The sequence below is a fragment of the Vigna radiata genome, chromosome 5, assembly GCF_000741045.1.
Source record: "Vigna radiata var. radiata cultivar VC1973A chromosome 5, Vradiata_ver6, whole genome shotgun sequence".
Taxonomy (NCBI): Eukaryota; Viridiplantae; Streptophyta; class Magnoliopsida; order Fabales; family Fabaceae; genus Vigna; species Vigna radiata.
This window is the reverse complement of record NC_028355.1, coordinates 18,598,856-18,741,551: the sequence shown is the minus strand read 5'-3', so window position 1 is coordinate 18,741,551 and position 142,696 is coordinate 18,598,856. Positions and strand designations below refer to the sequence as shown.

Here is a 142,696-nt window from a genome sequence, read left to right as displayed (position 1 = left end):
CGGATGAGTCCTTCCTTATGCAAAATTCAAGTTTTAAAAGTCTACATAATTCACTGCTTTATTCGTTGAGCCTTTAAATAAGGCTTTAAAGATGTTGGCTCATTGGACAAATAAATTATTCCTTCAATAATGATTTTTTTTTTATAATATGCGATATAACTTTTATCGTTTATGTGCAATTAAATTAAATATAAACCCATCTAGTAAAATTAAATTTAATTTTAAAATAAAAAAATTAAATACTACAATCAATCTAATTTCTTCTTTGTATTATAAAGTTATGTTAATGAGATATAAGTAAGCATTTCTATTTTTGCTTATTAATGAAATTGGAGGTTGTAATTTTATAGTTTCATATTATATTCTCTGTGGAAAGCAATTATGAACACGGCTGAGTGGTATTTTCCTTGTAACATTTATCTCATATTAAATTTTTATTTTTACTTTTTTAAGTAACAGATATTTGTGAGTACGAATAATATAATATCCATATCCGATCAGTTTATAAACGGATATTAAAATATTTATTATTTATTGGTTTTAGATAGTAAATATTTATTAATATCAATTATTCGTCATAGATTTACGTGAGGATATTCGTGAGTGTGGATTTTTTTTTGCCATTCTTACGTGTAACTTGTTATTTATTTTAAAAAATTATATTGTTTATTTATAAGTTGGATATTTATTGCAGCATTAGAGACTTACAGTGACCTAGAAGGAAACATAAAAGGAATATGGTAGTGAAAGCATAAAGTAACATCATATTACATAGCATTGCGTATGGGATTTCAATTGGAAAACAAACAATTACAAGACTCCATTCCTTTATGCTTTACACTGTGGAAGAAAATAATAAACAATTCCAATCGCACACCATTTCTTTCAAACATTTTTCCACAGTTATATGAGGAAAATTAAAAAGAAAGTGTCAAATAAGGAAAAATAATAAAAAATGTTGCAAGAGAGACTATGCAAAATAGTGTGGCTAAAAAGAATAGATTTAAAAATCAGAAATTAATAAAAATAAATGTATGGCATATTGACCTTATCTATTCCCTGGCATTTGGAAAGAAACGTGGGTAGAATGGCTGAGGAGTTGGGTATTGTAGGTCCATATTTATAATTTATAGCTTTTCTTTGGTTACACTTTTCTTATATCTTCTATTCATTATCTTCTTTGTTTTATTACTATGTTTCGGCATCAAAATAAAAGCAAACATCTTATCAGTTATTAGAAGATCTTAGTTCGAGACTTCCAATCCTAAAGAAAAGCTGCATTGTGCTATTCATTTCATCATAAAGTGTCAAACCCTTGAAAACAACAGTGAAAAGTGTAAAACAAATGTGTAAAAAGTAAAACCAAGAGTTGACTCAAAATAGAAACCAATTGGTTAAATATATGTTTTATCCTTATATTTGTGTCCAATTCTTAATTTGGTCTTCATGTTTTTTTTTGTTCCAATTGAATCCAAATATTTGTTAATTTGAAGCAATCCAGTCTTCTCCGTTAATTTTCCATTAACTCCGTTTAACTGTGCTGAGCTGTTCAGGAGTTAATTGATCATTTTAAATGATTTCATTACTTGGAAAATTTGCACGTGCAAAACTAAATTCCTCCAAATTTGTTAGCCCTAAACCCTTATTTAAATTAAGATATTGTTTCCCATTCCACCGTTTCACTCAAAGCCACTTGAGACTCAAAGTCCTTCCTCTGAGCGAGAAACTCAGAGAGGAGTTTGCTTCCCCTGCACACTCGTGCCACCGCTCCCATCCGGCCAGCCACCGCACCACCACCCTCTACTCAGTCTACAGCGTCGCCGCCACCGTCGAGCCAGCCGCCAGGGTTTCTTTTCATGCTCATCTTCATGCGCGAGAGAACACTGTTCTCGCCTCTCCACCCCGCATTCTCGCTGCCGTGACGATCTTCGTGCTCGACCTGAGGTGCCGCCGGCGATACAAGTCGCCACCGCAGTCCTCGTCGGTCGCCGCGTCTGTGCCAACAACGTCAATTTCCTCCTATTCCTTCACCAGCGGCGAAACCCTCTCTTCCGATAAGTGAATCAGAAATGAAACCCAGTCCCCGACATTGCGTCATCCCCATTCGGCATCCACACTCGCCGCCGACAACTATCTTCTTTTCTCAACATTTGTACTATGATGGGTTTGGCTCTTGGGGTTTTTGGTGGTTGATAAGTGAAGTCGAACATGATGTTGAACTGAGTTGTGTTGGCGGCTAGGTTTGGGTTGTTAGGATGGATTGGTGTGTGATGATGGGAAGCGTGATGGAGGTTATGAAGTTGATTTGGTCTTCTTTGTTTTAGTTTGAATGCAGGGGAAATAGTTGAGAAGTATGAGAAGGAGGACGGGAATGAAGATTTGGTGGAGATGAAGATGGTGGAATGGTATTGGTAGAAGCTGTGAGTGGCAAGATGGCTAAGACTTGAATATGATTTGTTATATTCTCTGTTTTTCAATTACTAAACAGTATGGAGGGGAGAAGATTATCCTTTTTAGGGGTTTCATCGTTGGAAGAAGATGAAGGAAAAAAAATGAAAATAACTGATGATCATGAAGGCCTTTTTGTGCGAGAAGTTGAATTTGGGTGGGAGAATGGGATCCTGTTGTGTGTGATATGTGTGGGTTTTTCGCTGTTAGAAACGAAAGATGAGGAAGAAGCATGTGGTTATATGTGATGGTTGCAAGGATGAACTCGGCTAGAGGGTCTGTACGTGAGGGAGGATGGTGATGGTGATGCTGGGTAAGGGTGGAGATCATTAATAAAAGGCAAAGACGCAAACAGAGGATGATGACGAAGAAAGGGGAATACTCCGGCGACCTCCTCCCTTCTTTTTCCCTTCTTTTTGCTGGCTTTGTTTTGCTCTGTAGGTGAAATGGGAAACAATGTCTTGATTTAAATAAGGGCTTAGGGCTAACAAATTTGGAGGAATTTAGTTTTGCACGTGCAAATTTTCCACGTAAGGAAATAATTTAAAATGACTAATTAACCCCTGAACAGCTCAGCACAGTTAGACGGAGTTAGTGGAAAGTTAACGGAGAGGACTTGATTGCCTCAAATTAACAAATATTTGGATTCAATTGGGACAAAAAAAAAACATGAGGACCCAATTGAGAATTGGGCACAAATATAAGGACCAAAACATATATTTAACCAAACCAATTTACATTAAAGAAATATTGCAATTAATAGTTTAATACGAGGATTGAAAATCTTATATCGACTAAAAATAAAATTAATTTATAGTATATAAATAAAATATAAATTTTATTTTAAAATTTAATTTTTAATGTTGAATTAAATTTAAAATGTACTTTTTAATACAAAATTCAATAAAGATAAAAAATGCATAAACCAGGATCATATTCATAAAATATAGTAAGAGGAAAAACCTTAGAGAAATTTAAGATATACGATATGCAATTTAATATAGATATAGAATAGTAAATACAGTGACCCAACAATAGCTTTGGTTTTTTGATGGATCTGACCAATAGAAAAACGTAGGACAAAGGTAAAGGTTGGATAATGCAATAATAGAGACAACTATTTGGAACAAGTGGATTGGATAAAATAGTGGTGGACCTCCCCATTGTTGTAATTTTACTATGAAATGGAAAAAAAAAATACTACATTATATATATTTGTTTGTTTTGGTGAAAGATTTAATCGATTCAGAAAAATAAAAATAAAAAAGAGGGAAAAAAGAAAAAAAAAAGTGTAGCTTCCATTCATATAAAGTTATTTATTTTTTCTGTCGATTCGTATGAATTTTCTTTTTTTTCTTGTATAATTTCCTTATGTCTAATGCATCATATTTAAATGGTTTGCACTCAGTTTTCATTTTTCAAATAATTATGGATAAAATATATAACTATTACTGTATAAGGAAGTGGATGAGATATGAGAAAAGCAGTCTTGAGTATGAAATCAATTGAATTCCTAAAATTGAAAACAATTGGATAACTCCCTTTGTGTAAATTTTAATAAAAATATTATAATATTTTTAATTAATGAAACCAATTATAAGAAAATTCAATGCGTATGAATTACAAACATGATGATAATTGATTTTAGTATTTACACTTCGACGTAGGGTTGCTTGCAATTTGAGGGAGCATGTCGTCTTATAATTTTTTTTTTTTTTTATTTTTCATCATCACTTTATAAATAATTTTCTTTTAAGTCTCAAATGTTTAATTGGAACTCTACTCACTTTCTCAATTTTTTTCGTTCATTAAAAAATTTATTTTTTTAAAGAATTTTATATTTTATATTTTACCCTATACTTTACTTGAAAATCATATAAAAAACAGTCGAGTAAGGATCTGATTTTAATATCTTATTGCAGTAAAAATACAGTAATACCTAAAAAATATATAGTGTACTAGTAAATTTAATTAAAGAGGAATGCTTTTACACATGTAATACCTAAAACATGTAATACCTAAAATCATATTCCATATTTTTAATGATTGTTTTAATCTCTATCAAGAACAAGAAAAGATGGTTAATAAAACAAAAATACCATACTATATCAAAATTTGAAAGTATAAACATATAAATTTACAAGTGCAAAAGCATTTCTCTTTAATTACTATCGTTAAATAGATTTTTAAATAAACTGTATATTATTTTTAAAATTTTTATTCATAAAAGTGCTTCAAATAAAAATCTTAAATGTTCATTAATATGCTTTTGTTTTTTTTTTGTTTTTATTATGATATAGTTTAATCTTAATATCTTTTGTTCTTTTCCGTCTTTTTTGCTCTTAAATATGAACTTTGGTTGTTGGTTAAAATCATATATAAGTTTTGTTATCATCTTTTATTGTTTTCGTCGTAAAATGTCACTATGTCGTTGCTTTGCCATTGTTACCATTTCTCCACTTTTCTCTCTTCCTTTCTATATCCTCTCCATAATTTCCACTTTGCTTTTATTTCGAAATCGTGAGAGAGGTTTGTGTAAGTTTTTATTTATTTATTTATTTGAAAGGCTAATGCAACTACATTCTTTATCTTAAACAGAATTTGTCACGTCATACTTTGAAGATTTTTATGTTCATAGGTTCATGAAAAATACTACTTAATGTGACAAAATGTATTAAAAGGACTTGAAGAGGTAAAACTATCTTGACTTAATCAGTGTCTCACTCATGTAGAATAAAACATCAAAATAGTGTGAATCAGATAAAATTTCATGTAACATATGGTATGAAAAAATATCATACTTAGAGATTTAGTAGACTTAACCTTGTCATGGTTTGATTAGAAGACATTAGTTTTGGGTGATGGAACATCAAATGAAAGATTTTGTCACAATTAAGTATAAAGTTTTATATATCTAATACATCATTTTTTCATAATCAAAGTTTTCATGTCATGAACTAGTCTTATTTTTTTAAACTTTTTAAATCTTTATGGCTATGGTTTTTAATTATATAACAGATTGGATTATATATTTATATGAATGAGACTTATAACACATTTATTATATATTCGTATAGACAATGAAATTTTAAGCAAATCCAAGTGGCGTTTGAGAGGGAATTGAAAAGTTTATAAGTTTGGAAAAAGTCATCGAGATAGTCAAAGGTGAGAAGCGCAGGTTTCTTAGATAGAGGAGGAACGTGATTAGACATTTATCAAGTAAAAAAATAGAAAGAAAAGCCAAAGGAGTAACGTGATGAATAAGGTATTCTGCTATTATTAGATTCTTTTTCTTATATTTATTTTTAATTTGCACAGATAACACCTAGCTAATATTTACATAAATAGCACGGTTTTATAAAAGTTTCAAATTTCAATAAAAAGTTTCACAAAAAAGTATGTTAGAATTGGATTGTTCGAAAATCGAATTCTGATTTTTAAGGCTTTAACAGTTTTCAAAAACTCTTGAAAGGTTAAAACGTTTTCTTCAAGGCTTAAACGGTTTTTGAAAACCGTTAAATATATTAACTTTTAAAATCATTTAATAATATTATTATTATTAAATTAATAATAAAAATAATAAAACTAAAAGTAATAATAATAATAAAATAATAATAATAATAATATAAGATGTTATTTAATATGTTATAAAATATTAAAATATATTAAAATAAATTAGTTATTTATCAATTTTAATTTAAAAACAAAATTTAAAAAAATGTTAAACGGTTTTTGAAGTTTAACATATTTTTTTGAATTTTTTTTTATTTAAATTTTAATTAATAATTAACTTGGTTTAATATTTTAATGTAGTATTTTTGAATTTAACAAATTTCTTAAATTAAATTTATTACAAAATTTAGGAAATTTTTAATTTCTTTTCATATAATTTAATATATGTTATTATTTTAATAGTTATTAAGAAAATTTTAATAATAATAATAAAACTAAAATTAAAAATAAATATAATAATATTAATAATAATAATGCAAAATTTTATTTAATATAGTATAACATTTTAGATAATATTAAAATAAATTAATTATTTGTTAATTTTAAATTAAAAGCAAAATTTTAAAAATATGTTAAGAGTTAATATATTCAGTTTTCGAAAACTGTTTAAGCTTTCAATGAAATTGTTTTAAGATTTAAGCAGTTTTTTAAAACTGTTAAAGCCTTAAATAGTTTTCATAGACCTTTGAAGATTTTGATTATATATTTTTGAAAAAGCAAAATCAGAAGGACGATAACGAGATCTTGACGATCTAGGCGAGACGATCAAGGTGATGGCAATTGTCCGAGTTAACTAACTCGCGAGACAATTTTTATTTATTATTATTATTGTGCTTCTTTCAATTTAATATGTTGCTACATTGTTATCACTCCAACTTTTATGTTGTACTGTCGTCTTTCTCTCACTTCCTTCCAATTCAAATCACTTCATTCCATCAGTCATACATTTTAATGAAAATTAGATTGCACATTGCACTCTGATATCACTTTCCTCATTTTACATTATGTCTTTCCTTTCCTTCACATTACACCTTTCCTTTACTTGTGTTTAACCATTTTAACATTTTTACATTTTGCTTTGTTTTACACAGTTTGTTTAATAATGTAAGCATGGCTAAAACAATAGTCTAAATGGATTTTGAGTTATTGTTACCTTTCTATTTAACACTGTAGGCTTTTTTAATAAAAGATTTTGTTTGGCCCTATGGGCCTTTTTGGCCCCAACCGAGGGCCAAATCCTTTCAAGAAATGTTGGCCAAGGTGGACAAATATGGTTAAGTATTTTTCTAGACAAACCGGTTACAGTAAGACCTACTAAAACACGTATGGGTTTAGGAAAAGGATTTCCCACCTAAATTTGTTTATTTTTTATTTATGCGTTTCTGTTTTATTATTTTTTTTGCATCAACTTTTGTTGGGCTGGATTGCGAGGCCCATGAGCCAACGAGAGGTAGGAGAATTAAAAAAAAAATTGGGAAGGCTCATTTCTCCTCTTCTCTTCTTTTCCCGTCACTTATTCTCTCTTATCTTTCTTTTACTTTCCTTTTTTTCATTGTCGTTCCTTCTTTTTCCTTTTTTTTTTGCAAATTTGAAACCACGAGGATTCAGGGAGAAGAGCGGGGCGTGTGAGAGAGCACTAATACTCCAAAGAAACAGATTTAGGAATTTTGAAACTAGGGTTCATGATAAGGGACAGAAGATGGGGTGCAGTAGAAGAAGGTGTACCAGAAAGGGCAATGACAGAAAGGTCTGTTTGTTCTCTAACATTTGGTCACGATGAATTGAAAAGAAATGTCAGAAGAACGCCGAAGTGAGAGAGGACGACAGAATAACAAATGGAGTGATAGCTGTTTTAGACTACAAAGTACAAAATATAGAGTGAGAGACTGAGAGAGGACGATAAAATAACAAATGAGGTGACAGTTGTTTCAGACTACAAAGTACAAAATATAGAGTGAGTGAGAGAGTGAGAATTTAAAACCAGCCTTCATTCTGATGTTGCATTCTTCTAAAGTTGTGGACAAGAGTCCACAAACATACCTACTAAAGAAAGGAACCTCGTTTGACCTTCCAAATCAAGTAAATTTTATATCACCTACTAAAATGGTTATTAGTTTCTGATTACGTTCCAAACGGAGATTTAAACCCATGAGTCTGTTCATCGTGACCAAATGTTAGAGAACAAACAGGCCTTTCTGCTACGGTCCTTTTTATTACACCTCCTTCCCTTTCTACTACACCTTCTTCTGCTATACCCCATCTTCTGTCCCTCATAATGAACCTTAGTGTCAAAATTCCTAAATCTGTTTCTGTGGAGTATTAGTGCTCTCTCACATGTCGCTCTTCTTCTTGAACCCTTATGGTTTCAAATTTGCGAAAAAAAAGGAAAAAGAAGGAACAACAATGAAAAAAAGGAAAGTAAAAGAAAAAAAAGAGAGGATAAGTGACGAGAGAAGAAGAGAAGAGGAAAAATGAGCCTTCCCAGTTTTTTTTTAATTCCCCTACCTCTCGTCGGCTTATGGGCATCGCAATCCAGCCCAACAAAAGTTGATGCAAAAAAAAATAATAAAACAGAAACGCAGAAAAAAAAAAGTTAAACAAATTTAGGTGAGAAATCCTTTTCCTAAACCCATATGTGTTTCACTAGGTCTTATTGTAATTGGTTTGTCTGGAAAAATACTTACCCATATTTGTCCACCTTGGCTAACATTTGTTGAAAGAATTTGGCCTTCGGTTGGGGCCAAAAAGACCCACAAGACCAAACAAAATCTTTTATTAAAAAAGCCCACAAGGTTAAATACCCCAAAAATGGTTAAACACAAGTAAAGGGAAGGCGTAATGTGAAGGAAATGGAAGGCATAATGTAAAATGAAAGGAAAGTGATATTAGATTGCAACGTGCCATCTAATTTCCATTAAAAAGTGTGACAGATAAAGTGAAGTGATTTGAATTGAAAGGAAGTGAGAGAAGGACGACGGTACAATTTGAGTGATAGTAGTGTAGCAGCATATTAAATTGAAAAAAGCACAATAATAATAATAATAATAATAATAATAATAATAATAATAATAATAATAATAATAATAATTATCAAACTCGCAAGTTAATTAACTCGGATGATTACCATCGCCTAGGTCGTCTCGCCTGAATCGTCGAGATGTCATTGTCGTCCTTCTTATCTTATTCTCTCGAAAATATATAATGAAAATTTTTAACGGTTTGTGAAAACTATTTTATTCTTGAAGGCTTAAAGGATTTTCAAAAACAGTTGAATATATCAACTTTTAACATATTTTTTAAATTTTGCTTTTAATTTAAAATTTACAAATAATTAATTTATTTTAGTATTATCTAATATGTTATACTTTATTAAATAAAATTTTACATTATTATTATTAATATTATTATATTTATTTTTATTTGTAGAGTTATTATTATTATTATTATAATTTTCATAATAATTATTAAAATAATAACATATATTAAATTATATTTAAGGAAATTTGTAATAAAATTAATTTTAGAAATTTGTTAAATTAAAAAATATTACATTAAAATATTAAACCAAGTTAATTATTAATTAAAACTTAAATCAAAAAACAAAATTTAAAAAAAATATCTTAAACTTCAAAAACCGTTAAACATTTTTTTGTTTAACTTTGTTTTTAAATTAAAATTGATAAATAACTAATTTATTTTAATATTTTTAAATATTTTATAACATATTAAATAACATCTTATATTATTATTACTTTTAGTTTTATTATTTTTATTACTAATTTAATAATAATAATAATAATAATAATAATAATATTAATTTAAAATTGATAATATTATTTTTAATTTATAATAATAATGTTAAAAGTTAATATATTTAACACTTTTCGAGAACCGTTTAAGCCTTCAAGAAAAAGTTGACATATTATTATTATAAAAGTTAATTTATAATAATAACTACAATGAAAAAAAAAAAAACTATTTTATGATGATTTAGTATGACGGATAAAAAATATCCATCATAATATGTTGACCGGTGGTAGAACATTAATAAATATAAGATATAATATGATGGAGTTTTTGCAAATCGGTCATAATACGCAATGTGATGGCAAATTTGTAAACAATTTCAATATTATGACTGATAAGTGAAAATATGTCATAATACACTGAACCTATTAGGTAATAGAAAGTCAGTGATAATATATTGGACTTATTACGGGGAACTCTTATGTCCGTCGTAAAATGTGTAGACTTATTATGATGTCCAAAATTATAATGTTAGGTTATCCATCATAATATGTCATTTTTACCCGTCATAAAAAATGATTTTTCCGCTAGTGTAATGTTAAAAGTTAATATATTTTAATTTTTTATTTAATTTAAACTATCTTTAATTACATATTAATCTTATTTATTTTATTTTATTAAAATTAATCTTACTTATACATTGATTTTATTTATTCATTTAATTTAATTTATCTTTAGTATTGTTTTTTATTTTATTTAATTTTATCTCCAATTACACTTTGGCTCTATTTAATTTACTTTTATTTATTAAAGTTATGGTTCATTTTTTTTTTCAGAAATGATTCTTTTTATTTATTCCTTTCGTTTATTTATTTTTAGTTATGCACTGATTATTTATATTAATCTATATTAGTTTATTATATTAGTTTATAACACTGTCTTATCATTGTTTGATAATTTGTAAATTGTATAAAAAAACAAAAATAAAATAAAAATATGTATTTATGAGGATATTTTATTGATAAAGAAAAATGACATATATTTATAGTGATCAGATTTTATAATCTTTTAAAATGTTCAAAAGTATTTCAATAAAGAAAGAGTTTTTAGGTTTTATTTAAGTGCGTTAAGATCAAACTAGTATAAAAGTTTTTGTAATTAGGAACAGGATGAAGGGTAGAAATGGTAATGGGGCTAAGAAAGCTTTTACAAAGTAGATGATTATTTTATTACTTCAATATAAGGCCTAAATTACAATATTCATAAATCAAACTTGGAATTATTTTGATAACGGTAATAATGATTATAATAATTTCTTTGCCAATAAATAATCAATATTTTAAAATAAATAATAATTATGATTATATCCATATATTTTATGATAAATACTCAAATGCATAATTAATGTTACTTTTAATGTTTGTGATGAATTATCAGAAATAATGAAATTTAATTTTAACTCAATTTTACAAAATTTATGTAATACAACAAAATTTATTTTATTTAAATATTATAAATTAATCTTATTTTTTACTTATATAAAATCACCAACTATTAGCAAAATAGTTTTCAGTCAATAGTAACAAAAATGACCATTGACTCAACCCCTCTGTTGGTGTTCTCTTTTCCTTCTTTGATTATCTTATTTGATATTAGAGGACTAACCAATCATCACTACGTTAACAAATACATCAAAATACAAATTGTAAGTCAAGAAATGATAATTATAATATAACCACATAAAATATTAATATGTAAATAAAAATATTATTTATAATTATATGTATATTCTGACACTTTCAAAATATTTGTTTTTAAGATCCATAATAGAAAACAAATACAAGAGAGGTTATAATGAGAAATGAAGAATGAGGATAATTAGTATGCCATAATTAAAAAAAAAAATCATTTAACCAAATTAAAAATGAATTCAAATTCAATGTTTGAAAAATGAATTTCCTATTAGGTCCTTAGTTACATGAAACCACTTATTATGTCAAATTAAAGATAATGTGGAAATGGTCTACTATGAAATTAAGAAGGTAAATCTTAATTTAGGATACTAATCCTTAATTCGTGTATATAGTTTTAAGAACTCCTCCATAGTATTCAGTTATCACACTAAATGAAAGTGATATGGTAGAAATTATGTATAAAATTAATTTAAACTAAAACTTTTATTCACTAAATAGAAAATGAAAAGTATTTTTATTTAATTTAAAAATACTCTCAAAAACTTAATTTTTTATACGTTATGATAGTGTTATGTTATTTATTTGGTTGAATATGAGTGTTCTTTAGTAATTATCACAAGAGTTTAATGTTGAATTTTTATTGGGTGTAAAAGTTGAGTTAGATAGTGCAAATGGTTGCAGAATTTTGAACTATGTGGTGTTTAGTGAGGTAAACTAGGAGGACTAAACCATAACAAGACAACAAATTAAATGATACTTGAGAGGAAACAATTAGATTAGTTTATTTTATTTTAAAATGTTATGAATAAATATATAAATAAAGAATATATTTAAAAAAAAATAGTGGGGACCATTGTGCATGCCAATATAAAAGGGTAAAAAGAATGAATTGTAGGAGGGTTGAAGGGCCAGGGTGAAAATAAAAAGAAAAAGAAAATAGTGGGGGTGACGGAAAAAAAAGCAATTTCCGGAATTAGTAAGTAATGACCGGAAAACCAGAGTGAGAAATACAGAAAACCGCCTTATGTGAATGTATTGAGTTGTGTGTTTCTCCAAAACCATTAATACAACGTTGTTTGTAACTCAGAACACCTTATGTTCCCTCCATTTTCCATTTTTCTCTCTAGTTTCTTCACTTAGCCATGAACCAATAGCTGCTACCTTTCGCACACAGAGTAGGAAAGAGTTTCATTTCTATCATATATGGCTTACCACAACCCTCAAGACCTTCCACTCCACCATTTCACTGACCAACAACAACACCATAACCAAACTCTCACTGACGCATCTCTCCTCTCCGACCCTACCTCCAAACCTCCCTCTGATCCTCACCAACCAGCGCCAAATTGGCTCAATAACGCCCTTCTCCGCACGCACTACACCAACAGCACCACCACAAACAACAATAATGACAACAGCAACTCCGACACCAACGTTAACGCTGCCAACAACAGCGGCACCAACTTCCTCAACCTCCACACTGCGGCTACTGACTCTGGCCAATGGCTGGCGCGTCCGATCCTCCACCGCAACCAGAGCGAGATCATCGACGATGTCACGGCAGCAGGCGACTCTGCCATGACCGGCGCCGGATCCGGCGATTTGAAGAGCGAGGCGGCAGCAGTGGAGGGCGGTGGAGACGGCCTGATGAACTGGCAGAATGCGAGGTTTAAGGCGGAGATTCTATCGCATCCTCTGTATGAACAGCTTCTGTCGGCACACGTGGCATGCCTTCGGATCGCCACACCGGTGGACCAGTTGCCCAGGATAGACGCTCAGCTCGCACAGTCCCAGAATGTGCTCGCCAAGTACTCTGCTTTCGGACAAGCCATTGGGGATGACAAGGAACTCGATCAGTTCTTGGTATTTTCTTACTTTCTTCCCCAATTTCACCCTTCTTTTTTTCCCTTTTTCGGATTAATTATTCATTATTAATTTATTATTTTTTATTATTCTTCTCGTTATTATCCCCTCCCGTCTCTCTCTGGTTGTTGTAATTGAGGACTTTCGCTTTTTCCGCAGCAAATCTAATTTTAAATTAGCTATTTGAATTGTTGTTGAAGACATGAAAAAGGTTTCTTGGCCAAGTATGTGTTGTTCCTGGACAGGAAGTGAAACGGATGTAGTTCCTTCTTTATTAGAGAATGAAATTATTTAAGTTATGTCAGATGTAGAATGATTGTTATTAATTAAAAATAAATAGTTTGGAAACGTTCTTCTAATGTTAGTTCTTGAGCTATCTTCATGCCAAATTTCACATTCGGAATATAACCCTGAATTCAGATGATTTTGCAGCCGAGCCTTCTTATTCCATATGCTTATCATGGATCTTAAAAATATACAGTGTTATGTTCTTTATTTTGTCATGGTCTGTGATTATTTCCAGCTTTATTTACTATGGAAGATTTACAATTAACGATTTTTATATATTTTTTAAATTCCTGCTGCAGTCCTCCTATGTTCTGTTGCTCTGTTCTTTCAAAGAACAGCTCCAACAACATGTCAGGGTCCATGCAATGGAAGCAGTAATGGCTTGTTGGGAGATTGAGCAATCCTTACAAAGTTTAACAGGTACTACTATACTCTTTTTAGTGATTGTTACATCTCAACATCAAAATAAGGATTGGTTGCATGACAAGTTGGAATAACTTCATTCTAGTACCCTCAACTATGTTCAGGCTATCAATGAACCAACCTGTAATTTACTCACCTAATAAACACAATATTCTACCAATTTACCTCAGTTTTCTTTAAAGCTGTAGATATTTTTTTTTAGCACAAAAACCCGGGTCTAAAATTTTTAATCACAATTTTAACGGGAAGAAATCTCGAATATTATTTTATACAAAAATAAGAGTATCATGTGCTAGCTGCTGCAGTGCGTGATTATCTATTCGGTCCCGTGTCTGGAACTTGGGACTAGAGTCGTTTCTGCCAATTAATTCAGGCTCGGGCAATTGATATTAATTCAGATTCAGGGTACTTAAATTCTCGAAATCAGTGATCAGTAATTTTACTGGCGGTGGGTTGTAACCTCATTTTTTAAATTTTCATAGAAGGTCAAAGTATCAGTCAATATTTCAGTAATAAATGATATGTAAGTCCGTAATGGTTGTTGGACCGAGAGGAACATGGCTACAAGGATTAAAATTTCCTTATGTTTTCACATACAATGTCTCTGGGTTGGAAAACTTAAAATCTTTGCTTAACTTTATTAAAATTGAAACATATATAGCCAAATAGAGAAGAATATACCAAATCCCTACCCTTTGTCTCAGATAGAATGATGACAATTTCTGAATTTGAAGAAAGCATTGAAGGCTTTAAAGTGCATAGCCCGTTGTCTGATATTTTTGGCACCTTATGCCGAACCATAGTGTGCTTTGAATATTACATGGTGATGAGGCTTTTGGTTAGATTAGCTAACTTTTTGTGCAGAAATAAACAGCAAAAGCACACGACTCTTATAAAGTGATGATTTTTTTTCACATGGTAAATGATTGAACAGGAGTTTCACCCGGGGAAGGTACGGGAGCAACAATGTCTGATGACGAAGATGAGCAAGTAGACAGTGATGCCAATCTGTTTGATGGTGGTTTGGATGGTCCCGATAGCATGGGATTCGGTCCTCTTATTCCCACAGAGAACGAGAGGTCCCTCATGGAACGTGTAAGACATGAATTGAAGCACGAATTGAAACAGGTAAAGGATTAAATGCAAATAGCTTTTAAAAGTCTGCCTAAGAGTCCCATCGTTTTGAATCTCCTTCCACGTTTTTGACATCAATTATTTTTTTTTGTTTTTCTTTTTAATTATTATGTAGGGTTATAAAGAGAAAATTGTGGACATAAGAGAGGAAATTTTACGCAAGAGACGAGCTGGGAAACTTCCTGGTGACACCACCTCTGTCCTTAAAGCTTGGTGGCAATCACATTCCAAGTGGCCTTACCCTACAGTAAGAACTCCATATTTTGACTCAACTGATATTTTATTTTTTAAAGAAACCCCATCAAATAAATATGCACGAATCTGAGAATAGGAACAAAGATAGATGTCCCTGTACACATTTATTATTAAATTCAAAGCAAAGGAATGAAAATTTCAAACATTTATCTTAGTGGAATTGACCGTTGACCAAATGACCTTGCTTAGTAAACTTAGTATATGCTGTTTAGATGTTCCTATTCAAGCTACTGCAGGAGATGTTTACAAGTGACCCTTTTAAAATTAATAAACATTGTTTCATGTTGTTACTCATGTTTGATTGTGACATGTTTTTTTTTTTTTCTCAGGAGGAGGATAAGGCTAGGTTGGTGCAGGAAACGGGGTTGCAGCTAAAGCAGATCAATAATTGGTTTATCAATCAAAGGAAGAGGAACTGGCACAGCAATCCCTCAACTTCCACAGTGTTGAAGAGCAAGCGCAAAAGGTATTCATGTTAAAAGTTGTCATTTCATTAATTCAGAATCTGCAGGAGCTTTGTTTGAAAACCAATCTTAATTTTAAAGAAGCAATGCAGGTGATAATAGTACTGATCATCACATGTAAATGCAAGAAAACTCACTCTACTCTGTTCGTTCGTCTCTGCCGTCAATCATGGTGCGTGACAAGGAATTTAAGTGAAGTCAAAACGATTAAAAGTTCACATTTTGCTCTGCTCAAGGAACAGGTCAACACAGAAGAGGAGTATTAAAGTCTGCAGTGTACGGTGATGCATCGAATTTAGGAAGTTCAATTAGGAATTATATACCGATATCAAAATGGATAACTCCATGGAGCATGATTTTTAGTCTCATTGTTAATGTTTGTGAAATATATAATAGTGAGGGGTTGTGGGTGTATAGTAATAATCTGAGCATTTTTTTTTCTTCAATCAAGCTAGTTTTGTTGTTGTTATTCTTAAAATGAGTATTTTACATGGAGCTTGGATTTTTTTTGTTCTTAAAATATTGTTCCAGTGGTTAGTAAAGAAAGAATATTGAAAGAAGAAAAGAAAAGATATGAATGTATTTGAAGCAAAAATTATTACAGGAATTATTATTAGGAGGAATATGGAGTTTTCAATCTGTGAGTTGGCATTGTATTGTATCGTATTGGGTTGTCGCTCCATGATCAAGTGACTGTAAAGTCATAATCATGAGATGGAATAACTTGGTGAAATTTGAAGGGTGAAAAACAGAGTTCATAAATTCTTAAGAATGTCTGGTTGGAGGGTAAATGTTAGTGTGGCTGTTTATGACTGTCTGTAGATGTATTTATAGTTAGGAAAAGTTCAGGTGGAGCAGACAGACTAACAGAGAAAACGGATATAAATCTTTTGTTTTTATTTTCTTTAGATATAAATGGCTCACACCTGCAATTTTTAAGTGGTCCCTTTGGTGATATTTTCTTTGTGGTCTGTATTTCCAGAGTTTTGGCAAATATCACAGCAACTGAGTGCTTCTGAAACTTTCTTCATTTCTCATGATCATTTTTGTACACAAAAACTATAGATTTTTAAATTAATATTGTAAAAATAAGTTAGAGTGTAGTTGATTGCAAATAATACTTTATAGCATAGTTTTACTTCCCAATTTATTTTAATATAAAATGTGATTGAAAAAAAATATTTTGACAAATATTAATTAAAACTTTCAATATTACTTTATTGAATAATTCTTTTAAAAAGGAGTTTAATGATACTGTTATGTTCACTGTTGTGCTCACACAATCTCAAAAATCTCTGTCGTCCATTTATTTTGTATTTTCCCATTTTATTTTATTTTCTTGAGTCCAAGTATTAATTAAAAGGTTTAATACCTATTTTGGTCTCTTTTTTGGGAGGGTTTGTTCAAAGTGGTCTCTCCTTTTTTCAAAAGTTCACTTAAGTCCTACCTTTTGCAAAAACTGTTCAAAGTTATCCTTTTCGCTGACGGCGTTAAGTTCATTAACGGCAGACGTGCCAAGTGTTTAACATCTGCTAATTTGGCATTGTTAATTGTTTTTTAAAAAATATATAATGATGACGTGGAAATGTATATAATTAGAGTTGGGAATTAATTCTGACTATCCCTAATTACTCTCAAATTGGGAATTTCCATTCTCAAAAATCAAATGCAGGAACCTTTCTTCTTCCTTGTGCCGCTACCCTCATGGCCACTACCGTCAGCCGCCATAGAAAAATGAAAAATCTCAACCCCTCCAATCGCAACACCAGAAAAATCAAGAATAAAAATCCCAAAAGAAAAATTTACAATTTCAAAAACCCTAAAATCAAACCCCTAAGTTCCCAATTTGTGACCCAAATTTACGATTTCAATTGGGATTTGAAATCTTCCCTAGGCGCTGCTCGCAGATTGGAGAATGTCGCGTTTAGGGTTTCGCTCTCACAATGAGGATGCGAGGAAGGAGATGGTTTCACGTTTCTGGGTTTTGTTTGGTTTCTGATTTTCTGTGTTTCAGGTTGAGACGCAAGGAGTTTCGCGTGATGAAGATGGTAATTCTACAGATGCCATGGAGGAGGTTTTGTTGTGTTCGGTGGCTTGAACAAGCAAAAGCAATGGCGACACGGTGATGATAAGATGGAGGCCGAGAATCTGGAACTGAAGCAACATTTAAATCAAGGCCTCTAGAAACTGAGGGCAACTGTGCCTCTGGAATTCTTGGTTTATCTAACCGTTCACTCTGACCACAACAATTTTTCGTATTGGCACAACAAAACTCTTCCAAGTAACCTTGTTCTTGAGCCCAAGCAAGACGCAAAATTTTCCCAAGGTCTCGAACCTTGAATCCATGGTTTCCCATTGCGTCATTCGGCACCATCTTGGATCCCGAAGAATTGCCCCTAGATAGAAGGTTCTCTTTTTCATGATTCATAGCGACAGACGGAGAGGGATTGTTTTTAATTACCTCGATGCTCTTGGTAAAACACTTAGCCTCAGAATGACCCAGGTCACATGAGGGTAGCGGCACAAGGAAGAAGAAAGGTTTCTGCATTTGATTTTTGAGAATGGAAATTCCCAATTTGAGAGTAATTAGGGATAATCATAATTAATTACCCCAAATGTGTGTTGAGAGAGTAATTAGGCATAGTCAGAATTAATTCCCAACCCTAATTATATACATTTCCACATCATCATTATATATTTTTTTAAAAACAATTAACAATGCCAAATCAGTAGATGTTAGACACCTGGCACGTCTGCCGTTAATGAACTTAACGCCGTTAGCGAAAAGGACCACTGTGAACAGTTTTTGCAAAAGGTAGGACTTAAGTGAACTTTTGAAAAAAGGAGGGACCACTTTGAACAATTTTTGCAAAAGGTAAGACTTAAGTGAACTTTTGAAAAAAGGAGGGACCACTTTGAACAAACCCTCCCAAAGGAGGGACCAAAATAGGTATTAAACCTAATTAAAATTATCAAACTCTAATCCAAAATTTTAAAATACTCCGACTCTTAGGATAGAAAAATAAATCATGAATGAATAAATTTCAATTTGCTAAGCTTCTATAAGCATGAATCATGGAATCATGATAAAACACTCTGGTTGATTGATGTTATTAAATGAATACTATTTTTTAATATAATTTTAGTATTGATTTGTGATCGGCTAAGAATACTAGTTAAAATAAAATTAATTTAAGTTGTCTCTTAAAAAAATATAAAATTTATTTAAATTAAAAGAATTTCTTATAAAAGTCTACAATTAAGAATTATGAGTATAAAATAAATATAAGATATGAAAAAAATTAATTGGTGCAAACAAGAATAAAAAAAAAAATATGATAAACAACCTAAAGTGTTAAAATGCTGTGAACAAATTAAATAAAAATAAATACATAAATAAAACCAAATTTTAAACTACCTAATGTCTAGAATGATAATACTAATAAAGGAGTAAGTTTTATAAGTATTCCTATCCTTGAAAGAAAAAAAAAAAGATTGTTGTGCAATTAAATTAAATAAGAACAATTAAATAAACAAATGCAACATGGATTAAGAGATTTAATTTAATGATATGAAATTAGATTGATTTTTTTGTCTTTTCAACTTAGGATTCTTTATTATTTTTCAAAAGATTGTTATTCAACTTAATCTAAAAATTAGAGAACTTAAATTAATTAAAATGACCACTTAATTAAAATTTATTTTAAGACCTTCTTCATTTGATCAGGTATGACTAAGATTCAATTTGTGTTTTATTCCTTTTAGTGTATATAATTAAAATATTTTTTTTTCATCTTTTTGTTAACATTTAATTCAAGGATATGAAATTAGGTTGATTTCTTGTCTTTCCAACTAAGGATTTTTCATTGACTTTCAAAAGATTGTTATTCAATTTAATTTAATAATTTTGAAAACTTAAATTAATTAACACGACCATTTAATTAATATATTTTTTAGAACTTTGTTCATTTCATTGTATATGACCAAGATTCAATTTGTACTTTATTCATTCTAGTGTATATGATTACAGTAAAAAAAAAAAATTATTCATTATTAAGCAAATAATGGTTAAATATTGAACTAATTGGATACCACTAATCAATTTATTTTAATTCTTTTCACTTATTCTTCTACTGTATATAAATGAAAAGAACTAGTTAACACTTATTTTGTTCCACCATATACAAAATAAGTGTTTACTATTTTCTCAGATAAAAATAATAAGTTTTTATTAATTCTTAAGCATAAAATTCACTCTCAATATCATTATAATACAATTTAAAAAATAAAATAAAACTCAATAATTTCAATAATTTGGGAACAGTAAAAAGAGGAAAAATGTAATAACAAACTTGTATCGTAGGCCGATCCTAGATGATAGGGAGGGACTGGACAACTTAAAAACGTAAGATATTAAGAGCAAAGTTAAATCTTCATAAACCAAACGAACATAAACAGGCCAAACGACGTATATCAATTCTTCTTATAACAAAGTAAAAGATAAACATTAATTAAATATAATGGGCTGAGGTTAGGTCGTAATTAAAGTTTCAGTAATCTCAAACTTATCTAAAAAATTATATAAAGAGATGAGAGGTAAGTAAACATACTAACTGTATATTTACATAATAATATAATAAATAAATAAAATGTACTATTTGAAAATAAGAATCCATAATTAAAAAACCACTAGTGTAAAAACGCTATTTAACATCACTCATCAGACGTCGGTTTCGTGATAAACCGACGTCTATTATTGCACAGTAGCATTATCGTAAATATATTGGTAAACTAGACATTCGTTTCGATGTTAGGCGACGTCTATGACATGATAGACGTCGCACCTGCCTCAAACCGACGTCAAATTGCCTGAGGTATGTGATAAGACAGACAATTCAACGTCGTCTAGAAAAGGGCACCGACGTTCCAGTCTCCGACAGGAAATCAAACGTCAAACGATTCAGCTTCAGACGAGGAATAGACGTCGGATCCCTTGAACAAGCGACGTCGACTGAGGCTACAATTAATGTTGTTCACCAAATTCCCAGGCGCTTAGACGTCACGTAGTCAAACGGCGACGTCTAAGGCCTATCTAGAAGGCGGGAAGACAAAAATCCTTCAATTTAGACGTCGGTTTGGAACGTAATCGACGTCTACGTTCCTGTAATTGATTATTTTCACCAAATTCGAGGGTTTTAGACGTCGGCTAGGAGGGGCACCGACGTGAATTACCCTGAAAGGAAATCAAGCGTCAATCTTTTCAGCTTCTTTAAGAAGAATAGTCGTCGGATCCTGATCAAACACTGACATCTATAGACGTCGGTTTCTGGCACAACCAACGCCCAATTTCATTTTAAATAAACCGCAAACCCTTCTAACCACTCAGTTTCTGATCGCGTCTTCATCTCTTCTCCTTTTTCTCTGGTTCTCCTCTTCTTTTACTCCCTTGCGCACCTCTACTTTTTATCTCTTCCGGCATTGCATTGTATTTTGTCATAACGTCATTGTCTCTGTCCTCTCCTTTTTCTCTCTTCATCCCAGGTGCGTGGTTTTTCTTATGCTTACCGTTTAAACTTTCTTTAGTTTTTTATTGATTATCTTGTCGTTCAACTAATTAAATTTTTTTGTGTGTTGTGTTTTAGTGCAGTTTTGATTCACTCTTTCGGTAACATAGTGCAACATTCTCCCTTTGCTAGTTTCCTCACTAAAAGAGTGACGATCTTTTGAGTTTTCTAGTTCTTCCGACCCAAAATGGAACTTGGGTCCTTGTCTACTTCTCGACACCGTAATTTTTTTCTGTTGCGGTTGAATAATTGGAAGTAGCCATGGACCCAGGTTTGGTTTTGGGTTGAAAGCACTAGAAGATTCAAAAGACGCAAACTTTTTTTGTGGGGAAACTAGCGAGAGGAGAGTGTTGCACAATGCTACCGAAAGTCTGGATCAAAACTGCACTAAAACACAAAGTCGTTGTTAGACGTCGGTTAAATCCATGCCCGACGTCTATAACAACATAGACNTCGGTTANTNTCATTTTAAACCTCTTTATATATTCAAGTTGACGTCGGTTTAATCATAGGTGGACGTCTATATAGAGTAATTCGACGTCGGTGTGAGTATAAGCAGACGTCTATATAGATGTCGGTGGATATCGTTAACTGACGTTTATATAGACGTCGGTTCTGACGAATTTCGACATCCCATAGACGTCATCCGTTTAGATGTCGGTTGTGAAAGTGACGTTAAAAGCCCAAATTAACCGACGTTAAACAACGTTTTTGCACTAGTGAACGTATACCTGAGGTGGTGTTAAAAATACGATGATGTAAAAATGAGAATAATATAAAAATAAAAGAAAAAGGATGAGGTGTTGGAGGAAAGCAATTGTCAACTATATCTATATCCTTCTCCTTTTATTGAATTGAATCACGGACTTATATTTAATTTCGGTTGCTGCAAATCTTTGAAGTTGGTTTCGTTGTGAATTAGACTTTTTGATGAAGTATTTGTAAATAGTCTCTAATAAGTACTTATTTGTTTGGTATGAAGTTAGAAGATAAAATATGTAGAATCAGGATCTTATTTGAAACCATGGAAAGTAACACAGCTAGTAATAAATAATATACTAAAGTTTCCAACTGCATACCTTGTTTGATTACAACTTAATTAATCTTAATTTTCTTACTCTTATACACCAAACGTGCTTTTTTTCCTCTGTTTACTTAAAATTAAAACTAAGAAATCAATACAAATAATCTTCTACGTATAAAATTTAGAATAATTAATTTTAAATAAAAGTATTTTCAAGTTATTCTTCAACGTAAATGTTTTTATGTGTTATACTCGGTCCAAATGACTAAAATATTAAAGTGAGAAAGAATGAAAACAAATAAATTATTGTTGTAATCTGCTAAGTACAAAAAATCCTAAACACAAATTAAATTATTGTTATACCTCATTTAAAAAAATATATTCTCGTTTTTTTTCTCCGATATTCAACAGATATTTCATGGCAAGAGGTATTTTCCTATAATCATTTAGATATTCCAAAGAAAAAGTCCAATCATAAATAGATATTTTTTCGTAAAAGATAGTTGTTTCCGCATTAAAATATCTAATTTTTTGATCAATTAAGAAAGATATTGGGATGATAGAAATATATCTAATCTTAACAAACTACGTTCCCTCTCAATTTTAATTTTAAATAAAATCTTATTTCTATCATTCCGTTAGATCTTGATATTTTTAATCATCCAAAATAATAATTATTATGAAAAACAAATCCATAACAAAACCATGATAATATGTTTTAGCCTTCAAAAGGGAATGTAAAATTAACACAACTTTGAAGCCAATGGCGATCATTTTAACAAAATTTCACTGTCAGAAACTTTCAGAAGAAGAGTTGATACCATGATCATGGATTCCAGAGAAAAGAAATTATGAATCCATTAATTTAAAATATAATATTTTACAAATCAACTTTATAACATTTAAAAAAAAAACGTGATATCTATATATATACACACGCATGAATTAGTCTATGATGAAAAGTAGAGAAGGAGAATGAAGAAATTAGTATCTGAAACGGTGATATTTTCAGTGCGCTCCCAAAATATACCGGGCTGTGAAATCCAGAAAAACACCGTCACATTCCTTTATTCCATTGTCAAAATTAAGTGCATAACTCTTGGGATCATACTGGAACTTCCTTCTCTTTTCCTTCTCCTTCGCTCCACCATTACGCATCTTTAACCTCTTCGTAAACGCCTTCATCGCCTTCTTCAACTTCTTCCCCAATAGCTTCCGATGAACTTTCGATGTTTCTTGCTCTTCACGACACAACTCATCATACCGATGTGGGACGCAGTGTTCGTGATCGCAGTTAAGTGCATGAAGCGTTGTTGAATTCTCAGCCATTCTACAACCAATTTTTACACTCACTGATCAATCCAATCCTCATCAATGTGAATGCTTGCACAGCAAAAAGAAGAGAAGAAGAGAAGGAGAGAAGAGAGAGACTGTCAGTTATAAATAAGTGCAACTCTTGTATAACAAACACACGAGGACAGAATTGATATTATGAAAGTTAGAGAACCTATTATTTTACGACACGTGGCCCCTAAGAGTTCGAGATTATTGCTTTCCTACGTGTTCAGTTTTTATTGAGCTGTTCTTTTCGATCGTTACAGGTGGGTTATTTGTTTTGGGCTATGAATATTAGGCTTGGCGGCCCACCTCGGATTACAAAAGCTGGGGTTTATAAGGCGCCTGTTCATCGACAGTTACCAGCCGAACAGATCTTTATGAGTTTATCCTTTCAACAAATGTATTTAGCTTTTTTTTATTTTTATTTTATTTTATTTATTTCATTTGGATAAGTTTGGATTCGCTCGACACTATTATACATCAATAGTATTATTTATAAAAGATACGATCGAATTACTTATATCATCATTCTTTTTAAAAAATAAAGTGGGTGAGAAGATTAATGTAGATCCATTAAACTAATTTCATGTTAAACCAGTATTTTTAAATTTATAAGTAAAAATAAATTAAAGAGAATGGTAATATTTCACGAGAAACTTATATACATACTCTAATTCCTCTAAATCAATTTTAAAAGAATTAACTATGTTTGAAATAATGAGTATTATAAATTTTATAAAATACTTTTTGTTTATTAGCTGAAGTCCATTTAAACAAAAATTTGACGATACTATCAGAATCTATCCACTTAAGCTTTTATATTTACACCACCCCTAATTTCTATTAACACTTTCCCTCGCTTTTAAACTTTTTAATCGATAATACAAATATTTTCTTTTATATTTTATCGTAGATATAATGTTTTTATATATATTATAAGTGTTTTCGCTACTAAATTCTAAGAAATATTTAAAATTTTTATTTTTTTTCAATTGGATTGTTAATTAAAAAAGATAAATATAATCCAATTAAATTAAACAGTGTCAAGTAAAAATTAAATTAAATTCAATTGAATATAGCTCTCTTAGACTGTCTATATATCAAAAACAGCTTTGGAAGTAGTTTTTCTGTACGCTTTTAAAATTTTTTGTTTTTAATTTGTTCTTATTCGTAAGGGAAGAGGGAGCAAAAATTTTTGACTGTTAATATTAAATGGCTGTCTAGGAATACAGAAACAGTTACGGGAGCTTATATTTAAATAATAAAACAAATTGTAGCATTTGTGTTTTGTAGTTGATTTTTTCTAGACAAGTGTATCCAAAAAATAATCAATCCACTAAATATATATTTTTATATTGGAAACAAATATATTAGTTCTTGTATTGGAAACAAATATATTAGTTCTTGTATGTAAGATCACCTTCTTTTTTCTTCATGCACCCCCGCATAAGTTATAATATTAAATAATATTAAGAACTCTAAAACCCTAATTTTACGTTTTCTTTCCTTCCTTGCATCACGAAATTCCCTACATCTTCTCTTGCTTCATTTTCTTCTTTTACAGAGAGTGGTGTGGGATTAAAGGTGAAATCTCCACTGTGATGGAAGGAAAAAGAAAATTTGGTAAAAAATAACTGTGGAAAAGAAGTTTATTTTGTTATTATAAAAAGAAAAATAAAACTTTTGGAAAATAATTTTGGATTCGAAAATGTCTTTTGAAATATTCATCAGGAATACAATTTTTTTTTTAATATTCTGGAATCATTGTTTTCGTAATGTATTTTAGGATCTGAAATATAAAAAGATTTTTGGAACAAGTGTTCAAGAAAGAATTTTCAGATCTAGAAAATGTCTCTCGAAAAAGATATTTTGAATTTCTATTTTTATATTCTGTAATGAATGCTCCAGAAGATAATTTCATATCCAATAATACCTCTTAAAATATTAAAAAAAATTCCGAAGCATCCTTTTTGGAAGGCATTTTCTAGATTCGGAAACGTGTTTCTAAAGACTTATTTTCATTTTTTTTTTATATTTCGCTTCCGAAAATACCTTCTAAAATGATGATTCTAGAATATAAAAAAACTTATTTGGAAATGAATTTCCGAAAAATATTTTTAGATTCGAAAATAATTTCCAAAACACTTATTCCAGAAATTCTACATTTTTCTTTTATTAATAACCAGACAACTTCTTCCCCGTATATAAATTTTCATTCTCTTCCAATTTTTCATCTCATATCACGCGTCTACAGGAGATCACGTGTATATAAGGTTTTTAATATTTTGACTTAATATCATTGAATCTTGTTTAAATCATTAACTATACACATGGTAAGACATTGTCTGCTTTGCGCCAAGCCCTCACGGCCTCCTGCCTGGCTCGCCTGATCATGGGGGGACGTACTCGTCTGAGCCCAGTCATCAGACCCGAACCATGGGCTCTGATACCACTGTTGGGGGAGGTTCGACACACACATAGACATTGTCCGCTTTGGGCCAAGCCCTCACGGCTTTGCTTTTGGTACCACTCCAAAAGGCCTCTTACCATTGGAGATATCTATGTGTATATAAACCCTTGACCAGTCCTTCTTTCACTCAATGTAAGACTTTGTTTGCACTCCAACAAAACATGTATCTATTTTCTAACCAATGATCTTTTAGCTTTTTTATAGATAATCATAGTCCGTTCTGTATATAACATGTCTCAAATTCAATTTATTTCATGCAATATCAACATAAACATTCACTTGAATTTATGTATTTGCTATTTGCAGCAATTGTAATGTCCATCTCCATTCCCTAATTTCAATTTGTTTTGGAAAATCTCAAATGTATTTTTCTACGTCAACTTTTGATCAACTATTCAGGTCATCTCTTCCTAAAATACCTTCATTGATTTTCCATGTTTTTTTGACAAATTTTATACTTTTGTGAGTACAGAAAGACGTAGACACATGCAAATCAGGGAACTAAAATACTTTTTGTCTCATTTCATTTCTCTTAGTTACATTACTTTTTTTGTATGAATTGTTTTACGGACAGTGATATTTTAACAACTCTTTTTAACAACTTTTTTACAACAGGATATGTGTCACAATTCTATTGATCTGTTTGAATTTATTTTAAAAAAGTATTTGAAATGTACGAATCACAAATGGTCATATATGTGTTGTAAAAGAATTGTAAAAAAAGAGTTGTTACCGTGTATCTCCTCTTTAATCCATTTCTTCCATGTCTTAAGAAAATTAATTAAATTATTACCATATAACATGATTTAATAAATAAATCAAACACGCACTAACACCTGTCAACATACACATATCCACACTCCACCACCACGCAGGTCCACCCCCAAACATACAGATCCATATGTTTCACTATACCTTTCTTCAAAATCTAATAATATTTTATTCTTTAATGTCTTAATTTTTAGTTTTATTATTTATTTACAATTTGTGTCCAGTTGGAGCATCTTTAATATCTTAATTTTTTTAATTTTATTATTAGTTATTGCTAATAAATGAGTACATACCTATACATAATTCAAGCAAAAATTAACTTGAAAAAGAAAAGACCATGCAAGATTAACAATTATACAGCCTTTATAAAAGGCCATACGAGGAACTCAAGCAATAAGAACACGAGGAAAAACTAAATTATTTCTGACATACATAAAACTCCCAACATCCACCACCACGTTCTTGGGACCTGTTTCATTAAGAATACAAGTAGTCATTGAAATAATACCCTTAACTCAGAATTAGGAATATGATATTTTGAGTTAAAACATTTTCCGTGTAGTAAACTATGTTTTGCCTATTTTCTTTTTTTTTTGCATATCAAGGGATAGATATGTTCGCAATTTCACATGGATTCTATTAGAAATATACGATGTAAACAAGAAGAAACACCAACTACATTGGAGAAAAGTGAAAGAGGAGTGATGGAGTTCAAATCACTAATGGAAAAATCTCACATGGAAGAAATTGAATTTTACCCTTTATCATCCTCGGATCAACCTCATTTTTTTAAAACGTCGACTTTGACATTCCAAAAGGATTTTGAAATAGCCATTTTAACTTGAAGCATCAAAGTCAAACTCAGTTTTCAAAGGATCAAACCTCAACAACTCCACTTTCTCACTAGTGAGTCTCACGTCGAAGCACAAAACCGAAGACCAGAAGTAGAGGAAGTAGTTAATTCCGATGTGTGGTGTCGAACAATCTTTTAACATTATCATGTCAATTGGATTGATATTACCATGTAATGAAAAACTGGACAAATCATTTACGGTTAACTAAGTTAGATAAACATTATGCCTCTCGCGTTTTTAACATTATAAGCAAAACGAATTAACTTGAATCGTTTTTACAAATATGAGATAATACCTAAAAGAATTGAACAAACCAAAAAATCAAAATAAGTATTAGACGTATGATCAGAGTAAGAAGAAATGTAAGAGGTGAAGGAAGTAGCCCTTCGGATTCATGAATTAAGCCCGCAGAAAGTAAAAAATTTAATGGGTTAAATCCAAAATTATCTTTATTTTGTGAGATAGCTGAATTCCCGCTTTAACCATCAACTTATTTTATTATATAAAATTTATTTATATTAGTGTAAACTATCATTTTGTTTGCATTCTTTAAATATTTGTATTATATTATAAGATAATAATGTATTTAAATTGATTAAATTAATATATTAAAAATAATAAAAAATAAAATATATGATAGTTTTATATCAAATAACGATCATTTAAAAAAACGGTTAATAATTATGCTTTTTAAAAAATAAATTAATAATTATACTCTAAAGAATAAAATGAAAACAAAAGTTATGTTGACAAAAAAATATATTCTTTATATAAATATAGATTTATAATTAACAAAGTAATTTATTCACGATATTTCATTAGCTCAATAAAATTGTTCTAAAAATTAAAATTTAATCTAACTCTATATTCATAAACATTAAAATCTTTTTTTTTATCCAAAAAGAACCATTTCCAATTATATTAGGAAATTGAAATTCACAAGACAAGTAAAATATGAAGATTTTATTTATTAGAAAAATTAAAACAAAGAAGTAAAATTCGAACTAAAAATGGTTTCACTTACAAATTTTCAATTCTTTTGTTATTTTCATATCAGAATCACAGAGCTAAGGTGCGTGGCTAACTCTTCAACAACTCTCGTTCTCACTCATTTTTCGACGAACATAAAACTGAAGAATTTTCTTTCTAAGAGCGAGAGAGAAAGGTTGGAGACGAGAGGTGCGGAGTGCAAGCTTGGAGTGCGAAACGCGAGAGTCTACGGAGTTGGTGGAATTACTTTTGGAAGAACAAAGTTTCTAGAGGAACAAGAAACAAAGAGCGGTTGCAAAAGCGATTTCGAAGAATGAGAGTGAGAAAGAGAGAACGAGTGGTTCGCCGATAGAACGAGAACCTAAGAAAAAAAAAGGGGACGCTTTCAGGTACGGGGATCTAATTTTGTGTGTTTGATAGATGCTATCTGTTAATGATTGAGTTTTCTCTTTGTGGATTATTGGTTTGTGTGAACATTCTGAATATGATTCTGTGTACTGTTTTTGTGTTACATTGGGTACTGTAATCGGGGGAAATTGTATGGAGAATATGATTCTGAAATCGGTAGATTGAATACAGGTGCTGTTCATTCATTTTCATATGACTGACGTGAACTAGTTAAAAATATGATTGTTTTTTTTAACGTGGTTGCTGTTCTGATGATAAATGAGCCTGGCATGTGGGGATTATATGAATTAGGAATTTAGAATGTTGGTTTTGTCTGGAACCGTGAGTGTAGGGGGAAAACAGCCAAGATTAGACAGCATTCCTTTATTATGAAAAACTTCAATATGCTTTCTTTTCACTAGGACTTGTCCTAGTATGGTTGACCAGTTTGTCTGAAACCTCTGGTTTTTTATTCTGGATATTTGGGTTTCCTTGGTTCCTGTTGATATTGATTGGTCATAGTTTTGCAAGTTTACAATGTCTGTTTTGACACTATTAATATGTTAATAATGTAAACATGATGTTGTTAATAGAAATTAACTGTTGAAATTTTGGGAAGTCTGGTAATTTTCCAGAATCTTGTTTTGAATGAATTAAGGGGTAAGTTTTAATTTGGACAGAGGGGTTTTTGATTAGTTCCAGTGAATGAAGTATTTTTTTTGAAGTGGTTAATATCGAAAATATCTATTGGTTGGTTCGGTTAAATACTTGTGGTTCAATTGGGGGTTAATTGTACACGCTTTAAACTGGTGATTTTGTGAAGAGGAAATTAGTTGGACAGAGGTTATTTTGGAGAAAATTATGAGTCAATTGACTTGAATGAAATCAGTCTGTTGATACACTTTTGGGTGAAAAATTTAAAGAAACTTTGACAGAGTTAGAAACTGAAATGGTATGTTCAACAAGGAAAGATGTCGGGTATGTTCAATTTTTCCTTAGCGATCTTCTTAGTTGGTTTGTGGATGCTACTCTCTGCCCCTTGAGATTTTTTTTTCAATATTTACTAGAAATACCTATCATGTTATTGTTGTCTGAGAATGGTTTTTTTCCGAATGGTAAGTTTGGTAGGGAGGATATACATACTACTTACATTGAGGATATACATACTACTTCATGCTGTTTAAATTAATTATTTGGAGTTGGGTTTTGATGTTGAAGCGGGATGGAGTATTTGTTCCAATTTCCACTGTGATGCACTCCTAACATGTTTGTGTTGAAAATGAGTGAAGTGAAATATATACAATAGTCTACTATAGTTCTGGGCAGTTTTGGCATTTTGTTGCGGCATTTATCATTGGAAGTTGTTTTTGAAAACTTAAAATGGGTTAGGGGAATTTGCAAGGACTGCTTGTGGAAGCACTGCTAATAAATTTAACTTGATTTGCGGAGAATTGAATGAGAGTGCCGCCCCCTTAGTCTTGATTAGAAATTAAAGAGGTGAAGAAAACTAAATGTAGTATATATTATATATTAGTATGAAAATAATTCTTGTAGATGCTGCTGGTAAAACTTGTTCACATGATTCTAATATTATGTGTATTGCTCTGCTTCTTTTTTGAAGTAGCTTTTCCTCGGTGAGTTTAAGATTCTTGTATGGGTTTCTACTGATTGTTTAGAATACTTTTATTATTTAGTGAAGAGGTAGCTGTTGCAGCCAGGCACCTGCTTCCATTCCTGGTGAGCCCTCAGACATCATGACTTGTGCTGAGAAAATCTCTGGCTTACAATTGTCTTGCAAGAGGTCTTCAAGAAAGTGCCAACATCACTGAGAAGCATGCTACAAGTTCTGCGTTCTAGCAGAAGATTGTGACCAACCTGGTTGTGTGAAACTGGTGAAGGCTACAATTTTAGCCTTTTGACACTTCCAAGTGCAAAAGGCTAGAGATTTTTAAGTGTGAACACTTTGGAAGAGTTGGAAAAATTAGCAAAAGAGGAGGTTTCAAAAGCAACGGTCTTGTTGTTCCCTTCTGATAGAGTAGAACACAGTTGTAGTCCAAATAAGAGGTTTTTTGATTGAGAGGGAAGTGTAGTGAGAAAAATGCGTCGGTTGATTTTGATTTCATCACGTTCAAATCTACTTCCACGTTTTCAATTTCAAACCTTATCCACAACCACCGACCCAGAGAGGCCTTTTCCTATCCCTCCACCACCTGATGAGGCCACCGTTCGCCAGACGCTGCTCTCCTTCAACAATGACTGGAAGCGAGCCTTGGAGTTCTTCGATTGGGTTGAGGAATCTCACTCCCACTGCAACTTTTGTCACTCTACTGACACTTTCAACCTCATGCTCGACATCCTGGCCAAGTTCTTCGAGTTTGATCTCTGTTGGCACCTCATCCGCCGCATGCACTCCCGCTCCTCTTCTTCCCCAAACCACACCACATTCCGTGTCATGTTTAAGCGCTATGTTTCTGCCCATCTTGTTCAAGATGCCATTGACACCTTCCACCGCCTCCAAGAGTTCAACCTCAAGGACCACACCTCGTTCTCCCTCCTTATAGATGCCCTCTGCGAGTACAAGCACGTCCTTGAGGCACAAGACCTTGTCTTCTCTAAAGACACGCCCATCGATGCAATTGGAAACACCAAGATCCACAACATGGTTCTCCGCGGGTGGTTCAAATTGGGTTGGTGGAGCAAATGCAACGAGTTCTGGGAGGAGATGGATAGAAAAGGGGTTCAAAAGGACTTGCACTCATATTCAATTTACATGGATATTCTGTGCAAAGCGGGAAAACCTTGGAAGGCTGTCAAATTGTTCAAAGAGGTTAAGAGGAAGGGTTTCCAATTAGATGTTGTGGTTTATAACATTCTCATTCGAGCCATTGGTATTTCCCAAGGGGTTGATTTCTCAATTAGAGTTTTCCGTGAAATGAAGGAGTTGGGTATTAACCCCACTATTGTCACTTACAACACTTTGATTAGGCTTTTGTGTGATTGCTACAGACACAAGGAGGCACTTGCCTTGCTTCGAACCATGGCTCGAGATGGTTGCCACCCCACTGTCATTTCTTACCATTGTTTTTTTGCCTCTATGGAGAAGCCTAAACAGATACTTGCTATGTTTGATGACATGATAGAGGGTGGGGTTAGGCCCAGCATGGACACCTATGTCATGCTCCTGAACAAGTTTGGTAGGTGGGGGTTTCTTCGCCCGGTTTTTATGATATGGAATAGAATGGAGCAACTCGGGTGTAGTCCTGATGCAGCAGCTTACAATGCCTTGATAGATGCTCTTGTTGACAAAGGGTTGATAGATATGGCCAGGAAGTACGATGAGGAGATGTTAGCGAAAGGACTTTCTCCTAAGCCAAGAAAAGAGTTGGGGACAAAGCTGTTAGGAGGAGAATCTGCTGATTTATTGGAAGAGTATTCTCAAAGTACCATATGTACTTCAGTGGCTTAAGGTCTAGTTTTTCAAAGATTCTATAATATTTTGTATTTTTGAATCTAGCACACTTTTGCTAATTGGACTAATGCTAGTCTTGGTTTTACATAGCGCAGATGAACTGGAAAGTTTTGTTGGTCGATAATAGAAAGTGTTAAATGTATTTGATACAAAAACTTAATGCCCGTATATTTGACCAAGACATCAGTGGAAGGGCACATTCCGAAATTGGAGATATTGATAAAAGGTAAAAGCTATCCATTTTTGTTTGTTTGATAACAGCTTTATTTTTACAAAATTGATTGCCTTTTTATTTGGTGACAAGTCAAATTAGAAAAGTTTCAAAAATTCTGTTTGCATTTCAGTACGAGTGGAGAGTCCAACCAAAATGCTAGCTCGTCAGTTGAGAGAGATCCACAACTTAAGTACCACTTCAAGTAGCTCGTTAGTTGACCTGTCCGATTTTGCCTCCCCTCCGTTTTCTGAATGAGAAATATTCGGGCCATGAATTTCAAATTGCTCCTACCGAATAGACATTACCACAATATTCAGAAGTTAAACCAAAATTTTGAAGTTTGCCTTGTCAGTGGAGATTTTCTGATTTTGATTTCAGATGAAATAGGACTCTACTTCACATATGGTGCTTTCTTTTGGAATGCCTCTGTTTTATTTCTAACTCTACTGCATAAATATAATTTTGAAATTAGAAATATATTAAAGATATTTATGACTGACTCACATTTTTTTTTCTATCAAAAATGATATCAAAACTGCTTGACTATTATTATAATAAAATAAACACGATTAAACAATATAAATTTCAAACTTTATGTGTTGTGAAAAATTTATGGAAATAACCACTATATCAAGTATATTAGCAAAGGAAAAAGGTTTCAAGACGTATAATTTTATGCTGAGGCACTGATAATGATTTCTCGAAGTGACACATCATGATCTATTTATTCAATTCAATTTCTGGACACAATAATCATTCATCTGATTATTTTCAATATGAACCGTAATTTATTTTGTTTCAAAATTGAAGCATATTCATCTTCATTTTGAAATATACAAATACACAAGCTAAGTTTGATGATATGTAGGCCATCCATGGGTTCAAGTCGGAGGCGTTGCCCCTGATAAGCCACTTGACTCTGCTGTCTTGAGTCGTTTGAAGCAGTTATCTGTAATGAATAAGCCCAAAAAAATAGCCATTTGAGCGAGTATCACTATTTATTTGGGAATAGAAATACATTGCAGGTGCTCCAGAACTAGCTTATTTTATTAATTTTCCTTATAACGTTATCATTCACTATACTAGCTGATTAAGCCTCGGGCATTTGAATAATGTCGATAATATTGAACATTTTGCCAGTTGAAGATAATTGCTCCATTCAAGCAGTGGTTTGACTTGCTGTATTATCCCTTGTCAGGTAATTGCTGAAAGTTTGTCTGAGGAAGAAATTGCAGGACTGAAAGAAATGTTCAGGATGATAGACACGGATAATAGCGGACAGATCACTCTTGAGGAACTGAAAAAGGGTTTGGAGAGTGTGGGTTCTGTTCTTAAGGATTCTGAAATTGCTTGGTTAATGCAAGCGGTAAGTGCTTGCCTGCAATCCAAATTGGCCGTTCTATGTGTGCTACTGTTTCTTGTACTAAAGGACCTGTGACTATTTGTGAACTATTGCAGTCTCACTCACAGCTAGAACATGTAAGTACATGCATGCACTTAGAAAAATCTTTGTGCTTCAAGGAGAGGAAACTTGAATGCCTTGATATAATGGATGGTAGAACGATTTCTCAGCATGTGATCTAATGGTGTTAGAATGCCGGTTCGCACTCTACATCAAATTGGTCACAAATTTCCGAAAGCAATGTTGAAGTGCATGCATTTACGAGAGATATGAATGTTCTTCCAGCTGTGAAGTTATTGAGTCTTTAAAACCATGCTATGCCTTGCCATCTTTCAGTCACTCTCAAACCATATAAAAATTTATTATTATAGTACCTAAAATTAGAATAATATATATCTAGAATAAGTTTTCTGTTTGAATCTTGCAGATGAAAAATATATATTCTTGAATGGCATGAAATTAGAATAGTATTTTATGTGAAGTAGATTATTTTTTTAAAATGTATCTATTTATTCGTTTGAATTTTATAATTCAACATTCTTTATTTTTTATGATTAGGGTGCGACTTTGTTGCTCTCTTTCAAATAGCAACAATGAGAAGATGCCACATGTATTAGATGACTGCAGACGTTGGAATTTCATGTCTCCCTATAAATGGAAAAAAATTCAACGAAAATTTATATGTAGTTTAATTTTTTTAAGTATCCCCATTATCTGAATTATTATTAACAAATATTCTATCTTGAAATTTATTTTTTAATAAAATAAATGATGTTAACATTGCAATATTTAAGAATGATTTTATTTTTAAACTCTAAATTAATATGATAATTTAATATAATATTTTAAAAATTATCCTTTTTATATAAATCAATAGTTTGGTATTAGTTCAATTAAAATATTTTCAATATCCTTCTTATCTTCCTTTATTCATCGCCACCAATACATTTACCTAGAATAAAAGCAAAATTATGTCTATAATTATGTCAAATAAATAATGTCTATAGTTATATCCATAAAAAAGTTAATAATATATCTTCTAACTAACAATAAAATAAATAATTATAATAATTATATCTCAATAATTAACATACATCATTAACTTATATTTATCTTAGACAAAGTAACTATAACTTGAATTATTAATTTAAAAAAAAAAATGGCTCAATCTATAACAAATTGATTATGAATAATATACCTTCATATATAATAATGTTTTTTATTATAATAATTTATTAAAAAATAACATTATAAATATAAATAAAGTATTAATCATAAACAATGTCATGTCACTTCTTTCCTTTTTCATTTCTTTTACAATCATCCAAACTATCTCATTCTAATTTTATGCTCATTACATTGCAACTACTCAATAGGGTTTTTCTCTTATCTTTTTCTTTTTATTAGTTGTTGGCTTTGTTCTTATTAATGAGAAAGGTAAGGAAATATAAAAAGCTAAATTTGTCATCAATGACTTAACACCAATGTAAAAAGTCGAGTAATCATGGATCACAAGGAATTTGCATTTCAACATGTCACTAGAGTTCAAACTCATAAATTTGTTCTTAAAAAAGTTAAAACCAGGTAACTAAAATGAGTTTTATCATTTGAATAACTACACACATAAAAGTTGTATTTGTTCACACATTTAACGTTGTACACTCTTAACAAAACACGCATCCAAGAACAAACATTTGAGGATTTAAGAAGTTTTGTCAGATAGGGTTCCCATCCAAGCGGGTGGCAGCATACCAGTTTGTTCATGCACCGTGTTAAACAAAGGTGGTAACATCTTGTACACACTACCTACATCCTTCATTCCACCACCAACATCACTTCCATTTCCCCCATTAGTCCAAATACTAATCTTTGGCTCAAGTCCTCTAATGGCTTCTGCATTAGTCTTCGCAATCTCTTGAAACATCCCATTATTTATCATTAAGTAGTCCCTTAGATTACTGTAGTTCCCTCCCAGTGCATCAAGAAGTGTTCTCAAGTATACCCCTTGGGCTTCTCCAATTGCCACAAGTCCTTCTGCCTCCTTTTTCTTTGCAAATAGCTCTGCCTCTGCTGCTTGTTGTCGACTGAAATATGCTGCCTCTGCTAGTGCTTTTTGTGCTTCTGCCTCCTTCTCCTTCTCAAACAGTATTGCTTCTGCAGCTTTTTGCTTCTTGTACAGCTCCCAATTTGCCTCTTGTACCTAATTTTAAAACAATTCTTTTCACACTCTTCAAATTTTCAATAACATTGAAGCAAGTAGAAAGATTGCTCAGAAGAAACTTATACAAAAGTGAACTAAACTTATTTAACAAACAAGTTGGTCTATATATATAACTATATTTTAATTTTATATAACGAACAATATTGTAGTTGAGTATTGAAATATAATGGTTTGCATGAATGATGAAAAAGAAATAAGCTTACTTTAGTTTCGTACTCAACACTTGCTTTGCTGAGGAACTCGGCTTTAAGCTTCTCTGTCATAGTGAGAGCGTTCATCCTCTCAACCTCTCTCTGCAACTCGGCTTCCCTTAGTGCCACTGCTTTTATGGCCTCCACTTCTGCCACCTGCGCCGTTTTTGCCCACACAGCTTTCTTCTTCGCAAGCTCAGAATTAGCCTCCGCCACCACCGCCTCTCGCTCATTCTCAAACACCTTCACCTCCGTCTTCACCTTTATCTCCTCCTTCACTCCCTCTCCATGCCTCTGCGTCGATATTATCTTTGTCTCCGCATCGATCCTCGCAGCGTTCTGCAACGTCTGCCCCTCCCTCGACTTGGCTCCAACCTCTCCCTTCATCCTTGCCTCTGCCACGTCAACCTTGGCTTGGTTGGCAGCCTCCATCTGAGTCTTCTGACCCAAATAAGAGAAGTATTCGTGGCCAACCACGTCCACCAGTTGCTTCACGTTGGCGTTGTAGATGAGAAGCCCAAATTGGTTGAGCTCCAACTGAACCTTGTCAAACACTTCCTGTTTAAACGACTTGGTGCCTCTGAAAACATCCTCCATGGTCATGGATGCCGCAAGGACACGTGTCTCTCCCTCGATGATGCCCTGGACTAGCTCCTTGACGTGGTGAGAGAGCTTGTCGTGGGAAGAGAGAAGTTTGGCGTATTTCAGAAGGCTGTCGTGATTGTCAACTCTGGGACCAATGGTGAAGACTGCGGGGAGAATGAAAGGGAGCTTCTCTGCGCTCATGGCTTGAACCTCGAAAGTGTAGTTCACAGGAGAGAGGTCGAATACGCTGCATGACTGGCCTGGGAAAATCCATGCTTTTTTTGCAAGTTTTATGTCTTTGATTCCAACCCCAGTGATCACAAGATACTCTGATGCCTTTGCTACTCTATACATCTTTATGCTTTTCTCACACTGATGTTTAAGACTGGAAATAAACCATGAGAATGAGAAGGAATGCTTTATATAGGCATATGAATTAATTTTATAGATTTATTTTTTTATTTAGTTTTGGATTTATTAATATTTGGTTTGATTTTGATTGAGATAAATAGATATAGGTGGTTTTTGTTCAAAGTCTCACGTCGACTAGAGATAAAACTAATTTATAATATATAAGTGGGATGCAGACCTCACTTTACATGCCGGTTTTGTGGGCTTGAGTAGACTTAAAACCCACTTCTAAATCAACTACAGATAAAACTAATTTATAATATATAAGTCGGGTAGACCTTTCAAGTCAAAACCCAAATTTTAAGTAAGTTGATATTTTATATTTAGTTTTTATTATTAAAAGTTGTCAAAGTTTAATTAAAATAATCCAAAATAGATTGGAGAATAATATTATTTATGTGGGTCAAATTTTTTTTTTTAACACATCTCATAAAATATTATTAGTTTACCTCACTAATAATATACCAATTTTATATGATCGATGGAAAATACTTAGCAATTTAAGATGAATTTTGTACGTTTAAAACAACAAGTGGAATGTGAGATATACTTAAAATGAAAAAATTTATTAGTTAAATAAAAATCCTATAGTGGACTTTTTTTTTTTATATTGTTAAGATATGAAGTTAGATTTTAAAATTATTTTTTAATATAATATTATAATTATGATTAGAGTTTATTTTTAAGTATAAATAAAATCCTTGATATATATTACCTGTAATAACTTGTTTTATTCGAAATAAATAATTTTTTGGTATAGAGAGAATATTTATTTTTTATTAGCTTTGAAGTTGTTTTCTTAAGAAGTATAAAAATAGTTGGTAAAAGTCAAAACAAAACGCGAATAAAATAATATTAATCATTTAGTAAAATACTAATTGGAAGTTGCCCAATACTTTCCCAACTTAGTTTTGTAAAAATATAGATTCGCAAGAAATACAAATATAGACTTTATTAGCATGTTGATTATACTATATATGTCTTCACAAGTTTATTTATTAATATTAATTCAAGTTGACAATATCGAAGGAGATCTCTTTACTCGTGCTATTATAAATTTACTAATTAAAATTTGTACTTTGAACTTTTTTTCGTAATGACGTTTTGAACTTTAACCTACAGACAATTAGAAACTCCAACCTGCAATAACAAGAAAGGCCACCTGTATTCCTATGATTCCTAAAATTGTTGTACATTATTTTTTTTTTCAATCTTTTAATGTTATTTACAATTTCGTTAATTTATAATTCGTATTGGTGTGACTCTTTTTATTTGTTTGTTACATTTTAGGGAGTGTTTCTTATTTTAGAATGTATTACAATAAATTAAGCATTAAAAATTATTGCTTTGTTAAATGAATAGAATTCAAAAGAAAAAAAAGTATTATATATTTATGTCAAACGGACAGAACTTCCAGCTGTATCTTTGTCAGTAAATATATTTGATTAATATATTTTCATAGAAAACCAGCCAATTAGCATAAGAGACAGAAATAAAAAATGTTATTGTTTGCATAAGCTGCTCTTGAAACCTAAAGAATATGTCAAACTATATAAATGTTTTATTTTTCGGAATTTATTGGGAAAGCACTCTTAGATTTTATATTTTGTATGGGTCAATGTTCTTAGTTTGTATGAGTTTCCGAGGCATTGCACTGCCAAATTATTCTGCTCCTCTTTTCCTACATTTGACCAACCATTTTCATATAATTTTATTCAAAGATAGAGATTTCTCCAAATAATGAAGATTTTGGGGAATCAGAATATGATCATTTTTTGACTTGATCAAATTTTGGGTTGAGTACAAAATAAACTCATTATTAATTATGAAAAATATTCTTTTACATACCTAAAATTTTTATATTTATTTGATATTATTTTTACTTACCTTTTATTCATTTCTTTCTTGAAAAATTACAAAATTTTATATGTTTTGGACCATTTTATTTTTATATTCTGTGTCAAATAAATATAAAAGTGTATTATGATATTATTATCCATTACTTATAGAAAAAAAAGTTTCTTTTAACAATTTATTTTAACAACTTTTTGACAATGCATATGTAATAGTTTATGATTAGATCATTTTAAATATTTTTTTTAAATAAATTGAAATAAACGAATAAAATAGTGACACGTATCCTCTTATAAAAAATTGTTAAAAAATATTTTTAAAATGCGGAATCTTATACCTGACAAAGTTTAAGAACGAAATCCCTCACTCTCTCTTATTGGTCGTTTTGAACATGATTTACTGCTTCCTGTACCACATTTTCTTTTGCCTGCACCCATAAATTCCAAATATCCCCATTTTACCCTTAACTCATTATTTACTCAAACATTAATTTAAAAATTCCATTTCCGTCGCATCTCTCTCTCTTCTATCATTTCGTGTGTATAAAATAGGATTTATTGACATGTATTTCGTATTTTTCCACGCCATATTTAATTTTCAATATTGCTAATAACTATTGATTTCTTTCAACATGTGTTTTGCTGTAATAGTATTTTGCGTCCAATAATTAAACTGACGTTATTACATACCCAACTGAGAAAAAAAGTTTAAACAGTTATGAATTGGCTGATGTTATCTAATCACTAAATTAATATTTATATTGCCATAGATTTAATTAAGTTTTAAGTTTTTGTTATTTTTAATTGAGTTTTTTTTTTACTAAAATTAAAATATACATTTTTTAATTGAGTTTCTATTATTTATTTAACTTTATTTTACGTAATTATTATCTTATCACATCATTTTTTTCACTTATCTTCACATTTTAAAAAATATGAGATTTTGTAATTAATATAAAATAATAAGTGAAATTTATTGTTTTAATTATGTGTATATAAGAACACTAATCACAATGTTACTTACAACAATCAAAGTGGTGGCTCTCGTCGATGTCTTTTTTTTTTTTTTTAAATAGCTTTCAATACTATCATCACAAGGTGATGTTGATGATTTATTACTCTCTGACATGTTTTTAATTAAAATAATAAAATTTACTCGTCGTTTTACTTTATCTATATGTTATGTTAAGTATTAAAATTCACATTTCTTAACCCATTAAAATAGTTAAATAAGATAAAGGCCACATTACCTAAATAAAAAAATTACATAAATTTTCAAATATTCAATAAAGCAAAAAAATACAATAAAAAGTTAATTAAAATATTTAAATTTATGAAAAACTTATAAGTTAACTTAAGTCGTTATAAAAATAAATTTTATAACGTTTTTATTAATAGATCATGGATAAGGAAATCATCAAATATTTAAACATGATATCCAAAAATATATGAACAAATTTAAATGTGAACGGGGCTATTATGATTTGGGTCTTCCTTAGTGACCTGTGTCGGCTATTTTGTATTTTTGTTATTAAACACCTCATTCCATGTTAGTTTTACTTTAATGGTATTTGGATATAAATAATGGCACCGAAACGATTAATTTAAAATTTGGAAAAAATAAAGATCATTTTATTTAAAAAAATATTTAAAAACATTCATATTATATAATTATATATTTTTTATAATGAAATTATAGAAACTGAATTATTAGTGTAGAAAATGTGTGTCTAGTATGCGTTTAAGACGATCTCGTATTAATATCAAATAATTATATTGATAGGAGAAATATATATTACTAATTCATTCATCTTATATTTAGTGATCATTGTTAGAGTAATAAATATAAGGATAACGATATTTAGACAACATTTTTTTAACAATATTTTCAATGTATCAATATATTTGGTCAAAAATTACTCCACAATCAATATTAATAATCATAAACATTATTGTGGAGTAATTTTTGACCAATCACAGATTGACACGTAATCAATGTTTAAATATTATTAAAAAAATGTTGTCTAAATATCATTATCTAAATATAAAGTGTCAGGTTTGATTCTTATTATAAAAACGTAAGTTCATGTCGTTATATGGATACATTTTATTAATTAAACAGAATTTACGAAAAGAAACGATGCTATATCATCTAAAGAAAATTAGCAAATGTTTTTTTTTTCCATCTAATGCGGATTTACTTAAACCTATATGTAAAATGGAACCATTCGACATTTCTGATACAGCTATAATTTTTTTTAAAGAAAGTGATGCGAAAGAAAGACTTACATAGAAATAAGATATGAGTAATAAAAAAATTTATAAAAAGGGTAATTGGAAATAACAATCCTGATTTAGGTTGAGTGTGTGACAGTGGGGAATCCTTGATAGCCTGAACTTTTTGACATTGTTTGTTTGTTTCATAGCTCCACGGTCGGATTTGAGGTTGTGTAAATTTTATCAGACATTATAATAACCAATTTTTGCTGTCATCAGAGGTGAGTAGAGAGCAAGGTGTGAACCCTTTGACATTTCCTTTTCTTCATGATTTGCAGATTGAGAACACTACCGAGGTTATTTCTGTTTGATACGGGACTTCTTCTAAATTCCATTGCTTTAATTCATCGTTTAAAATTTAAAGGGTAAGTGTAACAACGTAGTAGTAGGTAAGAGGGGGAAAGTTTTTTGACAGTGATAGAATGGGTTTGTATTTCAGAGTTGAAGCATGAAAAGGAGGGAAAAAGGGGCTGAGATGGTGGTCCACCCTTGGCTTAAAGTCAAAAGCAGGCATAAGAAGAGTATTGAGAAGTACGTTGGGGAACGAGCCCAATCAATGGGCCTCTCTCTCATTTTGGTTTACATCTCATCCTCCTATCATCTTCCACTTTCTCACCTCTCTCACAATGCTTAATTATGTACCTAAACTAATACATTGTTATTCTTTTGGGATTATAGGATAAAAGATGAGACACTTGCTAGTTTAGAAAAACTTCAAAGCTTTTATCATCTAATTTTACGCCGTGATTCAATGCCTAAGATTGGTGGTCTCTAGATCATACACTAATGAGGTGCATTAAGCTTTACTTGCAGAGCAACTCTTTACTTTAATTTTTTGAAAAAAGAACATACTTTTGTGTGAGTTGAGAGTAATTTTCTTGTTTATTTTTCATTATATTGCGTAGGTTAATGTTGAGGTGTTGGTGACAGTAAAGAACTGTATGTTGTATGGTATTTACGAAAAATTACAGCACCATACATTATAATATATTGTTATTCTGAATATACTATTATTTGATTACTATTTTTATGGCATATGATAATGGTGGGGCAATAACGAGGTTAATGTCCTGAGCAACCCGCCGGTCTCCCAAACACGATATTTTCTTTTCTAACGGTTAACTATTCTTCTCTCTCCACACACACTCTCAGAGTAGTGAAGAACACAAGAACATCATAAGTTCATGTTGGTTCCTCTCACACAATGCTAAGTTACAGGCCACTGCATTTTTGTTTTCTGCTCACAGTTTTCTTGTCCAGTCCCTTTCTGTTGTCGCACCAAGCTTCAGGTATTTCTCTCACAACTCTCTCCCTTTGGCTTTTTATTCACTGTTTCGGAGACCCTAAAATCTTGGAAGACAAACAAGCCTCTAATTTAAACAAATGTTGTCACTTTTTTCACTGAGTTTGGTGGGGGACATAGGTCACCACTATGACAATGCAGGACAGTGTTTCATATGATTGTGGCTACTCTCTCACTCTTGAAGATGTTTCATTAGAAAGCAAAGCATGACCATTTTTGTTTTTTGCAGGGCTAGAAAATGAGGGAAAGGATGTTGTAGGCTTTTCTAGGTTGTATGTGTACGATGCTGCACCGTTCGAGAACTCGCCCGTTCCCTTAGCTGCTGAGAGAACACGAAGAAAAGACCCTCTTAATAGCTTCAACAAGTACATATATGGATGGAATATCACTGACAACCATTATTGGGCTGTAAGCTCTTCAAACCATTACTCCTTTGTACTTCAATAATGGTTTTATAGTGTGCTACTGAGAACTGTATTTCGTTATTTCTGCTGTTAGACTCAGAATCTGTGCTTCTATTGTGGCTCTGGGATTGACATCACCTATCTTCAGCTATCATTTTAGTTTATAAGCCCAAACTATGAAATATGGAATTGTTGGAAATAGGTAACGAAGAATGGTGGTTGTATTTGAAAGTATCAGTATAACAATAAAAGGGAGATGCTTTTGGTGCACACATTTGTGTTACCTTATTTTATCCTTTGATTGATATAGATGCAATTGTAAGTATTACTCCAATACATACACATACATGGGATAAAATTTAAGGGTAGGATCTCTGCAGCCTCTGGTGATGTTTTCTGATCAAAAATTGATTGTTATATCAATGACCAACGCTACTTTTTATTGGCCGACCTTAGGAGGAAATCATTGTTAAAAAGACAAAAAGCATAAAAAGTAATGCACTAGAAGTGTTGAGTAGTATCAGGGTTTGTGTAAAATTGGAGCCACTAGATGTGCTTTTTTAAAAATACATTTAAATATTCTTTAGCATGTATTTTTAAGGAAAACTAATGTTTATCTCCATGGTTGGTCATATATGCTTTATTTAGTTTTACTGGATGGAGAAATTGAATGGACCTGTACTATGATTCAAATGTAGTTGTTTGAAGTTGATTTGGCTGGATTATATTACAGTTGAGTAATAATTTGGTGACTTCTGACTGTTTTATGTTGTTATGCTTTTCTTTTCTTTAATTTTGTCTCTTTCCATTTTCAGCACTTAAATCTTACCAGGCTCTTTGGTTTGCAATGTTGAATTTAAAAAGGCAAAATCCACTAACTATTTTTTTATTGAATGCAGTCTGTGGCATATACTGCAGTTCCTATGTTCAGTATTGCAGCAGTTTGGTTCTTGGGGTTTGGCTTGTGCTTATTCACTATTGGTGTTTGTTACTTCTGTCGTAAAAGAGAACCTTATGGTTATTCACCAACATGCTATGCCCTTTCCCTTATTCTCCTGATGTTATTCACATTTACAGCAGTGTGTGTACACATCTCTCTCCTTATGTTTTTGCTTGCTTCAGGTTTTGTTGGATCTTTATCACAAATTGCACTTTTCTGTGTTAACAGGATTGGATGTGCAGTTCTCTACATCGGCCAAGGAAGCTTCCATCACAGCATGTCGTCCACATTGCAGTACGTGGTACATCAAGCTGATTCCACTGTGGATAAGCTTAGGAACGTGTCAGATTATCTTAATCAGGCTAAACAGGTTGGAATCGATCGAATTTTTCTCCCGACAAATGTTCAAACTGACATTGATGCGGCAGAAACAGATATCAATAACTCTGCTGGCACCCTTGCTGACAAGACAAAGGAGAACTCAGACAACATACAAGATCTCTTAGATTCTGCGTAATGATTGATACTAATGTTTTCCACTCCAGATATTTGTTTTTTTGCTTTAGTTTTTACTCTGTAACAGAATGTAACAATGATGCAGGAGGTTGGCGCTGATCATAATAGCTGCTGTTATGTTAGTCTTGACATTTCTTGGATTTTGTAAGTCTCTTCTGTGCCCCAATTTAGATGCTCAAGTTCTTACTTGCTATGGAATTCATTTTCTTCTTTTTACCTGTTACCACAGTATTCTCAATTTTTGGCATACAGCTCCTTGTGTATATGTAAGTAATATATACTGTGTACCACCCAATGTTACATACCTTTCTTGCTATTCTTTGATAGCAAAAGTAGCTCCACTTAACACTATGTTTTCTCATGAAACACTTGGCATAAATAATTGCAGCTTGGTAATGGCAGGATGGGTTCTTGTTACTGGTGCCCTTATATTATGTGGTTTGTTCCTTGTTCTCCATAAGTAAGTTCCAATTACCCCTCCCTAAAATAGTCAAATATATTATTCAATGATTTTATCAACTGGCTACTGTTGGCTAAACAGCAAGAAAAATAGCTGAAAATTTTGAACACTGACAGACACCAATTAGTAACGGGATTTATGCTCTTGCTTGAATAATCACATTGTTATCATTATCCAATCATGCCATATGTTCAACATGACATTGTGGTCAATGCCATGTTTATAATGACCATGTTACCTTTCTGTTATTTATTTGTATTTTTCAGATGTGGAATTTGGCATCTTTAGTGTGGAGCTAATTCCTTTTTGTTTTGGTAGTGCAACAGCAGACAGTTGTGTAGCTGTGAATGAATGGATCCAGTATCCCATTGCACACACGGCAATGGACGATATTCTGCCCTGTGTGGACAATGCTACTGCACAAGAAACAATTTTGCGAAGCAAAGAAGTAACTTCTGAACTAGTGAATTTGGTGAACCAGGTTATCACCAACGCCTCCAACATAAATTTCGCTCCCAATTTCACTCCACTCTACTATAATCAATCTGGTCCCCTCATGCCGCTCCTCTGCAATCCCTTCCATCCTGACATGACTGATAGACAATGTGATCCTGGTGAAGTGACCCTGAGCAATGCAACACAGGTACATTTAATTGAACCACCTTCATATAACATACAAACACTGTTTTCCCGTGCCAAGACTAAAGAACATAAAGAAAATCAAACTGATTTTGAATTACAATTCTTTTGCATTTCTATGTTTTGTTTTATTTTCTAGCAAGGCATGATTGAGTCATGAAAAAGAGAAAGTCTCACCATCATGTGCATGGATCAATCAATTTAGAATGTTCCCGTATAATCAAAGACCTCAAGTTTAACTCTTGAATATGTAGTTGCATTAATGCTAAAATTAGTTAGTGTGTGATGCAGGTGTATGGCAGTTTCGTGTGCCAGGTTTCACCATCTGAGATATGCATGACGCAGGGGCGTTTGACCCCCACCTTCTACAACCAAGTCTCCGCTGGAATAAATGTGGCCAACGCTTTGTATAATGATGCCCCCTCCCTGGTTGAGCTACAAGATTGCACCTTCGTTCGGGAAACTCTAAGCGTTATATCTACAGACCATTGTCCTGGTCTACGGCGTTACAGTAGATGGATCTATGTTGGATTGGTAATGGTCTCTTTTGCTGTCATGTTCTCTTTGATCTTCTGGATCGTGTATGGAAGAGAGCGTAGACATCGTCTGCATAGAAAAGAGTTAAAGAACTTGACTCCAACACGTGCACCACCACCAGGACAAGCACTAGCATTGGCCCAAATCCCTGAAGGAGACAAGTATAATTAGCAAACTAGTTGATGATGATGTTGCTCTTCCATTGCCAGTTGGTGGATGAACATGTTTGAACAGTGTTTAGCTTTTTCCGGTGTTGGGTGTATAATGTTGTAGCTTCTTTGTATGACACGCTAGCTTTTTAATGAAATGTCATTATTTTACGTGGCATGATGAAAGGGAGAGGAGGAATCAGACATCATACAAGGCACAAACAGAAGGATAGAGCACATTGTTTGTTCTTGTGAGGGCAAAATCATGAGACCAACATGTCACAACTCTTAGATGTTGGACACTGTTTTGTTTGGATGCAGTCACGGGAAAAAGTTAGCCCAACATGTCCCTGCAAATATACAAAAAGCCGATTAGAGAATAGGGAATACTGCACACCCAATTTGACTGAATTTTGAGCTGGTTCTCTTTCATTTTGTGGTAAAGTTAGCTAATACTCTTCCATTTGGACCCAAACCGAACCCACTGAAAATAAAGTAGGCTAAGAAAAGAACAAGAACACCTCTGCAAGACAAAACACTTACTTAATGTAAGAAAAGAACAAAGAACCATTGAATTTTGTCTGAATATGGTTAATGTAAAATGTTATATGTATGGCTTTTTACAGTCGACATTTAATCTTAATTTCTGGCCTCGGTTGCTAATATATCCTTATATTCAAATTTAGATAATTCTTATTTTTTTTTCTATATATACTCCTGAATCCGTTATTAATAAGAAAAAATATTTATGAAATGTCATTCCTTAATTGTGATTAAAAAAAACACAAACCAACTCTTCTATAAAGATCGAGAGGATATGATTTTCTAAAAATATTATACAAACTTTAATTTGTCAATACACATACTAACTCTTTAACTTATAGATAGACAGGTGGAAGATTTATACTTACTCTAAAACGAAACTCATAATTATTTACTTATAAGGAAAATTCCTTCAATTAATGGAAACACATTAGCTACAATACTTTTTTCTAATCCCTTTGAATTCATCACTTGGATTGATGCTAAAATGATTTTAGTGTAATTTTTTTATAATTAACATCGATTTTTTTATCAACACAGATAATTTATGTTTTCTTTAAAAACCAATAACTTTGTATTGGTTGGTTGTCTTATAATATTTAAAGGATTAATAAATAAAGTTTAATGAAAAATTATTGTGAGCATATATTAATAACATTAAATATTATATATTTAATAATTCTTTCATAATATTATGATGAAGCGGTCTATGTAAAAGATAAGTAGACATTTTGCCTGTTGAAAACATAAGCCAGCCTCGACCTGCATGATTGTTATTAGGCCATATTTGATTAATAAAAGTAGGGTTAAATATATGTTGTGTTCCGGTAAAATTTAAAATATGTTATTTTTAATTCGTATTATTTTTTTCCTTTTACAATTAATTTTTTTTCATATTTTTACTAATCAAATTAATAAACAAAAAGGTATGATTCACGATATTAACAACCATTAATATCCTAAAATGCTGCTTATATTTACCAAATTGTAATTCTTATTGTTCTATAGAGACAAATTTGAAACACTAAAAAATAAAAATCCAAAATATTATATACTTACAAGATAGTGGGTAAAATTAATCGTATAATAATGTAACATAATTTTAACTCCTTATGTTGTGTTTGGCTATTAGTTGGAGTTGCAATATGTGAAAGAAAAATGTGATAGAAAATTAACAAAAAAAGGTAAAGAAAATACGACGAGGCTAAAAAGTCATTTTAGAAATTTCACTATTTTGGACCATTTTATTGCACATTTGACAAAAAGTGATTAATTTTTATTGATGCTTTTTTACTACATTTAGTCAATCACGTCATTTTTTTTGAATTGTAGAACCATGTGTTTATAAAATTATGAAAAACGATCAGATTTTACTACTGAATGTTTAGGGTTTTAGGTGGTCATCATGACTTCTTTAATTATCTTTTTTTGCTATCTTTAGATATCGAAAACATTAGAAATATTACAATATCTCACACATAATATTTAATCACTAAATTATACTTTCTTAATTTTTTTATTGTTTGATAATGTTTTCCAATTTCTTAGTCATTTTTTGTATGAGGCTACCAAGTGGACCATTTTTATGTGTTTACGCGATTTTACTAAACGCGTTTTTAGAGAATTTCCTTGTGATGTTAAACTAAGAAAAAACTCATAATTGCTTTTTAAGTGCTATAATTTCACGAAAGGACAATTTTTTTTGAATGAAAATTCAACTACAAATTTAATTTTTCATTTCTTAAAATTAATCAATATTAATTTGAAATTGATATATCATTTAATTACTTAGAAAATGTTATATGTGAGTAGTAATATTATTAAATGCAACACATAAAAATAATGTTTTTTTTACGGAAAAAAAAAAGTGGATTTAAGGGAAATAATAATTTTGTTATAAAAAAATTTATAATAGAAAAAAGAAGAAAGAAAGAAGAGAGAATTGAGACTTATTTTCTCTATGTTAACTATAAGAGGAAAAAAATCTATTTATATATATAATCAATTAATAAGTTATTAAGTTATTGTAACAAACCAATCAAACTATCAATCATAGTGTAATAAATTAATGCACAATCCTATATTCCTAACATTCTTTCTTTATGTCTGATTAAAATTTTATATTAGAAAAAACTTTTTGGATAAAAACCTAGTAAAGGAGAAAGATCACATCATTATTTATTACATATTTTATTTCTACTTTCATGTAAACTTACATCATTAAGACAATAGAGTCCAATCTTATTAATCAATAGTTCAAAAGTTTTCCTTGACAAATACTTTGCAAATAGATCTATCAAATTTTCATATGAACAAATTTTTTGAATTTCTATATATCTTTTTAATTGAATAATGCACTATTGTCTTTATATATGATTGTTAATTCCATTTTTCTAAAGGCTAAACCACAAGTTTGTCGCACATGTTAAATTATAGGCATTAACTAAACACATTAATGACTTATCTTATGTAATGCTAAAATTTTTGCATGACTTAACGATGCTGTTGTGGTTTTCTTCACAGGTTTCCATGAAACAGTTGTGCTACCACATGTAAACAAGTATCTTGTTTATAATGAACCATTGTGAGAATCAGGTAAATAACTTGCATCTCCATAACCCATTAGTTATGGTTTTAAATAATCTGGATAAAATAAACGCATGTTCATAATATTCTTAACAAAGTATGTCTTTTACTCCAATTTAATGTCTTTTTGTATGTGAAGAACTGTATCTTAGCAAAATTACAGCAAATACTATATCAGGACGAGTATAATTTGCAAGATACATCAATGTTCCTATAACACTAAGATATAATACTTTTGGACCAAGAAGTTCTTCATCATTCTTTTATTAGACTCCTTGCTAGAAGTGTATTAGCTCTTACAAAGCCTCAATTATATTTGTAGTGTTAGAAAATAATGTTAATATTGAATTCTCAAATAACCAAACAAGAAAAAGAATTATTACTCTTAAAAATTGTATAAGTTATTGCACTGTTATAGCAAAACATAATATATCTATTAGTCAATACAATACTACTACAGGCCAAATAATCATTAAATTTTAATAGACTTAATAAACTCAACTCCTTACATATATCACCTAAAATTAGTTAACTTTACAAGTCATATATTATTAAATAAAATTAAGTATAAAACATCATCTCATATGTTATCAGATAATATCAAATAAAACTAATTATAAAACGTCATCTCTAAAAATCTTTGAATATATATATATATATATATATATATATATATATATATATATATATATATATATATATATATATATATATATATATTATAACAAAATGAAAATCTCAATTCAATATCAAAACCCAAATTTCATACTCTTATACATAATATAATATAATTAAAATATGATTATTTGTCATTTGTGATAATGTATAATATTAGTATTTAAATATCTCAATGCTGCTACAACAATTACTATATAAAATCTAATGTTTAATTTTCATCAAATACTCAATTATATATATATATATATATATATATATATATATATTGCTTTTTAAATATTGGACTTAATTGGTAAGATCTCATTTAAATCTATGCATGTTTTTTTTTTAAGTTTTTATTGTGTTTTTTCTCTTTTTGAACCTCATATTTCAGAACTAAATTTTACTTTATCATAGTTAGAAGAAAAACGATTATTTTTACAACAAGAGTATCATAATTAAAGTGAATGTTTGTTGTTCTAAATTTTTTTTTAAGGTTTTTCATCACTTTCGGTGAGATTAGTTCGAGTTATTTGTTCAACTTAGTTAATGTTGCATTCTACCTTTGTTGTATTTAATGTTCTAAGAGTCTAAGTTTTAAAAGACTATCAAGTCTTAATTGAAAATTTATCGACTACAAAAATTTATAAGTTAGAAAAGTCATTCTTAATAATATTTTGTTGAATAATTTAAAATAAAGTTTATTTTAATTTATTTGTGACGGTCTTAATATAATAATTATTGTGCTGTATTTTTTAGATTTGAAATTTGAAGAAATTTCAAATATTGAATTTCAAATTTCATATATATTTAAGTAAGAATGTTGTTTTGAGTTAAAATTGCGAAATTAAGAGTTTTAAGTTATAAATATCTCAATTAAAGTGGTCATAAATAACGGTGTGAATATTACGTAATTATCTTAATAAAGTAATATTATTTTTGAAATATATTTGTTCTAAAATACGAATATGAAAATTTATGTTATTTTATCTGGTGAGGGGAGTGAAAAATAAAATATATATAAACTTAATAAAAAATAATATATTTCTTTACCATTTTTTACAATCAAATAAGGTTTTTTATTATTATTTTCCTACCCATCACTTTTTACTTTAATTGAACAAACGAAGCCATTTATGTGATTTTTTTAGGAAATATAAATTGTTAGTATCACTTTAAAAAAAAAAAATTAGTATGTTCCGTGTTATAAATATAGAAAAAAGTCATATGCTATATGGTGTTTCAGAACGTTGTGTTACAAATTTGGCATAAAGTAAGAAGTCAAATAGTTGAAATTTTGAATTTGAAGACCGACCAATCTGAATTAGTCTAACAAAACAGCTATGAACACTTGTTTGAGGGTGGAGAAGGTCATATCCTCTTAAATTCAAACACAAACTTAGTTATATGGTTTCATACTCATCAACCAATATTCTTATTATTGCTTTTTATTGTTCGCTACTGTCTTTTTTTTTGTTATAATTAAATTTTAAAATTTTTAGATATTTTTCGTTTTTATTTATACATGATTTTTGAAGTTTAAAACAATACTAATTGTTTATTTATTTATCATTCATTCAATATTTAATTATTTTTAACTTTAAAAAAATTAAAGAAGATATATTAAGGAAACTCGTTATATAGCATAAAAAGCTATAAATTTTAGGTGTGTGTATATATATATATATATATATATATATATATATATATATATATATATATAAAAGAAGAATAAAATAATAAAGAGTTCACAAGAAAACATAAAATAAACACAGGAAATATTGACTCTAAATTTAATATGTTATATACAAATATATTTTAGTCTTTAGAGTTTGAATTTACATTTTTTTTCCACGATTATATTTTAAAGAGGTATACTAAGTAATGAAAGAAAGTATAAAAAATATTATATTATTTTTTATTTGATGTAAACTGAAATATTTACAAAATGAAATCAGAAATGAAGAATAAAATATCTTATAAAGGTATATTATCACAATTACATGCCTTGACTATTTGAAATAATTTGTTCATAATCAGTAAATTAAGTTAATAGGTTAAATTGCAGCTTTTATGTATTTTTAACTTTATATACGATTTTATTGCTCCTGTTTTAGTCTTTGAAAAATAAATGCACACTGATCAAATATTTAATTTTGCAATTAGTTATTTTGGAACTAGGATTAACCATATACGATAAAATCCGAACTCGTACAATAATCATTCTAAATATCTTATCAACAAAAAATTAGTTCCGTGGACATAAAAATATCCCATATTTCACCAATCATATGAATTTGATAAAGATATTAGTCTAAGTAAAAAATTTCATAATAGAATTGTTAACTTTTATAGTAATTTTGAAAACATATTTTCAATAGTTTTGAATTAATTATGAATATTATATATGAATCTTACTAATTAACATATTAGACTGCTAAAAATAAATAAATATTAAAAATTTATTAAATGCATTTTTCTGATTGAAAAGCATTTTTTTTTTGTCAAATATGGGAGAGTCTTGTGTGATTAGTTGAAGCAAACAGGGTGCAGGGCCCACAGCGGTAACATAGGTGAAATGTTAAAAGGAAAAAAAAGTGGCGAAGGGAATGACACTATAATTACCGACAAGGGAGGAGTGGCTTTCTGGTACATTCGCCTTCGACCGTTTCCCTATAATTCAATACGTGTCAGCCTTTGCGCTTTTCTAGGAACCTTACTCGACCAACGGCTCAACCTGCCATCGTTATCAGAAGTCCGCATCACACCAGCCGTTGGATTCCGATCCTAAGCATAACCCTCATTCTGTTCTACTTCTCACAGAACTAACCCCCACTGAACCCTGGTTAAGTTAATTAACTAGAACAGATAGGTCGAAAAAACCCCTTCCCTTGGAGGCTAATAACTCTTCACCCTCACAGACTCCCATCTTTAAAACCGGCCTCCGAGACTCGCTAGGTTTGCCAAACCAATTCCCCATAGGGGTCCTTAGAGACCAATCCTCTTCCCTCTTTCACTCTCTTTCTCTTTCTCTCTCTCTTACTTTTTCTTCACTTTCCTTATTCCCTCTTTCAATGGCTTCCTCATCTTCCAGAACAAAGTCAAGTGGTCCCGTTCTACGCTCTCTCTCACCCTCCACCAGATTCTGTTCCTACACCACATCCAAAACCCCTTTCTCTTCGCCTTCTTCAGCCTTTGCTTCCTCCACAGCCTCCACCTTCTCCTCTCCCTCCTCCACCTTCTTCACCAACACTCGTCACCAAAACTCCCACTCAAACCACCACACTCATCACCGTGCCGCTTCCCCCACACGTGTCAATCTATACTCACCCACGCCTCCTTCCTCTTCCGTCCGCTTCTCGATCGACCCCCGTTCCATCTCCCCCAACCGCTCCATCTCCAACCAGATCATCACCAAGAACAGCCGTCCCATCTCTGGCCACAAGAAAACCTGCATGTGTTCCCCTACTACACACCCCGGCTCCTTCCGATGCAGCCTACACAAGAACACTGCCAGCAACAACCACCACGCGGATTCCTACCCCTCCAATCGCCTCAATATGCGCAGATCCGCGATGAAGAACTCGCTTGTGAGGATCGGAGGCGTCGAGGGTGAGTGGGTGAAACGTGCCCTAACCGCGCTTATTCGGCCCAGTTCTCATCAGCAAAGGAGGAGAGCGGCCTTCGAGCCCAGGCCCAGCCGTCTCTCTGTCATGTCCAAGGCCCAGGATCTTTGATTTTTTTTTTCAATTTAATTTTACAGGTTCGTTCTCCATTTTACTGCTATTGCGGTGGTTTACCTACCCCTAGCGCCCTGATCTGCCGCCAGAGTTCGATTCCGGCGAAGCGGTTGGGAGGTAGCGGCGAGTCCTCTCCGGCGAGTTTTGATTTCGTCGTCTGGAGCAGCAGATTGGTGAATTGTCAACTTGGCGCATTTCCCCATAGATCTATGACACTGGACCCACACACACAATTGCTATTGTACATAACTTTTGCTATGGAAGCAGAGTTTTGGACCAATTTTCATTTTTGCCTTTTCCATGGTTAAATTTCAGAAAACATACATCATGAAATTCACACATAAGGCTTAATTCGAGGCATAAAATCTTTCAATTAAATTAATTAAATTAAATCCTAAAATTAACGTAAGTTAATTGGTGATGTGGACTCCGTTGATCAATTGCGTGACCCATATCAGTGGTGTGGTTCTGTCTGCAGTGTTCGTTAATTTTCCGTCAATGGCCGCCGTTTCCATTTGGCTCCTGGGTGGTTCCACCGTTAGGAACCTTTCCGTTACCCGTGATGCCGTTGACCGTCTGTTACGTTGGTCCAGTTGCTTTACGTGCTGTGTCAGGTATTCCCCTTTCAGGCTTTATTAATTTATTTTTATTTATTTATTTTCTTTATTATTTATGTTACTAACTTTATATTATTTGTTTTTTCGTATCTAATTTATTTAATTGAAGGTTGGTTGTGTAGCTGGACTTTGGTATTGGGGAATATTTGAATTCTTGTGTCCCAAGTTGGCGTTCATACATTTAGAAGAAGAGGCTGAAGTTTTTGACAAAAGTATCTAGAAACAAACCCTAGCACAAAGGAGGACCAATTCTATGAATTCGGTAACAGGACAAGGAGAAGAACATTAAAAAAAAGATAAAAGTTATACTAAAAATCCTATTATTATATTATAATTATAATATGAATAGTGTGTAGAATGAAACACGCTCTGGTGGGGATGAAATCTGAAATCGGACAAAAATAAGAAAAATAAATATAAAAACGAATAAAGGAATATTTTTGATGAAGTTTTAGGTAAAAATCTAAATATAAAAAATAAAGAAAACTGGAAGTTGGTAACTTTTATTAAATTTAAGAAGGTTTGGTCAGGAAAGTTGAAGAAGGTGGAACTTGTTTATGAAGCAGTGCCAGCTGGCCATGTGGGGTGCTTTTTAATTCGTCTCCAGCTTTCACAATAATAATAATAATAATGCACTATAATTTTGGCATTACTTTTAAATCAATTTTGAAAACGGCTTTTAATTAACAATCATTGATATTATATCGAGGTACTCAGTAAAAAAATTTTGAACCACTCAATTAAAAAATGACACTGTAATATTGGCGAATATTCTTTATTATTTTCAAGCATATATTATTAGAAAATATTTATTGATGGTTGACTGAAAAAACTAAAAGTTATTTAGTGGCAGTGACGTTGTAATGTGGTCATTCTGGCCATCTGGAATGGTAATGTTAATTTTATAAGAAGGAAGGGCACCGAAGTTGCTTACACCTCACGCGTTATGGTTATAGATTAGATCACACGTTCATTCATGCTTACTTTAGTTTTAAGGAAATAAATAAATGGAACGAAAATAGTGGATAAATAATTAATGTTTAATTATTCAGTAAAGTAAAATCTGTGGAAAATAAATAAAAGCACAAACAAATTTACTAATTTCTTTACTCAAATCCCCATTTTTATTAATTTTATTCAACTCAATGTATATTTTTAATATTATTTAAATAATTAAAATATATGTTAACATTTAATACAATATATTATTTCTTTAATTTTATTTAATTTTTTATTTTTTAAAAAATATTTATGTGTAAAGATAATGTCATATGAGAGAAACAGTACTATAACTTACATTAATTCTATTTTTTTAAAATTTATTTAGTTTTAATTTTTTGTTGTTCTTAAATCAATTTTAATCCTACTTTTTTTAACTGGTAAGAAAAATCAAATATAAATCTAATAATTATATTTTAATAATATAATTAAAATAAGTTTAAAAATAAATTTAAAAATATTTAATAAAATATTAGTTTTAATAAACATCATTATAATTTACATGTGTTTTTGTTAATTTTAATAATAATATATGCATTATTATTGTCAAATGGTAAAATACCAATTCTGAAAAAAAAAATAAAAGAAGTTAACAAAATAAAAAAAAATTACATATTACATATAGTACGTAATTTACATACCGTTAACTATTTAAGTTATATAAAAATTAAAACTAAAATTAATAAAACCGTAAAAAGACTAAATTAATAAAATTAGAACTTAATTAAAAATAAAACTAAAAGAAGAAAGAAAATTAATATTTAAGCCTATAAAGAAAATCTATTTTACCAAACCTACTAATAAATTTTGTGTCTATCTTTGTCCCTCCAATCTACCAAACAGACCCGAATTAGTAATTTACTGGGCACAGAGGAAAAGTAAATGAGCAAGACCATGCATATTTATATATATGTATATATGGAATGACTTTATTTCCTTTGTTATTATTGATGAAACTTGTAAATTTAGTTGTTGATTGAATAATATAATCCAACGCATTGATTTAAAAGAGTTGTGAGTAAAATAAATAAAAATTGTATAAATATATTTAATTTGAATTGAGTGTGTGATAAAATAGAAAGGGGATGAAGAGTTTTGGTAGAGCCATTTATCCTTTAATGTCCTAAATATTGGTGTACTTGTGGGACACCAAATAATTGTTAGAGTATGGTATATTTCATCCACTCACAACTACCTACTATATGCTTTTGAAAAAGACCCAACCCATATCCAAACACCTCTTACTTTACACACTTTAATCATCACATCTTCATATTATAAAGATTTATATATATATATATATATATTGAATCTCCTTACACTTTTCACTATTCATATTTTTTATTTAATTCAAATAGTTGATTTAATTTATGATTTTCATTGCTTAAGACGGAGGGCATGACACCATGAATATAGTGTTGGGTCTATCAAAGAGGAGGTTCACTGAGGAGATACAAATATCAATGAAATATAAGTCTAACTATATAAGGAATTGACACACTCTTTACCCAAAATCTTAAAACAATGAGTTAATAGATATTTCATCTTTATATAGTATTTTACTTTCTCATTTCTATCCAATATGAAACTTAGACCGATTATTATATTCCTAACATATAGTTGCTAAATAAATTGTGACCAAAGAAAAAGAGTGACGCAGAAATTTTTAGTCGGTTGAGAGTGACACACTCGAATCCACATTTCTTACATAACTCATTTTGTTGTGCATTTATTCTGATGATGTATCCATCGATAACAATGTATGGTTAGGATTCTCAGAATTCTACTAAGATGGTAATGCAACACGGAATCTTCACAAAAAAGTAAAAACAAAACAAACAAAAATATCTACTTTTCAGAAACGTATATTTCTTAATAATAAGAATTTAATTATCCACACAAAGGCTATTATGAGAGGGAGAATTGGCATCTTTGGTCATAAAGGCTAAAGCTATTGTGGCCACCACAACTTGTGTGCTTCCTTCCTTTCACTTTGCTGTAATCCACACAATTATAATTTAAGCTACCTACTAAATAGTGAATTAGTTTAATTGTTAGAAATTTTTTTAAAAAATAAAATCAATTTATATTATATATATAAATATAAATATTTGTGAAATTAAATTAGATTTAAAAAATAGTTTTTAAAAATGATTTTTGACTTTTGAGAGTGGAGTTCCCTGCTGCGGGTGTCATCAGAAGATACAGTCCAAAATGCTTGGTTGGATGAAAGAATGTCAACTTCGCCACATTGATCTGGAACCATCTTTGCCAGCTCCAACCGGCCAACGTGCCAGATTTGGTTGCTGCCAAAACAGTGCAAATTCAATATATAATAAAACATAAAATTGGGCTGATATGGATTTCTGTAACCAAAACAGGACTTTATTTTTTTTATTTTCTTTTTAGAGAAATACTATACATTGCATGACTGGCGTTTTGGGCTTATTTCCATCTTTCTTGAGGATCATGTTGGCTACAAACATTAGCCCAGTGGGCTTAGTCATAACTGTCTCTGGACCAACAGAAAACAGATAACATAAATTGTTCTCTGCTGTCTCTCAACAGTAGGGCATTCTTATCCCGAAGATCTGTACCGTTGATTGAGTTTTCTTTTATATCTTATTATCTGTTTGCTGTGCAGTAACCGATGAATGGTTGTGATTAGTTAACTCTTGTATGGAGGTAAAGTTAGTTAGCTGTGATTCTTGACTTGCCACCTTGGCTAGGCGTTACAAAAAGAAGAAAAAGAACTAAACCAAAGCAAAAGCATTCTCCCTGTTCCCCTGTTTTTCTCCTCTGACCACATCATGCCTTCCTTTTCCACTCTCCGGAGATGCTCTCCGTTCACCCAACGCTTCCGTACACTGAGTTCTTCTACTTCCCAGTCTTCATCTTCTCCCAGTCCTCGTCGCAATCCCAGTTGGGCTTCGGGTTTAGCCATTGTTGCCGGCGTAGCCTCTGCTCTTGCTCTTTTCTATTGCTACAACTCACCCACTTCACCCTTCCATTCTGTTTTCTTCAACAATATCCCTCGCAGTTCTTCATTGCCATTAACCCTTCCTGAAACTGCTCATGGTTTGCTTGTTCGAGGTAAATTTTCTGTTTTCCAAATGTTTTCGTCTAATCGTACGGCTAGTACTGGAAGATTAAACATTCTTTCTGTCTTCTTGCAGATGCGTACAGAGCCAAGGTTTTCTTCTACTATGAGAAGCGCCTCCGGTTGCATAGTTCACCCTTAAAGGTATATATATAGCTAGCATTGCATTACCTTCATTGTTGTATAAAACCATTTATGCATAGTGAATTCAAGATAAATAGTTTGATTTTTGTTTGTTGAAATTTGATAATTCGGGATATGTTTTTCTCTTTGAAATAATACTTTAAATCTTCATGTTATACATTTCAACATGTTCCGAATACATGGTTGGTATCACAAAAACTCACAGGTTAAAACGTCTTTCATCAGAAAAAAAAAAAAAAACATCCTGGATGAAAATATTCACAAAAATTCTATCAATTAAGATCGGTCCATAATCATTATTTTTAAAAAAGTATTTATTTTAGTTATAAGAAAAAATACAGTTAACTCTTAATTAATAACAAAATTTATATATTTTTAATTTGTTAAAAAATATATACAAAAATTTGATTAAAATAGATTTTGAAAGAAGTATCAACCAGATTGATTGTTGGTTTATATAAGAAAATTATACATTAAAATATTTGGTTAAATAAATATTTAGTTTATTTTTTTTTAACCAACCAAACATATTATTAAAGTATATAAGTTACTGATCTAATTTTGTTATATGAAAAAATTCATCTGAAGGTGAATTAAAACTAAATAAAATATTTTAATTTGAAATTTTGAAATAATAGATTTTAAAAATTTAAAATAATAAATTTATGAATAATAAATTTACGACTTTTTTTATTATATGTTGTTTATTTTTTTCTTTTTTATTGGAAAATTTAAATTTATATTTAAATTCTATCAATTTTTTTCTTCAATAATATATATATATATATATATATATATATATTTAATAATTAAAAATTATTAAAAATAGATACGTTTTCTTGTTTATAAAATTGATAAATAGATTATAATTGATAATTATATTAAACTATATATTATATATTTTATTTAATAACATGATATAAAAATATTGATTTAAATATAATAAAATTATAATATAGTAAACTATTTAATAAAATGTATACTTTTATATTTGTATATAAATATTTTTTGTAAGATTTAATCAAAATCATGTAATAAAATTGAATTCACTTAATCTTAATTCTAATTCTAATCTTAATCCTAATCGAAAGAGACTTTTGGAAATTGAAGTTTTTTTTTTGTTTATTTATTTTTTTTTTTTTTACATTCACTTGTGAGAGTCTTTTAAAAATGATACTTTTTGAGAGTAGGCTAAGACTATCTCATGAATAATGAGAATCGACAAACTTTCTTAAAGTTAAATAGGTTAAGATTTGTGTTACTTATTAAAATTATGTTAGAAATACTGAGTAGAGTAATTTTAGATAATGTTTACGTACTTAGACCCATTGTAGAGAATAGATTCATAATCTAAATTGATTTTGAGGTCAAACAATTTTCTTGTGTTTGTTTTCACACAAAATACTTGCATGAGGTGGCATGTTCACATCAATAAAATAAATCTTCTGAAGTGAAAAATCTAAAACTTAAATGGTTCCACTCTAAATTTAGTTTCAATTAAAATCAGTTTTACAAACATTGAAACAAACCAACATCAAGATTGTAACACCCTTCTAAAGAAAAATCTTTACATTGACAAACTCCATTCTTTCTGTATTAAGGTTTTTGAATACTTTGCATCTTGTCGTACCCCAGAAGGAGAGATACTGATGAAGCCTTCGGACCTAATGCGAGCAGTTGTTCCAGTTTTTCCTCCATCAGAATCCAACCTAGTAAGAGAGGGATACTTGAAAGGTGAAAGAGATCCTGGCCATTTGTGGTGTCCCCCTTCGGATTTTTTTATGCTTTTTGATGTAGACAACGATGGACTTATATCCTTCAAAGAGTGAGTTCTCTAATCTGTATTCACTACAGATTTTGTGCTTATCGAAGACCTGAACCTTTTTTTTTAGTTCAGAGAGCAGGGTTCGTCTATTTTTCTGTCTTCATAATGGTCTCATTTTAACTGGAACAGGTATATATTTTTCGTAACTCTGCTTAGCATCCCAGAATCAAGCTTTTCCGCAGCATTTAAAATGTTTGACAAGGATAATGACGGGTCAGTGCTCATACTACCTTCTTTCAATGAATTACCAATCATATTTTGTAGACCTTACATGCTAGCAGTCCGTGTTAGTAACGTGGTATGTACATGTTGTAAACTGTGATTATTTCTTGCATAACAAGTTACAAATTTGACATTTTTAACCATATGATTAGTTCTAAACACACGGGTTGCTAAGAATGGCAAAAAGAGTTAAGCTCAACGGGTACAAAAGGTAGTCAAGACAATATTTTCAACTTGGAAATCCGAACCAATCCAATCTACCAAGCTCGGTAGCTTAGGATGCCAGCCCTATGTGTCTATGCCAACCTGACTTTATTAAAAAGGTTGAATTCGATAGTCTTGTCAAGATTTGATACACTTTGACCAAGGTCTAATACAGTTTGATCAAGATTTGAAATTGTACAAGCGACGCGAAATCAGTCCAACAGCCTATCATTAGCTCGTTTCCATGTGATATTAAACTTTTGAGGAAAGGAATAAAAAACAAGCGATTTGCGGGCTAGACCAAATTATGTTTTGGAAGTCTTGTATCAACTAGAGATAAGACCAATTTAGAATATATAAGTGGGTGTAAACCTCACCTTACAAGCCGATTTTGTAGGATTGAGTTACACTTAAAGTCCACTTCTTAACATGCTATTAGAGCGTGATTAGAGCATATCTTAGCGATATTTTTTGTTTGTCGGGCATATTGCTCCACTCGTTATCAGGCTGCTATTGGACCACCCATTAATGTCTATTCTCACGCTCGAACTGTATATACCTCGATGTGAGGGGGTGTGTTGGAAGTTCTACATCAAGTAGAGATAAGGCCAATTTAGAATATATAAGTGGGTGCAAACTTCACCTTACAAATTGGTTTTGTAGGGTTGAGTTAGACTTAAAGTCCACTTTTTAACATGGTATCAGAGCCTAGTTAAAGCTTATCCTAACGATATTTGTTGTTTGTTGAACATATTATTCCACCTGTTATCGAACCGTTATTGGACCACCCATTAATGTCTAGTCTCACGCTTGAAATGTATATACCTCGACATAAGGAGGGTGTGTTGGAAGTCCAACATCGACAAGAAATAAGCCAATTTAGAATATATAAGTAGGTGCAAACCTCACTTTACAAACATATTTTATAGGGTTGAATTAGACTTAAAGTCCACCTTTTAACGGTTAAATAAACTTAAACTAAAAAAAGAATTTATTTGTTTATTTAGGTTTGATTGCAATAGCAACCAGGGAGGAGATTTATTATTTTAAAAGTTCGATTATTGAGGAGATATTTTAGCTTTTCTGTTTAAGGGCTAATTTTAAATTTTATTTTACATTGTGTAAGTGGCTACTTAATAGCCTTTTATCTCAATCAATAAAGTAGCATATATTTTACAGAGAAAATATATTTTTGTACCTGAGATTATTTTAACAAAGTGGTACCAGACCTTTATGCTTTGAGTATTGAGAGAAAGAAAAAGGGAGAAGGGGAGAGTAAAACACTATGAGGAGAAAAGTGAGTGCTTGTTTTTTTGTGAGAGATGACAAAGGTTGTCAATGGTATGAGTGTGCCACAATTGACGAGAAAAACCAATTATGATAATTGGTGCCTACAGATGAAGGCGTTATTGAGATGGTATGAGTGTGCACAATTGACGAGAAAAACTAATTATGATAATTGGTGCCTACAGATGAAGGCGTTATTGAGATCCCAAGACGTTTGGGATATGGTGAAAGAAGGGTACGTTGAGCCTGATGCGGACGAAGATCAGACGGTGGCATAGATAGCAACATTGAAGAAAACACGTGCAAGAGATGGGTCAACATTGTATTTTCTCTACAATGCAGTAGATGAGTTGGGATTCGAAAAAATAGCGAATGCCAAATCAGCAAAGGAAGCCTGGAAGATATTGAAGGTTGCGTATAAATGTGACAACCGCGTTAAACAAGTCCAAATACAAGCTCTCAGAGGAGAGTTTGAATAGTTGAAGAGGGAGCCCAAAGAGCATATGACCGAGTACATAACTCGGGTAGAGAAGGTGGCCAACCCACTCGATAGGAATGGAGAACAAATGCCATCTAGCCGGGTTGTGGGAAAATTTTTGAGATCTCTTACAAAAGATTTCGAAAGTATCATGTGCGCCATTGAAGAATCGAAGGACTTATCGGTTCTCACAGTGGATGAACTTGCTGGGTCATTAGAAGCCCACGAACAAAGGAGAAGGAGTTGGGATGATCAGGTTAAACCCGACGATCAAGCACTACATGTACAGTTTGACTCGAATAAATCTCGGATTACTCAGAGCCGAGATCCTGGCGACAGAGGACGAGGATAAGGACAAGGAGGTCAAGGACAAGGAGGTCGAGGACAAGGACGAGGTGGACGTGGTAGAGGCAAGAAGAGAGAATCAATCAGCAGTATTGGCATGACCGAGGACAAGGAAAAGGACGAGGAGATCAGTTAGGAGTGGAATGTTTTAAGTGTGGTAAGCATGGCCACTATGGATATGAATGTAGATCAAGGAAGTGCTACCATTGTGGTAAGCTCGGTCATATTGTTAAATATTGTCGAGTCGAGAAGAAAAGTGAGAGAAACCTTCTTACAGAAAAAGAAGAAGATGAAGAAGAGATGAGAATTTTGTTGACGTCAAAGATCTTAAAGTTGAAAGGGAAGATGAATCTCGTTACTGAAGATGGTGAAGAAAAGTGTGGAATCATGTTGATGGCAAAGAGCTCGGATGTAGTGGACATGGAGAGCCCGATCCCAACAATGGATGAAGTGATCTCAGCAAAGGATGCAACAATTATGGAGAAGGAAAACATGGAGAAAGAACTCAAAGAAAAAGATAAAGAGATTCAACGAATAGGGAGGCTTCTAGATGAAGCTAATGAAATTATGAATAAATAGAAGGTTGAGCTTGAGGAGCTGAAGAAGGCAGCTCTTGAAAAAGAAGATAAAATATCTAGTGTTCTTGAACCAGACGAAGGGGAAGATGAAGATGTTGAGAAGAACCCGATGAAGATGTCAGTCAAGATTGTTGAGAAATCGCCTAAGGTCAGAGATGAGTTGGTTAAGGTTATTGAGAAGTCAGGCATAATAAAGTCAGTCAAAGCTTTAAAGAGGTCAACCAAGGTAAAAGACAGGAAGGCCATAAGGAAAAAGAAGAAGTTAAATGTGATTAAAATAAGCAAACCTGGAGCGGGATGATGCACATGGAAAGAAAGGAAGAAAAAAAATTTAAGTTTATGATGGAGTTTTGTTAAATAAATTTAAATTAAAAAAAAATTTATTTGTTTATTTAGGTTCGATTGCAGTAGCAACCAGATAAGAGATTTATTATTTTAAAAGTTCGATTATTAAGGAGATATTTTAGCTTTTCTGTTTGAGAGCTGATTTTAAATTTTATTTTACATTGTGTAAATGACTATTTAATAGCCTTTTATCTCAATCAATAAAGTAGCACATATTTGTTAAATATATTTTTGTACATGAGATTATTTTAACATTAACAAATTATAAAGTTCAACCTGTTTTCAATTGACAGGTGAGTCCCGTTCCACATGTTTTGAGTGTTTCATCCTACACCTCCAAGAACTTCATCCTACATCTCCAAAATTTTCAAAAATCACATTTATGTCCTCAATTAAATCTAATTAAAATGTAATTAACTTTTAATAAAACAAAAAGAATCTTTAACCACTTTTAACAATTTTATCTTTCTTCAAAACCTTTTCTCTTTATAATATCATTTTAGAATATCATTATGTCATCTCTTCTTTACTCTCTCTCCATATATTATTATTTTGAATTATTTTTTGTTTTATTGTTTTATAATTTTTTTATTTTTATTTTAATTAATTTGTTTTATTTTAGTTAATTAAGTATTTTTATAAATACTTAAATTAATTATATTTATTTTGAAATAAATAATTTATTTTGTAAATATTTAATATTTATTTTAATTTTTTTTAATCTTATAGAATTTAAAGTTTTTATTTGTAATAATATATTAATGAATTATGAATGTAAAAAAAATAAAACTTTATAAATCATTTTCAATTAAAAAGATTTATAATTTGAAAGACTTAATAAATCATAAAATTTCTTAAATATTGAATTAAAAATTTCAAAAGCCAGTTTGCCTTTAAATTTAATAAATATTAAATTAAAAATTTGGAAAACCATGTCAATCATTTTTGTATAAAAAGATTTAAAAATTAATAATATCAATTCAATTAAAAAAATTATAAATTCAAAGACTTAATTGAAAAAAGTTATAAATTCAAAAACTTAATAAATCATTAAAATTTAATAAATATTGAATTACAGATTTTAATATCACAATGGATTTAAAAAATCTACTCATTAATACTCTTGTTTAATGCGATAAATTTTAAAAAAGTCATCTTCTCAGTTTTAATGACAACTAGCAACACAGCACACTTTCACCATATGCCTTGGCTCAAAATTAAAATTGTGAAGGAGAAAGTGAAAAATTAAAAGGGGTGCAGGAAAAAGAGAAATATATAAATTTTTAGCTTCCCTCAATTAGTGAATCACTTCATTCGAAAAAAATATTTAATTCTGACCAATCCTACGAGGACATTTATGGAAAGGAAAAAATTTCTTTAATATCTCTTTTTTTTCACAATTTTTTCACAACGTATACCTGACAGGATTAATTCGTTTCAAATATTTTTTTAAATATAAATTTAAACAAACGAGTAAAATAATGACAGGTGCTCTGTTGGAAGTACAGGATAAAACTGCAATATGAAACATCCTTGGAGGTGCAGATGAAACACTCCCTGTTTTTGGTGTGCCAATGTTAGGTGGAGATTAAACAGGCCGTGTTGGCCCGTATTTTCAGATTGCTAGTCATATGTTAAAGCATCATATAATTGCTAATAGACTGGTTATTCATGGCATCGAATGAAAGAGATAAACAATTATACTATTACAGTGTCATAATTCTGGCTGCATCTTAAATTTGATTTGACGTTCTTGTGGGTGATAACTCTTCCCCTCTTGTTCTTCACTCCTGATGACCTTAATTAGTTTTCTGTATTTCCAGAGAGATAGACAAGGAAGAATTCATGAAAGTCATGCAATCAATGCGATCGCATACCAGACTGGGTGTTCACCATGGGGATGGAAGACGAACTGGCCGAAAGATCAATGCTTCTGTAGAGAATGGAGGGCTGTTGGAATACTTATTTGGTAAAGATGGAAGGGGACGCCTAAAACATGATAAATTCGTTCAGTTTATAAGAGACTTGCATGATGAAGTATGTTGTCTCTAGTTGCTTCTTGCCTATATATGCGCTTGTGATTTAACAGGATAACTTGAATTATTACGCTTGCAAGCTAATTATAATATTATGTGTGTAGATTGTGAGGTTGGAGTTTGCTCATTATAATTATAAATCTCGAAAAACTATATCGGCCAAGGACTTTGCACGCTCCATTGTTTCTTCTGCTGACTTGAGTCATCTAGGCAGGTTGCTTGAACTGGTTGATGACTTGAGCAATGATACACGGCTTAAGGATGTACGCATAACATTTGAGGACTTCAAAACCTTTTCCGAGCTGCGGAAAAAGTTATTACCATTTTCGTTGGCCATTTTCAGTTTTGCAGACGTACAAGGCCTGATAACAAGAGATGATTTTCAGCGAGCTGCATCACATGTACAACCTTTTGATCTCTTTCTCATTTTAATAAAGATGATGGTTATAGGGGTAACTTTTAAGATTATGGAGGGCAGGATTTTGAAGCCATTGAATCGTTGTTTTGTTATAGCTAAAAGTGTATTTCTGATTTCGATATGCCAACTTCTTATGATGTTTGATTGTTGAATTACAGGTTTGCGGTTTGTCTCTCTCGGACAATGTGGTTGAGATTGTTTTCCATTTGTTTGACGCAAATAGGGATGGAAGTTTAAGTACAGAGGAGTTTGTTAGAGTGCTACAACATCGAGAAAGAGACATGGCTCAAACCATGGAGACAGGAATCATGGGATTTTTGTCATGCTGCTGGAAATGTACGGACACCTCTCCATCTTCACGGTTGTTTTCCTGGTTTTGATTTAGGTTACAGGTATCCTCAAGTCAATACAACAGAGTAGGCAGTGAAACGGAAATTCTCGTTTTGAAAATCAACATGTCACGTAAATAGTCACCTTGTGATATCCAGAACTGTTAGTTCTTAGACAGTAAACACACCTCAGCAGTGTAAACTGTTATTCTTAATGTAAGAACATTTGTTTTTGGATAATTACATTGGCAAATGATTTTCATTACAACAAACTACTACAGTTACAAATCAGGTGTCTTCTGTCTAACTACCTAAACTCAACTAACATTTTGTTTGGTTTTCGAAAGAAAAAAAAAAGTGATAGAATAGAAACTAGAATGACAGAAAATGCATAGTTGAAAAGAAAATGAAAAGAAATATTTTTTTTTCCCTACATGCAAAAGATAACATAAATAACCAACAAAGTTGAAAAAGACAATTAATTCAAAATCACAATAATTAAAATAAAGTGAAATGATAAAAAATATTGGTTGAATGAATATGACCAGTATTCTATGACATTTTTAATTATAAATTATTATTAGTATATTTTTAGATAATTATTATAAAATTAAAAAATTTACAATAAAAAAGTTCTATAATGGTACTAAATATACAATTGTCCAACTTTGATTATTTAAAAAAAGAAATGCTTTAATAATGAATACTGGAACATTAAAACTTAAAATAAATAAATACTTGTCCTTTCCACTTTTACCGCGTTGTAATTAGGTACACATAGTTGATAAGCATACAATTTTATTCAACTAATCTACACTTATAGTTATTACTATGATTTTATTAAATAATTTAATTAAATATTTTATTATTGGAAAGAGCTGTAATGTGTTTGTATATAGAAAAAGGTGCTTGTCAAAATACTTTTTTTTTTCCATTGTATTTTAATTGCTCAATATTAGAAATTAAAAAAAATGGTTAGGATAATGAATGTAAATTCAACTGTATTTATTTCTATCTATTTGTACTCTAAATATTTATTTATAAAAATTAAAAATTATCCAAAAGTATGTAATATTATCAAGAATGTAATAAAAAAAACACATTTTTTTAATTCTAAATAAGAAAAAGATTATAATTTATAAATTTCAAGACATAATATTAGACAATTTAAAATGATTTAAGTAATATAAAATATGAAATGAATCAAAGAAATTTTGTATGTCCAACTTAAATAAAAAAAGGGTTAAATATCAATATTCGTATTCATGTTCGATCAATTGAGATATTATTTTTTACCAACATTATAACTAGTTAAAATAACTCCCTCGTCTATGCATTTATTTGTCATCTACGAGTATGTATAAATATTTCAATGATAGTTTAAAGTTTATTTTTCATTTAAAACCAAAATCTATTTCAATTAAACAAAATTAATAGTTTTTTTTTTCATATGTACTTCCAAGTATATTCCTAAGCGAAGAAACTTTTATCCTTGTGGCAGAGTTGACTTGGCCAAACTAAGCCCTAGAGATAAGTGCTTATGCAATAAAAGTTGGCTTAATCTGTAGTGCCGCAATCACTGTAGTCGTGTTCTTCGCAATTTTCTCTGCACAAGATATTCATTCCCCCCAAAACCAACCGTTCAATTCAGTTCTCCTTTTTCATCTACCTGTATTCTCTTCCTTTCTTCCTTCATTCATTTCTCTTTTCAATCTTGATTGGGACTATCCCTTTGGTTCTTAATGGGAAAGCCCTCAGGGAAGAAGAAGGGTATCGCTACTCCGGCTCCTGCAAATTCACATGCCAAACCTGCCAAGTCCTCAAAGGCTTTCGATGAAGATACAGCAATGTTCATTAACATGTCACAAGAGTTCAGAGAAGAAGGTAACAAGTTGTTTCAGAAGAAGGATCACGAAGGCGCCATGCTCAAGTACGAGAAGGCACTGAAGCTGCTTCCCAAGAACCACATAGATGTCGCACACCTTCATACCAACATGGCCACGTGTTACATGCAATTGGGTCTCGGGGAATACCCTCGAGCCATTCACGAATGCAATTTGGCGCTGGATGTGTCTCCAAGGTACAGCAAAGCTCTTCTGAAAAGAGCCACGTGCTATCGTGAGCTTAATCGCTTGGATTTGGCGCTAAGGGATGTTAATCTTGTTTTGAGCATGGAGCCGAATAACCTCACCGCGTTGGAGCTTCTCGAGAGTCTCACGAAGTCAACGGAAGAAAAGGGGGTCTCTGTTGATGATAAAAGGGTGGCTTTTGATACCACCGTTTATCACTCTCCTTCTCCTTCTTCGCAAAAACTGAAGAAGAAGAGAGGTAAAAAAATTGAGGACAAGGTGGTTGTGGAGGAAAAGTTGGGTGTCATTGTTGAGGATAAAAAGGTGGTTTCCGAACCAATTGGCCAAGAAGGCAAGGTGGTTTCCAAAACAATAGGGCAAGAAGGCAAGGTGGTTTCAAAAACAATTGGGCAAGTAAAAGAGTTGGATTCAAAAACAATTGAGCAAGAAAAAAAGGTGGTGGAAATCAAACCTGTGGAGGAAGAAAAAACTGTCACGATCACAAGGAGCGTGAAGTTGGTGTTTGGAGAAGATATAAGGTGGGCTCAGTTACCCGTGAATTGTAGCGCGAAGTTGGTGAGGGATATAGCTAGGAACCGGTTTCCAGGTTTGAAGGGAGTTCTTGTCAAGTATAAGGATAAAGAAGGTGATTTGGTTACTATCACTACTACAGATGAACTAAGGTTAGCTGAAAAGTCTGCTCCTGAGAAGGGATCGTTTAGGCTTTATATTTCTGAGGTCAGTCCAGATCAAGAACCTTCTTATGATGGAACTACAACCAATGGGAATGAGGTGCAAAGGGATGGTGGAAATCAAAATGATGGTTTTGAGAATAGGGGTACGGAAGAAGGCAGAGATGAAGATGCTGCAAAAAGGATGATTACTGTGGAGGACTGGCTTCTCCAGTTTGCAAGGCTGTTCAAGAACCATGTAGGGTTTGAGTCTGATTCTTATCTAGATACTCATGAGTTTGCAATGAAGCTGTACGGAGAAGCGATGGAAGATACGGTAGCAAGCAATGATGCTCAAGAACTTTTTGGAATTGCTGCTGATAAATTTCAAGAGATGGCTGCCTTGGCACTGTTTAATTGGGGAAGTGTTCAGATGTCCAGGGCAAGGAACCAAGGTTTCTTTTCGGAGGATGGGGCTAGAGAATCTTCCTTGGAGCATATAAAAGCTGCATATGAGTTGGCAAAAAAGGAGTACGAGAAAGCAGAATTGAGATATGAAGAAGCCTTGAAAATCAAACCTGACTTCTACGAAGGATATCTTGCTCTTGGGCATCAGCAGTTTGAGCAAGCAAGGCTGTGCTGGTGTTATGCATTGGCATGCAAGGACTCAAATGCTGGCTTTTCTGAGGAGGTTCTACAACTTTATAACAAGGCAGAGGATAGCATGGAGAAAGGCATCTTGATGTGGGAGGAGGTTGAGGAGCAGCGTTTGAATGGAATATCCAAATCAGATAAATATAAAGAACAGTTAGAGAAAATGGGCTTGGATGGTCTTTTCAAAGATGTTTCTGATGATGAAGCTTCAAAGCAAGCTGCAAAGATGAGATCTCAGATACACCTTCTATGGGGAACCTTGTTGTATGAACGTTCTGTTGTGGAATATAAGCTTGGCCTTCCCACATGGGAGGAATGTTTGGAGGTTGCTGTAGAAAAATTTGAACTAGCTGGAACTTCTGGAACAGATATTGCTTTCATTGTAAAGAATCACTGCTCAAATGAAACAGCGCTTGAAGGTATGAGATGGACAAATGTGATTTTCCTTTAAAATAGATCTTTTAGGATTATAGATAGCTAACAATCCATTCTTCTCAATGATAGGGTTCAAAATTGATGAGATAGTACAGGCATGGAATGAGATGTACGATGCTCAGGGGTGGCAGTTTGGTGATCCATCATTTCGACTTGAACCATTGTTTCGTCGGCGTGTTCCTAAACTCCATTCCATATTGGAGCAGTTTTAAGTTTTCTTCTTTAGTTAAAAATTCTTCAGAGGCATGATTTCTTTTGTCTTGGTATTTTTGAAGCTGTCTTCATCCCCTCCTAAGATGGGTAAGTGAGACCATACATGTTCTACAATTTTGTTTTCGGTGCTCCTCTTACAGAAAATCTTCTTCCAACAGGATTTATTTATTTATTTATTTTGAAAATTTACGTTTATAACTGAAATTGTTGTTTCATGAACAACGGGATGCTGGACTAGCAGGCTAGATGTTTTCTGCTGGCATGATCTATTTATGTTTTGAATGGGGTAGAGGGGGGATAAATTGCTGTTCATGATTTGCATATTCAAAACACTACTGAGGTTATTTCTGTTTGTGGTAGAAAAGATCTTAGGAATTTTAGTTTCTTTTTTTCATGTATATCAATTTGCCTGCGTAAACCAAATGATAATATTTTATGGTTACCGCTCGGTATTTTTATATAGCTACCGTCCGGTACATCTTTTATAACCGCTCGGTTGGGCTGCATGACCCACCTTTGTGGTTATCCTTCCCTTTATATATCTCTCTCTTTTTCTGTACTTTACACAATCTATCAATCAATCTATAATACTTTCTTTTTCTCTGGCTTATCTAGTCTCTCTCTTCTCTTCCTTTAAGCCTTTCTCTTTACCGTGATGTGATTCTATGACCAAACCTTAATTATTTTTTAATTGCCAACAAACTAAAAACGTATCTAGATGGGTTGGCTGAATAACAATGACAAATAATAACAGGTGCCAGTTTCCTGCCACCATAATTCTGATGGTGAATGGCTTTTCTACTATTTAAGATGTTTCTGTTAGAGAAGATAAAGCAAGTTTTCAGAAGATATAAACCTTAGCCGGTCAGATTTAGAAGGTTTAGTTAAATTTAAAGTCTTCTTAAGAGTGTGTTTGTTTGACCCTCAGCCAAACTTTTAGATTTGTCTGTAGATTACCATGACACTAGGTATTACAGAGACAATTATTATCATGCGTTAGTTTCTGTTGAGTTTGCTGTGAGAATTGAGAAACAAATTCATCTAATGCATCAGGAAAAAGTTAATGTGAACAACTTCTGAGGAAAGAAGAATCCTTCTTGCATAAAGAACTTTGGAGATCAAAGGGCATTGTCAATGAATTTTGATACTGTGGTAATCCATACATCAGAACTAAAGAAACAATATCAAACAAACAGAGAGACTTTGTTAAGAGGGGGAAAAAGAAATAAAAAAAAAAACTAGGGGATTTCAAATGCTGACGCCTTTCCTGCATACCTAATTATATATCCATGTTATGTTTCCCCCTCAAAGCCTCTTTCTAATCGGCTTTTTATTTCATTTCAAGCCAAGCTTTTGTGCCGAAGGGTTCATCGATCCCTGTTATATCTGAAGTTCTGAGCAATAAAATCAATTCTACTTACTGCTTCTGCAGTTTTATGGACTCTGTTTTAGGAATTTAGGCTATCAAATGCAAGAGACAAAGTATTGTTTTGATTGACCTTCGAAAAGTGCAATACTAGAATTGAGCGGAAATATGTTCTTACCTAGTAGGATTTATATAAACTTATATAATAACATAGAAACATGCACAATGGTTAATGTAGCTAATGTTTATATGTATTATTAACTAACAATAGTAAATCTTTGGGGTGACTTTCTCATATTCATCCCATTTTTTTTAATGGGATATATAAAATATAATTGTTGAGTCACTGTTTGATTGATATCACTGTTCATGGTGACCACTGTCACTTTATCATATGAATGACTCCAGCAAACAATTTCTAAGAATAGATTTGCCTGTTTTCATTCAGTTCCCTCACACTTTCCTGACTGGAAGAAACTCTTGGCTTTTGGCGTTAGACTTAGGACAGAAGCCGATTACTATCACATTAATATCTTGTATATGTTCATTGTCCATACTATGTAAGCAAAAGCTTCTGTTATATTAACTCGTAAATATTAATATTTGGGCTACATAAGAGTGTTCTGGATTGACTAATAATAAAAGTTAAGAATAGTTTTAGTATTTTACAGTTGTCCTTAACATTTATTATTTCCATCTTAAAATTTTTTATTGTTATAAAACTATTATTACATACCTTCAACTGTGTTTTTTTTTTTCTGTCTTTTTGCTCAATTACCTTTTACTGATGTGGTTGGCCTGAAGGGGTTTTCTTGACTCTTTTTTTATGCAGGGATTTTTGTTCTGCATACTGTTGTTTAGCTCATTGTTCGGTGCTATGATTGGATTATTTTTTCTGATGCCAGTGTTATACTAGTTGGGATTTGAGACTAGAAAAGCTGGTTATATATATTTATTTTGTTTTTATTATACTTGAAGAGATTTGCTGCAGGGTTTCATTCTTTAAGGTGTACCAGTATATTGGATGATTTGATTTGTTCAGCTTGCACCAAAAATATATACACATATACAGATTTTTTTCATAGGTAAAGGCTTGTGTTTAATATTGTAATGTGTTCTTGGTGAGTGATTAAGTGGTGGAAATGTAACAATTTATGGATGTCAAGTACCACATTATATTATTCATTTTTATCATATTTTTCGTCCAATTCTATATATAACCCCCCTTATGCACACATAAATTCACTTTAATTAATATGATTATAGTGTATGATTATTTTAGTTGAAATTGAATTTGTAAGTAGTATCCTTCAGCCGCTATAATTTTATTTGTATAATATAATGGTTTTTTTGGTTCTACATTAACACTTATGTTAATTTAGAGTTTAATTTATCTTTTTGTAAGTAAAATTAGATCCCACCCCATTAAGATGGAAATAAATTGGTGTTTTAATTTTTTTTTTTTACAACTAATAAACTTTAAAAAGAAAAATATTGGATCTACTTAATAAGATGATGAGTTTATAAAAAATAGAAAATGAAAAATGTATCAAAAAGTAAATAGAAGATAAGAGAATGAGAAAATATAAAAAAAAAATTATATAAATTCAATTATAATATATATATATATATATATATATATATATATATATATGTGTGTGTGTGTGTGTGTGTTTTTATATTTATATTTGTTTCTAGTGAAATTATATTAAGAACATATTTTACTTGTGAAAAACATGTAATTACACTATATATTAAATCTATTGAATAATCTTTCTGAGATACCTACTTAAATGCTTAAACCTATCACAAATCACCTCAAATTACACCTCACAATATATAAAAAGATTAACAAATATATTGAAAAGAACTAAACCAAAATTTTAAATTTTATTTATTTTGAGAACACATTATATCTTATTTTTTCACTTTTAACTACTAAATTTCCAAATGAGTTAATTTCCTTCCATTCTTTTCAAGACTTCTAAAAACAGAGAAAATAAATAAAAAAAAAACATTTTCATTACTCCCTTACAGATCTTAAGAGAAATAGATCAAGACAATAATATAACTATTGGAAAAGTAATAAAAATATATAAATAATAATAATAAAGACTAATGATAAAACAAAGATTTTGATAATTCAGACAAAACAATTCTTATATAAAAAAAATAATAATATAAAATAAAAGTTGTAAAAGAGGAAAGAAATAGAAGATCGTCTTTATACCCACATTGCACATAAAGAGAAAACTTATAAATTATATGCGCTTATTTCCTCATATCCAATAATTTATCAGATTAATCGAGTAGTGCGAAAAATATCTAAATTTAGAAATATCAATATTTTAAAATACAACATATATCATATAGCTAAAAACTTGTTTTTTATAAGTGGTGTCTTTTCTTACAAACTTGTAGTATTTTTCTTACAAACTTGTAGTATTTATAAGGAGAGTAAATATGAGTAAACATGATTAAAATAAAGTAATAAATCTTATTAAACTAAAATAAATGTAATATAATAAAAAAAATTCACCCATAAATAATATTTACCTATAAAATTAATAATTCATAAAAATATGAATAACAATAAAATACTTTAATTTTTTTTTAAATTATATTAAATATTTACATCAACAATTTCATAATTAAAGTGAAAGCAAATGATGAGAATAAATGATAGTTTGAAAAAGATTTTTTTTTCATTACGCGCTTTTATAGATAATGGAATCATAATTGTGTCTAACACAAGATTTGATTAAATTAATGTTTATAATTAATATTAATTAGTTTAAATAATGAGAAATTTAGAGAATAACATGATAACTAAAACATATCATCACAATCATGTAATTAAGGAAAATTTAACATAAAATGAATATAAAAGTAGCAATAGATAATGAAGAGTAGCAGTAAACAATATTATTGTTTTTTATTTTCTCTAGTTATTGATTACTTTTCTATTAATCTTCTGTGACTGATTTCATTTTTGAAATGTTCAGTGACTCTCACAATCCTTGTGTTGCATTGTCAAAGGCTAAACCTGCTCCAATCTTGTGACTGTCGAGGCTCAAACACAAAAGCTCTACCATCTGTTAGCCCCACAACAAATTGGCTTGGCTTATGTGGATGTGCAGCAATAGCTATTGGAGACATGCTTGAACTGCAATAAACAAAATAACAAATAATATAATATAATTATAATGCATATAATTATAATAAACAAAATAACAAATAAACTCATGAAAACATACCTTGGGATTGTAGAAATGTAAGTTGAGAGATTAATCTTACAACGTAGTTGAAACTTTAAAGTATCAAGTATTGCCACAGTTCCATGAACAAAACTGACATACACAGCTTGACCATCAGATGAAAAAGTAGCTTGGGAGATAACCCCTGCAACTCTTGGAACCCACTACCATGAAACAAAAAGTTTGTACATTTGTTTAGTAACAAAACTCGTTTTATACGAAGAAAACAATATCATAAGTTGAAGGGAAAAATGAAAAACCTGGTTACAACATTTGAGATCTGTTGCTTCATACATTGCAAGACAATCACTTCGTACAACAAGAAAGTGCTTCTGATATAGGTGAAATTGAATATGTGTCTCAGATGCTACATCTGGCACTCTTTCTCCATATATTTTCAAGTACCCATCTTTCAGTTTTTTCCATCCATTGCTGTTCCATACAAATATCTAGTGATAATTAAAAAATGACAAATCAAGTTAATATATGGAGCCAACCAGCAAAATCGACTAACTATATGTTATAAGATAGGATTTTTTTTTTTTATTTAATATAATATTTAGACTCTTGAATTATTTTTAATATATAAAAATAATTACAAAATAAGTATTATATACTAACCTGATCATTTACACCAATGGAAACAAGGAGATCAAAACTAATTGAAAATGCAAGGTCGGAAACTCTTTTGGTGTGACCTTCAAGTTTGCTTATAATCTGTACAAAAGTAAGATACAAAAAGTTATACCTTGAACCTCTTCTAAGTAGAAGTAGGTGATGAAACATATGTTTCTCAACATAAAACTTGTATACCTTATTTGTACTAGCGTTGTATATAATTATACTGAAATCATCCATACCAATAGCGAGTATATTATTATCACGAGGGTAGAAGGTGAGACAAGTTGCCATAGGTGGCGGTGGCATGATAGTCGCCAAACTCTGTATTTATTAACATATATTATCAAACAAAATCATAGTTTCATTGTAAACATGTACTAGCAAAATTGTAAATGGTAGCGTGATGTCAAATAAATTAAAAAACAAAAAAAGATAACAATGGATAATGTTTATAAACAATTTCATATAAATTCGAAGATTTCTTTGATATAATAATTTTTTTATCTTTTTGGTTTACCTTAAACGAGAAGATGTTGAAGAAGGAGATTGGTCCCCCAGACGTTGACATGAGATATAAATCGTTCTTTGATAAGGAGAAAGAAGAAATTGGGTCTCCACTATATGAACTTGCAAGTTTATTGCTCATCAATTGAAAGTCACTCCTTGGTTGCCAAATGTAAGGAGAAATTTGTGCAGTTGCCTACATGGATTACTTATATTTTATGATAAATTCAACTACAAAGTAAGAAAACTAAAAGAAAGGATGGGGATTTTATGTTTTCACTTACCTTGCCATCCGGGTTAAGATTATTGCATGGCCACTTCCAAAGTAGATGATGACCATTTGATGCCAATGCCAAAATGCCATTTCCCTCATTTGTGTAAGTCAGTCTAAGTATCTGTTTCATCGTTCACAAAGTTAATGATAATTTCTTGTTTTTGTGAAACCCAGTCGTAAATTCTAACATGTACTATTGTTTGTGTAAATTAATCCATGGGATCATGTACTAATTGTTATGTTATGATGGCAATTATCTTTGAAAATTTATGTGAAAGAGGAGTTAAACATTTTAAAAGGATGATATTTATCAAGTTGAATTATTTTTTAAAATTAGTGATAATACATGTAACTTTTAGCAATAATCGCCCTAAAATGTCATACCTTAGATATTTTGGGATGAGTTGGAAGCTCTAAGAATTGACAAGGGGACGACTCACAAATTTCTAAGTAATTAGAAAGCTTTGAATTTCTATGAGATTCTTCAATTGAATCTGACCTCCTATCTTCCAAGCCTTCTTGATGCCCATTCTTTTACAAAACGCAAGTTGAAATCAGGGCAAACAAAAAAAAAAGTTATATTATGTAGACAATGCTTTTCAAGTGAAGTTGAAAATTGGAAATAATAACAAAACCAAGATTAGAGGTTTTGCAAGCAGCAAAAACAATAATCATAACAGTAATCATGGACAAAAACAATGTTGTTGGAGATGCTTTTGGTTTTGCTTTTTTTTTTTCTCAAATCTTGGTATATCTTTTATATAATCAACAGTGTTTAACAAAAGAAATCTAACTAACCTCCTCTGACACCTGCAGTGATAATACATTACGATCCTCCATTGTAGCTTCTGGAGAAAGGACATGGATTATTACCATCATAGACAATAATTGAAATGATTTCATTAAGCAAGAAAAAATCTCAAGAACACCCAGATTTGCTAATGCAGCACAAAATGCTACAAAGGCAATTAAAACATAAGAGTTAGAATTGCGATCTGAGATATGCTTACCAGATAGCAAGTTTTCAATTGAATCACTGCCTTCTGATTGCAAAGACGAAACACGGTCCATCAGAAAGGTTTTCATGTCAGTAACTCCAAGTGGATCTTTACGAAGTTTATGTTGCCAATTCAAACTGACAGAATGAACAGCAAGTAAATTTTACACCAACAGCTGAAAAAAAGCACCATTGCTATATGTCTATTATCATCTCTAAGTTGGAAAAAAGAGTGAAACCTTTGGTTCAGAAGATAATATAATCTCTGTCTTCTAAAGGTAGGAAACTTCAATTTTCCATGGAGCTCAGGATTTCCCTCAATGAGTTTTATAATAGCACCTGCAACAATTTTCCTCACAGAATTTGCATCTCCATATGTTGAAAGTGATGCATGCTCCCTGATCAGACCCAGAAAAAATTTAATCTTAAAACACATCAACCTCACGTATAAAATTAGAACACTGAAAATTGAGTTGTACCTTATATCGTTGATTGTCAAAAGCTGAGTCATTTCATTATACAGTTCTTCGTGCCCGGGAAAAAAGACGTTTAGATCCTTAAGGAGAATATCTAAAGCCTTGTCACGATCGTGACTAATGAAGGATGAAACAAGTCAAACTAGTTTAGAGAAACATCCCTAAATGAAAACTTAGGATTTTTGAAAATAATAAGATTAGTCCAATGAGGTTTTTCTTAAACTGACAAGATCCTTCCAATTTCTAAGACAGTATAAAGCTTACATGTCCAATGCTTCAAGGTATTTTTGTTTTCTGATTTCAAAGTATATTTTGGTTGAGTGCATGTTGTCATCTATGCTTGTAAATCTAGAAAGATAGTTCTCTGCATCATTCCATTTTCCAACAAGTAACATCTCCTCGAAATGCTTCATGTTGAAGTATAGCCCACTTTCACACTCAAGCCTATGAATAAAAGAATAAAAAATTAAAGGAAACAAAATGTCAAAAGATCAATGATGAAAACAAAACCCAGAACTGAATTTATTTATATACAGACGGTAACCCACATTTGTGCAGTTTCCTTCAACCCCTCTTCATTGAGAAATTGTAAGGTTAAGAAAACAAGATCTTTATCTAGAGCAGAGTTCTCCATTACAAATCTGTATCTTTCTATTATCAACCCTGCATCATAATTATATAAAAATCAAAACTTTTACTCAAATCGTGATAGTTGTCCAATTCAAATGCTCAAAACAGTCTTTTTATTGAAATGGCAAACTGATTGACCATAGAAAATTTGCATGCACGATAAAGAAAAATAAAGAAAAAAAATAAGGGATCGAAAATGAAACCCAAAGAAAGGTGCAAAGGTTCACCCAGAACGCAAACCAAAAGAGAAAAAAAGGATGAAAATTAAGAAGAAAACATGAGAAGGTTTTTATCTAACTGGAGAAAATAAACCTTTGTGTAAGAAATGTTGGCCAAACCACCAAGGTTAATATATAAGAATCAGTAGCATGGTGGACAAGAAAAAAAATACTCGACAGAACTTATCTCATGTAATAAGATAAGCACAGTGACTTATCTATTCGATCTATCTCCTAAGCGTCAAGGCAGGTGGGGACCACCGGAACACTTGGTTTTTTTCTGTAACTGCTACATTAAACACTTAATAAAATCTCATAATATTTTATTACATATAATTAATTTAAGTGAAAGGATGTTACACAATTTAAAAAAGTTATCTCTCATTTCAATCCTGTAGTGATTATTAAATTAAAAGTATAAAAATTTAAATGAAGAGTAACTCTAATTCTAGAATAATTGTTTTTTTTTATATCAAATTAGTGTATATATTATATGTAATGATACTGTTTTTTTTTTTGTTTAATATTAAGTTATTAACAATCTCAATTATTTAAAAATAATTACTAACAGTTTTTTTTAAATGTTCCTATTTTTATGTGTAAATTTTTGTCCATGTTTGATAATTTTGATTAGAAAAAATAATACAAATTATTTATTTTTATGAAATAGAAAACATTAAACAAACTTAGCATGGTTCTTAATTTATGGAAACTTAGTAGCATTTTAATATAGATCTTACTTAAATATATGAAAGTTGTTTTTATTAAAAAGTTATTCAATTTATAAACAATCCTCTTTAAATTACAACAAATAATTCATAATATATATATATATATATATATATATATAATGTATATTAAAAATATTCTTATTTATATTTCTGCATTTATTATTTATATTCTTGGTAGTTTTTCAAATAATTATTATAATTTATTATAAAACATATGTCAAACTGTCTTACACCATAACTTCTTTTTAATTCATAATTTAATAAAAGTTCCAAAATCTTTAATGGTAATGAACTGTTTATTCTATTAAAATTAACTAGTTCATTAATTTTCATAATAAAAAGATTATATAACTAAATAGTTCATTAAATGCCTTGTACGATTACAATTATACATTTATTATTATTCATTACAGTATATTTATTTCTTGAAGATATATTATTCAAAGATAATTATTATTTTTAACATTTTATGGGATATTATAATTTGTTTCTGCCATGTCAACAGAAACTAATATTGTACCAGAAATTTTTGCACAGAAAGACATATAATTTAAGGAAAAATAATTGACAAATAAATTATATAAGAGAAATACTAAATTTTATGTAATTTTATCCTTAAATATTTACAACAAAAATGTATTAAATAAATTATAGGTATAATAACAACGGATGTGTCATTCTATTAATATGAACAGATTAAAAATATAATATTCTTTACATTAATAAAATAAAATATCTCATCAAAATATTATTAAAATTAATTGGTCATACATTAACAAGTTATTACCATTTTATCAATTTGAACCCAATTTTTATTTTAATTGATAATTCTAGCAATTTTGAAATACTAAAACTCTTTTACCAAAGTAAAATTTTTAGGAAATTGTTCATACAATTAAAATTGGAATTTATGAATCTTTCTAAAATCCTAATGTTTAAATCATTCAATAAGACTCTAATCAAACAAATTAAGCTCTCTTCTTCCACCTTTAAACCTTATGGTTCAATTGAAGATAAATGAGATGATGAAGACAGGTTTGATGTTGTGTGAGAGAGTTTTGACCTATTATGTTGTTAAAAAACTTGTAACGCTTTTAGGGTTGTCTTCTTTAATATTTAATAAAATGATTGTTACAAGTATGAAAAAGATATATCTATATTTAATATTTAATAAAATTATTGTTTCAAAACTTAGGAAAGAGATAGTAAATTTGATATTTAATAAAATAATTGTTATAACTTATGAAAAAGAAGTATAAATTTAATATTTATTGAAATAATTGTTATAACATAATAATTCGGTCCATCATATAACCTAAATGCATTATTTTAAATATGTACATATAGAAAAAAAAGAGAGATAAAATAAAAGGTATTGTAAATATATTATTAAATTTAGAAAATTTTATTAAATTTTAGTTTCTTTTGACCATAAATAACATTTTGAAAAACTGAAAATTATATATATATATATATATATATATATATATATATATGAATTTGTTAATTTATGTGATATCTTAAAAGAATATTAAATTTTAGTTCACAAAAATATCATATTTATAAAAAAGACATATTTTAAATATAAGAATATTTTAATACTTTTTATTTTTAATTTAAAATAAAAAATCAGAAATAAAAAATTATTTAGATATTTTTAATTTTAAAACTTAAAATCTATAACTTTAAGAAGTTATATAAATTAACAAACTATATATATATATATAAATTTTCTATAATTTTTTTATATGTTTATACTTTTAATTTATTAGTTTTGTTTAAATTGATTTTTCTATTTTTGAGTTGTTTCTATTTTTCCTATTTTTAATTGTTGAAAGTGGTTTTATCTTTTGTAAAAATTAATTAATTTGTTTTTTTTTCTTACGCATTTAAAATGAACACCTTACTCAATATTGAATTATTTGTCTGAGTTTTACGATATGTGGAAATGTAAAAAACTTTTATTTCACTTTTTATATTTTTATTTTATTTTATTTTTAATAGATTATCATCTTTTGCTAAACTCAGTTGTTACTTTCACCCAAACCACTATCGGAAATCCCAAACCAAACCACCATAAAAAAACTACAAACTGTAACCATCACTTTCTAAACGAAAAAAAATTCATGAATCCCAAATCAAAACCCTAATCCTAATTCGTGAGATCAAAACCTGTAGAGAAGAATCAAGAACAAAACTAACAAATAACAAAACTCAGATCAAAATCTTAGCCCTAAATTGCAAGATCAAAACTTGTAGACAAGAATAAAAAATATAAACCCCAAATAACAGAACCCCAAATAACATAACCCAACTTCAGCACAACCAAATTGAACCACTTTTACAAAAGATAAGACCATTTTGAACAACTTAAAAATAGGAGGACCACTTTGAACATAAACTAATAAATTAGAGGACCAAAATAGGCATTAAATCTTTAATATACGAATCAAATTTACAATTTAAATAAACTTAAAGATAAAGATATGTTTAAATTAAATAATAATTATAATTATGGGAAAATTGTATTTATTTTTAAAAATTAACTTTAATTTTGAATTAAATGTTATTTATTACTTATTTATCTTTTCATCAATTTATTTGTTTGTGAATTTGGACACAGCTGTCAAGCGGTGGGACAATAAGCATAGCAATTATCATGTTATTAAGTGATGGATATTTATTTATACTTATCATTAGTTGAAATGATAATACCGTGTCAGAATGACAATGGATTGAGTTAGACATGAATAATATTTATTTATTAACAACAAAAATTCATTTGTTATTTATTTTCTTACTTATTAGATATCTATTTAAAAAGTGTGTGAATGTTTTAAGTCTTGTATATACATGTATACTCACAAATATTTAAAAAATGGTTAAATATATTTTTTATTTTTAAACTATCATGTGATTTTATTCGTCCTTCTTCAAAATTTTAATCCATTTTCATTCCTCTTATTTTAAAAAGTTTCAAATTTAGTCCTTCACAACCAATAGTTTTAATATTTTTCTAATTTTGTTTGAGATTGTAATTAAAATCAAAAGAAAATTGAACTTAAGGCCAAAACTGAAATCTCTCTTCTTTGTTCATAGCTACTTCTCCAAAGAGCCATAATTCCTAAAACAAATACCCGATGACCCACCACTCATCTTAATCTATCAAAATCCTCACACATACCTCTCATTGCCCTCTCATCAAAACTTTATTTGTTTCAATGGAATTACATTTTGGCAATATCTCTCTCACTTCTAACTCAATAACGCACATAAATTCAATCGTGGGACTGCTAGAACGGGAAACAAAGTGGTAGGATTAAGGGGAAATCAAATCGAAGAAGTGCACTTATAAAAAGCCAACATAAATTCGATTGGGTGGCACTGAAACAAAAATTGGGTCCCTAGAAAAATCCCCCTTTCTTCAAAACAAAGACGGAATAAAGTTTTTGTTTTTTCTTTTCTAATTGACCTAGTAGAGTTTTTAGCATAATTCAATGGATACTCCGATCCATATAACATAAATTTAATTTGAGCAAACGTGATTTAGGCAAATGAATTGAAAATAAAAATAAAATTCGTGTTGTTTTAAATTATTATAAATTATTTTCAACGCTCAATTAAAATTCAGGTATTGGGTTCATATTTTGTGAGCCTGATGATGTCAGATTTATTGTGATTTTGCTTTATGTTGCTTGGGAGAAGGTTGTACGTGGTCTGATATATGCTTGCTGCGGGTCTAAGTTGAAGGAGCATATGTAGGTGAAAGTTCAGGTTTATGAAGTTAAATGTTTTAGGATGAAGAACATTAAAAAGGAACAAAGAAAGGGAAAGTTTCCCAACTTTGGTCCTAAAAATTTAATGTTTTTTCTTTTAATTTTAATTATAACCATAAACAAAATTTGAATTGACATTCTTACCGTTAGCCACAGAAAAAAAAAAAAAAAAAAAAAAAAAAAAAAAAAAAAAAAAACCCGAAAAATTACCACAACAGAAGGCTTTCAAAGTCAAAGGTATTTCAGTGATATGCGATAAGTTATTTCAATATTAATATGAAAGTGTTGCAACTATGAATCAAGAATATTCTAAGGGTTAAATGCCCAATAAATAAGAAAATAATTAATTCAATATTGGTGAGCAAGACAACATAAGAATTCAGAAGGGAAGGTTTTACCATAGTGGCAGTTGATAGCATGATACAGCAGTGGCATCCCTTACAATTAATTTCCATATACATTTATGAGTTTTGATTTGGATATGTTGAAGAAGTGACTAGAGAAGCTCTTGAAGTGGAAGAGGAATGGTAGGCCTCCAAGTTGTGCCATCTGGACTGTCCATAAGAGTAATACCAAGAATAGCCAAATCCTTCCTAATTGCATCTGATTTAGCATAGTCCTTTTCTATTCTAGCAGCAGCCCGTTCTTCTATTTTTTCCAACACTTTCTCTTCTGTCAAGTTTGCACGCTTTAAAGCTTTTTCCTTTAGCTGCTGCAAAACCTGCAGCATGTAAAAATAGTTATTGAACATTTGGCAGAATAATATGAATTATGTTACGCAAACAAATACCAGAGAAACAAAATCTCAAACCTACTCATATTTCATACCATTAGATTTACCTCAGGGTTTATGCAAGCTCACTGTAGGTATCTATATAAAACCCAACAAAACTTTCATAAAAATATACAGAATCATTATGGAGAATTTGTAACAGTTCATTGTTATAGCAGTTTCAGACTGGGTGGAAGTATTATTGATTGTCGGATTAATCTCAATCTTGAATCCATGACCAATAATGCAGGGGTTACCACAAAAAAATGTCCATAAAAATCTCCATTTAAACACTATGCCAGAATTGAATGGGAGTTAAAGATTTAGAAAAAAATAAATGAAAGGGTTCAATGAATTGATCAGAAATAATATACCCCGTAAAAAAGATTGTTAGAAGAATTAAAAAATAACAATTACACCCCAGAAAGATAACCGGTAAAGGAATAAAAAACTTCTACTCAATGGAATTTCTGTTAATTAGACATAAACTAGTGATTTGTTCTCCCAATAATTGATGGGTGGGTATGATGTAATACCTCACGTGCCAAAAAAAAAAACAATAGAAAACAGTGACAGAAAGCAAAATGTATTCATACCTCATAGTAACTTGCAGGCATTAGTCCTAAAACAGTAAGGACATCCCCGATGCTCTTCTCTAAAACTGTAAGTGACTCTATTCGAAATTGTTGTTTTCTCCCCTGCATGATTATGAACTTGTAATGTTATAAACGGTATTTAATTAATATAATTTATTTGCTTATGTGCAAAGCAGTAAAAAATATCATCCCCAAGATATTTCGAAGATGCATTTTAGCACAGAAACTCTGAAACAACACAATTAAAGACCACATCTATAGAGATGGAAAACCATGAAGAGATATGCACAAAACCCTTTTACTGATCGTTCGCAAATATTAGGTTATTGGCATCATTTAACACTTAGCAAGTAAACAACTTGAAATATAGGTTTGCATGAAGCAAGATTGATTGTTAGATACAAGTATGACCAAAACCAGAGGTTGATAGACTGACATTAACCTAAAAACCCAAAATTGCACACCAACAGTAAGATGAACTAATGTTATAGTTGTTCATTTCCAAACCTTGAGTTCATTTAAAACCAATATTAAACCATAATTACATAATAACTTCAGCTATAAACGAGAAAACCCCGTACCTTACGGGTATGCAGCAAATCATTTATTGATTTTAAGGGATCAGACATTCCAGCCAATACAACTGGCGTATGAAGATCATCTGACATTGAGGTCAGAAAAACATCATGGAACTTATCAATAATATTCAATGTATCTGGTGGGATGGAATCTTTTCTACTTGTCTGATCATGCTGATTCAAGAAGCTTTTGCATTCGTGTAATGTCTGCAAACACAAAACAATCAAGATAGTCCACATAACATACATGTTGACACATTAAAGAAGCAAACCTATTTAAGAACACCCAGGGGAAAATGCATAGTGATACCTCATATATATAAAAGATACGGTCTGAAGCACTTTCAAGTTGTACATTTGAGTAGTTAACAGGAGATCGATAATGAGCACTCATCAAAAAATATCTCAAAGCCAGTGGATGGTAAATGTCTATAACCTGATTAAACAATATTTATGGCATCAAAATGCAACCCTTTGAATGGTAACCATCAACAAATAAAAACGGTAGGTCCTTCATCATAGACTAAATAGTTTTTGTCTAATAAAAAAGACAATATACTTAAGTAGGATAAATTTAAACCATCAGGGATGAGTCACCTGACGTATCGTGAAAAAATTTCCCAAAGATTTTGACATCTTCACAGAATCAATTGTAACAAAACCATTGTGCATCCATACGCTTATATCACTTTTCTTGCAAGCAGCACAACTCTGAGCAATTTCATTCTCATGGTGAGGAAACACAAGATCAATTCCTCCACCGTGGATGTCAAAAGAGTAACCAAGATAAGCTGCACTCATGGCACTGCATTCAATATGCCACCCAGGTCTTCCAGGACCCCAGGGACTTTCCCAAAATGGCTCCCCAGGCTTTGAAGACTGCAAAATAGCATTGGAAATTCACAAAAAGTTCCAAACTAAAATAAGATTTCAAGAATTTAATAATCATTGATTTGTAATATGTACGATATCAACATATTTAACAGATAATATCAATATTTGTCAATTTTCACTGATATATCATACCTTCCACAGAGCAAAATCAGCAGGATTTTTCTTTCTTAAGTCAACTGCAACCCTCTCACCAGCTCGGTTATCTTCTAGATCTCGACTGGATAATTTTCCATATTCTGGAAATTTTTCTACATTAAAGTATACATCCCCATCAACAATGTAGGCATACCCATTATTAAGAATCTGTCAACAAGCATGTTAACGGATCAATAACGAAGCAAATCAACATTGTATTTCTTAACCAGAAAACAAAATAGAGTTTTCTAATAAGCTATGAAGAGAAGCATTCCATCTACCAATAACGTATCTAAGGTTGTGTAGAAATGGAATATAAATAAACAGTCTAAAATTTGTATATCTTTTATTGTGCATTTTAATGCCACAGTAAATGGAGAGTATCAGTACCTTCTCAATCATATCAATGATTTGGGGCATGTGCTCCGAGACCTTTGGTTCCACAGTGGGAGGCAGACAATTAAGAGTTATCATGTCTCGACAGAATTCTTCACAATAGTGCCGGCTCAAACTGATTGGATCTTCTCCTAAATCTTTCGCTCTAGCAATTATCTACATATTGAAAAGTGCAGACTAAGATCCTGTAATAGCAATTAAAAAACAGTGGGTACTTTGCATTTTTAACAAATGGATATAATCAGGCTCAAAACTTGTCTACAAATTCTTAAGGTCTAAACTCTAAACGATTAAGAACTACTGTTTTTAGGGTAACAACTAACAAGTGAATGGCCACGAATCTCGTAAAAGGTTTTGTTTGGATAAACTTCTGTATAAGTGTTTTTATGACAAGAAAATGAAAAAAGTAAAATAAATGGAGATTCTCTAATGTGTTAAAATCATTTCGTACTTAACTTTTGTACAAGCTATCCCATTTCACTTCTCCAACAGCTAAGATACATAAGTTGATTTTAACTTTTGAGAGAAACCCAATTCATTATACCCTCTTATTTACTTTTCCTATAAGTAATTATGAAAAGAAGTTGACCAAACAAGACCTAGTTCAAACCCACGACAAATTCCCGACCCACCTCATTACCATCCTCTACTAAGAGCAAATTCAGGCTTAGTTGCAAAACTATCATCTCGAAGATTTTCGTCTCTTCTTTATCTGCTAGTTATTAATATTTTGAACAAGCGAAAAGCTAAACACCTTAACCTAATGAAAACAAAGGCACAGACCGTAAAGCTATTAAAACAGGAGCCAAGCAATAAGCTGAAAGACGCGTCACTAATTAACGAATAAAATTGCCTTAAGGACGCCAACTTATGTATTATGAAGATATTAGACATAAGAGACAACAAAGAACCATAAAAATTGTTTTTTTTTTTTAATGAGAAAATGGCAAGGAGGCACAGAAAACAGAAAATAGACGCTCACTCACTCACTCACTGACCTTGTCATCAACGTCAGTAAAATTGCGAACATAACAGACTTCAAATCCCAGATGCTTAAAGTATCTGCCTAATTGTCAAGCAGAGAAAACCAATTATTGCCAAATCGAAAAGGAGGGTACGATTGAATTAAGCGTGTACGAAGAGAAGAGAGAAACCTGTAAAGAAGGTCGAAATTGATATACACGCGTGCATGTCCAATATGGCTGAGATCGTAGGCGGTGACGCCACACACGTACATTCCCACTTTGGATTCCACTTTGGGTTTGAAGAGTTGTTTTGTTTTACTCATGGTGTTGTGCAGCCATACCTCCGGCGCGGATTTCTTCAGGGTGAAACCCTCGGCGTTGGATTCGCCGCAATCCTTCTCAGCCGTCAACGGCGGAGACGAGCAGGCGCAGAAGGACCGCGGGTTCTTCCTCCTGAAGATGGCGGCGTGGGGTGTTGATGGAGGGGAGCGAGGAAAAAGCGTGGAGAATAAGGGTCTGTAGCACTTAAGAAGAGAGACAGTGCCCATTTTTGCAGCTTCTCTTTTGGTCTCTCTCTGATATGAGTTATCAACAATCAGCTTGTAGTTACCGAGTTCACTCGGACGAACAGCTTTAAGGTTATCGTTTATTGCTTTATACGTATAGCCAACAGGGTACGATATATATATATATATATATAGCAAAATAAATAACTATTTATTTTCATTTTATTACCTCAAATAATATGTCATATCAGACACTGAAATGAAGTGTGGAGATAAAATATCAATTATTTTAACTTTGTATGAGCATATTAGGATCAATCTATTTTATTAGAAATTTCAATTTAATAATTAAATTGATAAAATTTACTCACGATTTGGTAAAGGTAATGCTTTATATATTTTGACAACATTTATTTAATCTTATCTTGCATTTTAAATTATTTTATCACCATTTTAATCATTTTTAAAATATTTTATCACGAAGTTAATTTTTACAATATTTTCTATCATTATGCTAGTCCTCCACAAGATTAATATAATATCATCAATCACAATTAAATACTTTGAGAAATGATTGATGGACTTTTGATATCAAACAATTAGCTCTATTATAGTTCATCCTCTACAAACGTCTGTATGAATTAAAAAAAAAAACTGTATATAAATTATAAACGGTATAAGACTCTTTTGGTATAAGAATAGTTGTTAAAATAATTTAATTTCTATATATGTCCTACATCCACTCTTGCGTTTCAATTATTAAGCCTATTTCAAAATCTAGAAGCTTAAATCTTATCAATCTAAATATGAACCCAATTGTTCATAGTCTCCTCGTATCTATCAAAACCCAATATTTCAAAATCAAATTTCAAAAGGAATAACAAAAATAGAAGGCAAAAACATGCATTAAAGAAGAAAATTAACTAGAGCAATACAGCCAAAACAGATTATAAATATTTTTTTTTCAAGAAAAACGACCAAAAGTGGAAATTAAGAGCTTCTACAAGTAAACCAAAAGAGCTCAATATTACTAATATCAACATTCACAAGAAAATGGGAAGAGCAACGTAGAACCCTACTCCTGAGCGTTCAAGTCAAACGTATAAACCACTATTAGAAATTTCAAATTTAAATAATCGAAAGATTTCTCAGAGTACCAATTTCTCATGAGAAAATTCTCCAATAATCCGAAGTCATTTCTTCAGCTCGTGCTTGAGGCAACCAACTTGCTCACCAGTTTTCCATTACTCATATACCTAGTTGCTTCTTGCGGCACCAGGTAACAAGCTTGCCAACGATGGAACTCCTTGATTTCTCATTTCTTCTTGTGCACGCCTCATTTCTTCTGGATCTGTTTCCACAGAAATACAATGAGGCCATCAGCATAATTTATGCAAAAAGTAGCACAATATCCTGCTTTTTAGGTTCATATAACTAACATGAAAAAACTCCCATTCGGCAGATTGCCTATGAAACAAGTAAAGCAATTCACAACATCAAAAGTCGAACAAGATTTTCGAAGTTCAAGATTTTCGAGATTTTCCCCACTTCATCTGGGTTTTAACCAAAATGGAGTTAATGATTAGTTAACGAGTTTTTTCCTGAGAAACTCATCATGTTTGATAATCATGCAAGAACAAATTAGTAGAAGCCCAAAAGGAGAGAAGTATAACTCATAGCAGAAACCTTTTAATATGTACACAATGATCACATAAAATAGCATGGCGGTGGAAGGTTGCAAAGTATTCAGTTATGACTCAGTAATACAAGAAAATTAGGGGAGAAAACTTTTATTCAAGAATGGAGACAGGGAGAAAGATAAAAAAGATATAAGGAACATCAGATATTTCAACTTGATTTTTATATTTTGACGTTGCCAAGCAACAATAATATCGGGTATGAGATAGGATTAGTCCCAAACTTCTCCGGAAGGAAATAAAACATTTCACCCATACAAAGCAAATACATCCATATAAGCAAAAGGAGACTGAAAAATTGAAAAAAGTTAGCAGATAAATTATTAAAAACATACCCATGTTCTCCATCAATTTGGGCATGAGGAAGACAACAATTAGCATAAATCCAACCATCAGACCCATTGGACTTTTCACAACGGACATAATAGAGAATGGCTCCCTAACCTGTAGCAAGACAAGATAACAACATGCAGACATTTAGATGATAAATTGAAGGAATGGGAAGGGGAACAGGCAAACACAAGCAGGGACTTTGCAGTCAAAATCAACCTCGTAATATTGTTCATCCCTTAATGGCTCTAAGACAAACTCACTAAGTCCCCTCCTATTCTCTGTCAGTGCCGCCTGAATTTTGCCATGGTGTCTAGCACTTACATCAACTCGTACCTTTTTTAATAAACATAACAATTTGAGAAATGAGCATACATTGAATATATATATATATATATATATATATATATATATATATATTTGGGGAAAAGAATTGAGATGTCATTTTCAGGTTGAGTATTCACCGGAGAAAATAAATAACCTATTGCAGCTACTTCAATTAGATGTGTCCCTGCAGGAACATTGTGGCTTAAAGCATACACGTTAAGGAATTAGATCATCTCTTGACATGATTTGCCAGCATTAACTACAATAAATTCATAAAATCAAGAACAAGAAGATAAGGAGAGATAGAATTTGATAGGGTTTAATATCCCAAAAACATCCATCATGCAAATTAAGCAGAAGCGGAAATTAAGTTGTAAATCAAAAGGATACAATGAGAAATATCCATCTGGCCTCAGAAAAGTAACTCTTTGACCACCATTGAGTATGACTTTGACGTTTGAAATTTTTCCTGGAAGAATATAGTCTTTTGTTCCCACACCTGTCATAAATATTTAGCAATATCACTATGTAACAAAACTTGTAGGCTATAGCAAACCTATATATAGTCAGAAGATAGATATGCAACAAATAGAATGAATGCATCAAGGATATAAGCTATCAAATTTTCCTATTTCAATTATCAATCGCCTGGTAACTAAACCATCAGCTTCCCTAAATCCTGGCTAAATCTGGCTTATCTAAACGCCATGGGACATACTTTTCCAACGACAACACACAGTAACCGGTTCAGAATTCCATCTCCCTAATTCAATTGTCCGGATATAGTTCATCAAAGTGACTGATGAGAGCAACCAACAACTTTTAAACCAATCGTATTCTTCATTAAGGTTTGGTGTATAGTCTTGGCACGTGAAATTTCACATCCTAACACGACAATATTGTTGTCAAGTAAAAAGAGGTGTATTTATCTGTGAATGCACAAGTTCTATTAAAAAAAAAATTAAAAATCAGTACGTGCAAGCAAAAAAGTGTTGGAGAAGACGGAAGAAGAAAATAACCAGGCAAGAATTTTAAACTAGGTAAATTTTGAGCAATGTAATGCAGGTAAATTCACGTGAACAGGATGAACTGAGTGATCACCCAAGTACCACTACAGTCCCAACCACTATTCAAAATTAATCTCTATGACACAGCACAACCTATAGGATCCTATCGTGTATTAACTTGTTAACTTAGCTTTAGACATCACATCAAGCACAAGCTTCATTCACAGATCGAAGTTCAACACTTTTTTGTTCATAAAAAATTTAAAGAACTGCCCCGGTAAACAATAATCGGGATTTAAAATAAATAATTAATAAAAAAAACGAAGTAAAAGTAAGAACGTACTGGGGATCTTCACTCGACCATAAATAGTGTAACCTTCGTTGGACCTGGAGAAATAGATTCGTTAAATAAGGGTTAATAGAAAGCAGAAAGCAAAGTGAAATTAGGGTTTAGGGAATAGGGAATTGATACCCCGTGGCAGGGGATTGGGCGAATGAGAGGGGTAGAACTGAGAAGCATAATTGAATTAATAGAAAAAGAATGAGTGATCTGGTGGAGGCCATGGCAGAATTTGAGAGCTGATCTAAACCTTCGTTTTCTCAGAAACACCAAAACACTGTTTTTCTTTTTCCTATTTCAACTGTTAAACGCTGAAGTTCAACACACCAAAGCACTCTCACGATCTATCACTTGAGATCAGGGAAGAGAAGAAAAATAACAATAAATATTTTCTTAATTAAATTTTTATTGTTAGTGTTTCTTTATTTTAAAATTTCTCGATTTTAAAAATGTAACAAATGGAGCATTAAAAGATAAAAAATTCTTAACAAGAAATATCATTAATTTTAATTTATAATAAATATAAATTTATAAAATTAGTTACTTTAATTTTAACTGATAAAAAATGTTACATTAATACTTTTTTAATTGAATATTTTAGTACGGTCATAATTAAATAAGATTAATTAAATAATCAAGAAAACACGATTTTTTCCTCTAGTTAATTGTTTTATACTTTTATCTTATCACAAAAATAAATTACATTATTAAAATTTATTGACAAATTGGGATTCCATCCCCTGTTTATAATCTATGGTGTAAAAAATGTAAGTTTAACATTTACTTACTATTTTAAGAGCTTAATAAATTTATATTCTCTGTTTAATTTTTTTTTTCATTATCAATTAATCAAAAAATACTTTTGAAATCAATTCTAGTTTTGCAATATCCCTAAAAAAGACAAATCAGTTTTGGTATAAATATTAAAATATATGTTGTTATTGGAAGATAATATACAAAAATCACTATCTTTATCGGTACTTATGTTTTTATCTGAATGATTCTTTCAAAAAGCTTATAGTTATGTTTTCTTTCTTCATCAAAGTAAGCCATCAATAATAAAACACTTCTTAACATTTTTTTTTTTCGTATTCAAAGACAACAATATAATTTAAACTTCTGATTTTAGACCAAACCACCTGAATATCTTATAGTTGGATCGATTTTAATGAGTTATTATTGTTTAGATATAATGTATTCATGAAATAAACTAAAAAATTTAATTTTTTATTTAGGCAATGAAATATTTATGATTATTTGTAATATAATAATTTAATTTGATTTTTTTGTTTTTTTTTATTTACTTTTTATATTACCTCATATCTAAGAACGTAGTTAAAGCAGAACATTTACATGCAAGAATGTGTTAAGATAGAACATTTAGTTTCGGTGATTATTTAAATTAGTTGTTTACATATATCAACTTCTAATTTACAAGGAGGTTTACCTTTGGCTTAAAGTTTACCATGTATTATTTTATTATGGATTTGATTTGACTTTGCATGATTGTTTATTTTTTATTTATTCATTTTTAAATAATATTTTGTGTATAGTAATAAATGATAATTGTGATTTATTGTGTTAGTATAATTAAGATATCAAATAATATGGTAATACCTTTGATTGCTGAAACAAACATTTAGTTTGTTTTTATTGTCCAGCAATTGACTTTATATTTAAACACTTAAAATATTTTTTCCATTATTTTTTCTTTTTCAATACGTAATTTTTTTAAGCAATATAATCTATACATGCTAGTGTAAGTAATGGCACATCATATATTCAAATCCCAAAAATTCTTCAAAATATGTTGATTAATTTGAAGTAATTTTATACATTTGAACTTTACATATAATTTTAACAAGATTTGTAATTTTACCCCAGCCACGGTCAAATCCATGTAGAATGAGTGCTTAAAACAAATATTGCTTTTATTTAGTTTTGTCATGACAATATACTATATTTTTAGTATAAAATTCACAAACAACATATGCTAAGTTATGCAATTCAACTAGAAACTCATCCTCTAATTCCTTCACTCAATGATCAGTCCAAATTTTTTAACATTGTTTTTTCAAAAGCAACTTAATGAGATTTAAAAAACTAATTTGTGACAAGAGTGTGACATATTTCATTAATAGACCTAAAAAATATTTATTCCTTAAAGTGATTTAAACAGGTTATGTTTACATTGATAGATGCACCAAAAACGGCAGGGATGTATTGCATGAGAAATGAGTTACATCATAACATATCTATAAGAAAAAATAAAAGAATCTTAAATTACATGGAGAAAAAAATTGCATACAGAAATGTAAAAAAAGGCTTCATTACATTCATTTGATCCGTGGCTAATAGGTAAACCTATAATGTAAACAAGAACTTCACCCTAGAATCATATACACAAAAAAATTACAGCACCCATTCAGCGCATTGATTTATGATATACATTGTCTTGTGGTACAGCACCCTATCAGAACAATAACGGATGACGGACCGAACAAAGAATCAACTATGGAAAAAATTAACAAAGAAAACAATATGCTACAATCCCAACTTCTTCGTCAACCTGTCTGAAAGATTAGCTATTACAAAGCCTGCAAATACCTGCAGTTCAATTCCAAACGAATTTCAGCATTAATACGTGAACAAATCGCCGATAACGAGTTGTCTCCGTCAGTCAATAGTTAGTATGTTGGTGGACAAAAACTCCTATTAAATGTTTACTGTTATAGCGGAAACCAGAATGACAGAAGAGTTAGCATGCATAAGGTAAAACATAAATAATAATCATCAGTCACATGTCAATCAACCCAACCATTACGTGTTCAGTTTAATTAATTTTGGAAGAAAAATGCCTTTTTAATGCTCTTTCAGTAACATTTTGACCACAACAAAATAAGTTAATCCATCCATTCGCTAAACAAAATTACAATGTGGTGATCTGTTAGGTTCCTTTGTACAAGGAACCGAACAGCAGCTTCCAGTTCTCACACACACACTCAACAATAATCAAACGGTAAGCAAAGGTAAAGAAATATGTATGAATGTGTGATTCTATTTCCTCTGTAATGTATAGAAAAGGAAATACAAGTCTCAATACCCAAAATAATATCTGATATCCTCTCTCCCTAATCTGTTTGTTAATTATATTCCCTCTCTCTCTTCTAACAACTTAACCACCTTTTCCCGCTACTTATTTCATCCCTTTTTTACCCCTTCTCATGTAAACCTTTAATTGCCTAACATGATCAAAAGCCATTCATCAAATCCGAGGACAACTGTCTTTTTTATTCCCACTTGGTCCCTAACCTTGGCATGTGTCATCATATTAGTCCTTAAAATAAAATAAAAAAGTGAAAAATAAGTCTTTGGTCTATTTTTTGTCTGCCAAATTAGTTCCTAACAAAGGTCTTATGTTTCGGGGCATATATTGTTGAACAAAAGCACAAACGGAGGACAAAATTGACTGAAAACAAAAACAAAGGTTAAGGACTTGTATTTGTGTTTGTTTTTTCAGTGCAGGGACCGATATGACCATGCGAGCCAAGATTGGAGACGGAAGTGGGGTATATTTGGTGAAATCCATTGCCTGAAGTTACTTGACAAGCAACATAACTCATACGCATGATTGAATTTAACAATATGATACCGCAAGAATTTGTAAGAGACAAGACCAAACAGGCAATCCGCCACAAACATGCCCTCAACCACTCATGAATATGGATATGCCCAAACAAACAAGCAGGGAAGAAAATATAAACTATCTGAATAGATATTAAACTGCAAGGGTCATCATAACACCAAGAGGAAAAAGGACCCTTTTGTTAACAAATATACTTATTGTTATCATTTGGGTAAATAGAAACAAAAATCCTCCCGAGGTACCAGCTAAAAAAGATCAAGTAGTTGATAGCAATACCTGGGCTGAGCCAAGAATGTATACTGCTGAATAATGTCGACCATGAATTACCATGTCAGCCACCATTGCCAGAGGAATGGTGAGTGACATACCCAAAGTGGCCACAAGGGGAGTAGTCCATACTACGCAAAGTGCCCTGGGTGGATAGGTAAAGATTGAGTTATTACAAGGATTTCAATCAATAAATTTGAAAGTAGGCTTTTCATGTACCAGAAGTAATCTGAAAGTACGCTTCCAATAAATCCATTTGCAAGAACCACTTCGTCCAGTTTAGCAGAGTGGGGAATGCTGAATTTTGGTTCAATTCCTAAGGCCATCAATGGCCAGACTGAGGGAAGTATAAAAAGAATTAGCAATCTTTTAGTGTAGCAATTCATAGTTTTTCATGCTCGACATATAAATGAGATCATAAAGTAGTAAGCTATGGATGAGTAACTGCAGAAACATTAATAAGAAAAAAACTTACCAAGCCACCACAGTGCTACTAGGGTAAACAATCCAATATACCCAAACAGCTTTTGCACATCAACCCTTTCTCCTTCGCCAGAAAATTTCTTAAGAAGAACTGCAGTAGTAATGATTCCAGAAATGGTCATGATCTATCAAAATTATCTTATTAAAACATAACAGCCAGGACATTGCTTAACCTGTAAATAGGCCATATGACATAGCTGAGAGAATTCCAAAAAGATCGCCAACCAAAGAATGCTTTCCATTGCTGAGCACAAACATAAACTGTCAATGTCCCAAATAAAGCATTACAAAGAACAAGATGTAATAATATATTTATTTATAAGACTCGGTCTCAGATTAAGAACAGTCCTGATGACAGCATCCCAGGATAGTGGAAATGTCAAGAAAAACAAGAACTTGGCTCCCTAAAGTTATGCCATATGATTTAAATAATTATCTTTACTTTTGTATTAGAATCCTTTCAGTTCCATCCTTATGAATGACATATACATCAACGAACATACACAGAAAGAGATAGATTTCTAAGAAATACAAAAACAGGACAAAGAAAGATCAGTTGAAATTATATTTTTGACCTCAATGATTTTCCTGTCATAACTTTTTTAGTTACTATGTAACTTTCAGGTAATTATATCAGAGTTGAAGTTGAGTCATAATATTTTGTATTGTACTATGACGTTTTCTGTTTGAGGTTCAGCTAAAACTAACCACTATTCAGCTATAACTAGAAAATTTGCTAAATGCGATTTGGCCATAAAAAGGATAAAAAAGCTTACGCATCACTTAATTGAGATTCATCCGCAGCCCAAGTTTTCCCCATCGTTGTCATGACAACCCCAGCCATGCTGACTAAGACAGCAACTACTTTTGCTACATTTAAAGAGTCTTGACCCATAAATGCGCCAATGAAAAGTGTGAAAAGTCCTGAAGTTGATGATAATACTGTTGTACTTGCAACACTTGTTCGTGCAAGGGCAGCATTTGATAGGTACTGAAAGCAACAGAAGATAATTAATAAATTACCATTGCTTCTTCCCTAAAGCTGTTATGGAAACAGCAGAATAAGCAACAAAATTCAGCATTTACAACTGAAAAACATCACCGTGGAGAAAAAGAATAAAAGTATAAAATGAAGAAAGGCATGTTGAAAAAGTTCAATAGAATCAATCAAAGGCTGTCAGCAAAAAATACAAATGTTGAAAGTATGAGAAGCATGGAAACATCTTATTCTACAAATATGAACAATACCGCAATTAACTAACTAAAGGACAGGTGAACTTAGACTTAGGTTCTATATGAATTATCTATCCAGTGTGACGAAGGGTCAGGTGTTCTAAAGTTTTCCCTAGAGTATAGGAAACATGCATGTATTGATCTACAATATGGTGTAGAAAATCTGTTCACGCAACATCAACTTATCAACAAGAGAGAGCACTGGTCCAAAGAGATTATAAAAGTGTTGCGTTTGTGTTTTGCATTTTCTAAGTCATTGTGGAAGGAGACATATATCAACGACTTTAACTGATATGATTTTAATATAATGTCACATCTTGTCAACTCGGTATCATAGCCTCCTCGCAGGATAGATAATCAAGCATTTTGTGTCCTTCTTAACCACAAAACAGAACAATGATATCACTCTGCAGTTACCTCTGTTATAAACCAGATAGGTGCAATGTAAAACCCATAAGCAGCAATTTCCTTCGCAGTAAGTTCTTTCTCCACCTTTAGCACATTAGTATCATCATTATATTTAGCTACCAATGGCTTTACTTCTGAAAGTGTCGCAAGATCTAAATCACTATCTTTCCGAATCACACTCCCCAGTTCTAGTTCAAAGTTTTTCTGCATTCCATTGCTTTTGAGAGGAGAGCTAATGCTGACAGAAAACTCATCCACGCACTCTGCATTTTTACCACTTTTAGAGGAGCGGGATTTAAGTAAGTTACAGAACCAGTCCTTAATGAATGCTATTGGGAGGTAAACTACCATAAGAGAAGCTCCAAGATATGTCACTGCAAACGGCTGCTTATAATCTGTAAAAATATCCTGTAGAGAAAGATTTTGCAGAAAATTATTCACATGTATAAACTTGGAGACTGAAATTGTTGCATGACAATGTAACATTAAATAGATACTAAGATACCCCTTAAGCAGGATTTAAAACTACAAGAGTAATACGAAAAAAATACAATCTCTCCATGTGCAGTTAATGAATCATAAGTTTTGTTGCAAGAATATTAATAGTATTAATACAAATATAAATCATCAATTAATAGTGTCCACCTGTGGGCACATGTAACATACAGCAACATAAGATATAACTGGAAATGCATATCGAACCCTCCTCCAAAGAACCAAGGACAAATTGTAGTATACGTGCTTGTATGATACATGGCTTTTCAACTCTCACTCAAAACTATGATGACCAAATGTTTCCGGGTTTGCTATACTATAGTAATTGTTCCACTTCACCAAAAGGACATAGGGTCTGTTTGAATCAACTTAACTTCTTCATAAGATATTCTTGACAATTTTTTTCATATTAGCTTCTCTAATAGATGATTTTTAATTCATGTATAAGTTAGTTCCAATTTCTGGAAAAAAAATATATATATTTCTTCTTTCTGTCCTAAGAGCATTTATAAAATTACCCAAACATACATACCCAACTATCGGATTAAATGATTGAATTATTAAGTTTGAAACGCTTCATAGCATGAAATAATAAAAAGGCCGATCCTTACACGAGAGCTGTAATGTAACTCAAGTGGTACCAAGTGTATTAGAAGAGTTGAAATGGGATCGGAAACCAAAGAATTCGAAGTTCATTTATATGCAGCTCAAGTGCAGACAAAAGATACAAGCCTGCACTTTAGCTGCACTTCCTTTCCCCAAATTAGATGTCCAGATCTTGTATCTGATTATTATATCACAAAGAAATACAACCCTAAGATTGCGGAGGTTTGGAATATCAAGTCAAATGAAGTCAAACATCAATTTGCTCTCAGTTTTGATTGGGTGATCGGCATAACCAGAACTAGGAATAAATATTTAACCTCATTCAACAATTAGCAAAGAATCATAACCTAGGAATCAAGGACAGTAACTAGGAAATCCCATAAAAAAACAGAAGAACAAAAACTGGTTAAGTTCGTACCTGGGTAACTTCAGCGGAGGTAACCCAAATAACAACGACAGTGGCTATTAGGAACAAGCCAGCGTTGTATCTCCAACCCATCGCAAAAACAAACTATGCCCCGATGGATGAAGAAACTGCGAGATCCGTACTCTTCACCGCCAATTTCCCTATCAGATCTTAATCTTTGCCTTGCTTTATAATAGAGCAAAACGCAACAGAACTGGGTAAGGTGTGGTGGGTGCAGGATTCTTGTAACCACCGAAAAGCCAAGTCTATGAGGAAAACGTTAAAATTAAGTTCCTTTTAATTTGTTAATACCTTAATTAATTCTTCCTCACCTGTCACAGTACGGTATTAGTATTAGTAACAGTACCACCTCTTTCACAATTACAAAAATTAGTATGTTTAAATTTACAAAAATTAGTATATTTAAATTTACAAAAATAGGACAACAACTCAGTGCTGTGAAATGAAAATATTAATTCCTAAATTACAGGTTTAAAAATGTGTCAAGACATTATGGTATTTTTATTGTAATTTTAAAATATTTTACTGTTATTTTTTATAAAGGCATTAATTTTTATTACAATTTATTAGAAGTGGTTTTAAATCTTCATATTTACTTGTTATAATTTGAACTGCTAAAATTAAGTCTCTCGTGTTTTGTCTAATAATACGTAATAAATAATGAAAACACGATGTGATATTAATTTTAAATTAACATAGAACGTGTTAAAATAAATAAAGTATGGCAATCACAATGCGTACTATATTCTAATATTTTCTTTTATAAAAGGATATGGATTACCATGTTTATCATATTACATGAAATGTAACGAAAGAGGTCCAGTTTTAAATGATTAAATATTATAAAAACTTAATATGGATTAATAAAACTATGGATATAATTAAATTGTAATCATCATTAAAAAATAGTTTAGCCATGGCAGTTGGCATTGATGAACCCGGAAAGATGAAAATGATATCCTATTTGATTGATTGTGAACATTATCTTACCGAATAATAATAAAATAATATTCAGTTAGTTTCAATTGATGAAAGATAATATTTGCATAAAGAAAAATGATTTTATAAACTTTCTTACTTCTAAATTTTTTTTTAGCATAATTTAGATCTAGGCACAAAATATATATTAAAATATTTAGTTTTTCTTCCCGTGAAATATCATAAAAACATAAAATATCATAAAAACATTAAATATTTTAAAATCTCCTCTCATGAAATAGTGGGTGGATAAACGTAAAGGAATACAAGCAAAATGTAAAATACATAGTTAAATCATTTAATTTGTAAATAAATATAAAACATTCTTTATTTGACAAATAATAATTTACTAACCCTAAAAATAACAATACTTGAAAGCTAATTCCAGTGCGTCTGATGCTGAGAATTTTTATTTTCCGTGTTCATATTGCCGACAACATATTAGGTTGAAATTAAATGAGCATGGTGACACATAAATAGTAAAATGTACACGGATACACGTTAATATAAACTTCGGACACGTATACTGTATCGTGACGGCATGTGCAAATACTATGTAATTAAATTTTAAGTTTATAGGTAATTTTAGTGGATTATCTGTTAAAAATTTGTTTTATTAACCATTTAAATATATATATATATATATTATTTTACATGTGTTTCTATAATTATTGTTAGTTGAGGTAAAGTAATTGTTATTTTATATTATCATTATATATTTTTGTATGAAAAATTAAGAAAAAATTAATTAAAATTTAAGTCTTTATATAAAGTTGAATATTTTTAATTAGTTTTTATTATTTATTATTAAAAATATATATTTTTTAATAATAGGTCACATCACTTGTATTTACAATAAAAATTTAATGGTAAATTTTTTGAATATTTAATAGAATAAGCTTTTTTTTTTATTTCATCTTAATTAAAAGTATTTGAATTTATGAAATTTAAAATTTAACTAGATTTGGTTTTTTACATAAAATATATAAGTAAATGTAAATACAAATTATATCAGCCAAAGACTAAATTTAAATATAAAAATATTAATATTTAATATAACAAGAACTTTGATTAAAATGTTAATTAAAAATAACAATCCATCTCTTGCAATATAATTAAAATATCCAACAAAAAATAAAGTGTCAATTTACATAATTAGATAAATAAATAGTTTAAACATTCAAATTGTTTAAATATTTTTTAATAATACTATAATATTTAAAAAATCAAATTTTGAACGTAGTAAACATATACAATAAAAATTTGATTAAAAATGAAAATAGATATTGATAATTTTAGGATGTTTATTTTTGCACCTCACTTCATCTTCTTGCACCCCAATAAAATGTGAAATTATTAAAATTATAATCAAACACCTTTTGTAAATAATTTTTGAATTAAATATTTATAAATGTATTTTAAAATCTGAAAATATATTATAAAATATTAATCTGAAATATAAAAAAGATACATTTCTATATCAGTATTTTAAAAATATTTTTGGATTGAGGATTTTTTCCAAAACACCTATTATGAAAAAATTATTTATATTATAGAGTTATTGTTGTAACATCTCATTTAGATATATTATTAAGAAAACATCACAAAATCAATAATCTCAATTAACTCAAAAGATATATAAAAAAAATTAAAAATTATCTAAAATAGCTATAATTCAATTTCATATACATATATTGTTCTAATAAAACCTATTTACCTATTTTCATACTGTTTATAGATTATAACTCAAAATAGAATTGTAACTATATTATTAAGTCATTAAACATCTACTTCTTCGCCTCCTAAAGTCTACTCCAAAGAAACTTCATCTTTCTCTATTCACACTCATTAGGTGTTTATTTCAAATCATACAACAAAACACAAGCAAACAATAATAAACAAAAGGGTAAGCTAATATTATAAAATAATCACTGCATGCAATTATAAAACCCCATATAACACAATTCATTTCCAAATCAAACCTAAGTATAAAAATAAATTATAGACTTGACCAATCAGGATATATGTATTGATGTTAGGCTATGACAAGTTGTACACTTATAGTGATGGAATGGTTGTCCCCCCAAGCTACCACACAAGATTAGTCTGTTAATCACCCATGGACAAAGGACACCAGACCATAGACTAAGACATCTTGTTACTCCTCACCACATAACCCTCCTATCTATCTGAGATGAAGTGATTATTTGAACGTCGAGATAACTTCCAATGTTGAGTCCCTACATCAATACATTACTCTATTTGAAAACAACCATCAAGAATTTCATCTTATAAACTCTTTTCAAATCATACTTCAATACATGCATCACTTCATACATGAACCATCATATAATTCAATTTATATTATTACACAAGTTTTAAAGTATCAAGACATATACATTCATAAGCAAAAGATAAAACAAAACAAAAGAAAATCAAACATGCACATTGGACGCCCAACGTTAGAATGCTGGCACTTGAACTACTTGCCTAGCAAGCTACTTTGTATCGTCAAACAAGAGCGCAAACAGAGAACTTCCCCAACCCAGCGAGAAATCTCGGCCAACCTTTAAACCCACTGCCAAACATCAATATTACTCGCCCAACGACCCCTCTACTCACCTAGCTAGTCTGTAGAATTTTGCAGAATTTACACCCTTCAACCTCAATTGTTCTAACTCCCACACTTCCACATGCATCTACAACTCTCATTTGATATTCCAAACAGTAATTTAACTCATCCAAGTGTTTATAACTCCACTTAAACTCTATTAATCTTATTTTCCCATAAATTTCTAACTCCTTCCACCAAAACACCATTCTAAAGCTCAAAATTTATTCTTACTCATTCCTCATCACAATTTGATAAATTAAACATCTGAACAAGTCCTAAATAATCCAAAAATAAACTTTAAACCTCGAGATTCTACATTTCACCCTAATCGCAAAATCTCACTTATTAAATCTCTCATTCAAAACTAAACTAGCATACAAGTTTTACCAATTCACCACTTCTCCACTTAACGTAATATTTTTGGTTATCTAAAGATCCATACAAGTTTCAATTTATCATAATACAACTCTTAAATCATAGTTTTCACAACAAAGTCATTCCTTTAAAAATTTACTTACCAAAACTCCATTCTACACCAAAAACGGCCTAATAACATTCCCCATTTACTATATTATCAATTGTATAAAAAGTTTGTACCCCTAAGACTCTAAAACATCAACATTTAAAGTTCAAAGCAATACTAATTCAAAATCTCCTATCGACAAGTCATTAATACTTCAATTTCACACATTAAACCACAACCACTACCAAATAATCATCTCAAACAATCTCATGTTCAATTAAACACCATTCTCACCACATGATCAAACATAAATTCATACTACTTAACATAAAATAAAATAAAATAAATATTATCTTTCCTTATCTGGTTTGAAAGTTCAAACAACTGTGCAAAGCAAATTACCTTTGTTTTAACTCATATAACTCTATCTCTACCTATACACCATGGAATTATGATAAGGGTAAATCCTTATTGACCTACAATGTACTAGAAAAATAGGCTTAAAGATACATGTGTCAACTTACTAGCATATGAATTAACCAGAAATTCAAAAGAAAAAAGAGTAGAAATTAGCTTATTCTATAATAAAAAAAAGGATTAGATGATATTGTAGATCTCACTACCGTGATTGTTTAGACACCTCATAAAAATGATGAATTGAATTAAATTTTAAAAAAATGATTAATATTTTAAATAATACGTTTATGAAATTCTATTTATATTATTAAATTTTTAATATTAAAATAATTAATTTTATTATTTTAAAATACCTATCAATTCTATTACTTTATTTTTTTAATTCTCGTAACTGGTTGAGAAGATATTTCTAGATTTCAATTATAAAAAGAATATAAAAAAACTATGGAGAGAATAACGTCTGAAACAACCATTTCAAAATATTAAAAAAATTCAAAACAAATGTTTTAAAAGACATTTATGAAATCTAAGTATTTTCCAAAACAATTATTCTAAAATATTTTAAAATTTTGAATTAAAAAATACCGTAATTTTAAAATATAAAAAGAAAATATTTTCAAAATAAATGTTTCGAAATATATTTTCAGATCCCAAATTAATTTTTTTAGAAAACATTGAAAGTTTTTCTTTTTTAAATACTCAACCAAGTTTCTTCTTATTGTTTTTCAAATTTCTTTTATTCTTCAATCCTTCACCTCGCCATCACACATAGAATGGGGATAATAACAGACAGAGCTTGGTGACTTTATCGATAAAGGATATGAAGAAGCAAAAGTAGAAAAAATCATTTTTGTTATGCAAGGAAGGAAGAGAATGTGAAATTAGAGCTTTTATATATTTTTTAATTAAGAGGAAAATAAGATATTATAATCTACGGGGGTGCAGGAAAAGAAAAAGGAATGTGCAGAAAACCACAGCCTAATTTTTTTCTAATCCGACTCAAAGTCAAAGTAATTAGTAAATTAAAACAAAATTTTGACACCTCTATTCTGATTACTGTAATGGTATACTTTCACTTTTAATATTGTAGTAGAATTCTTTTATTTTTCTCTCTAGTTTTAGTTATGAATTATAAGAAGTCAGTTTGAAATTTAATTTCCAGTGTTGAATTCATATGGATATCTTTCTATTAAATTTTCATTCACAAATGAATTATTTTCAAATTTTAAAACTCGTGAATATTTTTAATCTATTCAATCAAGAATTATAATTAAGTCCATCAATTTGAGTTAACTATTGAAAATAACAAGTGCAATTCAATTTAACTCAAACCTGTTTAATTGGATTGAGACGTAGAATAGATTGAACTAACTTATCATACTATAGCCTTCCACATTAACCCCTTTTATAATCCTCATGGGGATTTCAACAAATAGGTTCAGCTTTTAGTTTTCTTTTCTAAACATCTAAAATGATCAAAATTTCAATTGAACTGTTCACACGCTTCAATTCACAAAACAAATACAAAGGAAAAGATGATTCAAATAATTTAAATCAATTTCCTATAAGCTAAGTCATAGTAATTTCAAAACAATACTAATGTTCCAAACCTGAAGCTGATTGAATCATTGCATTTGAAATCATTCCCTTGAAATATTTGGGGACACTGTAGGAGATAAAAAAAAAAAAAAAGGTGAAATGTGCAGATTTTATGTAAATACAAGTGAATCAATCTAGCACAAGCTCAAAAATCCACCTTGGGTTTATTGTTCTGATATGGACACAGGAATAAATTCTCAGAAACGTATTGAATAGAAAACGTGGATAGTTTAAGGCGAAGAACCCCACAGAATTTCAGCGCTAACAGTCGCAAACTCTGCTTCACTTTGCGAAACTTCCTTCACAATATTCAGTATTTCTGATTTAATCTCTCTCTTCTCTTGGGAGCTTAATCCCTCGCCCACTTCCACTTGAATCGCAAACCTAGAAACGCAATTCCCAAAAGCCAAATCACACTCACACTCACTGCACCCCTCTCTTTGCAAGTCCATTAGAATTTCAATCACTCCCTCTTTCACCATCGCTTCCACCACTTCCCTTCTCCCTATATATCCCAATTCCAAAACGCAATCCAACGCCGCAACGCGAAGCCCTAATTCCCTCGAACGCATAAACCCTATGATTTTAGGGATCTCACCGCTGCACAGAATCTCATCAATCAGGGGGCTTCGAATGAAATTAATCAGCGACGACAGAACGCGAATGGAGCACGCCGAACCCATCGCTATCAAGGCCTTGATGGTGGGGCCCATCAGCACCAGCCCGACGAACACGTTCTTGTTGAACTTCACCAGCGCTGCTATGGTCATCGCCGCTTCCTCTTTCACGTGCTTTGAACTATAATTCGACTTCTCGAACAGCACGCACTCCAAGAGCGTGAACACCTTCGCGCGCAGAACCAGGTCCTGGAACTCCAAATCGAAGCCCTGAGAGAGCCTCTGCCGGAACTCCACGAGAGCCTTGACCTGGCGCTGTTCTTCGTCGTGCCGCGACGGCGGCTCCTGCAGCGCGTCGACGAGATCGCGAACGGCGACGCGGTCGATGTACTTTTGGATTTCGGATTGGATGGTGCTGGCGAGGTGGGATATCTTGCATTTGGTAAGGTGGCGTTGGAGGAGGGATCGTGGGAAGTAGCCGCGGTGTTTGTGGAGTTTATCAATTAGGGATGGGAGGGAGGAGAGGATGCGAGAGAGGTTGTGGAGGTTAGGGTCGGAGGAGAAGACGGCGTGGGCCTTGGCTTCGAGGTCGAGGAGCTCGTCAATGGCGGCGCTGGAATCTGTTAAGAAGAGGAAGGAGAAAGGGTTGGTGTTGGTGTGAAGGGCTTTGGAAGCTTCTTTGAGAGCGATTAGGAGAGTTAGGAGACGGTGTTTGGGAGGGTCATCCATGATAGACTGAAAAGAGACCAAACGAAATTCAGTTGATTTGATTTGTGTGTACTTTGGAGTGTGGAAGGAAGTAGAAGAGAGGAGAAAGAAAGGGAAAGAAGAGAAAACAGAAATTGGAAAAGACAAGAATGGAAGATCAGATGGTGACTGATGGCAACTATCAGTCCAAATCATCAAAACAAACCAGCAACCATTCTTAGGTATGAATTTAGTTAGTATTCTGTATATTCCTTTTATCTCTATTTAAATTTTGTTTGCTTTTGCATTTTTACATTATGTGTTTTAATGTCTGGTAATGTATATATTTTTCAATAGATCTTTATATACTACTGTTAATTTCATCTGAAGTAATGGTATGAAAAAATGAAAATTATTGTCAAAAATTTTGTATTGATTTATTTAAATTTTATTACTAGATTGGATCTCTATATATTTTGAAGGATGAAAAGCACCATTTTATCTATTTCATAATTTATCTCTTTTGAAAGAATCATGATTTTCTTATAGTGTTTTAGAAGGTTATTTAGTTTGTTTTTATTTTTGGAGAAAGGAGCTATTGTCTACTGTTTAATTTATCTTTATTTTTATTATTTTCTGTCAAAGGAAATCAAAGAGCTCATATATAATATAGTTAAATATATATTTATTTTCAAAATTAGAAAAAAAATTTAACCATGCACGAAGTCTTGAGGAATTATTATTCCAAAAATAAAAATACTATGATTGTTATTGTAGATTTAGATATGGAGGGAACAGAAAGATAGCTCTGTTATTGTTTGGATCAAGAAATATATGATATGATTTGAGAAAATTTTAAAATCAAGTATATAATGTGATTTATAAATGATTAAGAAAAGGTTTTGATAGATAAAAATAGATAATTAGTATTTTATCTTTGAAAATAAATATAATATAATTTTAAATGTAAATAGTGGAAATGATATAAAAATTAAATTCAAATTTATATTTCTAATTAAAATAGTTAAAATTGAAAATATAAAATTAATAATATGTAATTACAAACACAGTAATTATATAATTACACTTAAATAAAAACACAACACATTTAAATTATACATCAGAAACATAATACAGTACATGTAAATTTAGGATGCACTCACAACCAAAAGAACATATTCAAAAATTAAAGTAAGGTCATTTTTCTACTTTCTTCACAACGTGAACAATATTTTCCGATAAATATCTGCATGTATGCGCATCCTTCTCACGTAAATCCTGCACATGAGTTCATATCCCATAAATAAACACTCAGTCAATAGTAAATCTATCTTTGAAGTTTAGCACATAGGCGAGACCTGTATTTGAAAAATAAAATCAATTTAAAATATGTAAACAGTGTAAATCTCATTTAATAAAGATTGAATTTTACTTTTTACTTTTTATTTTTTAATATACAATTTTGTAAAATAATTAAAATACAATTTAAAAATACGTTATTATATAAAAATCATTTAAAAACACAAGCCGTACGTGGAAACATACTAGTAAATGTAGATAGATGGAAAAATGATCGTCAAGTTAAATCTCAATATAAGTATCAGAATGAATCAGAGCATGCATGACAGCGTGACACGTATTCTGAATTTTAGGCTGTAGACAAATTGACAGTACTTAAAGAACTCCACTACATAATTTCCAAGTAATGATGTTTATTGTGTCAAAATCAAATTTAGAATGAGTACTAGCTACAATCATTTTGGGCGCTCAATCATAAATATCATAATCTTTACATAAATGGAGATAAATATTTCATCCACAATTTATATACACGTAATTCATAAATAATCAGAGAAAGTCTCCTTTCACCAAAATAAAACACTTCATGAAAATGAAATTATAGTAATATGATATAAATAGCCTATATTTACACATATGTAATACTTTGCTTTGTAGATACCATTCTCATTTTCTCCTAGAATTGTAGGAGGCTTCTTCCACGATCAACCAAAAACTGAAGAGTTTGCCGAATCTAAATTATCAAAATAATAATAACAATAATAATAGCAATAATACATTAAAAAAATGAAATAAAATAAATACGTAAATTTGGCCTCTAAGTATCCCGGAATTTGTGCTGCGGAGTCCACTTCAAATATAAAGAAATGCTTCCGGATTTAGCTCCATCTAGAGGATAAGTTTCATTGTATTCTCCTTCTAAGATGACCTTAGTCAGTGTTAAGATCACTCTTCCAATTTTTTCCTGAAATAATCATGCGTTTACCATAACACTCCAATCGGTACTGATTTTAAGAACGCAGGAGGATATGATGAGATGGAGATGGAGATGGAGATGAAGATGATAAAATGAGTTTCCAAACATTCACCAAGCGCCCAATATCACAATAAAAAGAATAGGGTAATGCAGGCACCTTTTTTTTCTTGCATTTTCATTTAAGCAATGATTTGTTCAATTAATAAAACCACGAGCATAAGCTACCTAAACCGCTCTGTACGAGCAGAAGAAAGGTGGGTATAAAAAGATTATGGCAATATAAATTTATTTGTCAGAGGTTATTGAATGTTTCAAATTCAAGCAGCACTCAGGAGGAACAAAACAAATTCAGGAAGTATCACCTTGCCAAACGTATCATGATCGTAGACTTCCAGAATTAACATTTCGTGTAAGCCATCCTCCACAACAAAATCAAATGTTTGATTCCAAACTGGGTTTAGGGATTCATTTACAACCTGAGAATACAAAAAAGATTATTCAACCTTACAAGTATACAGAAATCAGTGTGTGAATTTGGAGATGGAATTTTTCTTGTTCGTCAAGTAAATTCAAAACAAAAAATTCTGATACGTTTTGTTACTAATTTGCATTCCAATTAAACTATCTCACAATTCTAATCTATTTAATCATTTGAACTCATCTCGGTATTCACCCAACTATAACGAATTAAAAAAACTAACATAGCAAAAGTATCATGCAAAAAATGTCGAAAATCTTACTCTGGTCTTGAGTTTTTTTTCTGTTTTTTTCAAACTAAGGACAACAAATGGATCAGCCTTGCCCATTAAGTCCACTACTGGTAAGTCTTCAGCTGAAATCACCGTGACAGATAGAACCCCTCTTACGATCACGTTGCTTCTCTTACGTGACCCTGTAGGATCCTCAACCTCTGTCTCACCACTCTTGAGGGTCTTCTCGAACGAGGTTAATGAGATATCAGGGTCAAAAGGGTTCTTGATGGTGCTTTCCATTCCAATTGGGCAGTACAAGAGCTCCAAGTGCACCTACATAGGGTATATATTTAAGTGTCGAAATAACAATTATGGACTCACCTAATACGAATTTGGCTTATTAAAAAAATTGAATTTGAACGAGTACAATATTACTCACCCTTCTCATTAATTATGAGTGTAATTTAAGGTTCTAAATTAAGAATAATAATAAATATACTACTCCGAGACAAATTTATCAAACTAACCTTACTTTTTCTTTATAAATATATTATTTGATTGAGATATAGCGAATAATTTATTTGAAGAAAAATATTAAGACTGAGATAAAATCATCAGTGAATTTGATTTTTTGAAAACTGCACTGATGGAGTATAAGACAAGAAAACCCAAACTGCAAGCGTTGAAGAAAAAGGCCAGATTCGATGCCTATAGTATAGGGAGAGTCTATAACTTAAAAAACTTTAAAACACTTTCGTTATTCTACGCATGCCACCGGGGGGAAGTTCTGTAAAAAATTGCTATGACCATTGATCAGTTAGATGGAATGGTAGATGAATGTTACGAAGACGCTAAAGAATATACGATCTTACCTCACCCCTGTATTTGTTATCTCTACGGATCTCCAAATCCTTAACCAGCTTAAGCCATACATCCTTGACTTTACCAGGTTCGAGCTCCTGCAGTGAAACTTGGGCACAGCCAATAAGTTCAGAAGCCTGAAGGCCTTCATCATCGAAAATTCTTACGGTCAAGTGCTGCGTTGCCGCATCTTCTATAGTGAATTCAAAGTGTTCGTTCCATATTGGACTCAACTGGTTGTTCTGAACACGCCCGGGCGAAGTTGGATTATAATCACACTAATTATTCAATAAATAATAAAAGAAAAATGTAAATGAAGCTTCCATTGGAAAAAAAAAAGGTCGTCTTACCACTACTTTACTGGTTTTGGTTCTGGCACGAAGCGGGCGTACAAAAAGGACAGCGTAAGGATCGGATTTCCCAATCAAATCTTTATTTGTTAAGTTCTTTGCTTGCACTAGTTTAACTTCCAGTATTCCAACCGGTTTCAACTCTAGATTACTGGAAGAGGAAGAAACAATCACACAAACTCAAATTAAGAGAAGGATATTGAAATATTATCAAACGCATATACTCATGTTACAGGTGATGAATCCCTTTAGTTTCTAAACTTTCGCTAACTCTTGCTTGTTGGGTTACATCACTGATCCAATATTTCTTATAGGCCTTAGAACAAGTGCATAGCACTATTTTTCTTTATTCTTCGTCGTATATATTCCATTTGCATTCTTAACATCTTACCAAAAGCAAGTTTTGCTTCAAGAATTAAGAAAAAGTTTAGAGAAAGAAGAAAAAGGAACATAAAGTGTTTTTAGATGTGTCACTAGACAGCTTCAATAAAAAGATTGACTCTTATTTGTTTTGAGTTGATATTTTAAGAAAAAGTTCAGTCCTAGACATTTCTTCATTCTCAGTTTGGTGCGAAATTTATTGGATTCTTACTTACTCTATTTTAGTTTTTTCATCTCTTAGTTTCTCATTTGAGAACATTTGTGTTTAGCTTTGTTTGAGGGATTATAAACATATTTTATGATCTTGTGGGGAGCCTCCATTATTTGAAGTTTTTTTTTTTTTTTTTTTTGTGCTCGGGGTTTGTAGTGAACCATTTATAGAATTTGGGGTTTCCACGCAAGTTTCGGTTTGTTATTTTGTGACCATGATTGTGATGATGACTATTGAAAGGGTGACTTTTTTTCGATCTATTAGCATATACCGAAATAGGCATAAATATTGCTATATGTGTCATGTCAAGTATGGAACAACTAAAGAGGTTTGTGAGCATTGATGAAGTTATATATGTAGTCCAATTTCAAAAGACAATATCAATTGGAAATTGACATTTTGGCTCTCTAGTAACATATCATGTATATTCTATGTCAAATCATTGGGATCAATCGAATCTTCCTGAATTTTTAGAATTATTTGCTTTCAAACCTTACATGGACCAAAGAGAAGAATATTTACTCTCAAATTTTTTGTAAGACACTTCAACTCTGTATCTGCGTGAACTTGCAGGAGTTATCCTTATGTGTATTTATTGATATGTGGGAAAATACAAGAAAGAGGTCCATTGAGATCCTCGTTGCTATGTGAAGAAACAAAGGAAAAACTAGTTGGATAAATAGGAAAAGATGAAATTGCACTTTGCATTAGACTATGAAGGGAAAATATTCGTCTTTTCACAGTGGTCACCGCCAAAACACGGTTAAAAACAGTTGAAAGTGAAGAGAGTCGATTCTCAATAACATTATATATATATATATATATATATATATATATATATATATATATATATATATATATATATATATATATATATATATATAAAACAGAATGTACGTCAAATTAAATTACATAATCCGGATATAAAATGGATTGGAGTCAAATTGGAAGAGAGTTGACTAATAATCTATAAGGAATAATTCTTTATAAATTTTTTCATCATTTTTTTGGTTTAATTATTTTCTGTTCTTAATTATTTGAGTTGAAACTTTGGTTTTTCTAAGACTAGAATATTGTTTAATATTTTTTTGAATGATTTGGACACTAAATTTATTTGTTTATCTCATTTTATAAGTTAATACAACTTTTACTCATTATGTTTATAACATTACTTTTTAATTGTAATGTTTAATAAAATAGTTGAACATCCTAATTGTATTACTATGAACAAGTGGATTAGGTTAATCTACTTTTGATTCTATTATAATAAATATATTACATAAGTTAGAATAAACATTTACTTTCTTAACTTACATTAGACTAAGTTAAATTATAAATTTTTTAACGAAGTCTACTTTATTTGACTCGTTTTATTTGAATTTGATTTCGTATGAACAGAAGTGACTCGCTTTTACACTGTTATTATTATATTATTACAAAGATTCAGAACTCAAAATACTGAGATTTTACTATTATATTATGTTAATATACGGTAAATTAACTAACAAATATATTTGTTAATATTATTTAGTCACTTTAGATGATGCTGAATTAATTTTATTACACCATGTTTGTTAATATATTTTGATAACACAATAAATACAATTATTTAATATCTATTATTATTTTTTTCTATTTTTCTTTTCGATTATACTTTTTTTTTTATAAATAGCATTATCCTTAAAAGTAGGTAGGATATTTGTCAAAATATCATTTTCTATTTTTTTAAATTCTCAAAGATAAGGTAATAAAAAAAAATATTTTTCTACTTTTGGAAGAAAGAGAGAATGAACTTTTGCATACCTGTAATCTCCAGGTAAAATGGGTATAATTTGGCGCACAGGCCAAGTTATAGAGTCTTCAATCGCATCTCTAATTGTTTCCTTAATAAACAACACCAGAGTTTATTACCGAGTTAGAGTGCGGAATGAATATGGACAATGCAATGCGAATTGATAATAAAGCCTAATTGTAGTAAGTGATTATACTTCTCGACGTTATGAATTACAATGCATTTGAATTTCATTGCTCCATCCAACCTTGCCTTTATAACTGATTTGGCTAAAATCTAAGATTGAATATAATACACTTTTCAGAATAAAGTATGATAACAAATATTAATAATTGTGATTATAATTAACTTCGTTAAACATACATTTACTTTTATTATATTTTTTAAACCGATCAATATTTTTAAGTGCATTTAATCTTCTAAAATACACCTACTTCCTTTAGATAAGTTCAACAATTGAAACTCGCTCATCTCAGTCTTACGTATGCAGGAATATTGTTGTAAAAGTTAGTAAACTACTCACTCAGTACTTAGTAGGTCGTGAAGGGATGATAATGTACAACTAACATTAATATTTGTTATTGATAAAGTTACTATCTACATCATTGAAATTGGTGAAATCATTGAAATTGGTGAAACCACAAAAAGGATTTTATTAGACTATTGAGATTATTGCACGGATCAAAATGAAAATATAATGCCTGATTACTATTTTATCGCACAACTAGGAGATCCAACGCCTGAAGATTGGAGATACATGACTTACTTATTTTGTAATATACCTTCGGCGATCTAACATGACAAAAATCAAAGGAATGACATAAGTACCATAAACACGTGATTTTACTTCGTACCTCTATTGCATCAGATACTCCCGGTAAGGCTGATAAATCACCACCAATAACCTTCAGAGTAAAATCCAGATCTTTCTGTTGCCAGAACAAAGAAAAATAGGAAGAAATTTTAGAAACAGTTTGATTTTATAGATTACACATATTTGAACAAGCCACATTGACATCACAGAAATGACATAAAAAAGCTATTTATCCCAAGTACGAATCTGCATCTTGTTACTGATATCTTACCATGCCCTGAACCTATGCACGTTTCCAGTTACGTCAAGAGAGGATATTCCACTATATAATCTCGATTGAATTATCCTTCCTCCAAATTGTAGAAATATTTCTTGGACCAAATAAATTTTGAAATGTTCCTTTTTGTTTTTTTAATCTTACCGGTAAAAGCAAACGTTACAAGACATTGTAACTCACCTTTTCTTTCAAGGAAAAACAAACAGCTCCGAAACCCGGAAACTCATTCACTAGTGGTTTGAAGATCAACCTGAAAACCCCAGTGAATCCAATATCTTTTACCTATATTCACAAGTTACCAGGAAAGAGACGGAATAGAATGATAAGGATAACTTCAAATAAGTGTAGACATATATGCAGTCATTAATTATGTCACTAACAAATTGAGTTGCACAGTCCACTTAATTCATCATGAAAAGTATACAAATACTCTGATAAAGATAGAAGTCTAAGCTGTCTGTATTAGAAAACAGAATAACATGCACTTAAATATACATTGCTTAAAGCCTATGGAGACAAACTTGTGTAGATAAATAATGAAGTTGAAAATTGACAATATTTACCAGAACTAGCTTGACATCCTTCCCTTAATTTGTGAAATACAGATACAATTTTGTTTTGTATTCCTTTCAAAAAACTGTGTAATGCACGATTATTTTTTGAGACAACATTTAGATAATAATCCGATGAGGCAATTTATTCAGCATCCGTTTGTGGTTGATAACTAGCAAGCATGGATGATGATAATCATCTGCATACAATTTTACAACTTCGTAGAGGTATCTTATCCTCGACAATAATAGGAAACAAAAAGAAACATATATGTACTGCCAAATATTAAAGTATAATATAAGTGAACATATATATTATATCAACACGCAAAAATGTCATAGGTGGGCAATGGTTTGTGTATCACCTGTACAGGAAGTACGACACCAACTCGGGTTTTGATGTCAAGAACGATATTCGGGTTACCATCCCATTGCATCTCAAGATCCATAGTCACACCATCAGGCCCACTGTTCTCTTCAAGAATAGTAACTCCTAGAAATTTCAAGAAGAACACGTTTGCTATTACAAGGATGAACAGAACCAACAATTTAATCAAGTGAAGACCATCGGGCTCACTTCACTTTGTTCAACTTGGTAATGAGCATGCAAATGATGAAATTGAGCATGCATACGATGAAATAGAGCATGCAATTGCAAGTACAAAACAAAAGTCCACCCATTAGTCACAACATTAATGACCACATTCATATTTCAAATGTATAATAATAATCTAGCAAACCTGTAAATTGTGGAGCCACAGTGCCAAGGGTCAACTTGGAGAAACTGAGAGAAGCCAAAACAACCGGTCTATACTGTTCAAGAATTGGTTCCACGTTGGTTTTTATCAACTCAGACACTGCCTATGTACATTTCCACATTGCATTAGAAGTCTAGAGCCATAAACTCAATCTACGAATATACATAACAATAAAATTGATAAATGAAAACTATATCAAAACGTAAAGTACCTCATCAACATGTGGCCAAATCCTCCTGAGTTGGACATTAAGCCAATTTAACTGCAGACAATGAACAAATTAATATCAGAACCCAAATAAAAAATACTGAACGTTGATGTAGTAAGTAAAAGTGTATGTGTAAATGAACTCAACTTCTGTCTCCGTGTGAAGACCACCCATGATGGATAGAACTTAGGAGGCAAAAGTTTTCTGGAATCTTCCACTGTCATTCTCGCAAACGCTGCTATCGTCTTCGCCTAAAACAGATTCAAAAAAATTACCCCGCAACAAGAACAATATTAAAAACAACTTCAAAAGATTCGTATTATTTTTATTATTATGGACTGGAATGGAACAAACAGTTAAAATGAAATGAATGCGGATATACCAAATCGGAGCGACGTTTGGATCGAACGCTCTCGTGACGAGCGAAACCGATGATCAACCCGATACCAATGGCGATACCGACGATCATGCCGCCGAAGAATCCCATTTTCGCAAGATAAATTAATTAATCTCTACGGCGAACGCTAATCGCAAATCTTGAAACTGCTAAGCTTTTATTCCGAATGTTGTTTAGCTGAAGCATGGTTTTCACTTTTCAGACCATGTTTGTTGGAACAATGTGATTGTGAAGAAAAAGAAGAAAAATCATGTGTCTATTGTTGATTAGTTAGTTTCTTTATATTGAGACGCGGGTAATGAAGCGAGAACTACATGCTAACTTATTAATCAAAATAATAAAAAAATACAAATGATGTGAACATTCATTGATTATTGAGAAAGTAATCTATGTGAACTGAGACGGTGAGTATTGTCCAATTAATGAAGAAAGTAATATGTTCTTTTCTTTTATTTTCTTTTGCTTTCGTCCTATTGATTTTTATTCCACTTCTTTAGAGCATATCACGTTTTTTAACCTTGTCTCCCTCATATGCTAAAAGAAACAAAAACGTAACTGAATCATTTTGTTAGTTGCAAAAAAAATAGGATAATGATATTTTGATAACCTTTTTTGACAACTTTTTTTATAACGGGACACGTGTCATTATTTTATTGGTCTATTTAAATTTATGTTTAAAAAATATTTAAAACATACCAATCACAAGCTGTCACGTTGTAAAAAAATTACTAAAAAAGTGTTCGTTAAAAGAAGTTTTTCCGAAAAAAATAATCAATCATATCATATTCTGCTGTGCGGTCCAACTTATGCGTACGGTAATATTAATTCAAAAGGGACACAATTTAATTTTTTTTAGATATAAATCCACCTGAAAATTCGTAGTTGTATGTTTGCTTGTGTACTTAGGATTTAAAAATAAAAATAAAAATTCATTTATCTATTATAGGCTTTGATCACCTGTGGCATGCATATTCCATATTTATTAGTTACCCAAACAGGTCCTATCTGACTTCACTTAACTTCATTTCATTCTCTCTGTACAACTAACAACCCAAACTCTACCCAGAAAACAAAAAGCTACTCAAATAAAGAAAATGAAGCGTTTTCTGAGGCAGTTGTTTCTGTTAGAAATTTTGTTGCTTCTATCACTGATCATCATTGAATGGCTATTTCCATGGCAGTTTATGAGATTCACCTAATCGAATCTCGAAGATTCCATTTCTCTTCGTCAGCTTGGGAGACTGTTTATGCTGAATGCGTGGCGGTGATTCTATGAAATAATTATAAGCTGCCCTTCAGTGAAGTGCTGCGATGGGAAGCGTTTTCAGTGGAGGTGGACGTTTCAGATATTCCAAGGCTGAAAGAGATGCTTAGTGCAATTCCAGAGAGAGAATACAGGAAACTCAAGCATGGAGTAAGGGATTTGATGCCTTTCACATGATCTTACATTCCATCTGGTTCTGGAGATTAGACACAGATATCAAATAATTGTCCTTTAATCATTAGTATATATATATATATATATATATAGAGAGAGAGAGAGAGAGTTATTTTTCTGTAGGCTTTGAACACATTAATTTGGAAAGTTGGCCGTTTAAGGTACTGATTAAAACAAACTATAATTTGTATCGTAGCATGGTAATATTTAATCTATATTATCTATTAGGTTATATTTATTTTTAAATTTTATTTATTTTGTATTTATTTACTATCACATGTACATACAAATTATTTTACTATTTTATTTTAAAATTAATTTATCTATACTAATTTTTTATTTTTTATTTTATCTTTTTATAACTTTTAATTCATTAATCATTTAATAAATTATTAAAGAATAACTTATATTTTTTATACTATTTTTTTCATTTTTAATTTTATTTTTTTGTGATTTATAATTATTTGATCATTAATAAAATTAAATTGAAAAAACATATATTTTATTTTTATTTCTTAAACTAATATTATATATATATATATATATATATATATGTATATATATTAATAAAAAAATTATATTAGTATATAAAAGATTATCTTTCTAAAACATTGTTTTATTATTTTTATTCATTTAATTTATTTTTAAACTAATTTATCATAAAAAAATAACAATTTATTTTAATTCTATTATTTAATATCTAATAAATTATTATTTTAGTTCTTAAATATAACTATTACTTTTTCAAATTTGAGATTCATATCTCCAAAATGTGAATTATATATAAATTTCGAATTGCATTGTAAATCAATTTAATCCTTTAAGTATTTCTAAAATTTATTTTTATTTTTAAAATAAATAAATAAATAATTCTTTGTTCTTAGACACATGTAATCATCATTAAAACAATTTCTAATACATTTTCAATATGTTTATAATTAAAAAATAACTTAAATTTAAAATATTAATTTTTGTACTATCCTTTTCATTTTTAGTTTTATTCATTTATAATTTTTAATTACTTTGTGATTTAATAAATTATTAAAGAGTAACTTATATTAAAGTATTAATTGTTTTCTATACTTTTTTCATTTTTAATTTTATTCCTTTATGATTCCTAGTTATGTATTTGGTCATTTAATAAAGTTAAATTTAGAAAAATATGTTTTACTTTTATTTCTTAAAATAATATTATTTAAAAATAATACATATTTTAAGTAATAAACTGTTTTCTACACTGACATTTGAACTAAAATATTACCAAAAGGGTAAACAATTCAAAGACAAACTTCAAACATTATTTGATATTTGAACTAAAATGTTACAAATAATGTAAAAAACTCAAAGACAAACTTGAAACACTACTTAAGACATAAAAGAAATTAATGTAATTAAGTTAAAAGAGTTATATTAAGTTATTTTAAAAATTTGATAATCAAATTATACAAAAAGTTTCATATAATTTCAATTTTGAGATAAAGTTTAGAGATTAAAAAGATATTAACTCTTTAAATAATTATATTTCTCACAAAATAGATTAAAAAATTATATTTAGTAGTTAATTTTAAAAGTTTAGTGATAAAAAAATCACACGTCTTAATATTATGAAGAAGACTGCATAGGAAACTGTTGACCAACCATAAATATCATGTAATTGTATCTAGTAACTTATTTAAAGATTATAGTTAGTAAAGATTTCCCACCATAAATATTTAAAATTTATATCCAACCATTTACTTGAATTTAATATTTAAAAATTTATATTCAATCATCTAATCTATGAAATTAAGCAGATTTGAATTAGTCGAATTACGAATTAATCCCGTAAGTTGTTCGGATTGTGAATTTATACTAAATTTTTTTAATGAAAATAATTATTTTCATTTTAAATAAATGACATATAATAAATTTTTGACTAAAAAAATGACATGTATAATTTTAATAATGAGATTATCATTTTATATGACTTATTACTAAATTTTAACAAAATAATATCATATTAAAAACAAATTTTAAAATTTAAAATATATCTACAAATTTATAAATATTAAAATATAAATGAGTCAAATATCTAAAAAAAATTAACTAGTTATCTAAATTCAACCATAATTATTTATTTTATTCAATTTTATTTATCCAATATTTCCTGTTTATCTAATTCGAGTTCGGTCAGGTTTTTCCTCAGCCCTACTGCTGACTTTATTTATGCACCTCCATCAACAGTTGAAATTTCCCAAATATTCATACATGATATATTTTTTAAGTGTAGAATTTGTAGAAGTATACAATTTAAAAATATTTTTTTCAGATAAAAATATATCTTAAATTGTATAATCGGATTCATATTTCAAATTAAATATAATATATTTTTATATTTCAAAATATATTTTGAATTTCTATATTCCAAAATACATTTTGGATTTCTTAATTATTCGATCCAAAAGTATTTCCAGATTATACTGGTTGAAAACATATTCTAAATTGGACTACTTAATCCAGAAACGTAATCTAACAATTCAAAAAAAATCTGAATTTTGTAATCTAAAAATACAGTTTAGATCTATTTCTTCCAAAATACATGTTCATATGGTGCAATTCTAAATACATATTTTATTTTATTATAAATTACATAATTCAAAATAAAATTTCAAATTGTGCAATTTTAAATGTTTCTTGCCCATAATCAAATTGGACATTTTCACATCTATGAAGGTGCAGGAAAGTATGGAGTAATAAAAGAAACTGACGGAAAGATTGGTGTATTTGTCATCTTAGGTTTTTCCGAGAAGAGTCTAGGAATAGCAATAACCCACAGTGAAACACGACAACCTCATATGCCTTTGTTTCTTCTAAGCCCAATATTAGTTGCTAAAATTGGACAACATTCTGTTTTCAAATAGTCGTTTCATGTAATTGCTAAAAAATTCAAGATACTTTGTTTTGACTAGAAACGCACACTTAAATAAATTATTCTTTCTTAAAATACTATCATCCCATTAACAATAAATATATATATATATATATATATATATATATATATATATATATATATATAGAGAGAGAGAGAGAGAGAGAGAGAGAGAGAGAGAGAGAGAACATCCAGTTTGAAGGTCTGTTTCCAAGAATCACCTAACCCATAAAGAAAAGCAGATGCTGATATTTGTATACCAATTTAATGGAATAAGCAGCCCTTTCCACTGTGCATAGAGATTGTCTACTATACTTGTAAAACACATGTGTAAACTCTTATGTAAAGAAAAAGGTTGAGGAAACTCATACAAGAATTGGAAACAAAACATACCAGGAATGAGAAAAGAAAAAAACAATTCCCATTTCACAATATAATGGAATGAATTTAAGTATACCTTGTAACTACAACTGGTGAAAAAAAAAATTAAATAAACCTAAATCGCATAACCTTGAACATGAGCGTAATCAGATGAAAAAGGATTTTCTTTGTTGATTACGTATTAAAAAAACTGTCAGTGAAGACTTCTTACAGCGCTTAAACTCTGGCCCGGGATAAAAATAGAATCAACCATACGGCCAAACTATGTAATAAGAGTAAGCTATAACTATGGAAACTTGAAAAAGCCTGTAAGTAATAATTTCCCCCTCAAAAAGACGTAGGCGCAAATGAGTACGGCATTTGCAACTGATAGTTCCACTGGATTAACACTTGTAAGGTAAAACTTCACCCAATATTTCTAATCTTCGGTAATCCTTTACCCAACATTCAGCTCCAACAGTTCTATCGGCCAAAATACCAAACAAATAACTCGAAAAGAATAACATTCTATTACCCGAGAGAGAATTCAAGAGTGGTTAAACCAGGGTCCAACTGCACCATTCACATGGCCGTTGCTGTGGATCCCCACACCATTTGGGATGATTGAGGGAGGTAGTCCCACAGCCATAGGAAGCGAGGCAGCTGGATACAATCCATGGGTGTGAGGGAGAGCATGGGGGCTCACAAGAGGGCTCCCTGCAGGACTCCCTTTACGCTGTTGAATGGCATGGATCTGCCTAAGCCCATCTTCATGAATGCGTGATAGTGTTTCCAACTCTTTCAATGACAAAGCCTCCAGACCAGCGCCGTATAGAGGGGCATGCCTTGACATTTCCTCCTGGAGTGAGGCCTCAAGTGTGTGAATATATTGCTGCAGAGGGAAAACAAAGGCAATTAACCTACAGTATAGGCCACGGATAACAACAGACACTAGCATCGATTTCAAACATCCTCTGAAGATCCTTACTAGAAGCAATGACAGGATCGTTACTAATCATGGTAACATGGACATTTTACATTACTTTCGCCAAGCCAGAAAAGTACAACTTCAAAGAAGCTGATTTTGAAGTTTGAATTACCCTGATTTTTGAGCTATAAATTGGACAAAATAGAAGAACAAAGCAATCTACCATTCTTAGTAGAACACAACATCGGCCTACGTTAACAAGAAAATGTTTTATAAACACCTAAAATGATGATCTACACCTATTGAAAAAAAAAAAGAAAAGCTTTAAGGATATGTGATATGATAAGAGGAGAGAGAGAGAAATAAAAGGTGTACAATAAGTGTCTTTCAAAAAAAAGGTGTGTGTATCACTATCCATTAACAATACCTAGTCAAACTCATGTTACACATTAATTGTATCCACTCAAGGATGATTTTAAGGATACCCAACAAACAACTGCTCAAAATCCAGCTAAGCACGACAGGCAATACATTACATATCAAACTAGTTGAAAAAGCTAGTTCCACAGCTGAAATAGGTTTAACTCATATAAGTTGAACATGAAAACATATAAGGCGATAAACAACTAGCAAATGATAAAAACACTACGAAAAGGACAAATTCTATGTCAATACAGACCTGGCAAGCTTGCAACTTTGATTCCATGCCATCAATATATGCTTCACACCTAGCAACCTGCTCTTCCTTCTCACGCTTTTCCCCTTCAGTTTGTCCAACCGTTTGAGTCAATCTACGGACTTCGTCTTCAAGTGATTGCCGAATTTCCTCCCGAGTCACATTCTCTGTCGCAAATCTTTTCAGTTCTTCATCAAATCTCTTGCGTGCAGCTTCAGCATTCTTCAATCTCTCAGCAAGGGCATTTTTCTCCTTGACTACTTTCTGTAAGTAATAAAATTCACATGAATTTTCAATTTGAGCCCATTATACACAATGAAAAATTAAGGGTCGTCTAATTTGAAAAATAAAACTTCTTGATTTCATTTCCTGTTTTAACTTTAGATACAAGTTACAAAAAGCCACACTGTTTTCACTTTCTTCCTGTTTTCAAAAGTTTATAGAGTAGATATTGAAGGAAAATAGAAATAAAAACCATGAAAAGTTGTTTTCACTAAATGAAAACAATTGATTTTCACCAGAAATGAAAATAGAAAACAAATTGTTTCACTGGCACCAAAATGAAAACAAATGTAACATTTTGTAATTAAAAAGTAAAGGAAAAAATCTTAAACCAAACAACCCCACTAATCAATTCAGAACCAAAATTAAGCTCCTTTCACTGCCCCACCATTTCTAAGAGTGCTACAGAAAATATATGAATATCATCACTATAGGATTATTTCAAACACCTGTTGATGCATACATATCACCATGAGATTTTGATGATAATCGACAAGCAAGTAAAAGAGAATATAAAATAGTTAATCATGTTATTTTCTATCAAGTAATTTGATAAATGAAATAAAGGATGACTAAACAGAACTTTATAGCTCATGATTCAAGTCAAGGACCAACTCTTTTAAAATCTCATGGGGTTAATTGGCAAATCGGATCCTCTGCGGCAAGCAAAAAGAGAGAAAGAGAGGAAGAAGGATAGAGATAAAAAGGATGAAGCAAGCTGGAGGGATATGGTGCTAGAGTAGATCCAGCCCCATTAATGCAAGCCTAGGAATGACTTATACCAGTAATACGCCCTTACACACAAAAAGAACTTTGGACTTGAAGGTTGGAAAAAGTATGAGAGCCCACTCCGACTTGTACTGAAAGTAGTATTTAATTAGACGTATGGCACCAGGTAGGATCAAACTCATTCCTAACACAGGAGCAACCTGTCAGCTGAAAAACTAGGTAGAACTAATAGCTGAAGACCATCTTTCATGAATTAGCGTAAACAAAGCATGGACAACATTCGCCCATACCAGAGTTTATAGGAAGGATTGAAAGAAGGGGAACATAGCAAGAATTAAAGGTGAAGTTGTCAGATAAAGCAAAAGCAGTAGTAGATTTCATACTGAAGATTGTAAATGCCATGATTCCCCTAGATTGAGCATATAGATGCCTTGGACTTTAAAAGATCCATAAGTACACTTACATATGCACCATGTATGAGAAAAATTTAACTGGTATTGCCTTCAAGATGCACTCAAAAAAATGTAAGAATAATCATTATAAACATAAAAGTTATTGTGCAGTGCACAGCGTTTAAAATTAGCATAGCAGAACAATTTTCTTTTTTCATCATAAGCATAAAAGGTATTGTGCAGTGCAGTGTTTAAAATTAGCATAGCTGAAATTTATTTTTTTATTTTCAATGTAAAAATCAAACTTTTTAAAAAATACCTTTAATTCATCACGTTTCCGAGACTTCAACTGAGAAAGTTGTGTCTCTGCATCATGTAAACGGTCATGAAGAGCTTTCTTCTCTGCAGAGAGCTTCGCAATTTCATCATCACGTTCTGAGCGAAGCCATTCAAGCTGACTCTCAACTTCTTGAGCTTGTTCAGCTAGTTCCTTCTTTTCACGAGAAAATCGATCCATCTCAGCCCTCATTTCAGACTGTTGAATCATGAAGTGCGTTAGACCTAAATTCTCCATTAGCAATTAACATGAGATAACCACAGTATGTTATCAACTAAGTATTGAAATACCTTCAATCGGTTGTTTGTCACTTCAGATTCACTTAGCTTTTGTGATATAATAGCTTTTTCCTTAGCCATATTAGAAATCTCAGTTTTGCTTTCTTCACGAATGCGAAGAATTTCATCCTCGCTAGCACACAACTGGTGCCATAGTGCAGCCCTGTCCACATTTGCAAGTTCAGCAACTTCACGCATCATACTCAAAACAGGCCTGATAAACTCCTGCTCCTCACAGACCAAAGTAACCAATATATCCAAATCAAAATCTACTTCGCGACCACTGTCAGTATTGCTAGTGGCACGGTCAACAAGCCTCTTCAGCGTCCTCCCCCTATAAGATTCATTGGCAAACCATCTAAACATTATCATGTAGAGCAGTTTAACAAACTCTTTCACGCAAGGATCTATAGAGAGGGCCAAATTTTCAGCAAGGCCAAGAACAGAAGTATAATCATCCCTCTGAACTCCCAATTGCTCACAGGCATCTCCCTCTGTAGAACCATCTGTATGTTGGAAATTTTCAGAAACATATCTTCCATTATTATTCAATCTTTGGGAAAGACGGCTTTGCAATACCAGGGCTACAGACTGAGCACTTATTGCACCACGAGCTACAGCTCTCTCAAATGTTTGGGAAGCTTCAGCAACAAGACAGGGAATAGATAACATCTCAAACAGTATATAAATATCAGAAAAATGACGACTAGCTTGATAAGCCTGCTCATCAATCACATGCAGCCCACTGGGAGAAGTGCCATGTTCACCGAATAAGAAAATCCCGCAAGGAAGAGCTGAGCAATTGTCACCATAGTCATCGTCACAATCAATGTCCCTGAGTATGGTTTCAGCAACATCCCCCCAACTATTTATAGTCTTACTCAAAAAGTCAAGGACGCAAGGTGACACCTCAAGACCTAGATTTTTTAGCCTGACACGAACAGACCTAACCTGCATAAAGGGGAAATCATGTTACAAATGCTTCTTGAAACATTTGATGATTTGTCTTCTTACAACTTTTACACAATAAACATCCATTTTTAAGTTGGCACCCTTTTTAATGATTTTGACAATACTAACAATTTCACAAGATGTAAAGCTCATTAAATGATGTGGCAAAGCATTATTGAATGCTAGTAAGAACATTTTTGCACAGACAGTGCATTAAATAAATTATAAACAGCGTAACATTGTGCAATTCCCAACTATTTATCTTCAAAGCTTACTGCTTCAGGGAGGTGTTGACATTGAGATGCCGCTTTGAATATAAAATCTATCGCTGTAGCAAGGGGTTCATCATTTGAGTCATTCAAAAGATCAAAAGACTGAAACAGAATGCGTTCCCACACTTCACTACCACACTCCAATTGACTAAGAGCCCCAAAAACCTGAAAAATAGAATGGCATTAATAAGAGAAAACCAATGCAACCATATTCGCGGTCATGTTCACAAAGGTGGAAATGCAGCACAAGTGTAACTACATTAGGATTGATCCCTGAATTAATGAATGTGATGAAACAATTCAAAGAAGGTATTTCGAAAAAAAAAAAATATTAGTTTCTCACTGGTATTCGTAAAGTAGGTTCTGCATCTGTCTTTTGAAGACGCTCAAGAAGTGCATAGGCAGCAAGTGGGTGTTCAGACTGCTCAACCAATTTAGGTACCAAAGCAACAAGGTCAGCTTGCAAATGCTTAGGAGCTTTGTCCAATACAAGAGTAATTTTTTGTGCAGATTGAGGCCGACGTCTTGGTTCTGGACAGCCTTGAGGAACAGCCCCATCCAAAGCTCTTAATGAGTTTACAATCAAACCTAAAAGCTCCTCAGACTGTTCTGGCCACTTGGTCTGAAATTTCAAAATTCATACAATCAAAACTAGAGATATGTGAAACAAAATACACCTCGAATGAACATTAAAAAAAAGTTGCACCTTTGACCGAAATGATGCACTTTCTGATGCGGTGGCAGATGTCTCTGGTGGACAAATAGGATGTCCAGGAACAGCTTTTTCCTGAATACCATTTCCTTTTAAATCAGAACTCTGCACAGCAGATGTATTACTGCTTTCTTCAACAACAGAATCCAGCCTCTCATTACCAGGAACTCGTGCAGACTCCATTGTTCCACTTTCTCTTTCACACTCAAGAGGAGTAGCAGTTCCACTTCCATCTGAAGAAGGTTTAGAACATGCATCAACAGAATCAGCAACGGGACCTACTTCAGAAGGTTGACAGCACTCGACCATTATATCTAATAGTAAATCTATGATAGCTTGCTGCAAGACTTTAACTCCCATCAGCAAATTCATCAAACTTGGGGAAGATTCATCAGCTTTGGTGGCCTTCTTCCCATCACAACTACCAGACAGCTTGGTAGGTAGAAGCAGGCGCTTCACTTTTGCAGGATCATCAAGATAGACCCGAAGACCAGTAAGAAACCCTGCAATTGCACCAGCATCCATTAGAAGTTTCTCCCTTAAAGTAACTTGTGGCTGAGAAGGATTATCTCCATATGTTAAATGGAATCCAGCTCTAGAAAGAAGATTTCTGAAAATATCTTCCTCATCTCCACTTATCCCTTCACTGTCTTCAGAGTCAATGAGCTCATCAGGGTCAGTTGTCAATGCATCTTGATCATCCTCTGATGCTAAAACCTGGACATTGAAGAAAATATCAGATGATGTGTATGCAACCATATGATAAGAGCAACCAAAATTTAATATGACAAGTAGGTATTATAAAATCCATAACAAAATCCCGATTTTACATGTGAGAAGCTAAGATGTAATACGTATAACCATTTTTATCTTTCACATAAGGCATAATCATAACATATCATATGGCTCAGGTATGGGATAGAAATCTGCTTACAAATTTTTATTGTACAATAAGAAGTTCAAGGGATGCAAAATTATGAACTGAAGCATTAATCAACTTCTGTAACTCGTGACTTATCAGCTTGTTCCATGCATCTTATCAGCTAATCACAAGCAAAAGTTCCAAGGAAGAGGCCATATTTCCTAACTGGCTTGTTCCGATCTTACATTAAAAATGAGTCATAAAAAAAAGATATTATATGTTAAATTAGTGACATGTCAGAGGCAGAAGAGCCAGTTCAAATCAATAACTATGAATACAGGATTACATGTAGTCTCATCTCTAAAGTCAAGAATAGGTCATCCTATGATGGTAGGAGGAAAGTCTTAAAACATGGGGCAAGAACATTTGGTCCCTATCAAATGATATTTGTAAGTACAATGTAACACGGAGACAAGCAATCCATAAGGACTTACCTCTAAATCGGAAAACTCAAACCAAGGACAGCAATCCAATATTTCACATACAAAAACAACAGTGTCACGTACAAGAAATCCTGCATCCACTTCTAACATATCAGACACCTTCATGAATTGCAAAACAGAATTATTCCACGTCTTTGTGCAGATAGAAGATTCTTTCCACACTGTCTTGGCTGGGTTCTTTTGATTCACAACAGCCATCCTGTATCTCACCCAGAAATTTTTATCGGGATCACTACCAACAGCCTGGTCGCTCTCTAAATAAATACATATCGTGTCGAACGACTCATATACACCTGGGTCATGGAAAAGTAAGCTTAATCAAAGAATAAAAACATAAAAGTTTACTACTGCTACTACTACCAGTGAATAAAATGCAGGAGATAATTTTTGCAAGAACACCTACCAATTCGAAGTTCACATCCACCAGCTTGAAAGAATTTACTGAAGATTTTTCGTGTCTCCATTATTTCCTTGAAAGACAAGAAATTCTCAACTTTCCATGTAAATGAACTTCTTTTGCCAGAATTATCCAGAGGAGAGCCACTGCTGCTCAACTCAGAATCATGCTCAGTAAAATCCTGCATTATTGATGTCTCCTTCAATATAAGAACCTCAGCAGAGAATATGACAGTGTCCTGGACAAGAAAACCTGAATCTTGATCAAAGAGACTGGTGAGTGTCACAAATTCACGCCAACCCCAATCCTTTGCAGCTTTTGAATAGCGGTTCTGAGATTCCTTGGTGACAGATTTATCCTCCATCTTTTGGTTCACAACTGATAAACGATGACTAACAAAACAACTCCAATCACTGGAAGTATTTCTTGAATCTGTAACTTCAAGAAACACTGAAAGGTGACATGGTGGCTGAGACTGCCCTGATAGCATCAAAATCACATAAAAATTCATCAGACTCCACCTTTTTATCAAAATCTAAAAGTATTCGCTGTATTTAAATATACTGAGTGACTATTATATTCACACATCAAAACCCAATATCTGGATTATCAATTAAGCTAATGGTGGTACCAGTAGATATGCAACTATAAGCATGAAATATCAGATACAATGAAAATTTTAAAGACAGAATAGCTGACAAAACTGCAGCAAGAATGCCCTTTCAATTCTACCAATATAGGCAATAATTGCACTAAAATGCTTACAATATCACATCTAATGTAGTTTTGACTCAAACAATACCGCAAATATTTAATAGGCCTAAGAAAGTGGTTCACAGAAAATGAAAATAGATTTGCAAAACAAAAGTATTGCACACCTCGAGGGTAAACAATAAGTCGACAATCCCTATTACCAATCTGAAACCTCCGGCTCTTGATGCACAGACCCGTGATTTTCCTCTTCTTTAGCAAATCCTTCAATCTAGTAAAATTCTCAATTCTCCAAGTGAACTTTCCAATATGCCCATCAGACTTCCTAGCACCACTCCCGCTTCTCCCGGCAATCACAGAACCATTCTTGGAGAAGCTGCTAAACTCCTTGATCACATGAAATGAGGTGCTAAAAACAGCGGTGTCATCCACCAAAAACCCCGAATCCACACCGATAAAATCCGACATTTTCATGTAATCATTCCATCCCAAGCTGGTATTGTCACCGCTCTTATTATCAGCAGCAAAGCGGCCATAAGAATCCCTATGCATGTGATTGGAACCAGGCCTCTGGTTCAACACAGACATCCTAAACAAACACCAACAACTCCTATCAGATAACACCACAGTCTTATCCGTGTCCTTGCTCTCCAGACACATAGACAAATACTCGACCCCATTCACAGAGCTCTGGTAAACACTTATTCTCAAATTACATTCCCCCGCAGGGAACACCGGGCTCATTATCTTTTGTGTCTTGATCATCTCCTTAAACAGACTGAAATTATGCACTTTCCAAGTGAACTTACCACTCAACACATCAGACACGGGACCTGCAACAACGGAGGAACTTGTCGAAGACGAAGAGGAAGATGAGGACTGCAACTCATTGTTGTCCCGCGTGAAATTAACGGACTCATTGAGAATGAGAATATCCGCAGTGATCAAAACAGAATCCGTATTGAAGAGGTATCCCAATTTGGGGTCAAAAACAGTGGAAGAGGGCGTGAAATCGCACCAACCGTGCGATTTCTTCTTACTGGAGAATCGATGCCAGGAATCTCGGTGAATGGTTTTGGAATCGTCGGCCACGTTCACGATTGCCAACCGATAACTCGCAAAACAGTCCCATTTGGAAGAGGAGGTACCGCGAGGGTCCATGATTTGGAGGTAGATGGAGATGTACCCTGGAAGGGCCTGTGAGTCACCCTTGGGATATATTAGCAACCGACAATCGTAACCGCCTACCTCGAAGTATTTGCTCCACAGTGCCCTAGCCTTTATTTTCGGGAAATTGTGCACCGTCCAACGACAAACGGCGGAGTACTCGCCTCGCCGATCCACCGCCACCGTCTCCTGAGCCCCGCCGCCACCGTCTCGCGACCCCACTGCCAGGTCCTCCGCCGCAGCGGCGGAGGATGACGATGATGTTGCCGCCTCCGTGAACGACGGCGTGGAAGATAGCGAGGGAACTGCCTCGGCCGAAGCTTGCTTCATTGTTTCTTTTTCTTTCTTCTTGTTCTTGTTCGTGTTAGTAGTTTTCTCAGGAGTATTGAAATCTTAGACCCAGAGAGAGGAGGCAGAGAGAGATGTGGTGCAAGCGAGAGAATGAAAGCACACACACAAACAGGTTTGGACAACGTGGGCGCAAGATAGCACGGTGCGCCTCTTTCTTTTATGGCCTCATCCCTCCTGGCGCATGATAATAATCTTGCGCCTTTCTTTCTTCATTCTGTTTTCACAGGGTAGACTCCAGTGCAAGCAAACCTAGGTTTCTTTCTTCGTGCTGACTCTTGTCATCCGTTAGATTAGTACAATTGATGTGATCAATGGTTCTGGGCTTGGACCCATTATGAGTGCATGTATTTCTTTCTTCTTTCTGTTTTCATTGGATAGGTTGCAATGCAAGAAAAATTAGGTTTTTTTCATGCTGATCCTCTTTAGCCGTTGGATTACTACAGGGATGTGATCAGTGGCTCTCCACTTGGGCTCATTGTGCGTGCACGTGGTTCTGGGAAGATCTGGATCTTCTGTTCAACAACAACCACGTCATGCGGAGAGTTCGGGTTCGGAGTTGTATACGAATAGGGTGGATCGCATCGCATTGATTCCCACGATATTTCCTAGTCTGGGATACGCATTTTCCACCCTTTGATTTTCCTTAAACCATCATGGTTGAAATTAGGTTTGACTTTTTTGCTTCCATTTTCTTTTGTTGGGTGCTGGTATATGTGATGTCATGTGAATCATGATGCCATTAAGCAGATTGTTCTTATGAACAGAACTAAACTTTATCAAATTGATCTTATAAAAATAAATTAATAAAGGTCTAATTAAAATTTAAATTATTTATAAATTTAAATATTTTTAATAATTTTTTATAATATAGTAAATATTAAAATATTTTATATTTTAATTGAATCTTATCATTTAAAAATTATAAATAAAATTATAAAATTAATTTGATTTTTTGCTATGAAATTTTTTTCAAGTACTTGATTATATATGTTTTTGATGCATACATGCAAAGTTCATAAACATAATATTGGTATGATTAACATCAAAGTGTTGTTTTTTATGTGGATCTTATAGACATATAATGAATTAATAAGTATCCTAAAAACAATGTAAAAACATACAAATAAAAGAAAAAAAATAAAGGTAAAATATATGAGGATAAGATGAATGATAATATTGTGATAAAAAAAGTCAATCTAAATAAATGTTTGTGAAATGAAAGAAGTTATTGAAACACATAGGAGATTGGTTTATAGGGTAAAGTATGAAAATAAATACTTAAAACAAAATTGTGCATAAATCTTTTTGGAAACTTGAATGATTTTAAAGATACAACACTACTAATATTATCAACTACATCAATAGAAAATCAACATTTTAAAACTTCGAATATACATGTATAAGTCCTATATGAAGGAAAAGAAAGAAAGAAATTTCATATTAAATTAGGAAAGAAAACCATCTTCTCTGGTATGAAGTTTTTTTTGGCAAAGATAATAATGTTATTTGATGGTAATAAATGTAAATAACCATTAAATGACTATACATACCTACATATATTCAACAAGTAAACACAACCAAAAATCCTTTAATCACTCTAACACGAATAACAGAAGGAAATGTTGCAACATGACTAATCTTTTTTTTACTTGTAAAAATAATTATCAGTGGTTGTCACATTACTCAAATCAACTATTTATTTAAATACCAATACAGAGCTTTTTTTGTTTATAAATGAAATTATTATATTTGAATAAACATTTACTATTACTATTTTTGTTCATTTATATTTAATGTTTACATAATGAGAAGTAATGTAAAAAACATAAATGTGTAGTGTATCTTATACCTAATTTTTCAAATTTATATATTCAACAAGTACAAAATAAAATTATATTCTCTACAAGAGGATAAAATGCAATCACATAAATAAATCCAATAACTTTTAAATTAAGATTGACGAGATATATCATATTAAAATTACAATAAAGAAAGCAAGATAAAGATTGTAAATATAAAAAAATAAAGAAAATGAAATAATATGCATGATTGAACTTGTAAAGAAATCAAGTTGTGTATTATATTTGTTCATGAGTCTCATTGTAAATGTGAAAACACCAATCTTTTCCATGATACATTACATCATTTCAAATCTTATTTTTATCGAGAAAGTTGAAGGAAGTAATGAAAATTTTCGATTATAATAACTTTAATATTTTGATAATGTTCATCCTTACACTAGCTAGCTCAATTTTGACAATGCTTAATAATACTATATTGAAAAGATATATTGTGATGTTCTTTTTTTAGGCTAGACATGAGCAATATAGAAAAATGTTTCACTCAACATGAAATTTATACATAAACAAAATTACTCAAAAGATGAACACAGTAAGAAGTAAATCTATATTTTATGATGATAATGTGTTTGAATATACTTTTCTCATAAAAAGAATAATAAAAGCTATACTAGGTAGAATTAGAGAAAACCAATGATAAACTGATACACAAATGGAGTATATTTCCAAGAAGATTTGCAATCAAAATATAGAAAAATCCTCAAATAAGATTTGACTCCAAAAGTTAAGGGAGAACTTGATTAATTTTAGGGATTTTAATACTTTAATTTTCAATTTTTAATTCTGAAACCATTTATAGACACACGAGAAATGGTGTAAAGAAGCTAATATCATGAAAGTGAAAACTCAAAACTAATTTAGATAAAAGATTTATTTTGTAATTTATTCTTTCTATTTTTTCCTTTTTTATTTTGAGTTAGTGAGAAGTTTATATTTCATCTATTTGAATTAAACAAGTAATAGGAGCACAGTAATTTGGAGAAGTTGATTGTGTAGATTGAAGTCTTTTATTTGGTAAAGCTGGTTATTTACATATAAGGGAGTTTATTAACTATGTTAGTAAAATTAGTTGGATTTAAGTGTGCTGTATGTGAATATAATTGATGTTTAGTATAGAAATATGTAATTATTTATTAATTTATATGGGAACCCTTTTATATATTATTTATTTATTTATTTTAGAAATATGAATATTTGAAAAGAATAATTAATGTTTGCATTTGTATTGTAAATGATCTATATCGATTAATAAAGTGATTTTTTTTAACAATTCTTAGTACACACGTTTCACTACTAATCTTATCATTATTAATATAAATTATTTGATTATGTTATCTTTTAACTTTTTTAATTTTTTTATTCAATTAACTATCTATAATAAAAATTAATTATTTTATAATTATTTTTTATGAATATAGTTTTTGTAAATTTGATAATTTTTTATTTAAGTAATCATAATAATAATTAACTTCATTTTTTTTATTATCTTAATATAAAAATAAACTGATGAGTGCAAATTTTTGCTTTAAAATGTTCACTACTAAAATTTATACAGAATTATCCTAAAACTAATCTAAAATTTATTATTGCTTTTAATGAAACAAAAAAAGAAAAAGACTCAAACTTGCAAAGACACACATTCACAGTCTCTCAGTTAACTTACCACTTTTGTTCACTCCAAACCCAAACCCAAACCCGAAAACCCATTTCTCAGTCTTCGGCTTCAGATCTACCATGACGCCGCCGTTGAAGGCTGTGACGTTGACGCACGTGCGCTACCAGAAGGGCGACCGCCTAGGGCACTTCCTGGCATGGATTTCCCTCGTCCCCGTCTTCATCTCCTTAGGCGGCTTCGTCTCCCACTTCCTCTTTCGCCGCGAGCTCCAAGGCATGTTCTTCGCGCTCGGCCTCATCTTGTCGCAGTTCATCAACGAAGTCATCAAGACCTCCGTCCAGCAGGCACGGCCCGCCACCTGCGCACTCCTGGAGATGTGCGACTCACACGGCTGGCCCTCCAGCCACTGCCAGTACATGTTCTTCTTCGCCACTTATCTCACTCTTCTCTCCCTCAAAGGTCTCACCTTCTGGCACGTGCGCGACAACCCTTTCCTCCACCTCCTCACGTGGTCCCTCGCGCTCCTCACCATGTACTCTCGCGTCTACCTTGGTTACCACACTGTTGCTCAGGTCCTCGCCGGAACTGTGCTTGGGGTTTTTCTTGGTGCGGTTTGGTTCTGGGTTGTTAACTCCGTTTTGCACCCTTACTTTCCTCTTATCGAAGAGAGCGCGTTTGGGAGAAGGCTCTATGTGAAGGACACTTCTCATATTAGTAATGTGTTGAAGTTTGAGTATGATATGGCCAGGGCTGAGAGACGGAACTTGACGTCTAATTCTAAGGAGGATTGACTGGTATGTTGAAACCTTCATGATTATCTTTTGGATATGCTATTCAATGTGATGCTAATTCTTAGGATTGTTGAGTGAGGCTTGAGAATTGTGAGAGATTTGAATTTGGTTTGGAATTGTTTGTTGGATGAAACCTAGTTGTGGTTTTGCTCTAGAAGATCAACGTGGAGGCTTGGAAAATTTTGTTTTATTACGTGATTGTGGGGTCATACTGAAATCAAATTCATGTCTCCTTTTTCTAGTCTCAAGTGAGTACTATTAGTGTTATTTTTACTGAAAGATGTAAACATATATTTTTTATAAAAGGATGTTCTTGATCATCATTTTGTTTTATTTGTATTCTCTGGTTGATTAATCTTGTGAACCAATGCTGTTCAGTGTGTACCTTTTAGTTGGATACTAGTTGTTTGTGATGGTAGATAATGTGGTTGCTGAAATGCTTGCCCTGTTTATTTTGATGCTATTTTTTGTGTGAATTTTCTATCTAGTTGGTTAAGTGTATTGTTTGGACAAGCGTTTCGTTAGGTTTCTAAGAAAAAAAAAGTAATTAAACTTGCTCCGGAACATAAAATTTGCTTATGCATAAGCTAATTTAAAGTTCTCTTATGTGATTTCTTTAAATTTTATATTTTAACTTGCATAAGCTAATTCTAACTTATGAATAAACTCATTTTTTTTTCTTCTACAATCTTTGTGGAGAAGTTTGTCCAAGGCTCTAAGTTCACATGCAAAACAAAGCACGTCATAGACTAACATACTGCTGAACCAGCCAAAATGAGAGCTTCAGATACTGTGAACTGAAGCTCAAGGTTATTCGATATTTTGATTGCTGCCATTATCATTAGAATTAGGACACCGAGACCCCCTTTACTGCATATTGTGGTATTCCTCTCTGAATCTCATTCCATCGATGATAATTTGAGTATGTTTCTTCTTTATATTTGTGATATGAAGTTTGTTATATCCCTGTGGCATTCTGAAATAGGATGGACAAATTTCATGGCTGGAAAATAGGAAATCTAAGTGGTGGCTCTCAATTATGTTTTGTTTGATACATGATCCAAGAATCATAACATAATTAGAAACTTAGAACAGACTTGATACCAGGTGACACAGATGTGATACCTAGTGGACACGGGGATGCAACAAATTTTTAAAATTTTAAGATGCATGGCTAAAATACAACATATACTAGTAACATGAAAAATAAATCTTAAAACGTGAGAGGGAATTTATTCGTTTTAAAATTGACACAAGTTATTGTAGACTGGATAGAATGCTATAAATGATTCAAGTATTGTGATGTTCTCATTTGTGTGTATAAAAGTTCAAAATTGAATTGAAAATAAATGTAAGATACAGTTAGTAGTACTCAAATGCACTTTTAGTTCAGTTGATGAGACTGGGAGAATTATAATGCAAGGGACACATTGTCTTGTTCACAAGGGAAAGGTCATTGAAGGGATGGGAAATAAACCAATTTACTACCATGTACATGGAATAGTTAAATAATTAAGGGTAATTTAGTTCAATTAGTGTAATATTTTCTATCCCCTCCAAGTTTCCCAATTCTGGAGAGATGCTAAAATTGATCGATGTGGGATTTTAACCCTATACCCTCCATTTCCTTTCAACCAAACACTAAGGAAACTTTAGTGAAGTACCCTATACGGGTTTGAAAGTTGGTAACTATTTTGAAGTTTGTGCTTATTTGAATCAGCTGTTACTTAGTTAGCTAGTGAACTAGAGGGAAATGATAGACAAGAGCTCTTAGACTTCTTGTGGGGATTAGGAAGAAGACAAAGGATTCTCAAATTTCCTAGGACTGAGATGTAAATTTGAAATTTCTGTAATACGAGGACAACCCCTAGATTTTGGAATCACATTTGATTCATATTCAGGGAGAAGAGCGATATCCAGTGAAGGTTTTCTTTTACTATCTGTTTTTCTGTTTTTCCTACCCCAGTTCTATAGTCTATTCTGACAAGTCACGATCCATGGATATTGTCCATTTTTTCTAATATTAGTTTGAACTATTCGAAGTTGGCCGCATGTCCTCTTAAGTATGATAGGTTGGTGATATAACTAAGTTGTGGAATAGAGGAGTTATACATTTTTCTGGCTTTGGAGTTTTGTTGATGGCTTGTAATTGTTTCTTAGCTTAGACTAGTGTTACACTCGCGAGGGGACTGTAAAGGTATATTTACGTTGATTATAATTGATATTCTTTATTGTTCATTCTGAATTATTTTCGTGGTATGCACGTCAAAACATGGTTAATATATCACCCAAGCTTCGCTTAATATTCAATTCATTCGAAAATAAGGAGCTTGATCTCTGGTGTAATTGGTCTTATGCTTATGAAATAGCCCAATTTTCTTTTTTATTTGTAATATTTTGGGTTTTAAAGTCTATTTCCTTTCCGTTCTACTGTCATGGATACTCAGAGGCTTATTTTAATTTAATTTTTTAAAACAATAAAAGATGGTTTGATTCAGGGCAATTTGTTTTTGTCCTTACAAAAGAAAATGTTAATATACTAGCATAATTTTTATCTACATTCCTTAATTCTTCCGTATTATCATTTTAAGAAGGCTTTGAAAAGGTCTAGTTTTGTCAAATATAAATAGTTGCATGGTAATGGAATATTTATGAGGCGTGTCATTTGTATGTCTTTTTTTCCTTGACATCTCTTAAGAATTATATGAATCTGGTTTTAATGTGAGGAAACAAGCATTTAAACAACCATAGATTTGACATGGGTGGATCAGTTGGGTTGGGATGGTGGTGAACGACGGCATGCTGCCGGGTCCTGCTACTTTTGTATACTGATTATTGATCTCTTATTGAACTTAATTTAAAAGGGAAGAACTTAATAGGTGAACTCTAGATGGAATTTTAAAGGGTCACTAATTCCACAGAAAGTAAATTTCAGGAAAAAACAACACAATTTATATTAACAAATTGTTTGGAAGAACCTAAGAAGTCCGTTAGTAAAAACACCATCGTTCCTTGGAGCCATCCACTAATATGTCAATTGTATGTTTTTACTTGCTGGTTTTTATATATCTGTTATAATAATCCATCCTGACAGCTCCAATAGCTATAAGATTACAAAACTGTATCTCCCTTTGAGTGTTAGCATAACTGGCCACTTATCTTTGGGATTTGTTGTCTCCTCAACAATTATTGTCATTAATGCATTCATTTGAAGGCATTGAGACTGCGATGTGCATGCTGTCATTTTAGTTTAATATTACCATATTGAGTTTATGCAAATGGTGGAAATATTGAAAATCATAACTATAAAGTCATGCATATGCTTATGTATATTTTGTTCTAACTGACCTTGTTTATCTGTTTTTCAGGCATATGGCTCCAAATTTTTCTTTTAGGATTTGTGTTCGTTGGTCTTTATGGCATTATTATTATATATAGAAACCTATTGGCTCAGTCACTCATAAATGGTACCAATGAAGAAAGCTGAAGAGCACAATTACATGATACAGTGATGTCTGTTGAATAGAACTGTGTAAAGATGGACGTGATGCTATAGATAGAGAAATGAATATTCTATCTTGTTTACTTACATGGGTTTTAAAAGATGTATTGACACAAATATAGCTAATGGTTTATTCAGAAGGGTTAGATATGTTTTTAGTCCCTCAACTATCATGTGATTTTAGATTTAGTCTCTCTTTCAAACTTTGGGACACTTTGATCCTTATTTTTAAGGAAACTGTAATATTTTGTTCTCCAAAAGTAACGCCATTAAAATTAAGATGAGCTGACTAATGGTGTGCTACATTATTTTTTCTTTTTCTAAAACTGAGTCAATTCTTTCTTGCTTTTCTCCCTCTGTCTCCTTTCCTACATCTTGTTCTGTGTGTGAATTGTTGGAAATTACTTGTTCAGTGTGTGAAGGTTTTGGGATGATAAGCTGAATGATTGGTATGATACGAACCATGGTAAGTTCGACGTAACTAAAAAGACTGGGTCTTATGATACGAACCATGGTAAGTTCATTTTCTCATTCTTTGAATTCTTCCACTATTTTAATTTCTTGATGTACTTTTAAAAGTTTTTCTCTCTTCATATCATTATTTAATGGTTATGGCATTGGTTCTTTTTTCTCAATGGACTGATGTATTTGAACTTTGGATTTTTCTGTTCATTTTGACTTCTGAGATTTGTTATAAGTGAAACATCTAGAAGAATACTAACGACACTAGAATAAAGAAGGTAACAGCATCTAGACAAAATTTATACGTTAACTAATGTTGGTTTGGAAGATTTCAACTCAAGTACTGTGGTAAGGAATATGGATTGAAATATGTGAGGAGGCAAAGTGAAATACGTGAGGAAGTGAAGTTATGCAAGAAAACAGAAATGTTGGGAAATTGTTTTGTTATCAGGTTTTCAAGAGTATAGGAGTATAAGAGTTACAGAAGGAAAAATGGAACAATTTTAGTCCCATTTGGAATTGTTGAGATAAGTTGGCGCACTCGCAACACAGCCCCATTTAGAGCTACTGCTCGGTGAAAAATTATAAACTTCTCAAAGCTATGCATAATGAGAAAATATTTACCAATAAGAATAGAGTTTTATGTATTACTTAAAGGAGGCACTGAGAAGGGATACAATAGGTTTTCCTAAAAGGAAAATGTATAAACTTACCAAAGCTGTAAATGATGAGAAAATATTTACCAATAACGATAAGAATAGAGTTTTTATGTATTACTTAAAGTTAATGTGTTTAAATCTTAATTCAATTATAATATGTGTATAGTATTATATATGTTTAAATGTGTGGAGTGGTGTGATTAGTAAAGAAATTTAAAATGAAAGTAAATTGTAGAATTTAGTTTGGCTAGAACTTGTATGCTTTAGATTGTTTAAGTAAGATGGATACAAAATTAGAAATAAATAAATGAGAGAAGTGAGCTTATAAAAGAAGGGGTTTGGTAATAGAAGAAAAGAGTTAAGTTTTTCTCTCTTCATTAACAACACAGTAAGCCATTCTCTTCTTCATTCTCTTTTTCTATCAACATCCGATTTCTCCTCTTTCTCACTACCTCCTTCCAATACCGTTTTCATCTTTCCCAGAGTAAGAATTTGAAGCCTCCAAGTTGGTAGAAACAAGAGTCTAAACATTAAATCTGGTGAATTTTAACTTGGATAGTTTTCTTTATTTCTTTTATTCTTATGTTTGCATGCAAGAGTTTATGAAGGTAAGGAAACTTTAAGTTAAAAATCAGAGTTTGATCCTTGGAGTATATTATAGTTAAGAGTTTGTCCTTGGAAATGATACCGGAGTTTAGTAATTCTATTTAAATTATTTGAAATGAAATACTTGGATGATTTAATGGTATTGATTATGTTAAAGATGTAAACGATATATTTTAGATACTTGATAAATAAATTATTGAATTGCCAATGTGGAAATGTTTAGAATTGATAATTCTTATATGATAATAAGGGAAGACTTAGCATGGTGTTGTAAAATGTAGTTGCTTTATTTCAAGTTTAGTTTGAGATATGTGAAACAAAGAAGAGATAGTCATAAAATTTGAATTAATGATGAAATTGAATTAGATCACCTAGTTTTGATTTGTTTGGCTATTTAAGTGAGGTCACGTGATAGATTGAATTGAATAAGATTGAGATTTGTTTCTGTTTTTAAACTTGTAATAATGCATCCAAATACAAGATCTTTTAGATTTTGGAGTTCCTTTCTCATGTTTTTACTCGTGTGTGTAGATAGTTAGAGACATTACAATAACTATTATAATTTTCTACAACATTAGAATTGTGGATCAAATTATAATAATAACATATATCAATATTTTCTGTAAAAAGTTATGCATCAAATCAAATCAAGACTTACTACTAACTAAAATATGGAAAGAGTTGATGTTTACAGTATCGATATCAATCTCCAATACTAATTGCTCTCAATGGATGTGATCACTATGGCAAGAATAATACCCTCAGTCGTGAATTTTGCATTTTCAAATTTGTTGGGTCTATCAAAGAAGAGGTTTATCGAGAAAACACAATACCAATGAGATATGAGCTCAACCATATAAGGAGTTGACACCACTCTCTGCCTAAAACCTTAAGACAATGAATTAATAGATCTTTCATAGTGTTCTACTTTTTCATTTCTATCCAATGCGGTACTTGGACTTAGACTTACATTCCTAACAAAATTTACTCAAAGTGAAGGCCCTAATGTTATCATTTGGAAGAGTAAGTGAGAGAGGCAAACTGCAATTGAAAAAGTGGATAGAGGCAGAAGTTCAGTTTCACTAAACCATACATATACAAATACAGTAATGCTCAAATGTGTTGCCGAACTTGCAATTTTTGTATTTCTTTAGCTTTTAATTTCTCAAGGCTGATCGAGAGGATCCGATCTCCTATTTTGCAGGGGTGAGCAGACGTTTTTGATACCTGTTTTATACAAAGGGAAGAATGGGTTAGGTTAGATTTTACAAGTTGTATATAGTATTTCTACATCCACCTCGTCAAAATAGAATGTTTTGTAGAATAGTCAAGTAGATTTATATTTCTACTAAAATGGCACAGTAGCTTATCATCAGATTTAGAATTATTTTAAACTTTGAAATCTTTAATCGAAGTGACACAACTTGACATGAAAACTGGTGTGTCAAAATTTATTTCATATTTATGAACCCAATGGTTAAGGGTTTTTTTTAGTTTGATCAGTGTTACTGTAAATAAACTATTAATAGAAGATGGGCAAATAAGATACTAAAATCTACTAGAACACAAGTAAACTGAATTTTTTTGGCAATATCTTGTTCTGCATCTGCTCTGCTTCTCTGTCAATTTCTTTTTATTTTCTGAATCCTCTATGTCAATTTCTGTCTTGCTCAGCGCTTCTTCTTTTTTTAAATAAAGATGATTAATCCCCATCATCGTCATAATAATAATAGGAATGTTATATTCAATTGGTGT

At 31.4% G+C, this 142,696-nt stretch overlaps 15 protein-coding genes across 36 annotated transcripts; 7 read left to right on the top strand and 8 right to left on the bottom strand.

Moving 5' to 3' along the window:
- Positions 1 to 12,605: 12,605 nt before the first annotated feature.
- LOC106762254 (homeobox protein knotted-1-like 3) lies at positions 12,606 to 16,349 on the top strand. Of its 3 annotated transcripts, none has more exons than XM_014646047.2 (6): positions 12,606 to 13,265; positions 13,853 to 13,973; positions 14,911 to 15,104; positions 15,226 to 15,357; positions 15,695 to 15,831; positions 15,922 to 16,349. In XM_014646047.2, the coding sequence occupies exons 1-6, from the start codon at positions 12,606 to 12,608 to the stop codon at positions 15,923 to 15,925; spliced, it is 1,248 nt and encodes a 415-aa protein (XP_014501533.1). In that variant the 3' UTR covers positions 15,926 to 16,349. The 3 variants fall into 3 exon arrangements, with proteins under 3 accessions (XP_014501533.1, XP_014501532.1, XP_014501531.1); XM_014646046.2 differs by having other exon boundaries at positions 15,914 to 16,349; XM_014646045.2 differs by having other exon boundaries at positions 15,911 to 16,349.
- Positions 16,350 to 28,905: 12,556 nt separating this feature from the next.
- Positions 28,906 to 34,717, top strand: LOC106762643 (pentatricopeptide repeat-containing protein At1g80550, mitochondrial). Of its 9 annotated transcripts, XM_022780866.1 has the most exons (7): positions 28,906 to 29,229; positions 30,922 to 32,694; positions 32,792 to 32,922; positions 33,041 to 33,315; positions 33,779 to 33,935; positions 34,109 to 34,276; positions 34,369 to 34,717. In XM_022780866.1, exon 2 carries the CDS (start codon positions 31,326 to 31,328, stop codon positions 32,691 to 32,693), a length of 1,368 nt encoding a protein of 455 aa, XP_022636587.1. In that variant the 5' UTR covers positions 28,906 to 29,229; positions 30,922 to 31,325; the 3' UTR covers position 32,694; positions 32,792 to 32,922; positions 33,041 to 33,315; positions 33,779 to 33,935; positions 34,109 to 34,276; positions 34,369 to 34,717. The 9 variants fall into 9 exon arrangements, with proteins under 9 accessions (XP_022636587.1, XP_022636588.1, XP_022636584.1 ...); XM_022780867.1 differs by having other exon boundaries at positions 30,942 to 32,694; positions 34,109 to 34,717; XM_022780863.1 differs by having other exon boundaries at positions 33,041 to 33,257; positions 34,109 to 34,717.
- Positions 34,718 to 35,811: 1,094 nt separating this feature from the next.
- On the bottom strand, positions 35,812 to 37,687 carry LOC106761403 (flotillin-like protein 4). Its single transcript, XM_014644956.2, has 2 exons — positions 36,737 to 37,687; positions 35,812 to 36,512 (listed from the first exon to the last, which is right to left on the bottom strand). Exons 1-2 carry the CDS (start codon positions 37,661 to 37,663, stop codon positions 36,015 to 36,017), a joined length of 1,425 nt encoding a protein of 474 aa, XP_014500442.1. The 5' UTR covers positions 37,664 to 37,687; the 3' UTR covers positions 35,812 to 36,014.
- Positions 37,688 to 42,797: 5,110 nt separating this feature from the next.
- LOC106759933 lies at positions 42,798 to 46,969 on the top strand. Of its 2 annotated transcripts, XM_014643328.2 has the most exons (9): positions 42,798 to 43,139; positions 43,383 to 43,561; positions 44,457 to 44,638; positions 44,726 to 45,010; positions 45,099 to 45,157; positions 45,243 to 45,279; positions 45,402 to 45,473; positions 45,792 to 46,116; positions 46,404 to 46,969. In XM_014643328.2, exons 1-9 carry the CDS (start codon positions 43,055 to 43,057, stop codon positions 46,818 to 46,820), a joined length of 1,641 nt encoding a protein of 546 aa, XP_014498814.1. In that variant the 5' UTR covers positions 42,798 to 43,054; the 3' UTR covers positions 46,821 to 46,969. The 2 variants fall into 2 exon arrangements, with proteins under 2 accessions (XP_014498814.1, XP_022636582.1); XM_022780861.1 differs by lacking the exons at positions 42,798 to 43,139; positions 43,383 to 43,561 and adding an exon at positions 44,179 to 44,289.
- Positions 46,970 to 53,530: 6,561 nt separating this feature from the next.
- On the top strand, positions 53,531 to 56,011 carry LOC106760949 (putative protein TPRXL). 3 transcript variants are annotated; one of them, XR_002667840.1, is made up of 3 exons: positions 53,532 to 54,565; positions 54,803 to 54,938; positions 55,051 to 56,011. XR_002667840.1 is itself a non-coding variant. In XM_022780860.1 (2 exons), the coding sequence occupies exons 1-2, from the start codon at positions 53,659 to 53,661 to the stop codon at positions 54,392 to 54,394; spliced, it is 585 nt and encodes a 194-aa protein (XP_022636581.1). In that variant the 5' UTR covers positions 53,531 to 53,658; the 3' UTR covers positions 54,395 to 54,610. The 3 variants fall into 3 exon arrangements, 2 of the variants coding, with proteins under 2 accessions (XP_022636581.1, XP_014499884.1); XM_022780860.1 differs by lacking the exons at positions 54,803 to 54,938; positions 55,051 to 56,011 and having other exon boundaries at positions 53,531 to 54,196; positions 54,348 to 54,610; XM_014644398.2 differs by lacking the exons at positions 54,803 to 54,938; positions 55,051 to 56,011 and having other exon boundaries at positions 53,532 to 54,610.
- Positions 56,012 to 58,620: 2,609 nt separating this feature from the next.
- On the top strand, positions 58,621 to 67,445 carry LOC106760414 (calcium uptake protein, mitochondrial). Its single transcript, XM_014643848.2, has 7 exons — positions 58,621 to 59,033; positions 59,117 to 59,184; positions 60,786 to 61,009; positions 61,139 to 61,222; positions 66,292 to 66,505; positions 66,609 to 66,905; positions 67,081 to 67,445. The coding sequence occupies exons 1-7, from the start codon at positions 58,751 to 58,753 to the stop codon at positions 67,300 to 67,302; spliced, it is 1,392 nt and encodes a 463-aa protein (XP_014499334.1). The 5' UTR covers positions 58,621 to 58,750; the 3' UTR covers positions 67,303 to 67,445.
- Positions 67,446 to 68,730: 1,285 nt separating this feature from the next.
- LOC106762368 (protein PHOX1) lies at positions 68,731 to 73,853 on the top strand. 2 transcript variants are annotated; one of them, XR_002667839.1, is made up of 3 exons: positions 68,731 to 71,064; positions 71,150 to 71,380; positions 73,492 to 73,853. XR_002667839.1 is itself a non-coding variant. In XM_022780859.1 (2 exons), exons 1-2 carry the CDS (start codon positions 68,994 to 68,996, stop codon positions 71,290 to 71,292), a joined length of 2,214 nt encoding a protein of 737 aa, XP_022636580.1. In that variant the 5' UTR covers positions 68,731 to 68,993; the 3' UTR covers positions 71,293 to 71,512. The 2 variants fall into 2 exon arrangements, 1 of the variants encoding a protein (XP_022636580.1); XM_022780859.1 differs by lacking the exon at positions 73,492 to 73,853 and having other exon boundaries at positions 71,150 to 71,512.
- Positions 73,854 to 76,275: 2,422 nt separating this feature from the next.
- Positions 76,276 to 79,703, bottom strand: LOC111241585 (topless-related protein 1-like; the record flags this gene model as incomplete). The annotated part of the gene is made up of 11 exons (XM_022780241.1): positions 79,337 to 79,703; positions 79,053 to 79,232; positions 78,552 to 78,905; positions 78,326 to 78,450; positions 78,114 to 78,163; positions 77,700 to 77,846; positions 77,326 to 77,436; positions 77,055 to 77,237; positions 76,730 to 76,858; positions 76,538 to 76,633; positions 76,276 to 76,365 (listed from the first exon to the last, which is right to left on the bottom strand). Coding segments are annotated over exons 1-11 (1,551 nt in total), but the record flags the coding sequence as incomplete, so codon positions are not given.
- Positions 79,704 to 84,448: 4,745 nt separating this feature from the next.
- LOC106759775 (cysteine--tRNA ligase, chloroplastic/mitochondrial) lies at positions 84,449 to 89,190 on the bottom strand. Of its 6 annotated transcripts, XM_022780855.1 has the most exons (10): positions 88,669 to 89,190; positions 88,513 to 88,576; positions 87,509 to 87,670; positions 87,116 to 87,286; positions 86,687 to 86,968; positions 86,400 to 86,525; positions 86,093 to 86,296; positions 85,512 to 85,613; positions 84,972 to 85,014; positions 84,733 to 84,864 (listed from the first exon to the last, which is right to left on the bottom strand). In XM_022780855.1, exons 1-9 carry the CDS (start codon positions 89,025 to 89,027, stop codon positions 84,985 to 84,987), a joined length of 1,500 nt encoding a protein of 499 aa, XP_022636576.1. In that variant the 5' UTR covers positions 89,028 to 89,190; the 3' UTR covers positions 84,733 to 84,864; positions 84,972 to 84,984. The 6 variants fall into 6 exon arrangements, with proteins under 6 accessions (XP_014498596.1, XP_014498597.1, XP_014498598.1 ...); XM_014643110.2 differs by lacking the exon at positions 84,972 to 85,014 and having other exon boundaries at positions 84,449 to 84,864; positions 88,669 to 89,152; XM_014643111.2 differs by lacking the exon at positions 84,972 to 85,014 and having other exon boundaries at positions 84,449 to 84,864; positions 88,513 to 88,580; positions 88,669 to 88,843.
- Positions 89,191 to 89,929: 739 nt separating this feature from the next.
- Positions 89,930 to 93,048, bottom strand: LOC106760921 (ER membrane protein complex subunit 7 homolog). The gene is made up of 7 exons (XM_014644366.2): positions 92,819 to 93,048; positions 92,690 to 92,733; positions 91,730 to 91,838; positions 91,477 to 91,540; positions 91,232 to 91,348; positions 91,018 to 91,126; positions 89,930 to 90,336 (listed from the first exon to the last, which is right to left on the bottom strand). The coding sequence occupies exons 1-7, from the start codon at positions 92,908 to 92,910 to the stop codon at positions 90,242 to 90,244; spliced, it is 630 nt and encodes a 209-aa protein (XP_014499852.1). The 5' UTR covers positions 92,911 to 93,048; the 3' UTR covers positions 89,930 to 90,241.
- Positions 93,049 to 94,942: 1,894 nt separating this feature from the next.
- On the bottom strand, positions 94,943 to 100,502 carry LOC106762738 (uncharacterized vacuolar membrane protein YML018C). 2 transcript variants are annotated; one of them, XM_014646785.2, is made up of 9 exons: positions 100,243 to 100,325; positions 99,072 to 99,131; positions 98,733 to 98,986; positions 97,859 to 98,073; positions 97,256 to 97,326; positions 97,075 to 97,173; positions 96,819 to 96,936; positions 96,609 to 96,744; positions 94,943 to 95,293 (listed from the first exon to the last, which is right to left on the bottom strand). In XM_014646785.2, the coding sequence occupies exons 3-9, from the start codon at positions 98,931 to 98,933 to the stop codon at positions 95,231 to 95,233; spliced, it is 903 nt and encodes a 300-aa protein (XP_014502271.1). In that variant the 5' UTR covers positions 98,934 to 98,986; positions 99,072 to 99,131; positions 100,243 to 100,325; the 3' UTR covers positions 94,943 to 95,230. The 2 variants fall into 2 exon arrangements, with proteins under 2 accessions (XP_014502271.1, XP_014502270.1); XM_014646784.2 differs by having other exon boundaries at positions 98,733 to 99,131; positions 100,243 to 100,502.
- Positions 100,503 to 106,195: 5,693 nt separating this feature from the next.
- Positions 106,196 to 108,017, bottom strand: LOC106761341. The gene is made up of 2 exons (XM_014644881.2): positions 106,480 to 108,017; positions 106,196 to 106,389 (listed from the first exon to the last, which is right to left on the bottom strand). Exon 1 carries the CDS (start codon positions 107,840 to 107,842, stop codon positions 106,553 to 106,555), a length of 1,290 nt encoding a protein of 429 aa, XP_014500367.1. The 5' UTR covers positions 107,843 to 108,017; the 3' UTR covers positions 106,196 to 106,389; positions 106,480 to 106,552.
- Positions 108,018 to 109,527: 1,510 nt separating this feature from the next.
- Positions 109,528 to 117,391, bottom strand: LOC106761684 (synaptotagmin-4). The gene is made up of 13 exons (XM_022780302.1): positions 117,179 to 117,391; positions 116,943 to 117,047; positions 116,800 to 116,850; positions 116,571 to 116,691; positions 116,196 to 116,323; positions 115,460 to 115,561; positions 115,043 to 115,117; positions 114,200 to 114,279; positions 111,805 to 111,955; positions 111,466 to 111,696; positions 110,642 to 110,926; positions 110,264 to 110,377; positions 109,528 to 109,889 (listed from the first exon to the last, which is right to left on the bottom strand). The coding sequence occupies exons 1-13, from the start codon at positions 117,281 to 117,283 to the stop codon at positions 109,743 to 109,745; spliced, it is 1,695 nt and encodes a 564-aa protein (XP_022636023.1). The 5' UTR covers positions 117,284 to 117,391; the 3' UTR covers positions 109,528 to 109,742.
- A 4,672-nt stretch (positions 117,392 to 122,063) lies between these two features.
- LOC106761933 lies at positions 122,064 to 131,572 on the bottom strand. The gene is made up of 10 exons (XM_014645558.2): positions 130,097 to 131,572; positions 129,225 to 129,698; positions 128,813 to 129,114; positions 127,451 to 128,173; positions 127,088 to 127,366; positions 126,748 to 126,909; positions 125,534 to 126,472; positions 125,226 to 125,441; positions 123,507 to 123,767; positions 122,064 to 122,791 (listed from the first exon to the last, which is right to left on the bottom strand). Exons 1-10 carry the CDS (start codon positions 131,424 to 131,426, stop codon positions 122,447 to 122,449), a joined length of 5,031 nt encoding a protein of 1,676 aa, XP_014501044.1. The 5' UTR covers positions 131,427 to 131,572; the 3' UTR covers positions 122,064 to 122,446.
- A 3,345-nt stretch (positions 131,573 to 134,917) lies between these two features.
- On the top strand, positions 134,918 to 139,564 carry LOC106759950 (lipid phosphate phosphatase gamma). Of its 2 annotated transcripts, XR_002667838.1 has the most exons (3): positions 134,918 to 135,715; positions 136,415 to 136,594; positions 139,081 to 139,564. XR_002667838.1 is itself a non-coding variant. In XM_014643353.2 (2 exons), the coding sequence occupies exon 1, from the start codon at positions 135,041 to 135,043 to the stop codon at positions 135,710 to 135,712; it is 672 nt and encodes a 223-aa protein (XP_014498839.1). In that variant the 5' UTR covers positions 134,919 to 135,040; the 3' UTR covers positions 135,713 to 135,715; positions 139,081 to 139,564. The 2 variants fall into 2 exon arrangements, 1 of the variants encoding a protein (XP_014498839.1); XM_014643353.2 differs by lacking the exon at positions 136,415 to 136,594 and having other exon boundaries at positions 134,919 to 135,715.
- The last annotated feature ends 3,132 nt before the right edge of the window (positions 139,565 to 142,696 follow it).

Bases quoted from the DNA above. Each gene is read 5' to 3' on its own strand.
- LOC106759950 (XM_014643353.2), top strand. From the start codon at position 135,041: ATGACGCCGCCGTTGAAGGCTGTGACGTTGACGCACGTGCGCTACCAG.
- LOC106761341 (XM_014644881.2), bottom strand. From the start codon at position 107,842: ATGATTTGGACTGATAGTTGCCATCAGTCACCATCTGATCTTCCATTC.
- LOC106761684 (XM_022780302.1), bottom strand. From the start codon at position 117,283: ATGGGATTCTTCGGCGGCATGATCGTCGGTATCGCCATTGGTATCGGG. The intron at 116,324-116,570 runs GTTTGCTAGATT...TGAAATTTCTAG, and splicing joins TGTGGCTCCACAATTTACAG to GAGTTACTATTCTTGAAGAG. The intron at 115,118-115,459 runs GTGAGTTACAAT...TTCTGGCAACAG, and splicing joins GTTTTTCCTTGAAAGAAAAG to AAAGATCTGGATTTTACTCT.
- LOC106759775 (XM_014643110.2), bottom strand. From the start codon at position 89,027: ATGGGCACTGTCTCTCTTCTTAAGTGCTACAGACCCTTATTCTCCACG. The intron at 87,287-87,508 runs GTACTGATACTC...GCTTGTTGACAG, and splicing joins TCATTGATATGATTGAGAAG to ATTCTTAATAATGGGTATGC. The intron at 86,969-87,115 runs GTATGATATATC...GCTATTTTGCAG, and splicing joins CTGATTTTGCTCTGTGGAAG to TCTTCAAAGCCTGGGGAGCC.
- LOC106761403 (XM_014644956.2), bottom strand. From the start codon at position 37,663: ATGTATAGAGTAGCAAAGGCATCAGAGTATCTTGTGATCACTGGGGTT. The intron at 36,513-36,736 runs GTAAGCTTATTT...TTTTAAAATTAG, and splicing joins GTGTTGAGTACGAAACTAAA to GTACAAGAGGCAAATTGGGA.
- LOC106760949 (XM_014644398.2), top strand. From the start codon at position 53,659: ATGGCTTCCTCATCTTCCAGAACAAAGTCAAGTGGTCCCGTTCTACGC.
- LOC106762643 (XM_022780867.1), top strand. From the start codon at position 31,326: ATGCGTCGGTTGATTTTGATTTCATCACGTTCAAATCTACTTCCACGT.
- LOC106761933 (XM_014645558.2), bottom strand. From the start codon at position 131,426: ATGAAGCAAGCTTCGGCCGAGGCAGTTCCCTCGCTATCTTCCACGCCG. The intron at 129,115-129,224 runs GTAGGTGTTCTT...TCCATGACCCAG, and splicing joins TGGATGTGAACTTCGAATTG to GTGTATATGAGTCGTTCGAC. The intron at 122,792-123,506 runs GTCTGTATTGAC...TTCCCTCTGCAG, and splicing joins CAAAGTTGCAAGCTTGCCAG to CAATATATTCACACACTTGA.
- LOC106762738 (XM_014646784.2), bottom strand. From the start codon at position 100,323: ATGGGTTGGAGATACAACGCTGGCTTGTTCCTAATAGCCACTGTCGTT. The intron at 98,074-98,732 runs GTAACTGCAGAG...TGTTGCTTTCAG, and splicing joins CTATCTGGTTTATAACAGAG to TACCTATCAAATGCTGCCCT. The intron at 96,745-96,818 runs GTACATGAAAAG...CTATCCACCCAG, and splicing joins GTACTTTCAGATTACTTCTG to GGCACTTTGCGTAGTATGGA.
- LOC106760414 (XM_014643848.2), top strand. From the start codon at position 58,751: ATGCCTTCCTTTTCCACTCTCCGGAGATGCTCTCCGTTCACCCAACGC. The intron at 61,010-61,138 runs GTGAGTTCTCTA...TAACTGGAACAG, and splicing joins GGACTTATATCCTTCAAAGA to GTATATATTTTTCGTAACTC. The intron at 66,506-66,608 runs GTATGTTGTCTC...TTATGTGTGTAG, and splicing joins TAAGAGACTTGCATGATGAA to ATTGTGAGGTTGGAGTTTGC.
- LOC106759933 (XM_014643328.2), top strand. From the start codon at position 43,055: ATGCTAAGTTACAGGCCACTGCATTTTTGTTTTCTGCTCACAGTTTTC. The intron at 45,158-45,242 runs GTAAGTCTCTTC...CTGTTACCACAG, and splicing joins CTTGACATTTCTTGGATTTT to TATTCTCAATTTTTGGCATA. The intron at 46,117-46,403 runs GTACATTTAATT...TGTGTGATGCAG, and splicing joins CCCTGAGCAATGCAACACAG to GTGTATGGCAGTTTCGTGTG.
- LOC106762368 (XM_022780859.1), top strand. From the start codon at position 68,994: ATGGGAAAGCCCTCAGGGAAGAAGAAGGGTATCGCTACTCCGGCTCCT. The intron at 71,065-71,149 runs GTATGAGATGGA...TCTCAATGATAG, and splicing joins AAATGAAACAGCGCTTGAAG to GGTTCAAAATTGATGAGATA.
- LOC106760921 (XM_014644366.2), bottom strand. From the start codon at position 92,910: ATGGCCTCCACCAGATCACTCATTCTTTTTCTATTAATTCAATTATGC. The intron at 91,839-92,689 runs GTACGTTCTTAC...TATTTATGACAG, and splicing joins TGGTCGAGTGAAGATCCCCA to GTGTGGGAACAAAAGACTAT. The intron at 91,349-91,476 runs GTGAATACTCAA...TTATTAAAAAAG, and splicing joins TAGGTTATTTATTTTCTCCG to GTACGAGTTGATGTAAGTGC.
- LOC106762254 (XM_014646045.2), top strand. From the start codon at position 12,606: ATGGCTTACCACAACCCTCAAGACCTTCCACTCCACCATTTCACTGAC. The intron at 13,266-13,852 runs GTATTTTCTTAC...TTCCTGCTGCAG, and splicing joins AGGAACTCGATCAGTTCTTG to TCCTCCTATGTTCTGTTGCT. The intron at 15,358-15,694 runs GTAAGAACTCCA...TTTTTTTCTCAG, and splicing joins CCAAGTGGCCTTACCCTACA to GAGGAGGATAAGGCTAGGTT.